The sequence below is a fragment of the Emydura macquarii genome, unplaced genomic scaffold (genome assembly GCF_026122565.2).
Source record: "Emydura macquarii macquarii isolate MOO-44397 ecotype Brisbane River unplaced genomic scaffold, CSIRO-AGI_Emac_v2 contig_480, whole genome shotgun sequence".
Lineage (NCBI taxonomy): Eukaryota > Metazoa > Chordata > Testudines > Chelidae > Emydura > Emydura macquarii.
Window position 1 is genome coordinate 11662568 of NW_027130617.1, and position 144179 is coordinate 11806746.

General features: G+C 39.5%; 2 protein-coding genes and 3 long non-coding RNA genes across 9 annotated transcripts; 3 read left to right on the forward strand and 2 right to left on the reverse strand.

Annotated features, from left to right (window-relative positions):
* The first annotated feature begins 4325 nt into the window (after nucleotides 1-4325).
* GTF2B (general transcription factor IIB) lies at nucleotides 4326-26570 on the forward strand. The gene is made up of 7 exons (XM_067538517.1): nucleotides 4326-4475; nucleotides 7127-7233; nucleotides 19668-19801; nucleotides 22091-22237; nucleotides 22374-22503; nucleotides 23189-23470; nucleotides 25182-26570. The coding sequence occupies exons 1-7, from the start codon at nucleotides 4459-4461 to the stop codon at nucleotides 25313-25315; spliced, it is 951 nt and encodes a 316-aa protein (XP_067394618.1). The 5' UTR covers nucleotides 4326-4458; the 3' UTR covers nucleotides 25316-26570.
* A 212-nt stretch (nucleotides 26571-26782) lies between these two features.
* On the reverse strand, nucleotides 26783-111014 carry PKN2 (protein kinase N2). 3 transcript variants are annotated; one of them, XR_010918075.1, is made up of 25 exons: nucleotides 110625-111014; nucleotides 77127-77427; nucleotides 67175-67326; nucleotides 65684-65801; nucleotides 59248-59393; nucleotides 58935-59148; nucleotides 54463-54648; nucleotides 53780-53889; nucleotides 49832-49975; nucleotides 49614-49689; nucleotides 49125-49299; nucleotides 48744-48873; nucleotides 48050-48186; nucleotides 47871-47943; nucleotides 47697-47788; nucleotides 41208-41384; nucleotides 40797-40859; nucleotides 40370-40446; nucleotides 37285-37427; nucleotides 35209-35316; nucleotides 31886-31966; nucleotides 31049-31702; nucleotides 28999-29140; nucleotides 28487-28646; nucleotides 26783-27332 (listed from the first exon to the last, which is right to left on the reverse strand). XR_010918075.1 is itself a non-coding variant. In XM_067538506.1 (22 exons), the coding sequence occupies exons 1-22, from the start codon at nucleotides 110670-110672 to the stop codon at nucleotides 31499-31501; spliced, it is 2955 nt and encodes a 984-aa protein (XP_067394607.1). In that variant the 5' UTR covers nucleotides 110673-111014; the 3' UTR covers nucleotides 29493-31498. The 3 variants fall into 3 exon arrangements, 2 of the variants coding, with proteins under 2 accessions (XP_067394607.1, XP_067394608.1); XM_067538506.1 differs by lacking the exons at nucleotides 26783-27332; nucleotides 28487-28646; nucleotides 28999-29140 and having other exon boundaries at nucleotides 29493-31702; XM_067538507.1 differs by lacking the exons at nucleotides 26783-27332; nucleotides 28487-28646; nucleotides 28999-29140; ... (5 more) ...; nucleotides 40797-40859; nucleotides 41208-41384 and adding an exon at nucleotides 41549-42298 and having other exon boundaries at nucleotides 110625-110918.
* LOC137146893 (uncharacterized) lies at nucleotides 110951-111623 on the forward strand. Its single transcript, XR_010918080.1, has 2 exons — nucleotides 110951-111081; nucleotides 111471-111623. It is a non-coding gene; the product is annotated as an uncharacterized lncRNA (long non-coding RNA).
* Nucleotides 111624-119044: 7421 nt separating this feature from the next.
* On the forward strand, nucleotides 119045-135501 carry LOC137146891 (uncharacterized). Of its 3 annotated transcripts, none has more exons than XR_010918076.1 (4): nucleotides 119045-119154; nucleotides 126927-127012; nucleotides 133055-133198; nucleotides 135367-135501. It is a non-coding gene; the product is annotated as an uncharacterized lncRNA (long non-coding RNA). The 3 variants fall into 3 exon arrangements; XR_010918078.1 differs by having other exon boundaries at nucleotides 133055-133178; XR_010918077.1 differs by lacking the exon at nucleotides 119045-119154 and adding an exon at nucleotides 126011-126057.
* LOC137146892 (uncharacterized) lies at nucleotides 120919-129951 on the reverse strand. The gene is made up of 3 exons (XR_010918079.1): nucleotides 129805-129951; nucleotides 128897-129097; nucleotides 120919-121290 (listed from the first exon to the last, which is right to left on the reverse strand). It is a non-coding gene; the product is annotated as an uncharacterized lncRNA (long non-coding RNA).
* Nucleotides 135502-144179: the final 8678 nt, after the last annotated feature.

Here is a 144179-nt window from a genome sequence, read left to right on the forward strand (position 1 = left end):
GTGCTGATGTGGCACATGATGATGTGGCAGATGCTACTATCCACACACTTCAAAGGCTGTGTTTGGGGGTGGGAAAGCAGTACTTAATATGGTAAGCTGTATTCATTTGATAGCTCTGTAAAAAAGCATCACTACCTCCATCTAATCATTGATTCCCACTCAACACTTTGTTGAAAGAATTATCTTAAGTGGAAAAAGAAAATTTATACTGGGTATGTGTGTATTTTCTTATAGTTCAGATTCCATTTATTTCAATTATAGACCTCAATTTAAAACTGAACTTTATTACACAGCATCTTAATACAGCAGCAGATTCAATAGTAATATTTTAACAGAAAAAACTGCAATCCATTTTTAAAAAGTCATTTAAAAAAAATGTAGTGTTGAATCTGTTTTGACTTCTGCACTTTAGTGCAGATTTACAGTGTCTGCAGATTGCAGTGTTTTCTGTGAAATGGAAACTCCCATTCCTTCTGATTCTAAGGAAAAACATCTGACAGTGATTCCGTGTAGCACTGTCTTATTGAATCTACACAGTGACAGACAAAAATAGCTCTCCACCAACCCTGGTGAAAAGGGTGTTTTCTCTCATTATCCTAATGACAGTTAAGAGGGCTTTTCAATCATGCTAACTTACTCCATTGAGCTAATGAAAATTAAAAATATGCCCATTTTCTCCATCAAAACAGGGCCTAACAGGTATGAACTATCCCCTTCGTCTCCCATCAATGGGTTCTCAACTCACAGTCTATTTGTGACAATATAAGAATTTCACTACTGATCATTTCTGAAACATTCACCCAATGCACTTTACCTGAATATGATACTCCCCTCTTACCTCCGTAAACTCTTCCCCAGCTTTATTTTGTATATGTGAAAAGGGTTTCTGGTATTCATCCTGACCCAGGAAGGCTCAAGTCAGGCAAGACCATGGATTTTGCATGAGTTGAAACAACGGACGCTTCCATAGTCATCTCTGGCAAAGAACATAGTAATCTAACACATTGCTGCGGCTCAGTCCTCATCAGTGAAGATAATACCATAGGTTAAAACTTTCTAAAGTGGCCACTGATTTGTGGATGCACAACTTGAGACACCATGCATCTGGTTCAACTTTCATTGTTCACTCTAAGTAAAATTTAAACATGTACATGTTTGCAGAATTGGAGCCACATTTCCTAAATCGGGCCTTTACTAGGCCCAAAACGCATATATTGGTACCTAAACCAACATGGCATGACTTTCAAAGGTGCTGAGGATTTGCAGATACAAGAGAAAATGGAATTGTAATTTGTGCTTTTCTAAATTATCTGTCTTGAATCAGCAATCTGTCTTAACTCCCAAGGAGTGGGGATTTTGCAAAATCTTTTACCAAAATTAATGGAATAGTCTCACCAAACCCTAGATAAATCTTAAAGTGATGGGGCCATATAAGTGACCTTCTTGTCATGTTGTCCCACTGCTTCCCACCACATCCTGTGCATATGCGATTGCCCAATCATTGCACTCCACTGGGTCACTGGAAGAGCATTCACACTCAAGTAGCTGGCATCACAGGAGATGCTTCATAGTCTGAAGCTCTCTGGCATAGTCTCAGGTACTGGAGCCAGTAATGTAGCCCCACTTGACCATTGCATCTCTACACTGGCCAACTCCAGTGCAGAGTCTATTAAGGTAATGCCATGTAGTCCAGGGCTGATATGTACCAACTGGTAGATATTCAACTGGTGGGTGCTGGAGCGCACAGGCTATAGAGTTGTTCTCTGCTCATTTGACATAACTGAACCTAAACCCATGTCTGTTGGGGTGACAATACTATGGGCTTAATGGTGGTAAGAAAACTTTGTTTTCAATCAACTATAGCAGATGTCTCGGATTCTGAGGTGATGCATGGGGGGGCACATGTGTTTTATAAGTATTTAAAAAAAAAAAAAAAATACCCCTGCTGGGTTTGCAGGTAGGTGGTTGGTTTCACTGTGCTTATGTAAGGTGTTAAGTGCATTCACCAAGTTGCTCTCTAATATGCCAAACTCCTTGTGCTGTGTGATGATTCACAGATCACTTGTGTTGATAAAGCACCTTGGGCTGAGGTAGCTCAGCTGGTAATTTCTGTAGATGTTGAATAATGATGGTGCTAAGATACTACCTTAGGGAGGCCATTCTTCTGTTGTTGCAGTCAGCTTGGTTTACCACAAAATTTTGCGATGAATTTTCTATTCTCCAATCTGGTATGTATTAGCTTTGTAAAATGTAGTTTTTCATTACCATTAGTTCCCTGGCAAGGAGCCCAGAATGATTAACTGTATCATGGGTAGCTGAGGTATCAACAAACACTGCTCCCGTAATCAATCCCATTTCATACCCATCTTCAATATGTTATGTACCTCAGTAGGACAGAATCCCCTTTTTAACTAACGTGTAGGTCACCACTCTTCATTTTGGGAGAACTGAATTCTGCTTGCAATTAAAACTTAGTTCTATGGCCTTAGACATTTTATCTGCTGAATTTCACCCCTGGATTCTGTGAAAATTTAGGAAAGCGTGAAAGAATTGGTAAAAAAAAAAAAAATTAACTTAGTACACCCAGGTAGACAGGAGGGGGCAATTCAAGGTAACTACTCATGGTAGTAAAGTTAAGCATATGTCTGTTTACAGGATGAAGATCAATATTTGAAAATGTTGTTGCTCTTTCTTGTCTCCCTGTAGCTGCTCAGGTCAGCTGGGAGGCAGTTGTTACAGGAGGAACAAGGGGAGCCATTGGCAGCTCAGCTTAAGTCAAAAATGGAGGAAGCAGGTGTACTGAATCCTCTGGACTCCCCAATGGGGTTGGATTTTTATTGACACCACTTAGTTGCAGGAGCAGTGGGATGCCGCTCTGAAGTGACTCTTATGGAAAATTCCCTCAGAGAATCTGCTTCAATGTGGTGGGCATCCAATGAGCCCATGTCCCTAGATGTCACCCAGGTGGGATATCACCAAACAATTACAATCTATACTTGATAAGAACCAAATCCTTAAACAAATCTTTCCTGAACCCTCCTCTTCTGGCCTTCATTCCCCACCCTGCCAAGCTCATCATCAGAAGCAAGTTCCCACAGACCAGGACACACCAAGTTGAAGCAGTACCAGACCCTGCCATAACAGATGCAAAACATGCAGCCATCTCTCTACTACTATGATGATCTATCCTGCCCACAACACAACTTTCAAGATCTAGGAGTCCAACATGTGCATATCACAACATGTGGTGTACCCTCATCCAGTGCACCAAATGCCCCATCAACAACATGGGTAAAATTAAACAATCACTGCATTCTCAAATGAACTTAACAGAAAAATGGTAAAAGAGAAGACCACCCTAACATCTATGGTGAATGCTTTTCACAAAACAGTCACTCAGTAGCTGACCTGACAACTTAAAATAACTCTGCTAGGCACTAAAAGTCATGGACTCAAAAGGGACTGTGTTTTTATGACTCATTACAACAATTTGTCCTCTGAGTGAGGTGGTATTAATTGCCCACTTCATTCTGAATATTTTTTTTGCAACACGTGACTTCTTACTGTTAACAATCAGTACCACCTTGTATTTTGCTGTACACCGTCACCAGTAACTACCTTCCCCCACCACAAAGAAGAGGTTGGTGGCACTCAAAGTTGTTCCAATCCTAGAATCCTAGAAGATAAGGGTTGGAAGGGACCTCAAGAGGTCATCTAGTCCAACCCCCTACCCCCAAACTAAACCAATTCAAGATATTACCTCACCCAACTTGTGTCTCTGGGTGAGATCCCAATACCCTGCCCTCCCCTGCTGAAGGGGACTGGATCCAAGTATTTACCTTGCTTTTAGGGCATGCCCCTGCCACCTACCTGGGGCCACAGTTCTTGGTGGATCTATCAGCTTGGTGCAGCCATAGCCGGCTGGGGCGGTCTGCCTGGGGGTGTGACTACTAGCGGCTGGCATACTAGGGCCCTGATCCCCGCGTGCGGCCTCTGGGCGTGGCTACAATGCTAATAAGGAGGCCCCTGAAACCCGGACTGGGAAGGTCCCTTCGCAGCAGTCACTCCCCTGAGGCCTCCCTTGGGGGAGGGTGAAGAAAAAGCCTGTCCGAGGGGGCGCGGGCACTGGCCCAGTGACGTGCGCGGCAGAGCCGGCCAGCCTGAGAGAGCGCGCGTCGCTCATTGCCCCGGCCCGCGCTGCCTCTAGCACCGCCTCCAAACAAGGGCTCAGGTTCAGGCAGCAGAGGCAGGCGGCGATCCTAACCCTGCCGTTTTGGCTTTTGTCCCTTCGCGCGGCCAGTACCGACAGCCTGGTAGAGCCCCGCCCCCAGTGGCGGAGGACATATAAGGGCGTCCGCTGCGTAACTCGTCTGCTGCTGCTGACTCGGCGGCGCAGTCAGACGTTAAAGTAGCCGGGGAGGAGGCGGACGGACGGACGGACGGACTAAAGGAAGGATCATGGCGTCTACTAGCCGGTGAGGGGAGCAGGCGGCCCGAGGGCGGTGGGGGATGGTAATAGAATCTCTGGCTGGATCCCGTGGACGGGGATTCTGGGCTGTCAACCGGGCAGAGAAAATGGCCGCGTCTTCCCTCCGAGTCACTCCCGGGACAGTGGAGCTGACGCGCCTTCCTCTCCCCCCTCCCCCCAGCTGCCATCTCGGATCGTGGTTTCTGCCAGTCAGTCCCGCTCCCTCCCCCTCGGACCCCTTCACCCCAACCTTCTTCCTTCTCCCCGGTGGCCGGGGGGGGGCTTTGACCTTGCTTTCGCTATGGGGCCCCATCTCCGTTCTCTGCCCCCTCCATCACTGGTCTCTGCTTCTGGGTCCTCCTCATCTCCCCGACTTCTTGGGGCAGCCTTGTTGGTCCAGAAAGGCTCAGGTCAGGTGTCTGGTCACCTCCACGTCACTTCCGCACGTCTCTGCGTCCTGGCAGTTCCGAAGTGACGCGGTGAGGCGTGCGTTGGTGAGCGGCTCTGTTGCTGTTACTAACGTGTACATATTGAATAGGACACCCCAGGTCACTAGGCTTTTGGATGACTTTATAGCAGCGCGTTTTACACTTTTTGAGCTGAGTTCCCCCCTTGAGTTACGATTTTTGGTTGCCTGCCCCCCCGTACCTGTCCCTCCCCCCTCAGGTTTTCAGAGTGGGGGAAGGCAGGTCTGAGGGTCGCTGGGGGTGGAGGTGTTGATACTGACCCACAGGCTGGGTGACCCGCTGAGGTGAGTTGGGGGTGCAGGTGGCACTCCTTCCCCGAATCTCTTCACACAGTGCCCAGTGGTACGGGAACAATTTTTATAGTGGGGCTGCTGAAAGCCATTGAACAAAACTGTAAGTACGGTATATGATGGAAGCCATTTCCAGCCAGGGGGGTGCTGCTGCACTCCCAGTATCCCTGTTGCCAGGGGATGTTGTGAAGACCGAAAGCATAACTAGATTCAAAAAAGAATTGGATAACTTAATGGAGGATCAGTCCATCCATGGCTATTAGCCAAGAAGGTCACAGATGTAACCCCATGCTCTGGATGTCCATAAACCTTTGACTGCCAGAAGCCAGGCCTGGACAACAGGTAATGGATCACTTGCTAATTGCCCTGTTCTGTTCGTTCCCTCTGAAGCATCTGGCACTGGTAACTGTCCAAAGACAGGATGGTGGGCTAGATGGACCATTGGTCTGATGAAGTATGGCTGTTCTTATGTTAAAAGCTCTTCCATTCCGCACCCATTAAATTCATTGTTAGGCAACATTCTGTCATCCCTGATTTTCATCATTGTAATGACCAGGTAGGGCTCCTGTCTTGGCCCAGATTAGCAGGACAGAAAACTACATCTAATCACTCTTTGGGTTACTGTCACAATTTTCCCTTGTTGACATTATCAGCAAAAGTCAGTGCAGGCACTAGAACCATTCAATCACTATCTTCTTTCTTCATTATAGTGAAGAGAGTGTTTTTTCAGATCAGGACTAAAGTTATTGTGATGGCACAATACAGTGAATCTACTTCCCCTGCCGTAGCTGCTCTAGATTTAGGGAACATTTTCCAGTGTTATCACAACTTCTAGCAGCAGTGAAATAAATGCCAAACTTTAATAAGTACCATGGTCATGAATTTTATTAAAGCATTTTAGTGCATAGGGCATATACGCTATAGGGAAATAATGTATATGCCCAGAAACATGGGCAGACTTTACATTGACACACTGAGACCTCTGTTCTGCTTTGTGAATCTGGATTCAGTTCACCTTTTTTATTTAATATGCAGTCAGCCTTGAAACTTCTTGGGATGCGTATTTAAATGCTCCATATAGCAGAGAGTTTTTGCTTATGGATCAGCACCCGTTTTGTGAGTTGTCTGAAACTGTTTCTTTGTAGCTCTGTTTTTTGTCTTGTATTAAAAATGTGATGCAGCTGGAATCTATTGACTGTATTTCATAAAATTTACTTTTTTAATTCTTGTTTAATATGCTTCTGTGATTTGCTGCTGCTTTATTATCACGCTAAAATTATTTAATGTAAAGATTTTTCTGGCTAACAAGTTAAGCTTTAATTTTATATGCTTTATATTTAATCTGGTAAAAACTGTAGTTTTTAAAATTTATCTATCAAGTGATAAATTGGTGGTGCTATAAGGTAGTTATTTTCTAAAATGGTAAAGAAATGCACTGCTTACTAAAGGAATAGCCTAATGGATTAAAAGAAATGGCCAGCCAAACTCAAGAGTGAAAATTAACTTAGATTGATGTGGTCACCACTAACTTCTGGTAAGCATATATTTAGCAAGAATGGATTTTCCGGTGGACTTAAGTCTTGTGGATTTTAGATGGCAAGATGTTTCACAGTTCTAATCTCCATAAATCCTGGGTTACTAAATTGTTCTGTGCAGAAATCCCATGTGGTGCTACTAATGTATTGCTTCACACAAACAATTAGCACTATTTGTAAATTACTCAGCTCATTTGTGCTGTAAGTTAAAAACAGCATTAAGGGTGTGTGGCTTGAAGTTGTCTTCTCTAGACAGTTCAAATTGCTTTCCTCTAACTTGAAATCTTTTTCTGGAAATAAAAATGTGAACATAACATTCCAAACTTTTTTAAAAAAATTTTTTTAAAGTGTATTTTTCTTTCTTAGCTTGGATGTACTTCCCAGAGTGACGTGTCCAAACCATCCGGATTCCATTTTAGTGGAGGATTACAGAGCTGGAGACATGATCTGTCCTGAATGTGGACTAGTAGTGGGTAAGTAGTTATTCAAATTATTGTGACTCACTCTCAAAATGGAGATCAATTATCTGAAGAAATAATTTGCTTTTTCTCATGGGTGATGTGAGTAAGAAATTAGTGCATTGAATGCCTTTAGTTATCACCGAATAGATATTTTCCCTTAGTTTAAAAAAAAAAAAAAAAAAAAAAAAACCCTACCATCTTGAAGAGGCAGTATGTTCTGGTGATGGCTGGCATTTTTAAACAAGTGAGTAAAAAGTTTTGTTTTGTAGCAGATACCTGCATTATGGAGAATATAATTGACCACTTCTGCCTGATGCAAGTCAAGCTGATAGCCTTGAAACCACTGACTTTCCAAATTCAGGGGGGAAATGGGGTTTTAGGACTACAGATAGCTATTTTAAATATCCCCTATGTTTCTCACAAAATTCAGTTATGTCTCAAATATACATTGGAAAAAGGTTGATCTTTGCAGTGTTCGAGGCATCTGTTTCATTTCAAGCTGGGATGCTTCATATAACAACGTGGACAAATGTGAAGATCTTACTGTTACAATTCATGGCAATTATGTAGTTACATAAATGTAAATTCGAATACATATTTAAGCATGATATAAAGAGCTGGTATGGGTCTGCTGCTGTAGACTTTAGGAATGCAATAGGCTGCACAAGACATGGACTTTCTTTGTGCAAGAGGCAGTGGTTGGGCCTGCTGTTGAAGCCACAAAGTCATGATTTACAGTCCAACCTCACCAAACCAAAGTAGATTAAGACGAGTGCTCAGTGGTGAGCAACCACTTTGTTGGTTTCTTATGCGCTGTACAGCAGAACTGGTAATTTCAATTGCCCATTGCACCTCTTTGTCGGTGGGAGGCTGAAGATTGGTAAGAATTTCTTAATAAAGTGGTAGATCAGTAAAGTAAATAAGCTGGTCTTCATAAACCACATGCAAGAAAAACTGATTGATTCAGTTTAAAACACCACCATTTCTGTACTTCACAAATGTAGTTGGGCCCAAAGGAAAAAATCTGGTTCCATGCAGAAGCTTATAATAAAATACAGTGACATATAATTTGCTTTTTGGAAAGATGCCGGATGAGACTACAGTCTATCTTAAAACTGAGTTGTTAATGAAATCCTTCTCAAGTGAATGTCCAATTGCCATTTTTTCTTAACTCATTACTTTGGCTGTTAGGAATGTCCAATATTAGTCAAAAGACGTATTTTTGTTTGTTAAATACAAAACAGAAGTTGGCCTGGAATAAAATACTTATAGCATATTGGTTCCTAAACTTGAGAAGTGTGACTTTCTTGATTGACTTTGTTCAACTTTTTTCTGTGGGCTTGTGTACCTGGGACAAAATCAGTACTGTAATTCAGGTGAAGTAGATTATATATTCCCATAGTGTCTTGTTGAGAGGGAAAGAAGGGTGGGAGGGGGAAAGGAAAATTTGGAGGAAGGAATGGGGGGAGTTGGGAAAGCTGGAGAAATGCATATGTCATTTGTTCTCCACACCATACTTTTGCATTTGAATACTGCAGAAAATGCATATATCCTTTTTTCATAGAAGGCAGTTAAGAAATGTTGGGAGTGATTTGCCACAGACTTCTTATCAGAATATTAACAGTCCATATATTCAAACAAGTTCAGAAATGCTCAGCAGTAAGTACACTTCTCCTTGGTCCCATTCCCCTTTCTCCCAGTGCATCATTGTACTGTACCTCCTACAAAAAAGTGGTTTAGTTGAATTTTTGGCAATAGCAGTGCATTTGAATGTAGTAAAATGCAGGTATTTCCCCAATTAGATTATAGCAGATCTGGGGCCTTATAACCTGACCATATCCCCATAGCACCTCAGTTTATGGTCAATCTGGAATTAACACAGATCCCATGGATAACTGAAATTTTGGCCCATGAGAGCTAGAGGGGCTGACCATTAGTAGCTGGGAGGCAGGAAAAGGTCAGCCTTAGCTCTGAGGAAGTGAGCTGAGGCTCATGAAAGCCTCTGCCTACTGAAATTAAAATTGTTAGTCTTTAAAGTGCTACAGAACTCAAGTTGTTTTTGCTGTTAATGCATATCAACACTATGCAACGTTTAGGACACAAATAGACTACTGTGCAACTGAAAATGGAAATGTAAGTAGACTGAATTTAATCAAAAAACTGAATTTTACCAGACACTATGAGCAAAACCTTAGCTTTTACAAGTGGTTCAAAAGAATCCTTAGCACCTAAAAGTAGTCAAGATCTGTTTAAAATCCATTGAAAAGACAGCATATCCAACAGCAGTGCCCCCTGGATAGAGCACTGGTTCAAGCAGTGACACAGAACAGTGCCAGCTACAAACAATGGCGTGGCGGGGGGGAGAGGAGGAGGGAGGGGAGAGAGCCAGGCTGGCCCTTTAGGGGGCAGGAGGTTCTGAGGGGCACAGACTCCTGCGCCCCCTGCTCGTCGTGAAGGGCTGGCCTGGAGCACACTTACCTGCTGCTCCAGCCCTGCAGCCTGGCACTGTCTCAGATGGGGCAGCCTCACCCCCTGGCCTGGGGGGAGGCCATGCCAGCCCTTCACAATGTGGGGGGGCCGCAGAGGAGCAGAAGTGGGAGCAGCCCCCCTCTCTCCCAGCCTCTTGTGCCCCCTGCCTGTCATGAAGGGCCAACTCAGCACCCCATCCGGGCCAGCACCGGGGCTGCTAAAGTGGCAGGTAAGTGTGGGGGAGAAAAGTGCCGGGCCGGCCCTTTGCAGCAGTCTCCTGAGTTGCTGACTGATGGGTGTCCTTACTCTTTTTTTTTTTTTTTTTAATTGTCAAATTTTATTAACTTTAACAGACAAGTCATCACAACACTAAATGTACGCTGTCTTTAAAACTTCTACAACTAGCTCTCATCTTCCCCACTCCCACTGTCATTATTTGTAGACTGAAACAGAAATACGAGTTTTCCTGCTTTTTCAACTCCATCGATTCCTTAGCTTTGAGTGAATAATACCCAACGATGAAAATATTTTCTGTGCCTGCAGAAGAAGATACTACTGTGAAACATTGGCTTAGCAATTGAAGGAACTCTGTTTCAAGGTGTCTGGCTAATGATTTCCACCAAATCGTTCAAAACATCAGTAAACATGTACTGTTTAAATGGTTCCACTCCAGCGCTGAAATTTATTATGACTGGCATAATTGAGGAGTGATTTTTGAGATGTCCATGCCATGGCAGCAGCATCTTCTTCAGAAGTTAGGCGTCTACTTCTATATCTGGAATCAAGAATGTTCACCAAAAAATGAGGTGGATTTAGTGCTTGGATCCATTTGCTTTTTTTATTGCTTGCAGCTCAACTTTCTGGTGAGGTATTTCTTCAATGTCTCTTGAAGTGCCTTCCAAATTTTGACAGCATCAACAATGCAGCAACAATTTCTCTGAAGTTTGTTTAAGGCTATGGATATAGGCTTCATTATACTGAGTGTATCCTCTACATTCCTCTTTAATCCAATGTTAGATACTTTGGATGAGATACTTCCATCTCTTTTATCAATTTTCTTCAAAGTTTTATGAGAATAGGCTAGTTCTTAATCATTTGTTCAAAATAATCAATCAACCACAGGATTTCATTGAATATCTTGAGGGAGAATTAGTTTGGATCCTCCTGTTCTTGTCAGTGAAGCTGATGCAAAATGGTTGTTACAGAAATATTTTGTGACTTCTACAACTTTCTTTTGTGGCTGGATAAGACTTAAGTCTTTGGCTAAAAGATGAATTAAATGGGCTCTGCAGCCATATGTTAAGGAGTATCCTTGTGTTTCTTCTAAGTATCGTCTCATCTTTGCCACATTTGCAGCATTGAGTGAATAATACCAAATGATGAAAATATTCTCTGTGCCTTTAAGACAGTGTTTTAACTAGCTCCTCTGCCTTGCTTGGCCCAGCTCCACTACCACATAAGCACAGAACAACAACAATCCTATATAGTCTGCATCTGTCTTTGCACATGTGACTTTAGTCTGCTGAAAAACAGAAACTGAAAGCCCAGAACTTTCAAGAAGCAATAATTGATAGTTAGACTGGACAGATGAGACCCATTAATTCATTTTTGAGACTAAATGTAGGTTTAGCATGTTTGATGAGATTTAATTGTAATTGTTGTTAAAACAAGAGAAATTTTAGTATTGATTTTAAAAAATTTAAATAAAAACCAGTTTTTTTTAAAAAAAAAAAAATCTGATTTTTATCCACCCTGCTGAGAAGCACAGACCCCACTAAGCTGTGCACTCTTGTGAGCATTGCAAACATCTTGTGCCTTTTCCTGCAGTATTTCCAGAGCCAAGACAGGAGCTGCTGCACAGAACATTGCGAGCCATAGAATGAACAATTCCTGGTTGCTGCTGACAGTTCTTCAGCTGAACATTGTGGAGCACTTCTTCTGTTCTCAGGAAATTGTTATGCAGCTATGGGATGATGAACAGTGGCTGCAGAACTTTCAAATGTGGGAAGCCACTTCCTAGGAACTTTGTGTAGAGCTTTCCCCAGCCCTGAAGTACAGCAACACTAAAACGAGACCTACTCTCACAGTGGAAAAGTGAGTGGCGATGGCTCTGTGGAAACTAGCAATGCCAGACTGCTACCAGTCATGGGGAACCAATTTGGAATTGGAAAATCTACTGTGGGAGCTGTTGTGATCCAAGTATGCAGGTCCATTAATTCCCTTCTGATAAGAAGGGTAGTGACTCTGGGCAACATGCAGGACATAGTGAATGGTTTTTCTGTGCTGGGGTTCCCTAACTGCAGTGGGGCTGTAGATGGCACACACATCCCTATCTTGGCACCAGATCACCTTGCCAAAGAGTACATAAACCAAAAAGGATACTTTTTTAATGGTGTTGCAAGCGCTGGTGGATCCTGGGACATTTCACTGACCTACACGTGGAATGGTCAGGAAAGGTGCATGACATACGCAGCACCTTTAGGAACACAGGTCTGTTCAGAAAACTGCAATCAGGGACTTTCTTTCTGAATCTTAAACTAACCATGGATGAGGTTGAAATGCCAATAGTGATTCTGGGAGACCCAGCTTACTCCTTGTTCCCATGGCTCATGAATCAGTACACCGGCCATCTGGACAGCAGAAGGAATGGTTCAATAATAGGCTGAGCAAGTGCAAGTGCAGAATCTAGCTAAATCTATAGCGTAGACCAGGGCTAAGCAAGCTGCATGCAATAGTCAGTCTTGTGGGTCTCTTTGCTTTCCACCTTCACTACATCAGCAGTAAAGGAAGGGAAGAATTTTTTCCCTGTGACCTAAATATCATTACTTTTCCTTTTTGAACTTGCCCACTGGTTCATTAGTTGTAGTCCTAGTATTACGGCCCCTACGGACTTCAGCATCATCTTTATGCTTGATGTTCATTTAATATTTTCCTTGTACTTGTCACACTAGCTTACTCTTTCTTTAGTTGCTCCAATGGATGTATAGGGGCAAAAGACCAAAAGAATGTCCTTGGTTAGCCTCTTCGGATAAGGAAGGAGAAAAGTCTTATTCTTCAGGTGTCTCAAGGAATCCTGAGGCACTTACTGACTTTGAAGCTTTGGATCCAGATTAACTGCCCATGTTAATAAACATCTCTTTAATTTATAGCTGTTTTTGTAGGTCAGTTTAGGCTGGTTTTATTTCATGTAATTTTCATTTATATTGGTTTTCTGATACACCGTATGAGCTGTAAGTGGCCTACTGTCTTCATTTACATCACTTCTACACTTTTAAAAACTTGGATTTGATTAACATTAGCGCATCTTTTGCATAAAATATAATAAATCTGTGGCACTGTAGGACTTCATGGTTATCACTATACTGCATGCCATCACTGTTCAGGATTTCAGGGACAGTCATGATATAACTTGTAAGTCCTCAATTCAGGAACTTGGGTCCCTCTCGTGTGAGACAAAGGGAAAATTCCTTTAACTGTTGGTAGTATAGTCTGTGCTTGAAAAGCATTTGGGCAGCTATGATTTTCATTCAGCTAGGAGGGCAGTTACATTGCAAGTGAAGTGCCTATATGTTCATTGTATGTGTATAATACCATATGAAAAATCTGTCCCCCTTAAAAGGTTTCTGTGAAAATCTACTTAAAAGTGTCCTTGTCAAAACTGCAAACATCTAAAATGTCAAATCTTGGTATCTAAAATTTTGCTCAGTTCTCAATCACCCTGTAAGTATTTGTGATAAACAGCTATTGACTCTTACAATTTTAACCAAAGCTTTCCCTGTCTTCAAAGTATCCATGACCAAACCATTAACAGTGTGTTCCTTGTCAAAAGTTTGTCACTGAAAACTTAACATCTGCATTTGTTACAGAACTGTACATCAATTATGAAGAATGCTAATACTTCTAAACATACTGAACAGAGCTAATCTTTGCATGAGAATATATGGACATTAATGTGGGAGGTGGAAGTAGGAAGTGTGAAGAGCAAGTCATTTTGTTAGGCACTTTGGTCAGCATTTCAAAAATGTTTCATGTTTTAAATCTGATAAGGAATAAATAATTAGTCTGAACAATCAAGAACATATGTTCTGAACAATTTTTTTTATTCAAAATTGTGTTGTGAGAGATGGGAAGACTACTGGCAGTGGGAAAGGGGTCTCCATAACTTTGTTTTTAAATTAAAGTTTCTCACTACAATTTAATATTTTGAAGACTTTATGCCTGATGAGAGTGAAGTATGAGGACACATTTCGAACATACTTCCACCTGAAGGAAATGAAGAGTCTGAGAGCTTGACATGGTTTTATGACTCAAACAACTCAGGGTAAATTAAAATCAGTAGTTGAAAAATTGGATTTTTATTTAAATAAAAAATAAGTACATTTTTGTTTTTAAAAATAAACCTATTTAAAATTAAATGTGAAATTAGGACAACCTACGTTAAAGCTGAAGTTTACTATAATCTATTACAATTTATTTTAAATAAAAAATTAAGCAGTACATATTTGTTGTCTTGGTTTTTTTAGAGTCAAACCACTGAACTGGTGGAAGTCACTGACTAAGCATCTGGGACCAGTGTAAACTGTTAAACTAGCTATTAACTTCTTCTGCAGAGGCAGAGAGAATATTTTTTTTTCCATTCAACTCGTTCAGTTTAATGACTAGGCCATTCAAAGTTGAGAAGATGATTGGGAGTTGAAAAGTCAGGAAAACTTGCTTTCTTTTTCCAATCTGACTCTAAAAATGATGTGTGAGAGAATGAGATCTACTAGTTCTAAAATCTTGATAGCTATGGCGACCTGAAACAATCAGTTTCATTTACTAACTACAGATAATACTTCCATCACACTTGAGATAGTTTTACTTAACTAATAAAAAAATTAAATGCTGTTTTTGCACACTTTTAACTGAATTCCAATTTCCATCCAAATAGAGCTTGACACAAATCCCAAGTAAAAATCATCTAGTAAACAAGAAATGCATCATTTGCTGTTTCCCAACACAATAAAAATTGTGTTGGAGGTGGGGGGAGGGAGGGAAGGAAGTAGGCTAAGTTGTATAATTGCTTAAATGTGTCTGTAGCATATTATCCTGGTTAGCAAAAACTACCAAATTTAGTGTAAAGGCTATATTTAGTTGCAGACCAACATATTTTAATCGTTACCAACCAATAAATCAATCTTTTTTAGGGGGAAAAAAGTACAAATGCAAAATGTGATTAAAATAAAATCTAAATCAAAGTTTCCTGCTTGGTGATTTAAATGATTAAAATCTGATAAATTGATTTGATTTAAATCATTGCATCCTGAAACAGCTTGTTTGGAATCAAGTATCTGGTTTGTGTTCCATAGTGAGTCAATAATACACCTTACTAACTTATTTCAAAGGATGTCTTCCTATCCAGTCATTCAGGAATGGTCACTTTAACTGGTGGTACTTATCTTACATGGAGGAACACTCACTTTAATGTTATCAAGTGAACTGTTTCAGTCTTAGTAGACTTAAACCACCAGAAAAGAGGACACAATAGGTGTTGAGAGCTTTCCAGTTCTACCTGAATCTGAGCTTTTTGATGGGTTGCAGTGATGTTTACTCTTCAAAGTGGGATTCTGATCTGATGTAGCATAAATCAAGGTAGATATATTACATATACATGACACATGATTGTATTTTGTTTAAAAGTATTTCAGCTTTGAATGTGTAAAGTTGCATTTTTTGAGGTAATTTCTCATACTTGAAATTACTGAATTTCTACTACATCTTTCACTCATAATTGTTAATACCAGCTCTACCAACAGGTAATTAACAGGGACTGCCATTTAACATATTTTCTCAAAAGGACTGCCATCATGGAAAAAGGTTGCCAAAGTCTATATTAATGTGTTCAGAAGTCACTGCATGGTTTTCATTTTACACTTTTTGCTTGATGCTGCAAAGTCATGGCTCTAACTATTTTCTAATGTAAAAAGAGCAATAATTGCAATTATCACTAGATGGCAGCACATTCCTAAATTTTGTTCTTATAGTTAATTAACTAATTTAATTTTAAAAGGGCTCTGTACTGTATTTAGAGTGCTCTTACAGTACTACAAATGAATTTTACTGATTGCACATTTGTAAGGCCAAAGTGCTGAAGTCTAAAGTGTACTTTCTTTTTTTATGCAAAGGTATAGCTACTCTTAAAGTACATAAAGTGTGAATATACACCTAAAACAGATTGTATTTCCATGAGAGGAAATTCTAGACTATTGCAAGGTGCAATATGACTAGTAAACTGTGAGTCTTACTTTAGAATCTGATTTTAATCCTGTTGATCTTTATTTTGTTCAAGCATTTCCAGTTTAAGCTATGCTTCCTGTGTATTAGAAATAAGATAAAAACCGGTTTGCTAAATGGAGAACAAAATTAATAATCTACATGAAATGGTATGCAAAAGTATTACAAATGGAGTGTGCATTACTGTAAAGTAGTTCAGTGTTCCTTTAAAATGTATAATTGTGGATAAAACGTTCAACACCCTGAATTTTTTTTGCTCTAAAAATGTTTCCTTCATGTAGACTCTTTTTTGTAGGAATACAGTACGTATGGTTTATGTAACGGTTAGGCATTTCTTAAACAAATCCTAAAAAGAAAGAGGTGTGAAGTGGCATTTTAATTTTAGATGCTGGCTTGAACAGGAAGGATGTTGGATTCTTATAGTATTTCCTCAACTGCATTTGTCAATTGTGGAGAAGGGCAAACATTGGTCAGAGGTTTTCTGTTCTGAATAACAGTTCTGAATTCTACTAAATGAGCTTTTCAGATGTTGAGCAACTTAAGAACAAAGTGGAGATTACTGTCTGTATTTGTGTCTAACTTTAATGCTTGGACAATATTTTTAAAATATCTGCATATGGAAAATTTCTTTACAGAATGACGAAAAAGAAATGTTCAGGCAAACAGTGTATTCATGTGTCCTGGAAGATGCTTCATCAAATTAGCCCAGTAATGGCTTTCCTTGAGAATGGAATTTATTTACTGAGGATTTCCTCCTGGAGGCTTTCAGAAAAGGGGAAAAAGTACTTAGATAACCTTTGTCAGGAAGACATAAGTAAAAGTGGCATGTCTAAAAACACTGCCTCCAGGTGGCATTGTAGAAGCTTGTACTACTGGTTTGTGATTCTGCATAAAATGGGGGACTTGGAAATAGAGAAGGAAATGTATACCCTCCCACGTATTGTACATTCTCCATTACTACTTATGAAAATAACAGTTGCAGTAAATAGTTAACCTATTTAAATCTTCACTATGCAGAAACATAAAAATAAATTTCAAAAGCCTGCAAAAATGCTGACACAGTATTTCCAAAACATCTGGTATTGGTAGTTTGTAGTAAGGTGCCTTTTTACAGATGCTTCCAAACAAGGAAGTCCTTTTGATAGGATTAGACCCAGGAATTGCAGCTCAGTTTTTGGATGCATGCCCCAGCCATGAAAATTCCATTGTAACTTCTGTTGCTTTAGGTTTTTTTATACAACTTGCATTAAAACTTTGAAGTTGTCTGCTTTTATCATTCATTCAAGGGCCATTATTAATTTTGTGCTAAACCTGTTATCAGATTTTCAAAACAGTGGCTTTGTTTGTTCATTTAAATAATTTAATTTTTAGTGACTTGCTGCAGTTAGATGGGTAATTAGCTACTTGTAAGAGTGTATTTTCTTGCCAATGTAAGAAGTATTTGCATATAGCTAAATAAAATACCTTGTATTCAGTGGTTTGTTCTAGTTAACACTTTCTTACTATACCAATATAGTAGTGTTGGTCTTCTATTCCTGATATTTTGTAAAAGTAGGCAGTGATATAATGCTTTTTTTTCATTAGTGCAGGAATGGCTCATAATTCACAAGAGGCAGATCCTTGAGTGAGTCATTTAGGCCATTCCCATTTGTGTGGAAAATTATTACATCATTGTCCTGTACTCGGTGTTCTATTTATACCATGCCAATACTTTAAGTACATTTTGCTTTTTTTAGATGCAGTAAACAGTATTGGGGAGTTGTCTTGAAGTGAAGTTATTACTAGGCCATAGAAGGAGCACTACTTAAATATTTACAGAATACAGGAGCCAGGGGAGCATGCTGTCTGCTCATTTGAGTTTGGAAGGGTGTGGGTCAGGGAGGACATTAGTGTAGTGGAAAGAATGGCTATCTGCTTCCTTTGCACCATATATGCTATATTCTCTCAATCTTCTACTTCTATACTTTTGAACACAGTTCTGGTTCATGCTTGATGCTTTTATACTCCTTGATTTTTGTCAAAGCAATTAAGTATAAAGATGAAGCATAGATATGAATCTAGTTGAGAGACAGCTACCTATTGGGTTGAACAGCTAAATGGGCTTCTACTATGTTGGTAAGGGAGATAATTATTCATGAAATAAGTGGTGTTTAAAGCTTTTTCTGTCTCAAGTTCATTAGCTTAATGAACTGCAGAAATGCTCCTCACACTCTTTATGAAGAAAAGGTTCCTTTTACAAATTAGTTCTTTTCCTTACTATGAATTTTGCAGTTGCACCTGTATCCATTGTTCGTCCCATATTTCTTCCAAAGGTCTTTCTGAGAGGAAGCTTATGCTTTAACTTGGATAACTATTACTACCTCAGAGTACCAGTGTCTTTCTTGCTATTAGTTCCTTACGGTTATCATCATCATCATCATCATTGTACTTGGATCCTTATCTAATGACAAAATAATTAATTTCCTTGTTAGTTTTGCTTTTGAGGGTCTAAGCACTGTTCATCAGGAGTAAATCAATTTATACTAAACAGACTTCCATAATGGACAGTTATCATGCAGTCCACTTTATTATATTATAGATAATACATAGCTGTGCCTCAGTGCAGGGGACTGGACTAGATGACCCATTGAGGTCCTTTCCATTCCTAGTTTGGATTCTTTATATTTTTGCAGCCATTCCCTTGACTGGGACATAGGAAGGCTTCAGAAGGACAGTGTTCTAGGATCTTTCCTCAGATTTATTTACTTTGCACCAGCATTATTGCATTGTAGACTTTTTAATCTTTATTTTTTAAGACTGAGAACTGGGCTACTTACGGAGTCTTTGGTATATCTAATGAATTTCTCCTTCTGTTATACGGGTGTCTTCAAATCTGGCTAGATAACTAGTCCAGCAGGAGTTTGGGGCAGACAAGGGTGGAACTAAAAGCGGTCAGAAAGGGACAACGGAGATGTTCCTTAAACCATTAGCATTTGCTCCCTTAACATGATATGGTTATAGAAGCCTAAGAGTGTATTTGAGGCAGACAGTCCAATCACAGAACATAAGTTTGGCCCTTTTTCTTTAGTCTGAATTAACATGACAGCTGTCCCAGGAGTTGCAGAATATAGTGATACCAAAGAACAGTATTTAAAAAAAAAAAAAAAAAAGCAGGAAGTGTTATGCATGCATAATAGTCACAGCCACCCCACATGCTGCTGCTAGCAGTTAGATTTAGGAGGGTTAGACTGGGTCAGGACATAGGTGGGAGAATGCTAAGGAACATAATTGATGCTGCAAGAAGTGGTGGTGGTGGTGGTGGCGGCACACTTCCTTTCAAGTTAGTATTTAATCTAGGCCTTAGAATGGCCACATGCAGCAATATGCTCTTAGAGCAGCTTTCTTGAAACTTAATTCTTTTTGGCCCTTAAGATCTCATGGCCCTTCGTAAGAGTAGGAAAGTTAACCCTGGGTATCCTGGTTAAATTCCTACTTGGTTAATTACATTCGCCCTACTTAAATCTTCCCTACAGTTTCCATTGCACTTTTTTACTTCCTGCCCCACTAGTGTTTTGCAGAGTTAAATAGCTAATACACACTATCCCGGAAGTAACTGCTTGAGTGGTGGATGACATGATCCTTAGTTATAGCTGATAGTTCAGAGGGGAGTATAGTGAGGCATAATGTGTTGTGATGATGCAAAATATTACTTTTTATGAATTCAGGTGACCGGGTCATAGACGTAGGGTCAGAGTGGAGAACTTTCAGCAATGATAAAGCAACAAAAGACCCATCTCGAGTTGGAGACACGCAGAATCCCCTCTTGAGTGATGGAGATTTGACCACAATGATTGGCAAGGTAACACTTTAAAATATAAAATGTTACTAAATATTTGTATGTCAAGTACATATTTATATGGCAATGGGAACCTATGCAGATTTGGATACCATAAAAAATATTTGGTATAAACTGAATTAATCACAATAACTATTTATTATGGTCTAGATTTGGCAATCTGCTTCTGTATGGAGAGGGGATGGTAATAAGGGATACTGGACTAATCTAACCTTATAGGTAACAGTGAAACTCATTGATAGTGTAGTGGGGCTACTGTACATTGCTTTTCCATTGTTGCTGCTAAGTGAAATGCAGTTAGAAAAATGATCATTCTGTAAGGAATCTTACATAAATTTAGAATTGCAGAATTTTTCACATGTGGCATATACCAGAAAAATCCTGAAAACAAAGTACCTGGGTTGGAGGCATCAGTTAAATCTTGTATTCAAACTAGGCTGTCTTTCATGAGAAATTCTGTATCAAATTAGTATTCAAGATGAGGAGAAATAACTTTATGCATGTTTATCAGGAATGCTATCTAACTGTTCTGTTGGTATAACAGTATTAAAAATGCAAATTAGGAATTCTTTCCTGGTTCCTGCATGTTCCAACAGTGTTTATTTGTAGTGTACATTATTTTTGACTGGGTGTGTATATTGTACATATGTAGGATTGTAAAATTAGTCAGGTGGAAATTTAGTACCAGTTTGACAAGTAATGTTAGCAAAGGAAGATTGCTGACTACTCAGGAAAACCTGCATTTCAGTCCATAATTTAAAGACTCATTAGTTCTTTGCTTTGGGAGCTCTCTTTTCAGTGTGAAAGGAGTTAATGGTGAAGGAAACTCATCATGAAGACAGTCAAGAACTCATTGAATGGCCTGCAGTGAAGTTTTCTACTTTAACAGCTGTTTTTAAAGCATTTTTTTAGTAGTGAGAACTTGGCAGTTTTGACAGTGAAGGCAAGAAAATGTATTAGGTGCAAGATTCTGGATTCACGTAACTAAATCACGTTCTTCCCTGATGTTCTGTAGTATCTTTGCACATTGCAGTATAGCCCTCCCACTGAAGGTGGAAAGCTTTGACTGCATCTTGAAGTGCCCCAAATAAATATTCTTCTGTTTATGTATCCAGGCACAACTAACAAAGAGCAAGTTGCCCCAAGAGAGCTATCCAACATAAGCTGTGTGGCACCAGATATTGGTTAACTGAAGACTAATTATGAAGTAGTCATTTTATCTGCATTTAGAAGGCAGTTGTTCTTGGACAACTTAAACCATTTCATTAATCTGACATGGTATTTGATAAAGGTGAAGCATACACCAAATTAAAAACAGCAAGTCCTTTCACTTTTTGGGCAGGAATAAGATTTTTCACAATGTAAATTGCAGCAACATGGGGGAAAATGCATGCAGGGAGTTTGCATTGACATTGCCACTTTGAGTAATCCAGTCTTGTTAATTTTTTTTGTAAGAATTTTTCTTGGGGTGAGGGTGGGTAGGAGTCCTTGGTTTTTTTTTTTTTTAGGGATAGATTTTTGGTTTCTGAACATAACAACTTAAAGCATCTTATTCTAAGCAGGCAACATACCGCAAATTGGTTTTGGATCAATCATTGTGAATTGATGCAGCATTTGACTGTATTTCCACATTTTTGAGGGAGCCATCATTGGAACAACTTATCAGCATCCTGGTCACAAAACTTCAGCCAGCCAGAAATGAGCTACAGCATAGACTGAATGACACTCAGGCATTAATTGTGTGAGGCTTAGCAGTGCCCTTGGGCTTTAGCAATTGTAATGGACACATCCAGTGTTCCAATTCAGCAATATGGCCTGTGTATTTGGTGTACATATTTGTATAATAGAGGTTGCGTAAGGTTGTCTGGTCATGCTTACAAAGGCCTAAGTTTAATAATGCATTAACAGACTCTAGCAAATTGTGCTAGTCTATAGTGAATCACTGGGGATGCCTAACTTAAACAATAAGGCTGTCTTAAAAGGACAAAGTACCTGTTACATTTATCCATATTGTCTTTTTAAATTGAGGAATTCTTGCAAGGTCTACTGCTAACCCTTCTCCCAAATCCTCTGATTTTCCTGAGAATCATGTTCAACAGATTATGTAATCACATCTAAGGTGTTATGGTAGTATAGCTATAACACATGCAATTTGGAATGCTGCTTGATTTTGACATTTAGTAATTGTTCCAAACAATTCTTGAATTTTTAAAAACCTGGAAAATATTTACTCTTGAAATATTAAGTATGGAATCAAACTTGGGTCTCTAACAATTAAATCTTACTTTTCAGGGCACAGGTGCAGCAAGTTTTGATGAATTTGGAAATTCAAAGTACCAGAATCGCAGGACTATGAGTAGCTCTGATCGAGCAATGATGAATGCTTTTAAAGAAATTACTAACATGGCAGACAGAATCAACCTTCCCAGAAATATAGTTGTAAGTTCGTGTCTACCTTCCTTAAATTGTTCTGGCATTGACTTAGTTAGCATAATATAATGAGCACATGAATTTTTGATATTGCTGCTAATTAAATGGCCTAGAGTTAATTAAATTTAGTCTTCTTGCTTTGAAGGATCGAACAAATAATTTATTCAAGCAAGTGTATGAGCAGAAGAGCCTGAAGGGAAGGAGTAATGATGCTATTGCTTCTGCTTGTCTCTACATAGCCTGTAGACAAGAGGGTGTTCCTAGAACATTTAAAGGTAAGTTTGCAGTTGCACAGATTAAACTGTTATCAAATAAAATATCTTTAGCTAGTATTATAGTAGTATCTAGAAATAGGGCTAAAATGAATAAGTTAATTTCAGCAATAGGCTACATTTGATTTGACTATCCTAATCACTTGATAGTACTAATTAGGATTTTTCTATATGCAGCCCATTACTTCAAATGGACTATTGGGCTTAAGCATCTTGGGAGTTAATTGTATTAAGTATGTTCCTGAGTTACTATTTAAAATTATTCAGTATATGAAGTCTGAATAGCACTAGTAGTACCCAAAAGATGTTACCTGATGAGCTGAGCATACAGTGATTGTTCCATTTAAATCTGAACCAACAGTTCCATGATTGATGATACTTTTCCTGCCTGTTCTGAATGGAACAGTTTTTGGTGCAGCAAAGTTTCCTCATAAAATAATCAGACTTAATGATCACTTGCAGAACAGTTTGCACAGGATTTGCATGACCTTGAAAATTGCCTAATTTAACATTTATACTTCTACCCCATTGTAAAATTATTCTTAACTGTTTGTGGTGGTGGCCTGCTTTGTGGTGGTTGTTTTGTAGAGGAGGAAGAAGCTGAAATATAAAACTATGGAGAAATTTACTTGCTTAAATTGGAAAGCAGACATAATTAAACTGTAGTCTTAACTCTTTCTTTGTTTAGAAATATGTGCAGTGTCAAGGATTTCAAAGAAAGAAATAGGGCGGTGTTTTAAGCTTATTTTGAAAGCTCTGGAAACCAGTGTGGATTTGATCACAACTGGAGATTTCATGTCAAGATTTTGTTCAAATCTGGGTCTTCCTAAACAAGTACAGATGGCAGCGACACACATAGCACGTAAAGCTGTGGAATTAGATTTGGTTCCTGGGAGGAGTCCGATTTCTGTAGCAGCTGCAGCTATTTATATGGCATCACAAGCCTCAGCAGAGAAAAGGACCCAGAAAGGTAAAATCTTCTCAATCCATCTTTTCTACTTATTTTCTATTTGAAATAATGGATATACTTAGTTTAATGCAGAAAAATCAGTATTTTACTGAAGCCTACACGAGCTTCATAAGCCACCAGTTCATGGGTGTACAATGTGAGACCCACAAACCAGCATTTTTCTCAGGAAGCTTGACATGCAAGCTATCTGCCATTAGCTGTGCTCCACAATAAGACTTCCAGCTTTCCTGTGGCTTAGTGATTGGGCTGTTTAAATTATGCTGTTCATGTGTAGAGCCACTTTGTTTTTGCCCAAGCAAGCATTTGTACAATTACATCCTGCTTTTCTAAAATATTCAGAATGTAAATGTGGTGGTGGTGAGTATGGCTTGCTCCTCACTAGTTAGTATTCCTATTGTAATTAGAAGCCATCCTGGTACCCAGGGATGGGCTGGAGCTAGCCAAGATGAAATGTCATTCTTCCCCCAACCATGTGTGTTCAGAACTGCAATAGAGCAGTGGTTCTCAACCTTTCCAGACTACTGTACCTATCACGAGTCTGATTTGTCTTGTGTATCCCAAGTTTCACCACACTTAACCCACTTGCTTACAAAATCAGACAAAAATACAAAAAAGTGTCAACACTATTACTGAGAAATTGCTTACTTTCTCATTTTACCATATAATTATAAAATACATTGATTGGAATATAAATATTGTACTTACATTTCAGTGTGATACTTGAGTCAGTTTTTTACTTGTGAACTGTGTCTGAAGCCTGAGCCCCCAGCAGTGGGGCTGAAGTATGTAACTTAGCTTTGTAGGGCCGCTGTGGCGTGGAGCCCCAGGCAGTTGCCCTTCTTGCCATCCCCTAATGCCAGCACTGCAGTTGCAACCCTCTGAGTCCATCCTGTGACCCCCCCCACATGTACCCCTGGTTGAGAATCACTGCAATAGAGGATGGCTCTAGGTTGGCCCTCAGCTATGCTGGGGTGGGGTTCATCATGCTGCTAAAATGTTTTTTTTTTCCACTGCTTTGTGCAGTCAAACAAAGCAGCCTTAGTGGATGTGGTCCTTCGTAGTCCCTGTTACCTGGGAACAGGGCACAGTGAATTTGTAAAGGACAGCTGATTCAAGATTCTGAAATCTTGATTTATGGATATTCCCAATTTACAATTAACTTTTAGGTGTGATAAAACTGGAGTTGGGGGTGTTAATGGAGTGTGGAATCTTAGTTCAGATCTAGCTTGATTTATTTATACAACTCTTCTGTGGTCTTCAGACTCTAGAATGTAGCTTGTCTGCCTTTCACATATAGACAAGTAGAAATCACTTTCCTTTACACTCCCCCCAAAATCTTCAAACAATTCCACAGACCTTCATTCACTTCATGATCAAGTTCAAAATGACAATTTTTTAAAATCATACAAGAACAAATTCCTGCTTATCTCAAACTGTTCCTTCCCTTACTTCCTCTGCTTGTTTAACACTAGCTGCTTCTGTATCTTCCCATAATCTCATCGGTTGGTGAGCAATTTGTCTGTTTATATTCACTACAGATCTTAAGTGAAAATATTTTCTTCCTTACCTTTACCTCCAATTGTTTCTGATATTTAACTAATTGTGTTTGTAACTACAGAACAAGAACTTGATAATGGTTTACACTTTGTTTTACTCAAAGTAAGAGAAAATGGTTAAGCCATGGTTAATTTTGCCTCTTTTCATTTCCCAGAAATAGGTGATATTGCTGGTGTTGCTGATGTTACAATCCGACAATCTTACAGACTTATCTACCCTCGAGCTCCAGATCTCTTCCCAGCAGACTTCAAATTTGACACCCCAGTGGACAAACTACCCCAGCTGTAAAATTGCTAAAGTTGCATTTAATTTCTAAAGACCATTTGATTTTTGCCTATAATAAAGGATGTACAAAGTGTTGCTACTGAGCCTTCATAGTGTGGAACTGGAGAAGATATGAAAATCAAACTGCTGGAACACAGCACACATTCCAAGGGTAAACAAAATAAGTGTGGCATTTTGTATGTATATATTAGTGGAAGTGAATATTTAATGACTGTTGCAACAAGTTTAATTTCATATTATACTTTAGATTTCTTTTGTAGGGAATCTAGTAAAATGTATTTTGGAAAACTGAAATTATGTAATTCCCAAATAAACTTTTCCAAAAACATTTACTACCCTTGCATATTTCACCAGTGACATCCTGCTCCAAATGTAAGACTGAACATATGAAAACCTGCAGCTTACTAATAGGGGTCCTGTCATAAGGATACTTTCACACTCACTTTCTTGGCAACTTTTAATCTCTAGTGTAGCTTTAATATATGTAGTGAGCTACAATTTACAATATGGTAGATTATTTAGCCCACAGTGCAAGCAGTTGTCCAAAAACAGCTTGAATATTTGCTCAACTGCTGCTGAAGGTTTTTGCTTATGAAAAGATTAGTCACTGTTGTTGGCACAACCACTGTGATGCTCAGTGGGGTCTTACCCTGTTGCTTTGAATTTCACTTAACTATGAAGCAACTAAAAGAAACAAGGCTTTAAATTCTTGGCAACTTTGAGTCATCTGGTATTCTAGAAAAGGTCAAAGTATTTCAAATACTGATACTAACCTGTCACTTAAATCTGACATTTCACTAGCCAATAGTTTAATTTAGAATGTATCAGTGCAAAAAGTGCAACAATATTTGAAGTAATGCTCCAGGTACTGAGGTGTTAAGTCAAATGGTGTCTCCCCTCCCCCAAACTAATTGCTTCCAAAATTGGATGCTGCATGACAGTGTCCTTTTGTGTTCAAAGAAACAAATGTACTTGTGGTTTCTGAACTAATTTTGCATCACAGGTGCAAGATTTACTTACCATATTAACAGCTGAGGGGGTCAGCCTGCTACCCATCTGGTCCTAATCCATCCAAAGATGGGCTCTGTGCCCAGTGCTTACATTACTAATTGTCAAGTGTGCTGACTGTTTTCTTGGTGCTTCAGTTTTAATCCCTTTATCAAATCCACTATTGAAATGTGGCAGGTCTAATGTTTTTCATGCCACTGAAGTCCTACATGTGGTCATTAAAGTTCCCACTGCATATGAGTAAAGGCTATTAGCTCCAGTATCTCTGCCCATTAGTCTAGATAAGTTGCATTCAAGCTTCATACATTTTCCCAATTATCAACACACTATGATATTCTTGCCATAAACTGTTGCTGTGCAGTTAGTTCCCCTCCCTGAGGGGTTAAATATGACCTTTTTCAATTGAAGGGGTACTTTTTTGCCTTCTAAAGTAGATGAACAGGTTCTCCTTACCAGGTTGTGTTGCACATTATGTGCTAAGGTAATCTTAACCCCCCCATTGTGCTTGATGTGAAATAGTAGAGGTACAGTATCCTTTAAAAAATTAAAATGACAAAGTAAATGTTTGAGGGAGCATATATTTTCAGGTGGAAAATAGTTTGGGATGTTACTCTCAATGGTAACCTAGAGAAATTCTTTAGTTTGACCCAAAAAAGAATTTCATAAAGTTTGGGAGTGAGGGGCAGGGAGATGTCATGGTACCTGCCCCTCCACCACAGACTGACATTGTAGTAAACTAGTGGAGCCTAGAGAGAAAAGGAGGAGCCTGCTTTGAGATTGCTGTAATGGCAGTTGGGCAATCCCTCTACCTACTTACAGGCACATAAGAACTAGAATGACGGATCTGTCTGAAGGGGACTGAGCTAGGGTAAAGGATGGGAGGCTTGAAGTACTTAGTAAAGTATATTTTTCCTCATCTCTGGAATGTAGAGGGGTCAGGTGTCAGGACTCAACTGAAGCCTTAATGTGAATTTTGCTCTTGAATAAATCTAGCTCAAGCAAAGTAGTTCACCTGAAATATAAAAGGCAATACAAAATTAGCCTATTAAATGTATATTCCCCATTAGCTAAAAATGTAGTGCCATAATATAAAACCTACCCCTTATCCTGTTTGCTTTTCCATATACAGCAAAAGCAGAGGGAGAGTGGAATTTATTCAAGTCAAAAGCCTTTTACTAGTCTGAATTAAACATATGACAGGCTAATGCTCAGTTAAATGGTGGGATTTGGCAGGCTAGAAAAATCATGAAGTTATTTTTCCTGTGCTAGAGAGGAATAGATTTTTCTAGAAAGCAGGCTCTTTATTGAGGGTAAGAGGTACTTAAATCACCTCTACAACATTGGTATGTTACCACAAGATAGCAACAACATTAACTGGATGGGAAATATGACAGGGTCTTCTCCCCACCCCAAACTTAAGCAGCCTCTTACAGGTAAGTTGCAGTGGGGCTGCATTTAGAAGTGCTGCCCAGAGCAAAGGCAGGGACCTTTTTCAGACAAAAATCATACAAGCCATAAGAGATTGAAGCCAGTGAATCACTGACAAGGAAGCAGATGGCTAAAGGAAAACTTTTCTAAGCCTTATAACCCTTGATAACTCACATCTAACACAAAATCAAGCTACAGTAGTAAGTAGTGGTAGGGATGAAAACACAACACTGACTTTGCCCTGTTTGGTTATTTGTAACTCCTTTTTAAAAACCTATGTACAATTTGGAGGCTGAGTTGTAACTTAGGATCTTAACTCCCACTGAAAAGGTACTCTCGAAAGTTTTATTCATTAGTCTGTTCATCCATGCATCTCACAGCTTGTTTAGACTAAGCTTTTAGGCCAAGGCTTTTTAAAATAGCATTGAAGGCCTCTGCTAAATGGTACTACTATAGTTCAAAATGTACCTTTTGCTGCTTGGTATAGATGTAGTTAATTAGAATATTGTCTTTTTTTCTGTAGCAGTTGTGGAAAACCATTGCCTTGAGGTGCTAAACAATATCCTTCTATAAAATATACTTTCACTAACCTTACATGTGCTTAAGACATGCTACACTGAAAGCAGCTATCCCACCTTAATTCACTTTCTGGACTGAATGATGCTAAAGAATGGCCCCAGATGTTTGATGGGGGGAGGTGGTTGGTTAATTTTTTAATAAACACTACCTCTTCCCTACCTTTTCTCAAACTAAGTGCGCATGAGCTCTCTAGTCATCAGGATAACCTTCTACTGTGGTCCCCTCTGGGGTGGTCTCTTTGGAAAGGAGAGGAACTTTTTAGGTTCAGTAGGTAATTGATGCTTAGACTCATGGTCCAGCTTGTAGAGCAGTGAGGCACCTGTTTAGGAAAGAATGAAATACAGAGCATGCATCCTGTACTGTATTATCACCCTGATTAGCAAAGGGACACCATCAATGAACTGGACATTTAGAATTAAAGTAGGGTTTTCCATACACTCCCATAGCAACACACAAGCGATGCCTATTGCCTTCACCTACTAATTAAAATGTAAGTGAAAAGTTGCTACAATTCATTAAAAAGAGCAATGGTAAAGTTTGGCTTTGCTTAAGCAGGGACCAGTATTGTACATAATTGACTGCTGTCACTGTTAAAGGCATAAATAGCTAATCCAAGCTCAAGAGGATTGGGGATAAAGATTTTAATTTAAACTATTATAAAGGGTACTCACGCAAGTGGTCATATTAGCTTCCCTAGGACCAGTGTAAAGTAAGCAGCAGATACTGACAAAAATTATACTAAAAACTTTGGAGTTTTGTTTTAAGTATCCTCTCCTTATGGTGGCTAAATATCAAATTCAGAAAAGGAGGTATCTGTGGGGAAAAAAGTGAAAAATATGTAAGTTATTACACAAGTTGGCCAGTAAATTCATATTTGGGACACAAGTTACAAACTATTAACTTTAATTTGTGATATTAATGACTGCAAAACACTCTTAGAATGACATTGTTAAAGGCACATTTCATTTTAATGCATAGTGTACCATTCTAAAATATCCTAATTTCCTTACAAAGTGCTTCAGCAGCCACATACAGATAAAGTATAGCAAAATATATTTACAATCTAGAGTTTAAAATCTTAACTGCCTAAAAATAATTTTAAAAGACTACAGAGAAAATTAGTGCTTTCTTTCAGCTTAACTGTGTGAACATACCCTGCCCTCTATTTTTTTTTTTTTAGTGATTTACTTAGATGAAAAAAGATTTCTGTACAAGATGTAGTTACAAAAAGGTATTTCTCAGGATGCTTTTTAAAATGCTAAGCATCCTCTTAGACACTTCTATATATATATTTGGGAGCCAAAAAAAGGTAAGCAGACTGTACCTCAAAAGTATTTAGTGTTTAAACTTAAGCTCCTTCTTTCCCACCTCAAAAAGATAATTAGCATCTTTAAACAAGTTAAATTGTACTGTTCTCACTTTAAGACCTTCATTTAATAAACCAAAAACATGATTTTGATATTCTGTCCTGTTGTCATTTGTCCTTTTTGCCTAAAAGGAAACTGTCTTATACATTATTCACGTCTATCAACTCTTTCTCCCCCAGGCCTCTTACTATCAGAAGTCCTGAACCTAGTGTTCTAACTAGCAGTCATTTACTTACAAAAGATTCACTTTGCAAAAACACCACCTTGGTGTTTCACTACTCCATTGTTTAAAAGATCAGCATGGTTTAAATGTTTGTTATATATTTTATTTGGAATGATTAATTCCAGCATCTGCATCCATTTGACTTTTGATTCTTACTGTCTTTGCCAACAATTTGCTCTCTAGGGACTAGGATGAACCTACAAGTCTGAGCACAGGATCAAATACAAATGGTTTTTTAGTGAGCTAAGAAAAAGACTGGAAACTTGATTTCCAAGTGTTGCTGTTTGCTCTAACAGCCTAACATAGGTTTATCAAGGCCTTTAAGAGCGCGCACAGTATCAGGTCTAAACTATTTTTTGACTTTTGAGGTACAGTTTTTAGTGTTGAGAGGTTTATAAAATATACACTGTTTTATCAAAAATATTTATATTCTGTTACAACATATTGCTTTTATACTCACTAATTGCCAATCTAAGTTCTGGAATTCAGTGGCCCAAAATGTTTACAAATGTTTTTGTCTAACTCAGAGTTCTATGATGTGTTCACATGGCCACTGTGCAAAATTCATGAAGTGGTACAATTAAATTACATGCCTGCAATTAAGAATACATTACAACTTCCAAATATACATGTTCACAGCATGTATACACTGAAAATCTTTGTTTTCTAAAGATATGATATACCGTAGACAAGATGAACTAGATAGCTAAATATGGTATGATTAACTTAATTTGTCCACTCAATTAGTGGAAAAAGGCTTGATTTCAAGAATACAGAAGTGGATGGACTTGGGAATGCATATACTATACTCATGGTTAAGACTGAACAGATATTTTCATTACATTCTTCACATATGCTGTTGGTTGGTTGGGTTTTTTTTAAGCCATGCTTAAAGGCAAAAACTGTTTGGCAAGTGGTTTTGGTAAACTTTCAGGACCTGTCTTTATGGAAGCACTTATACTGTTATCTCAAAGGCAAGGCATTTAACACATTTTTCCCTAATAAATAGCATAGAAAATTTACAAAACAAGGCATCAGTTCTTAATTTCCATTATTTTAAAACAAGCTGAAAGTGTGCATGTCTAAAATTAAACATTTTTGGACATTAGTGATTTCTTTTTAAAAACTGACCATTTGCCTTCTCCAGATAAAATCATTCAGCATGAATGTCAATAGCACCCCAAACTTCTATTTTAACACGCTGAGTAAAGTTAAAATGGTTATCAATCTAGCTCAAAATCTGGTCTTTTCTTCACTTAAGGCATGTATTTTACAATGTTATCTGCTGTAGAAAAGTAAAAGATACAGTACAGATCCAAGGGTGCCCACATGTCAGAGCTTAATGTGGCCTGTATTCACCAACTCAGCTTAAAAACTCCATAGAACTGCTTTCCAGTGCTCAGATAGAAGTATGACAAGGAGGCCACTCTTCACAAGAGTATTAAAAACAGTACTTTAAAGAATCTTCATGTGATTAAAAATCAGAAGCTACAGGTGGCACAGACAGCAATTGAAGGGTTGGTATTCTTCTGAGAGGTGTTCTTATGAGCCCGTTCGCTATGATTTCACAGTGTCTAGAAATTAACACCAATCAGCAATGTAATCAAAATCTCTGAATGTTTCCTGCTCTTCTTCTGAAAGTATCCTTGGTTCCCGGGGTGGAGTGAGAATAGGTGCTTCTGAGGTAAATTCATCATCAAAATTACTAACATCTTCTCTTCCTCTAATGGTGGGTACAAAAGGGGGCTTCACTTTCTTAGCCAGCAAAGCATTCCAATCTATTAGCTGTAAAACAATCAATCAATCATTGGTTAGAACAATGAGAGTCCTGTAGCACCCGAATAACAAATTTCTGTGGGCATAAGCTTTCGTGGGCTGCAACCTACTTCGTCAGATGCAGATTGTTGGTTCGTTTCCTGCCTCTGATGATTAATGTTTTTACACACTACAACACTAGCTTCTACTTACCCGAAAGAAGTGATGCTTTTTCACATCCTCAGCATCTTTCTCACCAGCTCCAAGGCGTCGCTCTGGATTTCTTCGTAGAAGCTAACAAAACATTTTGAAGATTTTAGCATTCAAAATTGGAAAAAATATAGAACAAGTAGCTGGTGCTACAGAACAAAGGACCAGCAGCAAGGAGATTAGATTTACTGGAAAAACAGCATTCACATATTCTGTCCCACAGGAAATTTGTAGTGCCCAGGGAGTACAAGAGACAGAGGCAAATTCTCTAACACTAGTAAATTTCTTTACAAATCAAAACTTAACATAGGCTTGTCATCTTTTTCCTTATTTAACCTGGGAGAAAAGTGGTTCCTTACAGCATCCATATTTCTCCACCCCTCTATACCTCATTTTACAGCACTCAGTTTTGGCAGAGAAGGCTGGATGCTGCTTCATGCTTTTCCACAGAAGGACATTTTGGGAAAATGTGAGATATTTCCAGTCCCTAGAAACTAAATTCTGATCTCCCTGTAGAAGCATGTTATTCTATAAATGGGCCAGTAAGCCAACACTACAATTCTATGCTTGTGTTAAGGTTCTAATAGAACAAAAGCAAAGAACAGACATTTAACTCATCCTTTTACTAAATACTGTGTCCATACCACACTTATCCATGGTATAAGCTCAACAGAATGAGCTAAAACCAAATAGGATAACCAGTATCTACCATATCTTTAACAGGCAAGTCCCAACATCAGTTCCTGGGTGACCACATGGGAAATCGGACAATTTTGCTCTTGCCAGTAAGTGTCTTCCCCAAGTGTCCAGTCTGGAGTGACTGCTCTGTAAGGCCAATTGTTTTCATTGTGCTAAGGACAGATCAGCAGCACAGAAATAAGAAAGGTTTCAACAGACAACAATGGCTTGGATAACTCAACATCTAAAAGCAGAATTAGCCAGTGAGGTGAAGGAGTGCAAAGATGCTACTATTTCTGTATTATTTCATAGGATAACCAGTATCTTTTTGAATGAAATGAATGGTAATGGGCACTTTTATACCTTTCTTTGCAACTTTCCATAATAAGCAAATTCATCCAACTTGGACTGGATTTGCAAGGTTTCTGTTCCCTTTCGTACAACTTGTGTATTGATCAAAAAGGAACTCCTATTTCCTTGATGTGTTTTAATTAAACTAAATGCAAATTAAGATCACATTTACAAGCTGTGCAGGGACTGTATCCTAGAAAAAAGCGACCCTGAAAAGGACTTAAGGCGTCATGGTGGTTAACCAACTGAATGTAAGCTCCCAAATGTGATGCTGTGACTCTGAAAGCTAATGGAACTCTTGAATGTAGAAACTGGAATATAGAATAATAGAAGGGTGGTGCTATTGCCTTTCATTAATGCTTCAGGAAGGACATTGAAAAATTGGAACAGGCTCAGTAAAGAGCAATAAAAATGATCAGTCTGGTAAACCAACCTTACAGTGAGAGTCTAAAGAACCTCCGTCTTTTTATAGATGGTTAAAACCTGACTTGATCACTGTCAGTGAGCACCTATGTGGCGGGGGGAAGGGGATTTCTGATAGACAGCAGATAAAAGGTATAGTGATCTATCTTCTGGAATTGAAGCTACACAAATTCAAATTGGAAATAAGGAACAACTTTTTTTAAGCAGCAAAAGATAACTGGCCTTTTGAACAACATACAAAGGAAAGTGGTGGATTCTCCATCACTCCAGTTTTTAAATCAAGATTAGATGTCTTTCCAGAAGATATGCTCAAATTATTGGGCTTGACACAGGAATTCTTCAGTGAAATTCTATGAGTTGTGTGTTATGGAGGACATCAGACTATACTATCACAATAATCCTTCCTGGCTTTAAAATCGATGAAGGATTAGGAACTGCATGGATGTATTTTATTGCCCTAATATAGGGGAGTAGCTAAGCATCCTGGGGATGTCACTGTCTGGGACAGATAGAGAGAAGGGATGAAGTGGCCAGCTTCAGATTGAAAGATCCTGTAATGCCATCTTAAATAGTGCAGTCTTCCTCTTCTGCTGTATTAGACTGGAGTTCTCTTCATTTTAATATTAGGTTAACTAAATGGGGTCAGTTTAAATCTAGTACATTTGGAAAAGATTTAAACATAGATGTCAATAATTTAGGTTTAGTCCTATGACACTGTACAGCATGTTTTATCCAGCACTTGGAACATTTTAAATGTAAGAATCGAAGGAACAAAGCTTTGTAATTACAATTCAACAGTTAACTGACAGGGCGGGGGTTATCTGCTGTACAGAATTTCCTTCATTCAGTTTTAAGGTTAAATATTTGTTAGCAAGATTTTCTGTTCCCCCTCAACAGTAAAATAGTTTAGCATCTCAGAAGGGATATAAATGAAATAATCCAATTCACCAAAGGGGGTGATCTAATGACCTAAGAATCCTCTTTGAAACAAAAAACTGCATGGTGTCTCAGGTTCAAATTGTAGCAGGCTCTACTCAGGCTACTGGAATCTGTTTTCTGAGGTTAATTTGAGCACAACCAAGTTCATTTAGCACATTTTCTAGATGAAAAGTAATGGTCCTGTCTGTTCTATGTGGACACTGCCAATGCAATGGGGTTTTTCTTAAGTATTTGCCCTGGTGTCTCTGGCCAAAATTCCACCTTTTATACTATTAGAAAGCACACCGTATATCAGTTGAGCATGTGGCTGCACGCTTTAGCCTAAAATATTTCACTTATGCTGTGTCTATACAATTGTGCATCCTCTCTGATTCTTATGAGAAGAGACTTTAGCTGAAACGTGTATGGTATTTCCAACCACTGACAGAATGAAATGTGAAAATCCCAAAGTCTCTTCTTATCATAGGACACTCAAGTTGGTAGTATCGAGCTACTGAGTGAGTCACTTGGATGGTGTTCTGTTACAAAAGGAACCTGAAGAATTTCTTATCTAAATGTGGATGGGAAAGAATGGGTCTAGAAAAATTTGGGTCAGTGTTAAGAGATCAACAAAAAGTTTAAATAAATTATAAAGAATGTAAAGTAAAAAGTTTTAATGAATGAAAACCAGATTTTATAGGAAATTATTTTTTACTAACTAGAGAATGTAAATAATAGTCAAAACACTTAAGTTTCGTGTTAGACCAAAATGGTGATGTTGATTTTAAAAAGGAACATTAGTGAAGCAGTTCTGAAATCAATCTGAGGAAAACAATGTCAAATGTAATGCAGGCACTTAAATTCCTCTCTTCTAAGAAGTCTTAAAATTCCCTTCTTCATGGGGAATAATTAGACAACGAAACACGAAAATATTTCGCTGTTTTCTATAATCTTACCCTTCTCATTATAGAGATGGCTTCTGTAGAAAGGAACCGTGGATATCTTACTTCATCATTTACAATACTGTCAAAAACCTCTTCTTCATCATCTCCAGGGAAGGGTGACTACGATAAAATAGTTTAAAAACAAAAACAAACCTCAGTTTTGGAAGCTAAATTTTAAAATCAACCTACTGTTTCTAAATAAACTAAAGCAATTTGTTGCTGCAACTGTATTTAAGTAAAGGCAAAAAGGAGAACAATTGCCTTATTTCACATTCAACTGCCAGTTTAGAGCTAGATGTCTTAATATGTCACATTAATTTCCCTTTTCTTCCAATAATTAATACAGCTTTCTATAGGGGAAAATGGGATAAGTAATACTTTTGATAGACAGACACGGCAAGTCACAAGATGTTGTCCCTTAATCACTTTTTTAAATAAATATTTTAGATGTTAGTTTTTCTGTGCACTGAGGCATAAATAAACTATTTTAGAAGTGTGTGTGTTAAAAAAAAAACAACAATCTAATGGGGTAAAGCATTTATCAGTACTCATTTCGGGTGGCTGCCACTCCCAGGTAATGTGGTCACCCCAAATTCATTTTGATAAAACATTTACCACACCATACTATCCAGCAGTTTTTAAACTGTGGTTTATGGACCATTTATGGTTCATATGTTGTTGACTTGCCTCATTTCCATCTGAAGAAACAGAATAGTTAGGAGTGAAGATGAAAAAGGACAAAAGTAGGTTATGTGATTAATTTTTGTCTAAAAGGACAAAATGCACACAGCATTAAAGAAAGCTATTAATAAATACTTCTCTATTATTATTTTTCAACTTAAGCAGTTGTACCACCTTTAAGGATGTTTTTGCAATTAGAACAGGAGGGGAAATGATATTCATTCATATATGCTAACTTCTATAGTGCAGAATTTCTAGGCTATTACAAAGAAAACAAATTAAATAGGACATTAACAAAAACGAAGTGTGAAGAGCAAAACTGTGGTGGTGTAGCAATGTTATGAGATATGAGGATATAAAGAGAGAAAGTAGGTGAATCTTTTATTGTACCAACTTAAGTTGATGAAAGGGACAAGCCACCAACAGAAACTGGTCTAATAAGAGAGATTATCACAACTACCTTATCTCTCAAAAGAAAAACAGTAAGTCAAAATGCTAAATAAATGTGTTTTGCATCACAACTTGTAGGTTGCTATGAGAGCAAATTACAGTTTAAGACTGAAGTCCAACTTCCATTGTAACTTCTCCCCTTCTTCAGAGCTTCATGATTTTCTCCCCAAGTTGAAATTTTCCATGCTTGCATTTAGGCCACAGTTGTCGCGTATTGTTGGGTCTTTTTTTTTGTTTGTTTGTTTACCTAATTTTGCTTAAACAATTTGGGCCACAATATTAGATCATGAAAAAAGAATCCAGTACTTTTTTCATATGTTCTGATCTGAAATTGCATGCTACAATGTTAAAAATGGTTGATGGCAAACTTCAACCTTGTTTTTGTAAATCTCCCTAATACTCAGTCTAATCTGAAGATAATTGGTTAAGTAGTTTGAAAGTTATGAATGATTAAGTTTGGCATTTCATGTATGTTCACCAAAGCTTTTCCATCTTCCCAAAATAGAACTGAATTTTTCTTACTTAAAAGAAGGTATGTTAATTCCATTTTAACATTGCATTGTCAGAAAAATCTGAAAGTTATGGATGGTCCCAAAACGTTAACTTAAATCACTTTTACACCAGTTGCAGATCTGGCTTTAGGTGTTAACACTGCATAGTGCCACTGAAATCAAATGAGCTATGATTGACACCTGCTGAGGATCTGGCCTACAGCCTATGGTGTTTTCTATTCCTCTATTTTTAAGAAAAAACCCCAAAACCAAAAGCCATGCCTTCAAGTTTTCTCATTAAGATGCACCATACAAACCCATAGAAAATATGATGGGGAACAAGGATAGGACATTCAGGAATTTGAGAGCTTGAGATATCAAGTTTACCTTTGAAGTCATGCTAGGTTTTGTAAGCTTGCCTACCCCACAAGACTTGGATGTCTGTATTTGCTACAACTGTACTTACCTCCCCAACTAGCATCTCATAGATGAGTACACCAAGACCCCACCAGTCCACAGCTCTTGTATAGGATGTTTCTGTCAACACCTCTGGTGCAAGAAATTCTGGAGTGCCACAAAATGTGCTTGTTCTATCTCCAAATCCCATTCCTGAAAGAATTATGATTTTCATAAGAAACAAGTCGAATTCTTACTACTCCCTTTCCAAGCAAACAACTGCTTCAGTCAGTAAGATTTATTTCTTTAAAAGCTCAGTTTACAAATAAAATGATCTTTTCCCCTATTTGCCAGCCGGGCAAAAACCATCTTGGCCCTGAGCATCTAGCTGACTTCTCTCCTTTTTTGTGCATGACTATCAGTAATTATGATTCTGTAAGCCAAATTAGGCCCTCAAGTTACATCTTGATCATCACATTGAAGACAATGTGCTTGGAGAGATACAACAAAGATACAACAAAGTGGAACTTAGTAAACAATTCTGTTGACACACAAGAAGAAATAGACCACATTTGTCATTCTCAGCACTACAGCTAAACAGAAGTAAAAAAGCGTACACTTATTTTTTACACTAAAATAAGCAAATAAGATTATGTATACAGGGAGTGAATCTGTTGAATAAGGTTTCATTTCACATAATCATTTTTCAAAGCAGAACTATACTTTAAATTATCATGGTTTCTTCTACCAGATTCTATCTAGCATATGATATCAAAGTCAGAGAAAGTCTTACCTAGAAGCTACTTGAAGGTATACACCTATATAAATAAGGCACTATAACAAATCTCTATTAAAGTTGCCATGATTATTATTTGTATTACCATAGTGCCTGGAGCCCTAGTCACAGACCAGGCCCCATTATGATAGGTACTGTATGTGGCACCAGTGGTGACTAATGGTATTACTGTAGACATCACTATGTATACATGTGAGCCATGATACTAATGCTCAAGAGCAGAGGCAGATAAAGTTTTATTGGGGCCCTGGGTTCAAAGAACATTTGGATCCCCCACACCCTGGGGACTCAGGGACACCGGAACCAGGGAGTGAGGGGGGTCATGGCCTTCCCACTTTTTAACATGGGTGTAGTAGTGTCGGGCAGGCGTGGAGTAGCAGGGCTGCGCTTCGTGGTGGGGAGCACAGTGTGGCACTAGCTTCTTTCCAATGGGGGAGCTGTGGAGGGCTTTAATCCTGCTTGCCCCGAAGGTCCTGCCCCTGCACCACCTCCTCTTCCCCACCAAAGTCCTGTCCCCTGGCCAGGCTGGAAGCCAGAGCTGGACTGTGGAAAGAGCCACCCAGGGAGCCCTGGACCCTCCACCTGCCCTGGGTGGTGTGCTTTTGGGCACCCCGACTCCCCTGCCAAGGGCAGGTAGAGGATCCAGACTCGCTGGGTGGCTCTTACCACAGCCCGGCTCTGGCTTCTGGCCTGGCCAGGGGATGGGGCTTGCAGAGAAGAGGAGGAGCTGAGGGTGGGGCCACTTCTACACAGGTTCTGGTGCTCCTGCGGGAGCCCCCAAATTGGTTGAGGCCCTGGGCACGGGTCCCATGGGCCTGTGCATTAATCTGTCACTGCTCAAGAGCATCAAGGTGTTTGTTTGAGTGTGAAAAAGTATGGGGGGAAAGTATAGTACTCCGCTAACAGACAGGCTGGAGCCCTCAGCCTAGGGATAATCAAGGAGGCCCTGCCACATACTGGGGCTGGGCTATTTAAACATACAAAGCTGAGGGGAGTAGAAGCCAGGCTAGCTGCAGTGGGTGGTGCTGTGTCTTTCAGGTGCTTGGAGGTAAGCCTAACCTGACTTAAAGACTTCAAAGTGGACTGTAAGTTTGGGAGCCTTGAACAAGGGTCCTGATGAACTGTTTGTTGCAATGACACCTGTCCTGAAACCTGATTAAAAAGTGTCATGGCATTTGGTTAACTTACGTTGGCTTCTCCTTGCCATGGGCTCTTAAAGTGAATCTATTGCTGCTCTGCTTGGGGAAATTAAGGTGCAGCTCACCTGCAACTCCATACTGGACCACAAGGGGGCATGCAGGGATTGCTCACACCTTTAGAGGGACATACAACATTCCCTCCCCCAATACGTTTTTGAACTATTATACAGTACTAGTGCAGTTTTCATGCTTTTAACCTCCTGGACTCCATATCACATCTACAGAATTGCAGTATTAGCAATGTGGCAATGGTATTAGTAGGTCATGGGTACAAACTCAGTACCAAATTTTAAAGGTGAACTGTAAAGAAAATAAAATGATTCTCCAATAAACTCTGCATGTTAATAAATATCCTACAGAGCTTGCTTTTATTGAAAAATGAAAAAATCTGTCTCTCCCATTGATCTTTTTGATTTATGATATGATCTTTTGTCATTTTCTAGGGAATTTTTGTTTATAGTGGAATAGTTGCATCCAATCAGATTCCCCTTTTTGAATGACCATCCCTTTTCTCCCACTGAATTGTGGGAAAAGGGAACACGTTCCTCAATCCAGACAGAGAACATGAATTACTGCTGCTGGGTCTGTTTTATGTCTCATTTGGAAGACAGCACTTCCAGCAGCTAGATGCCAGAAACTATCAAGCTGGGTGTCCTTCTGGAGATATTTCCCTATTTTGAGCTGTGCTGTATTTAGGGGATTATTTCCACTGCACTTTGTTGTGAAAGATATTTGAAAGTTGTTGAAAGTGGACAATGAATTAATTAGTGAGAATGCAACAGTGACTTGATATAGACTGGAGAAGAAAATTAATGCTTCTAGATATTATTGCATGATGTTTGTAACAGGAAGAAGCACTGTTTAGCAAAATGTGATATGATTTATTGTTAACAAGCCGATATGACAAAGTAACAACCCTCTTGGGTACAGTCATTCCAACACAGAAAGAAGAGGGGGACCCCCATAGCAGACACTCTGGCGATCTCCCCACTGAATATCTTTTGCCCGCACTGTTCTCCAGCTGAGACGATCCCAGAGATATTTTTCCACAATGATATATAGACAGAGTAAATATGCTAGGTGCTCTTATTTCTAGGACTGCTTAACTGCTAACAGTCAAGTGTAATCCCACTGAAAAATCATTTAAAAAAAGCAGTTACCTTCTTTGCAAAGACCAAAGTCGGCTATTTTCACAAATCCTTCTGTATCCAGCAATAAGTTATCCAATTTCAAATCTCTAAAAAAACAAATATTTGAAAGTAAAATGGAATTACTGACATTCCTATAGGAGTACTCAATAATAATAATCCACTCTAAGGTAAAAAAGTTATTTAAAAATAAAAGAGCAGTGCAATGCCCCTCTTAAATTTTGGTTATCTCTTCTCCAATTTAAGACTTCCATCAATGATTTATGGTTTACACTCATACTTATGCCAGAACAAACTTTTTCTGCTAGCATAGAAAGAAATACAACTTAAATAAAAAGATAATGCTTCTGCTGGAGTGAATCAGGGTGGAGATGAAGAAAACAGTGTTAAGAAGAAACTGTTAGAATTCTAGTCTTGAGAAAAAGTGTCAATTACTTACCTATAAACTATTTTGTGCTCATGTAAATACTGGAGTCCAAGAACCACACATGCAGCATAAAATCTGTTTGAATAATTAAATAAAGCCAGAATTTCAGTGCATTTCATTTAAGGCAATTTAGATTTAAGCATAGTAGCATATAAACCAGCATTATGACAACCTAAAAATATACTGATCTTTTAACCAAAACAGAATATACATATATTTTCTAACCAAACTGGATGGAACATATTTTAATAATGGCTTTAATCGTTAGTACTGTAATAGTCTGAAATAAACTAACTGAAGTGATCCAATACACAAGCATGCAGAGGCAAGCAAAGTTGAACAGTTTTTTTAGCACACTGCAATAGAACATTTTATATCAAAGACTTTAAATATTTAATGGTATTAAAGGAGTAAACAACTTACACTGCTCTTGGTTCAGAAAAGACATCAGTATGAATGTGCATCATCAGATCTCCACCAGCAGCATATTCCATTACAAAGCAAACATGATCTTTGGTTTGGAAACAAGCAAAAAGGTTCACCAAAAAGGGATGCCGTACACTATTCACAGTTTCAAAAATTCGCTTTTCACACATAAGGCTGCAAACAGAAAATATTTTAATAGCAAAATTTAATACTGAATTTTATTTTACAAATTTCAACACAGAACAGAACAGTACAAATCCCCCCAACTTCCCTCTTCCCCCCCCCCCCCAAAAAAAAAAAAGAAAAAAAGCTTTCATAATTTTTTAATCTTTTTCTGATTTGATGCCCTCAAGGCTAAAATTTCAAAGTGCAATGCAGAATTTTAACTGTACAACTCTGCTGACTCGGAAGGGAGTCATATGGCAACGTCTCATACAAATCTTTGAAAAAACATATCTGTAGGAATTTCTCAAAATGCCCACAAATTTAAACCAAATATAATATTTAAGATTAACTGATACAAATTTTACTTATATCTATGCATAATATACAAAAAGTGGGAAAACAATTCCAATGCAGGAGATGCTCATCCAGATTTTGGGCACAAGAAGCCAAAGTGTTACTTTGGGTGTTTGCTACGAAAATTGTTCCATGAATTTCTAGCCTTGTAATTCAGTTGTCTTTCTTTTTGCGTGCTACAGGACAATACAAACACACATTCTCTCAGTGTAAAGCACCATAGAGTCAAATCACAATGAACAATAAACACCACACAAGAATCATTGGCCAGTAATCTTCCTCCATGTTTTGCAGTCTTCACACAGTCTTGAGAAGCACACCATACCACATCCCATCCAGTCAGCCACATTGTTGAACACCACTCACCCTTTGCCCCTGGCACCAGTCCCTGCAAAAAAAAAAATTCGGCAATCTTCCTCTGCTCATCCATCCCAAATGTCCTGCAAACAAGTTTTCTTCGTCTGATTGTCTTGATATCTGTCATCACTCCAGTTATGTTGTAAATATGGGCGATTACCTCCTTCCTAGTCATGTATGAAGTAGATAATGTGTAGCAATAGCCTATAACACTGCAATTCAAAGGCAAAAAGCTTCTTAACATCCAGTTTCCTACACATATAATAAAACGCTAAAGACAAGAGACTGCAGCAATTTCATGTTACACTTCACGGTTTTGCTTCTCCAATTATGGCTGAGTGTTGCTACAGCAGCAGTTGCAAGTTCAATTCTATGTCAGATATCTAAGTGATTTTTAGCATCCCTTGTAGCCAGACACTACCCAGGCATCTGAAGTGCCCAATGCACGCCAATGGTTCCTCAGATTTGAATAGGAATATTTTCGCCTTTTCAAACAGATGTCACCATTGTCTGTCACTGAATGTGATATCTTTAGATCCAATTTTGCTGCCTCCACTGCTACTCTTTCTAGCAACGTTTGCACCTCTTCATGTGACAATCCAATCAAGTCAATATCACTGGTGAAGCACAGATGACTAATTTTTTGTCCACGAACAGATTCTCATCTTGTAAATTTCCATCAGTGGCTCCTCTTAAGATTTCTTCAAGGTAACAGGTTGAAGAGATGCCCACAAACACGAAAGCAGACATGCTTCCAGAGATTTGTCAGCTTATTACATTTTCACCAATTCCGATCAGTCATAGAATTTCCCAAAAAGTTTTGTGCCATATGCTGTCAAACATTTTAGCAAAATTCACACAAACTTGAACCACCTTCCATTGCTCTCCAGCACACTCACATAGCACATGCAGGTTGAATATTTGCTCCACTGTACTCCTTCCGGGTCTAAATCCCACCTGTTCTTCAGTCAGAAAGTTCTCCATCTTGGCTGCAATTCTCTTCAGGATGATATGCAGCAGTATTTTGCTAGGGTGCGTCAATGAGGTTTCCACAAAACAGCTGGACCTTCCTGTTTATGAATAGGAACTATCAGGGACTCCCAAATCACACTGACAAGCTTATGGTATGTCTGGATGAGTGGCTTTCCACCACTGTTAATTAATTCTGCTTGTATTTCTATGTTATCCACTCCACGGGCTTTACTGCTTTTTGATGTCTACATCACATCCTCAGCTTTTTCGATTGTAGGTTCATCGGGATAAGTCAAGCTTTCTTGTATAGATCTCCTCTACCTTTTTCACTTCCACTTAGAATTTGTTTCACTCATATTACAGAGTTCTTGGCCATACCTATCCCAAGTGCCGGGTGAAAGGGTATTTTTCCTGCCAAAAAACCTTTCAGAAAAGAGTCTTGATGATTTGATAGGCCTTCCTAGTGGCATCTGCCACTAAAGGATTCTGTATATTGATGTACTGTTCTTCAAGCCAAGCTTCTTTTGCCACTTTAATCAGTGCTTCTATTTCTCACATGATATAGGAATATTGCTCTCTTGCAATTTCATCAGTCTTCCCTTTTGCTCTTGGTTTCCTTCAAACTCAAACTTCTCTGTGATCCAGGTTTCTTCTTTCAGATCTAAACTCCTGGGGAAACATCTGTGGTTTGTCATGCAGCAGGAGACGTCATATTCTATCTGATGTATGCTACTAGTGCAGAGGTCAGCAGCTTTTGTTCAATTATCTTCTTGAATTCCACTTGTTTCATTGACTTCCAGTTTGTCAATGTTATAAAACAGAATCTGAATGTACTTGCTTCGGACAGACCTGAAGAAGAGCTCTATGTGGCTCAAAAGCTTGTCTCTTTCACCAGCAGAATTTAGTTCAATAAAATGTATTGCCTCACCTTGTCTCCTTATAAATACAGAGATCAGTTTTGGTAGAAAACTGCAAGCGTAATGCTCCAACTGGTTTATGAAATCCTACAATATTGACACACATCTACTGTACTGTAGTTATTTCCCCACTTTTTGTACATTATGCATAAGGATAAGACTTTGTCATGGAGGTCATGGAAATATCAGATTCTGTGACTTCCAGAGACCTCCGTGAAATTATCCTTTTCAGCTCCTGCCCCGTGACCTGGAGCAGAAGCTATCAGCTTCTGAGGGCTATGGAGCTCTCAGGTGATCTGGAGCTCTCAGGGGGCAGGGGAGGGGAACAGCTCTCAGTGGCTGCAGGGACCCCCAGCTCTGAGCTGCCTCCAGGGGCCCTGTTGCGGTCAGCCAGGGCAGGTGGCAGGAGCCCCTGGCTCCGAGCCACTGCCAACAGCAGGGACTCCGTGGCTCAGAGACATGGGGGGGGGGGGCAGTTGCTGTGAGCTGGGAGGGGGGCTGCAGGGGCCCCGTGGCTCAGAGCTGCTGCAAGGGGGAGCCCAGTGCTTTGAGCTGGGACCCTGCAGCTCCCAGCCACCACAGGTAGCAGGGTGACCCCAGGGCTCAAAGACGCGCAATTCCTTGCTGCCGTGCTCAGGAAGGCGGGGCGAGGGGGGGGGGGGGGGGGGGGGGGGGATTCCAGAGCTCAGATAGTCCCCAGATCCCAGGCGGGGGACCCCCACAGCTCTGGGCTGCTATGGGGGGAGGTGGCCCCCATGGTGGAGCTCTGAGCCTCCAGGGCAGGGGTGCTGGACCCCACACACCTCTACTCCTGTCCTGCAGTAGGGTAGGGATTGGGCTCTCATCCAGTCAGCCCCATTTTTTTATGGTTATTTTTAGTAAAAGTCAGGGACAGGTCATTGTTCCGTGAATTTTTGTTTACTGCCCATGATCTGTCTGTGACTTTTACTAAAAATAATGGTGACAAAATCTTAACCTTAATTATGCATAAGATGAGACTTTTAAAACTTTACTGCCTTGGCCACATGGTTTGGAGAGTTCAATTAGCTACTGAACTACTCATTGAAATTGGCCAGAATTCCCCAGTTTGCATTTCTCTTTAGTTGAAAAAGGAGTCGTCCCATCAAGCATGGTCCCCAGTTTTGCCAAGTAGATCTTTGATAAAAGCTTTAGAGGCTATTATGCTGCATGTGCAAATGTCTCCTTTTGAAGCCGTAAGGGATAAAAATGAGAGGAATCCACAATCAAATGTTGGCTCACAACCAAATATCACATTTCTTAGAGCTACACACAAATAATTAAGTCAAAGTGATTGTCCCTCCACACAAGCTTAACTCAGTGCTTCAAGAATTGACAGTAGCTCCCTCTGAGCCTGTTCATTCTGCTCATATATTTCCTCTCTAAACGGAATGTTAGTAATTACTGTATGCTGCTGAAAAGAAAAATGAGGATGCTGGAAGTTTTGTTCATCCAAGAAGCTTTCATTCAGTTTCACTGGGACTAAGTGATTTGTAAAAAATACCAAAAAACTCAGGACTATTTTCCCAAGTAAATCAGAAATTAATATTTTAGTTGAGAGATTATTTTCACATCATTTTATTGTAAACCTCAAATTGTTCTAGCAGGAGACCTCAACATTTATTTTGAAAGAACAAAATTAGTTTGCAGATCCAGTAAAGCTGTGGTTTGTTTTGGACTGCTAAGAAAGGAATGAGTTTCTAAAGTCAATGAGTTTGTTCATTAGATCACCTGTATTAAAGAAACAGGTGATTCTTGGTTTTAGCTATATTTCTCCTTCTGCTAGATCAGCAGTTCTCGACCTATTTAACATTGTGGGCTACATATGCAATTCTCGCTGTGTTACGTGGGTCGCATCCACGCAATATATGTATATTGCCTATACATCTACCAAAGAAATAAGGTTTAATATTTATTATCTGACAGCAATGCGAGTCAAATTGATATAGTACCTTGCGTTTGAACACTGGAAAATGTCTACCAAGAGCATTTTAATTTAGCAAAATAAGACAAAACATTAACTGTTAAAATTAATTTAGTCTCTCATTAGTGGGAGATCTGGCAACTTCTATGTGTCCAGTTGGGCACATGTCCCTCGATGCCTGCTCCCAGACAGTCAGGGCAGGGGTGATCCCACCCATCGAGCCATGGGGGACTCTCGCTGGGAAGCTGCCCATGGGACAAATTTCTACCCCACACCAGCTCTCCCCCCAGAGACAGAACTTACAGGGCAGCCTCCTGCTCTGGCTGTGAGCTCTGGGTCTGGACATGGCTTGCAGGGGCACAGACAGGTAGGTGCTGTCTGCTGCAGGCAGCCCAGGCTGCGATGGACCCTGGAGCACGCTCATCCTACCCAGAGGCGACATCTAGCTGTGGCTAGTGGGGTGGCACATGCCCTCCCATTTCTCCAGATGCCTCTGGTGCAGACGCTCAGAAGTGAGGAGGCAGCACCTCCCCTGGCGGCAGCACTCAGTCATCTCCTTCTCTTCCCCCTGCCCTTTCCTCTCCCCGCCCCCTCCCCTATCCACACTGTACCTTGCCCATTCCTCTACCCCTATCCCATTTCCTTCTCTTCCCCCAACCTATCCCATCCTGCTTTGTTCCCCACTGCCACTTCCTTCCATCCCACCCTCTTGGCCTCCCTCCCCCCCTCTCAACGGGCTCTCACCCTTGTACAGGAACAGGACCCAGAACCCAGAAGAGTATGACGACCCAGGAGGCAGTAGGACCTAGAAGGCAGCATCCTGGAGCTGCCAACCTCAGCTGGGGAGAGGGGCCACGCCAGCCTCCTCCCCGCCAGGCTGAGCAGAGCAGGCCTTACTCCCTGCAGCACAGGAAAGGAAGCAGCAGCAGGTCGCTGGCTGAGCTCCTCCCCCGTCACGGGGGCTGCTTCACATTCCCTGCTTGCAGAGCGCGCTCTGGCATGGCTGCGTTGTGCTATCTCCCTCTCAGCCTGGCATGCCCCCTGCCAGAGGGAAGCAACAAACTTTTAAGCTGGGCTGCAGCTGTGTGCTAATTGAGCCGCATGTGGCCTGCAGGCTGAGAACCACTGTGCTAGATTTTATTCTTCTCAAAGTCATGTTCGTTTCCCGGACTCTGAATTATTGGCATTTTTTAAAACACTGGAACAGTGACCTGGAATTCAGGGGGTTTTTTTTGTTTTTTTTTAAACCTCATCATTTGGATGTTTGGTCAACAACTGCTGAGGTACCATTCCTCAAGAAGGTAAGCCCAGGAGACCATATCATAACGGCCCTTCCAGTGATTTATGTGTTCTCTCCCAAATAAAAGGAAGAGTATTATTACACTCAGAAGATCTATAGACTAAGATAAAAGCCTCTAATAACAGCCAATTCCTGTGTATTAGGTTTCCCTTTACCTGCCAATATAAATATGAACTTAACAGTTCTTAACTGATACAAAGAATTCATTTAAATCAAATTTGCAGGTACAGTGGGATATTTCTCTTTCCACTGTAGCCACTTGTGAACAATTCAGATGTATAACCTCAATTCTACAAATACAACTGGACTGAGAAACAAATGCCTTACATGAGAATTCCTCTTTTAAATACAATCTGAACTCATTCTGGTCTCAGTAACATTACTCCACTAAAGCCTATGATAATTTACAATCCAGTTACTATTTCCTGCAGAGGAAAAAGCATACATCATCATGTATTAGTTACTTTTTTGAAACTGACCTGTCTACTTCATCACGAGCAACAATGTCCCCTTTCTTTAATGCTTTAATAGCAAACATCTCATTTGTGTTTTTGTATTCAGCCAGCAGCACCTGAAAGAAAATGTAAATGATTTATTCAAGAGGTGAGTTTTTGTTTTTTTGAATACACTTGTGGTCATAAAACATTTTTTACCTTTCCAAAATGGCCTCTCCCCAGTACAGCACAACACCTAAAATCCTGCAGACTAAATTGAAATCTTTGTGTTCTGTAAAACAGCAATATATGTAAAAAAGTTACAGAAAACTTCAAGTTAGGGTTAACAACAAAACATATAGTAAAAAACATGGGGGGGTTTTCGTTTATTTTTTTACCGTCTATCTTCAGGCTCTCGTATATTGGTACACTTTATGTCTGTGCGTGGAATTTCAGGCTCAAAAATTATTTCAGGTTGGAGTTTTGGAACAATACTATCTCTCTCATTTTCATAATCAAAAATAGCTTCTGCATCCTGTGAAATATGTAGAAGAAATAGAAATCTGAAGATTTAGAATATAATACTGCTGAAGAATGAAGAAACGTACTATATTCAGGGAAAGTGAAGTACAAAATACTGCAAAACTTCAACAGTGTGAAATTTAAAATATCAATTAGCCTAAAATGCTATATTTACTGACTGTTAAATCAGTTTTACTCTGTTATTTTACTCTGTTAAATCCTATTCTTCTAAGGTCATTCCATTCTTTGTGAATATTAACACACACTTTTGTATAAATTGCAGGAGTGTGGTTTTGGGGCCTATGAAGCAACCAATAGAAATACAGTTTGATTTAAACACTTGAAAACTACAGAAAGAGACCCATCTCTATAATCAGTATTAAAGCATACCATATGAAATTATGTACAATTTAACTGATAAAATTTCATGTACACAAATTATAGTGATCTCTATTTAAAACAGAAGGAAATAAATTCATTGCAACTACATAAAGTCGTAACACAAATATTAAATATTTGATTAAACGTGAAATGCTATGCAACACTCTATGACTAGTTTAAATGTCTTGCCTGAATGGGTGTATCCGGTGCTTTTATCTCAGATGAAGATTCGCGTATTTCTCCAAGGGATGATGCACGGGGTGGAGCAGGCGGTGCTTCAGGTTCAAGTTCAAAGTCCAGTTTGGCTACAGGAGAGTCACTTACAGAAAAACAAATCCACTCAGAGTACAATGGAGACTTTTACTAGTATTAAAAATACTTAAGAAAAGCCTGTTTAATATGTTTTTAGAAAATCTTGCTTTTAAGAATACAACAAAATGGATGTCCAACTAGAAAATAAAAGGTTTTGAATTTTGTAGAATAAATAAGGAAAGTTTTTCGTTTATGTGTGTAAATAAGAATTGCACCTTTTTTTAATGTAAATCTGGCTTCAAAATCTTAGACATTTACCTAGCTGCCCGTGCTAGTTCAGGAATGCATGTATCAACCACAGGCACTGTAGCAGGCACAGGAGCTTGAGGGCTGAAGGTACCAGAATGATTTACTGTAGGAATAGCTCTTCTCACCAGCCTTCCCCAAGTGGCAATATTAATATTCATTTGAGGAGCTCTGAGAAATGTTTTGCCTGTAGATATTGTGAATAAAGAAAATAGAGCCAAGTAATTTTCTTTACATATTACCAAAAGCTATAATTAAAATTCATTAGTTTATAATTTATGAAGAACTGAATTTGTCATGTTCTTTAGCAATTCTCAACTATTCACCATTAAATATTACTGCATAATAAACAATTCTAAACAAACATTTTTGAATGTAACATTAAAGATGTAACTATCATCAACTTTAATTGCAATTATATTTTAGGACTGTGCATAAAAACATGGCAAATCTGTAAAATATTTTTAGCTTTTTAATTTAATGTTAATTCTTAATAGTTACCTTGTTGTTTTGAAAAAATTTTCTTTTGTCTCTGGAGTTTTGGTCTTCTTTCAATAACTGGATTAAAAAATGTAACCTGCAGTTCAGATAATTTGTATATTACAATTCAACTTCCAGAATATAATGCATTCTTAAGAGTTTATTAAAAACAATTTAAAATATTCTGCAATGTAATTATTTCAAATATGGTTGAGTTTGTCTTCAGTAAGTGTACTTACCTCTGCAAATAGGGTACCCTGTGGTTCAAGATAGAGACACATGCCATGTCGCTGGTTGTCTAAGAAATCTTCTAACCTCAGAAACTTCACTGCACACAGAGATCTCCAATCACGCCAGTAAACTGAAATTTCTAATTCACGTGACTAAGACAGTAAATAAACAAAAGAAGTGTTACATTGTTGCCTCTGTGCAGTCACACTTACGGGATCTAGCACCTCGTGTTGAGGTGGAGATCTGTATACAAAAGCTGGAAGAGCAGGAGCACTCTTACATTAGGATGATGTAAGTGGCTCAGTCTAGATCAGGGAATGCACCTTCCCCTCCACACTGAACACCTGTTTCTCCTCAGCCTCTGAGGCACAAGTGAAGGTGGGTGTGCAGCATGAATGTAGGGGTAACTCTAAGAGTAATAGTTACTGCTAAATAGCCATTCTTTTTTCTTCTAGTGTCTCTGTGCATTCCCACTTATGAATGATTAGCAAGCAGTGTCCCTGTCAGAAGATGGTGGGTGAGGAGATCTAGGCAAAAGCAGACTACACCACCACCTTACTAAACTGTGCAAGGCCAAGTCCGTTTTTTTTTTTTTTTAAATTAAACATTACTCATTCATCAGAACTCTATGTTGCTGATTTGCAGATCTTTGCAACAGGCCCAAGTGGCTTTAGTACAGAATCTTCAAGCCAAGAGGCACTGGTTTCCTGCCAAAGAAGTAACAATACTCAATACATCTCTTAATCCAAATCTATTTGATTTTGTGAAAGGCTTAATTCTCTAGTTAATAGCACATGTCTGCGTGTTAAGGCGTGCAAATGGGACTTGCCTGGGTATATATGGCGTTGGGGGAAGAAAACGGGGAGGGCGACGTACTGTGACAGATGAAAATCTGGGAGTCCCATAGCGCAATTATATCTGGATAGGACATCTTGGTAATTTGCCATTTGTAAACCCAAAGAGGTGGAATAATAGGCTTTCCTCTCAGAAGCATCCAGTTTATGCTGCTCTCCGTCCAAGGATACAAGACAGGGACCCCTTGTTATTTTTAGATAATTCTTGGGCTGCAGAGACATGTCTGGAATCAACAGAGGGATGTTGTACCCTCAAAGGACACCAATTTTGTTACAAGACACATAAGATTAGCTCTTTTTGATACTGGGGATGAGGACAGAGAGCCAAATATCCTTTGCTGGATGGAATAGTCATGGAAGATAGGAAATGCAACCTTAGTTTCTGTCTGCCATTCCATGATATCAAAAAAGGGGATCAGATGAGTCTGGTGCTGAAAACCCTGTCTGAAATAAAGAGTGTCAGCAATTCTCCCCATCAGCTCTTGAAACCACTTCAGCCCATCTCTGCTCTGATGAACAAAGTCCAATTTATCCATCGGGGATGCACCGTTGGTATAGTCACCTATGGTGGACTCCTCCATTTTCTCTGAAGGAGACTCCTCCCAGTCATCATAAGTATGCCACTCTTCTTGAGGCAGCAACTATGCTGGTGATGACTGTTGCTGGTCACATCTGTTCCAACTCAGACATGGTTGTTCTCAAAGGTAGCAGTGCCAGAGATGAGGCTACAGTTGGGAAAGCTCTCCGCTCCAATGGAGCGCTCTCCATTGACAAGAAGGGTATCAGTGTCAATGTTATTGCCAGTGCCAAAGTGGGTGCCATGCTCGTTTTGGCGGTATCAAGCAACATCTTCATTTGTGTCTGAATGTAGGGCCATACCAATAGTTGAAGGGGGTCCCATATAAAGGTCTTTCCAGGCATATAGGGCTTTTGGCAAAGAAAGCCAGGTAGGTTTTCTGGAGCAAATCACACGAGACTGAGCACTGGGGGTTCCATGCTCAAGGATTGCTCTGGCTGGATACCAATGATGAATATTGCTCTGCAGAATCAGGCAGCAGAGGCATAGGCAAATGCTTTGAAAGATGCTGCCAGTCATGAGGGGGAAAGTTGACAGTGTTGGAGATATGGGCACCGTTGAGGTGTCCAGATCATTCGGCACCAATGCCAGTAGATGGAGGGGTTTGCGCCAAGAGCATCATCAAAACAGACAAGGAGTCCTTAAAGGTCATGTGCACCAGTGGAGGAGAAGGACAATGATAATCTCGTCTTCTCCTTAGGCTCCTTTTTGGAATCAGAATAATTCCTCTTTTCCTTCCTCTTCCCTGGAAAAAAGGATCACTAGGAGATCTGGAAGCTTGTCTCACTCATGACATCCATCAGTATCGACTAATGGCACTAGGGAAGTTTTTTTGGTCAACAATGGACCCAGTGTAGAATCACAGTGCTGAAACAGTTTCTTTTGATGGAGCTTGTGGCACCAGACAGATAAGAGCACCCCAGTAGATGTTTGCCTCAGAGATATCTATCTCAGGCCTGACATCAAAGGCGAAAGGGTACATCTCAGGTTTCTTTACAGAAGAAGAGCTCAAAACTTGAGTAAGTGTTAGGATGGTCCAGCTGAAAACTTATGTGCACTGCAGTCTTAATTTTCTGTTCTTACTTGTCCAGGTGAAGATGCAGCAAATTGTGCACTGGAACATTACGCACCAAATGTGTGTCTTGGTAAAGATGGGTGACCAGGTCTCTCACCTTTTGAATCCTCTACAAGGTTCGGGACTCAATACTGCCTCAGGGATAATTCCAACTACTCTACCTTTACTATAAGAAGCAATAAGTAGAAGCCAGGCTAACTAACTCCAGGACTCAAGATAATTTCTTTTTGCTCCCTAGGGCAGCAGCAAGGAAACTCAGATGGTTGTGTGGAGGATGGGATGCATTCCCTTATGTAGATAGAGCTAATGACATCGCCCTACCACAAGAGCACTCCTGCACTCTTCAGTGTACACAACTTTATTAAACAGTTCTGTAGCTTGACACTAGGGGCACTAGATCCCGTAAATGGAAATGCACAGAGGCCCTCAAAGCAGAACAACTGTTATTAATACTAACTTGGTTAATCACTCTAGGCTTGAAAAGCAATATAAAACTGAAATGTAATCAAATATCATTTCTAATATCCAAACAAAAAAAAGCCATGAATTAGATCTTTTTAAGGATAAAAGAAGAAAGTTCACCACTGTTACAAAAGCTACTTGTTAGGAATAATTCACAGAGCAAGAGTCAACCCTTTATAAAAACAGTTTCTTTCATATATATGTATGCTGTTTATGGGACAGTTTATTTTAAAACATTTTAATACATTTTAAAAATCAATTCTCAAAGTAATTTTTTTCCTGAAATTATAATATACACACAGACACAATAATTGCCATCCACAAAAACCCAGTATATTACATCTCAGTGACTAGGTGCCTGTCGTCATTTGAGCAATTCTGCTTAGTAACTCTAGAATTAACTACACATTTGCAGAGCATTTTGTGGCTCACAGGGGGTAAATTCTAAAGTTTTCAACTAACTGGAACTGTTGCTCTATCTTGCTATGTAAACCCCAATCTCAATAATTTTTTTCAATTCTATATGCTTGTTATGAAAGATGCTACAAAAAGAAAGAATAATACTTGACAAAATAATGACAAAACTTTATGGAATTAGTTATAGCAATAGACAGCAGGACAAACTGGTGTACAGTGACTGCATGACTGAAATAAACAGTGGTAGCTATGTTTTAAAAGCAACAATGTAAGAGGCAGAATACATGTAAATATGAGGGGATGATGATTAGTGGTGTTTATTCTCATGGCTAAAACTCTTTGTAACCAAAATCACAAAGCTCCACATATAACCCATTCATCAGAGGTGAAACTGCAAGAACACTAACTCTAACACTTCTTGCCATGAACTTGCTTCCATGAAGAACAGGAAAACTTACACACATGGAATCCGAATAGGCTAATAACCGTTGAAAAGAACAGGACACAGAAGCATAACATTAATCTATGGAACTGACAATCTCCATCAATGGAAACCGTACAGTATCCTTACCCTGTCTAGTTCCAGTGTAAACTTCTGATCCCATGACTGATTGGAAATAGGCTTCCAGCTAGTTTGACCAACCACAGTGTTGTCCAGCTTCAATACAGCACAGACTTCATCTGTAAGTAAGTTACACAAACTCAGCTTAAAAGTCTAAGAGGATTTTCCACAAACAAAAAAACTTCAGTGTTAATACCTTATTAAAAAATACCATTATGCCCACATGAACCAATTAAATGTAGAATTAAGAATTTTTGATCCATCAATATATCAGATGAAGAGCTATACAATTTTAAAGCTTGAAATCAATTTCTCAATTACACAAGTCACAATATTCAGATTAAAAACAAATATGTGGGAATGTGGTTAGTAAATCTGATGCAATTTTGAATTCTCTTAATCTCTTCCCTTCCCTCATGTGTCTTATATAGTAGCAACAGCCCCCACCAAGAACCCCTTTTAACTAGAGATTTAAAACAATGGGGTTTTTTTTTGTTTTTTTTTTAAACTGGTATCTTTCTTCATGAGGAATATGCATAACAGGATAGGAAGTGATTGCTTGAGGTTTAGTTGTAATAAAGAGACACAGTCACTGATCAGGTTTTACACTGCAGATCTTTTTTAAATGAACAATTAACTTTTTCTGAGCATTTTAATTAGACTGTTTAAAAAATAAAAAAAGTATACTGAACTGGACAGGTCATCTGTTTTCAGAAGGTTTCGACTACTCCCACTTTTATTTTTGCTTGTTCTTCCCATGAAAGATGTTCTGGCTTCACTTGGACTCCAGCCAGGTAGTGTAATTGATGTGGCTTTTGATCGACCAGGGACATTTTCTAGAATATCTTGGCAGCCCATGAGCCTTACTTCTAAAGTACCTGAAACAAGATAAAAACAATTGCTTTTGTCACATACTAAATTCTTATGTGTACATAGTACAATGATTAGTGAATGATTTCATATTAGAACTTCACATTCTGACCTATACAGAACTTATTGAGTAATAGAATTTGGAGTTATTTGCTTCAGTTAAGTGATTAACGACTCAAGATAAATAGCATAGTGTTATTTTTGTAAGTAAACCCACTGAAATTAAAAAATTAAAGACAGCAAGATTAATATGGAATCAAACATCAACAGTGGTTACAATTCAGTGGTATATCACAAAGTCATTTTATAAGCATAACAGAATAGATAGTTTTAAACATCTTAATTCTTAGTATGTAAGCAACATAAGCAAAAGAAAATGAACAGAACTGATAACAGTAGGGAGGAAGAGAAATTGTCAACTGAAATTTAAAGAAAAGGCAATTTCTCATGAATGATAGCTGTATTAATATTTATTTTATGTAACAGATAGTATACACTAGACATCATTCTAGCAGGCATTCTTCAAAAAAGATGTGATTAATTTACTTTCTGAATAAGGGCATATGTATCGAAGCATGGCAGATTGGTTTTTATTTTTTGAAGGAAAAAACTTCTAGGAAACCTGAATACTTATGTTGACTATGAAAGCAAGTCCTTATTGTTATGAAAATATTGAAATGCTTAACTATGTACAGCAATTAAAGAGGTACTGTCATGTCATACTTGACCCAAAATTTAGGTAATCTAAAAATAATCTTTTCTAAAACCTAACAATGAAAACCTTCTTATGAATGTTTTTAAAATATAAAGCTTTTAACAAGGTTTCTAGACAGTATTATAATACTATTTTTGCAACCCAAATACTGCAACATTGTACTAATGCAAAAAGGGAAACTGACCTTGAACAGACTGGCAACTCTATTTTATTGTGCAAGTTGTTAAAAAAATGCAAATAAGTAAGTAGATAAACAGTGAAAGCTAAATTACATTTTTTGAGTTTTCACTTCAGTAAGAAAATTTAAAGTTAGATTATCTGTTGAGGGGACAATCTCATTTTACTAAACATCATATAACTAAAATAAAGTTAAGGAGAACATCAAAGTGCTTTCTTTTTCTCTTTCTTTTTAAATAAAGTGACTAATGATTCTACTAGTTTGTTGAAGAAACATTAAGAAAGCAAATTTTGTTCCTGCACACTGAACTCAGAATTAAACATATGCACAATTTAAAATCACTTGATCATATATACCTTAAACATATTTGGATTTGCTGAGGAAGATGCTCTTTTACATAACCGGGTATGAGGCCTTCAGGCTGCTTCCCAATCTAAGGGATGTCTCCCCTCTCTGCAGCAACACTGAATCAGCAGTACAAGGACATCCAAGGAGACACCCTCCTTCTAGAGTTAGGAATTCTTATACCGATACAATCAAATTAATTGAAAACTTGTAGACTCAGACTGGCCAGAAGGACCATCATGATCATCTAGTCTGACCTCCGACACATTGCAGGACACAGAACCTCATCCACCCATTCCTGTAATAGACCCCTAATCTCTGGCTGAGTTACTAAAGTCTTCAAGTTACAGAGAATTCAGCATTTACTCTAGTGTAAACCTGCAAGCCAATCTGACCCGAGGGAAATTTCTTTCCAACAAATATGGCAGTCAGTTAGACCCTGAGCATTCTGGCAAGACCCAAACAGCCAGATACCTGGGCAGCCCTCCACCTGCAGCTGCCATGTCATTAGGGCAGTGTGGTATTCAGTGAGCACTGAAGCACTTAAGGAGCCTGCTTTATTCTGTATCAGTTCCAAACAGCTGTGCATAACAAGAGTGTCACAGCACTTTACCCAGATGCTTTCTGGGAAGCTCAGCCCTTAAATAAAACTCAGTCCCCAATACCACAGGCAGATAGAGTGGTACTTGTCTCATCCTCAACAAGATAATGGCAACAAGCCAGTGATGTGGCATCCTTTCTGAAGCTGACACCACCATCTGGGAGCAATAAACCCGAACAAGCCATCCAATTAACCAAGCTATGCTGTTTGGAATAATTTTAATTATTTAGGGAATGCACATATACCCTACTATAGGAGTCTGTTCCTGTGCAGGGCAAAATATACCCATGGTTATTGGCAGCACTAATGCGATAGTTCACTTACAAACCCCCCAAAATACAAAAAAGCAACAATTCAATTTCCTTTGCTGCACTTCAGTGTGTCTTGTATTATTTTTATTCACTTTATCAAGACTATCTTTTAGATAAATCCCTGGGGTGGGTGGTCCTGACAGGAAAAAACACAAGATAGGCATTGTTAATGGCTAGCCCAGGCCAAAGGATGATGTTTCAACACTAACAGATAAAATAGGCATTTTAAAAACATAACCTGGCACTGAGATGAGTCTGCAAAAGACCCCACCTTGAACAAAGAAGGAAGCCATAAACTGAAGTTAAACATATTATGCTCTAGAAACCCTCACCTATTAGAAAAAAGGTGGAGATAAGCGCACGGGATAGGTTAAAGGGGCACGTGGCATTTCATTTCTAAGTAAGTGTATGAAATCTGACTCACATCAATGAGCACAAAGGACTTATGTGATCTACATGAAATAACATAGCTGCCCTATTCCAGTCTGAGTAGATGCTCATATGACAAAACCTACATATCTGGCACCCAAAGCAAAAAGATCAACAACTCAATATGTTTGAAAATTAAACTACTACTCATACATGGAGGAACCACTTCCAGAATAGGAATGAGGCACACTGACAGGGTAGGAACAGAAACTTGTGTGGATAATTAGGGGGACCTGTTTCCAAACTGCCATTATAACACCTTTAATACATATAAAATTCACTTATTTAAAAAACACAAACAAAAATAAAAAACCCTACAACCTCTGGTCACCACAGAACAGTATTGCTGACACATTTTAGACAAAGTGATGGAGGTGAAGTCTTGTTAGTCAGCCAATTTAAGCCAACTAAATCTTAATTCCACTTTCCCAACAGCTATACTAAAGAGCTCTGGCTCTGAGCTATTAAGCAATTTTACAAGCAAATCTTTTATTTTGATTTTTTTTTTAAATTAAAGATGTGCCTTTACATATCAAGATAATTAAACTATCAGTAAGCACTATTTCAAGATGAACTATTTTGCCACCTCTCAATATATGAATATATAAAGAGAAAGGTAAAATGGTTTTAAAATCCAGGGAAGGGACATTAATTATACACAGGGACACTGAAATCCTCAGTGCTCCAGTAAAAATCCCTCTGTTATAGTTCATTTAGCAGTTAAAGGTAAAGTCATGCTGGGGAAAAACAAACAAAAACAGCTGAACTAGTACTTCTAATTTGGTAGTTTATTTAACAATTTAGTAAACAACATATCTGAACACAGTTTTATTCAACACATGCTTTAAGTCAACAAAATAAAATCTAGAGGGATGTATTTGAGATCTTCATTAAAAACATACTAGATCTCTTGAAACTTCTTTCCTTTATGAAGTTCCACAATTCCACATGAACATCATCTCAGAGAAACTGATTGACTATATATTCTGGTCTTTCATAACCCACTGTACAGACATTTATTAATGTGAATAGTAACACTTAATTCCTCACATGTAGTTATTTTAATCTCAGAAAGCCATTAGCACAAATAAATGGTGAATTTAGTATTTTTGTGCATTTCCATTATGGAATATTTGAAATGTTCTCTACTTTATAAATACACTTGTAATGCTTTTTGTGACATAAATCTTGCCTTCCAGGGAGCCAGTGGGACCCTGTGGAAAAGGTATGGGGCTGGGAGGAGACCTGGGTTCTATTCCAAGCTCTACCACTAACTTGCTGTGTGACCTTGGCAAGTCACTTCACCCCTCTGCACCTCACTTTCCCCATCTGTAAAATGAGGATAATCATACTTACCCACTTTTGTAATGTACTTGATAATTTAAAGATGAAAAATGCTAACATTATTTTAGAGAGGCCTACTTAAGGGCCAGAACTTTTCTTAACTGAAGTATGCACATATCAATTATGTTTAAAGAACCTCATCATCACTTGTAATTGAATCCTTATGGGTATTCTAACAGTCACTACAAACACTAAAGCCTTTATATTTATACACAAATTTATGGAACACCTTTAGTAAATCTAGCTTAAAATTTTAGTGTGTGTTTTGCTCATATATTCTACAGACAATATAGAATAACGAGTGTATGAATCACTTGAGTTCTCAAATAAATTTAATCCAAATGAGTAATAAATTATACAAGACCACATACCTGTTAAAGCTGCTGGTTTGGATAGCGTACTATACTGGTTTTGTGTAGAGATTATACTTTGACGTGGACTTAGTGTTGGTGAAGAGACCAATGAAAGCTCCTCTATAATAATACTGCTTTTGGGATGGTTTTTGGGAAGTTCATTCAATCTTTGTTCTAATGAATACTTTAAGAGGTCCAACTTCTGGCTTGATTCATTAAATCTTGCTTGAGCCTTGTTCAATATAAATTAAAAAAAAGATTTTTAGAACAATCTGCATTCTTCAAATATAGTGTTTAAAATGAAATTTCAAAAACTTCATTAAAAAGTTACTTCTGAAAGTGCTTTTCTGTCGGTAACTTTTCCGGACCCGAGCAATTTCATCACATTCTTTGCACCTTCTGCTACTGCATACTCTATCCTAAAATGATGCCGCAGTTCTTCCATTCGAAGCTCAAGAGGGCTTATCACAGGTTTTGCTACAAATAAAGAATAATTTAATCTTCACTGAATACCATCTATTAGTTTTGTTCTTAATATTTAAGAATTAAAATACTTGAATAGATGCAGAATTTAATAGCATAGGAAAAACAGATGCAGCTTTGTTGGACTGTAAAAGAAAAGCAGATCACATCCATATATAATATAGAAGCAATAGTGAAATTCAAAGTTTTGCATGTAAATATTTATATTCCGGGCTTGAAAAATCCATTAGACTCTTACTAACTAACCAAAGAACTAAACTTACTAGCTAGAGGATATCAAAGACACTGTTCCTCCTCAGGGAGATTAAGGGACAATGTCCTTGCAAAAAGCCAAGGCTACCAAACGGCCCCCCACTACACTGGAAAGAAAACTTAAAACCTTTCTTCCAGATATCTGCCTCTAAACCCAAATTGGAGGCTTCATCTTTCATATCAGTTTCTGGTGAGAAGAGGTCTGATTAATTTGGAGCTCTAACTCTTGCCACACCACTCCCCAGGTCTTCTGGCTGCTGCATGAAGCGGGATGAAAGAGGTCTCACACCAAGCCATCCCCCCAGTTATTTTTTGTCAATAACTCTAGTGCATCCTTCTGCTGGTGCTCAAATTTCCCAAAGAGCAGCAGAGAATTTCTTGACAGTTTCACTATTGCCAACAGAGTTTGCAACAGTAAGAGTGAAAATGGCCAGTCTTATTGATGTATGCAATGTTGTTGAGGTCGTGTTGATCCCAGGATATCAGAGAGACAAAAAGGATGAGGTAATATCCTGAAGAAGAGCTGTGTAGCTCAAAAGCTTCTCTGGGCAGGACTACACCAGAAGTGCTACATTGGCAGGACTGCACTGTAACGTGTCTGCTGAAGATGCTGTATGCCGACGAGAGACCACTCCCCCCACTGGCATAATTATTCCACCTCCTCGAGAGGTGGAAGTTATGTTGGCAGGAGTGTGGACAGTGCTTAGGTCGCTGTAACTTGTGTCACTCAGTGGGATGTCTTTTTCCACATCTCTGAGCGACATAAGTCAGATCGACTTAAGCGGTAGCATAGACCTGCCCTCTCTATCACCAACACAAGTTGGTCTAATAAAATATATTACCTCACCCACCTTGTCTCTCAGTATTATTGATGTTTTTCCAATGATGTTTGGGAAAGCTAGGAGCAATCGTGGAGTCCCTGCAGCCCTGTCTGCATACTCAAGGTGATAACACTGCATTGATTTAAACTTGGTAAGTTCTCTTTGCAACCATAAGACTTAGGCCTGATCTACACTGCGAAGTTAGGTCAACGGAAGCCACCTTCTGTCAACCACATAATGTATGCGTCTCCACTAGCAGGTCCATTTCACCGACCTAACTCGTTGGAAACATCGGTTTAATAAAATCACCTCTGTGAGAGGCGCAGATCTAAAATCAAAATGCATGTGTTGAATGAGCAGCAGTGTAGGCACAGCACTGTGTAAATCAACATCACTGGCCTCCAGAAGGTGTCCCATAATGCTCCACTGTGACCGCTCTGGACATGGTTTTACCTGCGCTGCACTGCGGCCACATACACAGGAAACAGCCCTTCCTCCTGGTCAAGCGCCAGGAAATTCTGAATTCCAATTTCCTGTTTGGTCAGCGTGGCGAGCTTGCCAGCACAACTGATAATGGCAACTGCACGCCCCAAACGCACTCCAGCCTGGAGTAGGCCTGAGGTGTTGGATCTCATTGATCTGTGGGGAGAAGAGCCTGTTCAGGCTCAGCTCCGATCCAGCAGAAGAAAAGTGAATATCTATGAAGAGATATTACAGAGCATGTTGGAGAAGGGGCACAACAGAGACACACAGCAGTGCTGTGTTAAAACTCAGAGAGCTGAGGCAAGAAACAAGGGAGGCAAACAGTTGTTCTGGCTCATCACCAAAGACATGCCACTTCTACGAGGAGCTGCATGCGATTCTCGGCAGTGACCCCACCACCGCCACCAGATGCAGCATTGACACCTCTGGGGACTCTGAGTCCCAACTCAATAACAATGAGACAGTGGATGAGAAAGAAGAGGAGAACTGGAGGCAGGTGATGAGGTATCCATTCTTCCCAACAGGCAGGAGCGGTTTTTAACCCCGGAGCAGCCCAACCAGATGCAGGACAGCATCCTGACTGACCAAGATGCCAGGGAAGGTACATCTGGTGAGTATGTAATATAAATCACAGTGCTGGGGTTACTTTCTCTGTTGGATTCAGGTTAATATGAAAAAAATTATTAGGTGTGGTGGAGATGGGCTTCCTTGTTGGTGCTCCAGTTAGGCAGAGGGTTGCCTCTGGAAAAGACTGTTTATGTGCACAAGGATGACCTCAGAATCCTCCACAGATATCTCCAGGCAACTTTCATGGAGGTACTCTGCAATCCTTTGCAGACGGTTTCTTGGGAGGCCTTATTTCTTCCACCACAATAGGACGCTTTCCCACGCCACTCTGTTATTAAATGTGCTGGCATCATTGCAGAACACAGCATAGCAGCATAAAGACCAAGCCTGTACCCAGACTCTTGTAGCAACTGCTCCCTTTCCGCCTATATTACCCTCAGGAGACTAATATCACATAGGGTCAACCTAGGGAAGATGGGGCAAGTTTATTTGCTCATACTGAAGAAAAAAAAAAACAAAACCAAAAAACCACCAGTATGTGCGATCCCCCGCCCACAGCTGTTTATTGGGTCCCTCAACTAATGTTCCCTGACATGAGGTTGTTCTGGGTATTAGGGGTCTGGGAATGGGTGGTCATGTGTTTTCTCCTGGGAGATTTCCCACCCCACCCGCCCCATCCCTCTTAGGGATGCCTGCTTCAAAAAACAAATTTTGGGAAGCTAAGCGATGTTCCCTGGTTATGTTGCTGGGGGGCCTTGTCCACAACACATTCTGTGTTCCACAGATTTCCCAAAACTAGAGGCACAAGCCCCTTACTCACCATGGCTGGCACAACCAACCTGTGGAGGAGGGAGGGATTGAGATTCAGTGCTACCGTTCATTTGAGAATAATAAAGGGAATTATTTTTACATTGCAACCTCTTTTCATCCATGGTAGGAACTAAGTATGGGGGCCTTGTGCTGCGTGTGCATTACAGTGGAAAGCATGGCCTTCAGTGCACCCTCCACTCCTGTGGAGAGGCTATCGCAGATAAGAAGGTACAAAAAAAGAGAACTCGGGATGACATATTCAATGAAATAATGAACGTCTCCGGGGTTGGTGACACAGAGCTAAGAGCCTGGAAGATTTCATGGTCCAAAAAAACTGGACATGGAGGGCATAAGCATGACATGCAGGATGAGATGCTGAGTATAATGAGGGACCAATCAGACATGTTGAGGCATTTGGTTGAGCTTCAGGAACAGCAGTGGCAGGATAGACTCCCTCCGCAGAACTGCTGGCAACAAGCGCCCTTTTTCCAAGCCTCCAATCCTAAGCATTCCAGGAGGAGTGTTGGCAGGGTGCAGTATGTGCTCCACTCAACACCAGGGGAGGAAAAGAAGGCGACCTTTCTAAAAACTTTTAATGTGTGGGCTTTGGTATTTGAACAGACAAGCACTTTTTTCTCCTCTCCCAGCTCCATGACAATGGTTGCTAACAGTTAAATTATTTTCCTTTCCCTCCTGTTACAGATGTGCAATAAAAGTGAACTTCTTTGTAATTAAGTGCTCTTTATTTATGACAAGTATGGGGATGGGTGGTGGGGGAAGAGGAGGTGCAGGGACACTGCTGCATGAGGGGATGGGATGGGAAAGCACAGCACAGGTAAGCGATGCACATTACTGTTGCTCATTACAAAAATGGGTTTTCAATGCCTCCCTGAGGCGCAGAGCCCATTGGGCTCTCAGTGTTACACTGGTATCTGGCTGCTCAAAATGTGCATCCAGCCTATCTGCCTTCATGACCCAACCCAACGGAAACTTCTCCCCTTTTGTCTCTCACACATTATGGAGCACACAGCAGGCAGATATAACTATGGGGATATAGGTTTTACTGAGGTCTAACCTAGTGAGTAAACTGTGCATGCGAGCCTTCAAATGTCCAAAGACACATTCCACCATTATTCTGCGCTTGCTCAGCCTATTATTGAACCGCTCCTTATCGCTGTCCACGTGTCCAGTGTACGGCTTCAGGAGCCATGGGAGCAAGGAGTGGGCTAGGTCTCCCAGGATCACTATTGGCATTCAACATCATCAATGCTTATCTTTTGGTCTGGAAAGAAAGTCCCTACTTGCATTTTTCTCAACAGACCTGAGTTCCTAAAGATGCAAGTCATGCCCCCTTTTCAGACCACCCCACACTGATGTCAGCAAAGCGTCCCCTGTGTTGCAACCACCATGGAAAAGCATCCCTTTTGGTTTACATACTCTGTGGCAAGGTGGTCTGGTGCTAAGATAGATGTGTGTGCTATCTATCTCCCCACCACAGTTAGGGAACCCCATCGCAGCAAAAACCATCCTCTATGTCCTGCACATTTCCCAAACTCACTACTCGTCTTAGCAGAAATCTATTAATGGCCCTACACACTTGAATCACAGCTGCTCCCACGGTGAATTTACCAACTCCGAATTGATTCCCAACTGACCGGTAGCAGTCTGGTGTTGCTAGCTTCTACAGAGAATTGGCCACACTTCTCCGCTGTCAGAGCAGGTCTCAAGCAAGTATTCATGTGCTTCAGGGCTGGGGACAGTTCTGCACAAAGTTCCACGAAAGCGGCCTTATGCATCTGAAAGTTCTGCAGCCTCTGCTCATCATCCCATATCTTCATAAAGATGCGATCCCACCAGTCGGTGCTTGTTTCCCAGGACCAGAAATGGTACTCCACCAAGTTCAGCTGCTGCGCGACAGCCAGCAGTAACTGTAAATTGTTTTGTTTTATGGCTTGTAGCAGGGCGGCTTGAGTAATGTCCAAATTTTCTGTGCTACAGCTCCTCTCTTGGCCTTGGAAATAGTGCAGGACAAATCGTGAGGTATTTTGATGCTCACAATAATGCAGAGCTGAGTGGGCTCCATGCTTCTCTGGCAATGGTATACGTGTGGCCGAGCCAGGATTTCAAAACAATGGCGCAAAAAAAGTGTTCTGGTGGTTGTTGACATCAGGAGGGTGGGGGAGGGAGGAGACTGCATCATGGGAGGGTGAAGACTCTCTCAAAAGCCCCTGTGGCTAGTTGAACTGTGGGATAGATACCCACAGTGCCCTGCTCTGCTTATCAATACATGCGGCTGGTGAGGATGCACTCCCCCGACACAATGAACGTGGAGTGATCACGCCCAACTGACTTCATTAATTCAGCAGGTGAACATCAACTGAAATTAAACAGACTTCATTTCGCAGTGTAGATATACCCTTAGAAATGTAGTTTGACAAAATGAGGTCTTAAGTTTCACAAATTTATGATACTTCCCAGTAAAAAGGCTTCCCACTTATCACTAGCAAATGGATATTTCAAGCCCTGATGATCAGGCAATTTCAATAATTCACAAGATAGATATAAGATTTAAAAACTAGAGAAATATACCCTATGTGCTCATAATTTTACAGCATCATGGTATGATAGTTCAGCGCCTTTAACTTATCTGTAAAAATTCCCTGTAAACTGAAAACTAGCAGACAGGTTCTCACAGCCTGCAAGGGAACTTTCAAGGAAAACCCCCCCTAAATTTTGAAATGTAGTGTTTGCGCAATGAAAAGATTTGGTTTCAGACAATTTCATGCTTAGGTTTGTAAAAACTCAATTTCTCCTCTAGCCTAAATTTGCAGATGTGGACCCAAATCCTACCTGCCCTACTTACTTAAGCATTCCCATTAGAACTAACAGTCCTGGAATATCCACATGAGTAAAGTGGGCAGGATTTGGTCCTTAATCTAAACTGAACTTCTTTTAAAAGAAGTTAAAAACCGTAACATTTCAAAGAGGAATTACTACCTACACATAGCAGCTACTTCCTCCACAGCAGAAAGTAAGGACAACAGCATATGAAATATATTAAAGGAAAAGACAAATGGAAAGGATGAGATGTGAAAAGAGTAATGCAAAGCAAACTGCAAGTTACAAATATGGGAAAGCATTTTTCCTTAGTAAAAATCACATTCATGTCTGAATATGTACTATGCCGTCTCTATTTTTCTGTACTATTTAAGTTCATTAAAAACAAAGGTTTTCTTCCATCTGACCTCCCCATACACCAAGATTTTCTTACAGCTATAAATGCATATTAGTACATCCCTATGTAAAATTCTAACATTAGTAAGCACATTTCTCTCTTCTCTACTTCATCACCATTATCAAAAGCCAATTCATTTGTCTGGACTGCCTGAAGAATCTGCATCCTTATGACTTCTATTTTTGTCTTGCTGTCCTGGAGCATCTGTTGAGCTGTAGCAAGAAGTTTTCGATCCTATTAAAAAAGAGAGAAGCTTTAAAATGTAAACACTTGGGAGGACAAAGAGCTGAAGAAGAAACCCAGTTAGCAGCAGTTGATATTTATTCCCAAAGAATGAAACATTTAAGTTTGCAAAATAGATTACATAACATTGCAGACCAATTCACCAGATTAGTCTAGGACATTAATGGAAAGTAAGCTAGGGTGGAGGTATGTATTTGGTTAATGAAAACAGCTCAAGCTATTCTATTGGAAATAATCTGGATAAATGGGGCAACCAGAACTGCATACAGTATTCAAGGTGTGCGTGTACCATGGATTTATATAGCACCATTATGATATTTTCTGTTTTATCATCTATCCCTTTCCTAATAAATAAACCTAACGATGTTGGGAACTATTTATTTGGACTGCTGTTGCAAATTGAGCGATGTTTTCAAGAGAACTATCCGCAACATCACCAAGATCTCTTTTCTTGAGTGGCAACAGCTAATTTGGCAACCGCATCATCATTTTGTATCTATAGATGGGATATGGGATTATGTTTTCCAATATGCATTTCTCAAAACTGAATTTCATCTACCATTTTGTTGCCCAGTCATCCAGTTTTGTGAGATCCCTTTGTAACTCTTCACAGTCATTATCTTGAATACTTCTGTATCTGCAAATTTTTCACCTCATTTTTCACCCCCCTTTCCAGATCATTTATAAATATGTTAAACAGAAAACATTCCAGTGCAGATCCTTATACCTCCCTCCATTGGGAAAAAGCTGACCATTTAGTCCTATCCTTTGTTTCCTATCTTTTAATTAGTTACTGATTCATGAAAGATCTTCCCTCTTATCCCATGACTGCCTACTTTGCTTAAGATTCTTTGGTGAGGAACCTTGTCAAAGGCTTTCTGGAACTCCAAGTACATGATATCAAATGGACCACCTTTGTCCACACACTTATTGACGTCCTCAAAGAATTCCAATAGATTGGTGAGGCATGATTTCCCTTCAGAAAAGCTGTAATATCCAGAATAAGCATCACAAAGTATTGTACATCACACCATGCAGAGCACTACACAGCATGCCCTGCTTTTCAGAGTGAATCATGCATATTCAAAGATTAATAGGTGTAACAGATTTCGTAAACTGGATTTATTATGTAGGCTGAAACCCATGAAACTGATGAAAACTAAACTACTCTTAAGAAGCACCTTACTTGGGATGAAACCACATTTCTGGAGGTGAAGAGTATAACATTAATTGTCTCACCTAAGTTCTACGTTACTGTATAGTTTCTTGAAATAAAAAAAATAGCACACTGTTCAAGTGTTCAAACTACATGATTTTCATATTTTTGGTTATTTCAGTGTTCTTTAAGTATTCCAAAGCCTTACCTTTGAAGAGCCATTTGAATACATTTGTATCATATTCTCTGCTCCCTGCTTTACTTTCAGTTCTATATCCAATTGCTTTTTTAAAGCCATTAATCTGTTGTTAGTAGGAAAACGAGGGTCACTGTTTGGAGTATCTGGTGTTCTGGGACACTCTGTGAATTAAATATAAGAGGTAATTTTCATAACAAGCCAATAAAGCTTTTCTAATATAACTTATAAAGAGAAAGCTTTGAATTTAAATATTAAATATGTGCAGAGATATTTTGAGACAACACTGCAAATATGCTTTGGTGTGAAAAACTTGGTGAAAGCTCAGTGACTCCTGGGCATGGGCTAATAAACATGAATCACTGAATGGGTAGTAAAACATATAGGTACCCACCCTCGTCTATTTTTCCTCATGGAGATTTTGCCTCTTCTAAGATTATAACGTTAAAGTGCAAAGTGTCATTTACCATTAAGCCTTCCCAAACTCTCCCAACCCAATTTTAAAACAGAAAAAGAAAAATGGTTCCTGAATTACCATATTCAATAGCGACTGGTATAATCTATGAACAGACATACACGTCTAACATCTAACATTATTTCAATCATTAGAATCATCACAAATGCAGTTTACAGCAAGACAAAGGAACTGACAACACGAACTCTTCCTTACAGTATACATATACTGTACTGAGTGTTTGCTGATTCAGGGAAACTAATGGAATCACAGGTATCTGGATAATTAATTGAGCAGACAGATAACTGAAAAATTATGATTTGGGAAAGGAGAAGGATATATTCTTGCTTGGGAATGTTCCTTGTTTAGATCCCATATCTTTTAGTTCATTTAAACAGAATTTGCTGTAGCTTTTACCAACCAAGCTATACTGTCATCAACAAGTTCCATGACTTGCTGTCTACTTTCTCCTCCAGACAGTAAGTATGTTAATTAGTGGTCCAAATTCCATCTCCCAAGGCACAAACTATTAATCTCTCTCCATTCTGAGAATCAGTGTTCACTTAATTATTTCCTATTGCTTAACCAGTTTTTAATCCCCAGTAAGATTTTGTCCTTTAACCTGTGGCTAATAGGGCCCCAATCCAAAGCTTTCTGAAAAGCTAAGTAAATTACACAATTTACTACATCATCTATTATTTTGGGGTTTCTTTTTTTAAAGGAGCTAACAATTTAGAGAGGCATTATACTAGAGAAACCATCCTGGTTTGTCCCTAGAAGATTACACTAACCAACTGTTGTGATATTCTATTCTTATTTAAATTTTCAATTAATTTCCTTGGAACTAAAATGAGACTCACTAATGATCTTCCTGAGAGTTTGTCTTTTTATATTTATTTATATACAGAGAGAGAAAAGAGACACTACATTAGCAACTTCCCAATTCCAAATGCCAGTTACTTTTTAGCATCTGTTATTTCATACTATTTCTGTAGAACTTTCTGATAAGTAGCATATACTGTAATCTTAGAGATTTTTTACTTTCAAGTCTGCTGTTTAATTTCTCTTAAGATTTCAAATCTCTTTCAAGGCTGCACTCAGATTTCCCAGAAGTACTTTTGATGCAGCAATTTTCTCCATTGTCTTCTGCACCACACTTTCCTCATCCAGGTCCCTCCTAAAGTCTCACTTCATCCTTACTGCCCACAAGATCAGGTTAATAAAAAATAATGTAACATTTTAAAAATGTTCAAATTATTCCTTCTGGGTTTTCCAGCACATCCTATCTTCTCTGTCTTAACCCTGGCCTACACATAGAGTTGTATTAGTACAAAGTAAGTTATTTTAAACTGTCTTTATTAAACCAGTGCCAGAAGCTGGTTGGAAACTATTTCTTTTCAAATAAGCGTATTTCATCTTAGTTTAGGATGATAGGAACAGATTTAAGATAAACCTATCCCACATGCCTCCATCTCTTCCATGTACCCTCTCCCTTCTTTTTTCATTACATTTTTTGAGTGGGGAAATTGGTAGGTGAGGATTAGCTGAATGGAAACAAAATCCATCATAACTATCACAACACCTGCAAGCCATCACATCATCCACTCTATTGGTATAGAGTAATTACCAGTTACTCAATTAGCTCAAGTGGTAGAGGCCCCAAACCTTCTGGTGATCCATGTAGAGGTCATTATAGTTGCACATATTGACCAAGTTTGGTTTTACAGTTTGCTTTTTAAAAACACATATACTTAGAAATTTATAGAATCCTTCCCTTACACTAAAAGGGCATTACAGTTCCAGAGTAAAACTCTCAAAAGTTAGGAAATACCAGAATTAAGTTTACCTATGCAACTGTAATTCAGTCACCTTGTGTCTTTAATAACATGATTTCCTCCCCCCCCCCGATAGAACCAAAGTGACTCTTAAATGGATCATCCACAGGATTGGAACCTTTAGCTCCATAACACAAATCTTTATTTGAGCTTACTGAGTAGCTGGTAGCAGTCAGTAGCAGGCTGTTATCTTCAATGTGGACCCACTTTGCCAGTGAATTTCACAGCTGTTTACTAGACAGCAAAGAATGTTGAGACTCCAGAATCTTATGTTCATTGCCAGCTTTTGGAGGGGAGAGTTCTTTAATGGTTATAGACTTCTGCCCGTTTTCTCATTCACGTCCCTCCCTCACAACTCATCTTCCCCTATCCTACCTAGTTCCTATTGTTCTCCGCCTAACCTTTCCCCCACTCCTTTGCATTCAAGTCAGGTTGCCTGCTCCTTTTCCTCCTTACTGCCTGAGCGCTAGCAGATGGTCACGGAGAACCCCATCTGGTGCCACACTGGCCCACTAGAAGAGGAAAAGCAGGAAAATTTCTGCTTAGCCCCTGCAGGATAGGGCACATTCAGTTGCTCTGTGGAGATGGAGCATGCTCAGGACAGACAATCTTCAGAGAACATACTGCCAGCCTACAATAGACCTTTACTAAGCATATGTGGACTATAACTTTTCAGATAGTGATGACTTAACCAACTCAAATTTGGCTTTCATAGGGGAAGGCAAAAGGCACATCCCTAACACCAAGGCAAGTGCCCTTGTACATTCCGAGTCCCTGCTCCCAAGCATGGAGACATTAGATCTTCTCAGTAAAATGGCTGTCGGATTTAACAAGAGCAAAACAATGTATTTTGGCTTATCTTGTTCTAGAAAACAGCAGATCCCCCCGAAACTCTTTCCCTCGCCCACCTCCACCTTGAGACAGGCATCTGGTATAGAAAATTTCAGGTGAATGGTTAAGTTTTAAGCAACTGAAAACAGGATCATGTAGTAGAAAATGTTGGGCTACCATAACTGCCAACAATGCCTTTAATGTCTCTTCTCTCTCCATATTGTCTGTGTAGATTGTAAGCATTTTTGGGGCAGGAGCTGCTCTCTCTCATTTTATATTTGTACAATACCTAACACAATGTGGCTCCAGTGTCAGTTGGGCCAATCAGACACAACCATAACACAAAAAATGAGTAATAAATTCATCCCGGTAATTTAAATCAATGAGATTTAAGCACATGCTTAAAATTAAACATGATGTTAAGTACTTTGCTAAACTGGTACTTCAGGAAAGAAGGTTTTTCAGGGGGAGGAGGTCTGTGTGAATAAAAGGTTCTCTAACTATTTAGCCACATTTGCTTGCACCATAATGAAAATGCAGAATTTAATTTGTATACTGCACCCTTTAATTTTTATACTCATAAAACATGAAATCATTTTACAGCTGATGTGGAGAGCTTTGCTGTACTGTGGATTAACAGCCTTTCACCTATTGATGCCTGTGTGAAGTTACAGTTTACAGAGTGAAGTGATTTGGTTTTAAATATAGATCTTAGTGGACGTCTATCTGGTTCATATAACTAGCATGATATTTAAGATGAGAAAACAAATTTTTTTGGTTAAAACTACTGTGTACTGGCAGAGTTGAGTGGTAACGTACACAGGTTGCTTGCATTACACAATTTATTTTAAACTGTTTCAGTCTTTTGCTTTTGTGAGAGAGCACTAATGCACAAAATTCAGAAAACAAGTTAAAGTATTTTAACTCACTGACGAACCATTCCTCACATTTTTAAACAAGACTGGGTTAGATATGAATTGTGGTAATTTTCAGTTTGATATATTTTTGTTCATAATATACGACAGCAATCTTTATTTTTTGGACTTTTTTTTTTTGAAGTCTGTTCAGCTTTAGCAAACATGGCTTTTGCCTCTAAATCCTCACTTTGATTAATGCTGCCACCCAAACTACAGTCATTAGTGAATAATTGAGCTCATCTTCTGAAACTGTTGTGCATTTCTGTGGGGATTCTTCCTCAGATGCTAAGTGCATTATCTTTTCAACAAGCTCAGCATGAGATCTGGGAACCCAGGACTTGCTTTCTGAATTTGGTATCCCAGCTGGTACTACAGCATGTCGCTAAGCTATTCAATTAGCAGCAAGCACCTTTTGGTAACTAGTTAATTTTAATCTTATTTTAAATTATTTAATTGTATTTAGCTCCTTCAGTGACATGATCAACAGAAGCTCCTGAGATGCATATTGCTGTGTTTTTACTACCAATAGTTCATCGGGTGCTTTCATCATAGAACCAGGAGATCACATCAGTACTCTTTCCTTGAGCACACGATAAGTTCAATGGCAACAGAATGGATAAGAGAGATTGTTCCACAGGGTTATCAGCCGTTTCAAATTCACAATGCTTACTAATAAAAAGCTACAACAATTTTGTTTTGGTGGCTTTTGAATACTCTGCAGAAGCTATATTCATGCAAAATTCCAACACTAACCTAATGGAGATTTGATAAGTATGACATAAAACTGGGAAATTTAAGTCAGCAAATATCAGTTGTCTCAGATTCCATCAATATTGTTCTTCACAGAAATGATACACAAAAAAAATGTGATTTGCAAAAAATCCTTTAGCTTTTCTAACTTTTATCAGTTTAATTTTCTTCACATTTTTATCATTTTCTTTCACTGAAAATGTATTTTTTCTTCAGGCAGCATTAGCCTTTCTAATGGTTTTCTCCACATTGTTCCCTGTCTTCATCATGGCTCTCTCTGATCTTTCCCATTCCCTGGGCCTTTTGGTTAAATCTACCTCCTGCCCCTTAGTTCTATGCTGTGTAACAGTAAGCATGTAATAGAAGAATAAATTTATGGGAGATGAGATTAAATAAGACCCAGAAAAAAAATGGGATGAGGTAAGGAAGGAGGAACTCAGGTGCCTCATATTTTCTCCCACAAAAACATGTTCTGCAGCAACAGTAAAGTAGTACCTCGTTTGGGGTAAATAGGAGTTCTGCAAGTACTATAAGTATATGAATAAACTGTTCAAATGCTACAAGTCAGCATGCCCATATTTTAGATTAGAATTAACCCTTCTGATTTTCAGTAGTAATGGCCACCAACCATCCATAATCTTGTTTGACAATGAAGCATAACCTACTCATATTTCATATACTGTTACAATCTAAATTCTTTTTTGAGAGTTAAAACACAACATTGACTTAACTTTCCTAAAATTCTGTCTCTCACTTTGAATAATGTAACATTCTGAAAGTTAATGGGAGTTCTAGGTACAAAGCCTTAAATCTAAAACAAGGCTAAATTCATCAGCAACTCCATAACAAAGGGGAAAAAAAAACTATTTTATGTTATGGCAAAACTGTTGCCTTTGAATTATCAGAGAAAATATGTTGAACTTAATGGTACATGCTCAAAAAGCTGTAATACTGAAATCTGTGCTTAATGACTGAAGTTTAATGCCAATTCCTCATTTAATACTCCTCTTGAAGTGGCTACTGAAAATAATTACCTATGGCACTGAGACATGGAGAGCTGCAGCCAAAACAACTTTTAAATTCATACACATTTCTATAAATTAGATGTATTAGCAATTTAATTTGTAACAGTTGTGTGTGTAAAAATATAAACTATGTGAATCTGATGTTCATAAAAAGTAGCATTAGCTACAGTTAGATACTTTGCCATTATAAGAGTCCATACTAACATTTGCATAGCATCTTCCTTCTGTACATCCTGAAGTGCTTTACAAAGGTTATCTTTACATCCATTTTATAGATAAGGAGAGAGAAATGACTTTCCAAAATTACAATAGCAAATCAGTGGCAGAGAGAGAAAGAACCCAGGGTCTCCAGACTTCCAGTCCCAGCCCTGTCTTCCGTACATCAGTTTATCAATGTACCCTAATCCTAACCTGCAAAACCTAGTTATTTCATAAGTATAACTATGAAATTTGTCTAGAACCCTGAACTCAGCAAGTTAGGGAGTGTTTGACTTTACTGCTTTGCACAAACATGACTGAAGATCCACAAAGAGGCCATGGACTGGAGCAAACCCTATTTTACAGCCATTAGCCTTCTTCTCTCACAAGGCCAGTCTGAAACCATCTCCAAATCTTAGGGTATCTTTTCCCTGTATTCTGAAAGGCAAGGGACAACTGTCCCCCAAATGCATGAACACATGGGAGGAAAAAGTTGTAAACTGTAGTCTGATCTATAATATAACTAAGCAACTACTGGGAGTTCTCTATTAACCCTGTGCTCGGTGGAATGTCCCCATAACCTTTAGCAAATGATTACTGCAGACATCACAGTGGCTCCCAAGCTTCTGTGCTAAGAGTAAGTTTCCATACATGTACTAAGAATAGCAGAGTTTCCCCACTAATGTACTGCTATCTGATGGAAACAGAGGCATTCCCAGTGCCGTTGAAGATTATTAATTTTGGGGTTGGTAGTGAGTGCCATTAAAGATGCCAGATGAGAAAGTGGACAATCAGCATTCCCTGAAAACTCCAAAGAGAACATCTTTGATCCAGTATAGAGAGTGTCAGACCTCTGAATACAAAAGGATGGTGATCTTCACACTCTAGCTACCACCCCTTAGATATTGAAGTTCATACTGGGAAGCCTTTCAAACAAAGATTACCAGTTTGATTTTGTGGTGGACAGATGCTCATTAACACAAATTTATGATGGATGCCAGGAGTTTAACATTGACAGCATACTACCTAGTCCATGTGCATCCATTATCAAAAGAGGTTGTATCAGTACATCAGATTCTCAGTCTTGAGAAAGACAGGAAATTTACTGATAAATCATAGGAAAAACCTCATGCTAACAAGTGTATTAATGGGGATGGAGTTCAGAGAGAAGATAAATTTAAATTACAGGGACAGATAGTGTACAAGAAACATTTATTTCAGAACTAAATTTTTCCTCAGTGATCAACTTAAAACACTAACAAAAGATCCCTAAGGTTCCTACTCTTCAGAAAGATTGTGGAATATGTTCTGTTAAATAATTTAAGGCTTCCATAGAAATAACTGATATGAACTAGAGCTAAGAACAAGAAGATGAATTCAGTTTATATATAAGAAACCTTTTTTCCCCAGGAGACTTATAATACACACACATACCCCTAGATACAAAAATGTACTGTATTTGTGTGCTTGTCAAAATATCAAATTGATAATATACTTTGATAGGACAATCTTGAAATAATCATAGGAGCAAGACTGTAAAAGCTCTGTATGGATTTAAGAACAGCAATCAGACAGAAAAGAAAATTCAGAAATAGCATTGTGTGAATAGTGAGATTAGCACCAAGTAAAAAGCAGGTGGAAGCAGACAGACAACTATTAGTGACAAGAACCTTCAGAGCAGCAACCTGAAGATACAGTCTCCCCTCTGATCATGTTGAAAAAAAGAGGGTTATATTCTTTGCCTTTCACTTTAAGGCTCCCGTAGAGAAGACAAAGCAGGCCAAAAGAGTTTGGGAGCTGCCAGTTGATAGCAAGAGGGATGGGAAGCCTCTGCTGCATAACTCTGGCTCTCTCAGGACCAGATCAAAGGAAGAGTGGGACTCCTCTCCCTTATTCTTCTCACCCAGCACATGAGTTACACTGTTTTGTTTGATGGTCAATTGTACTTCCTGAATCATGTACTAGTAAACATCACTGGTGAATTTCTCTTGTGGCAGAGCTATATGCACATTCTTTCCCAGGCCCTGTGGGAGAAGTTTACTAGTCACTGAAAGCTACTTGTTCCTAGAGAAGCTGAAGCTAAAACCATAAACCTAGCAGACAGGTGAGTTCAAAGAGAGAGACAAAGGGGAATGGAGTGAGGAGGGATTGTCCCCAGTTTGTTTAGTGGTGTTCTTGGACATGAAAAATATCTCCCCTCATCCTCTTTGAACAGTTGCAGAGAAGCAGAAAAATTTGAAGACTTTTTTAATTCAAAACATTATTTAAAAAGGGAGCTTATCAAAACCTTGATTTTAAAATTTTTAAATCAATAGTGGACTTTTCATATACCAATTGCTGAATAAAACCTGCAGCGACTGGTTTATGTACAGCACCCAGCAAAATATGCTCCATCTTGGGTGCTACTGTAATACATATAATGAATCTTCCTAGAGACAAACAGCACTGGAAAAAATGAACCCTTTTAAAAGTGTTTCATTTGAGAGAGAAAAGTGGGATGTGACGTATCTCCACTCACCCACTTCTGAAGTCATACTATTTAAAAAAGTCTCCAAATTTATGTCTGTACAGCGTTTTGAACGAGAGTCCACCTATAATTTAGGTATCTCTTATTTCTTCACCTCATCCTCAGCCACTCTAATCCTCTGCAATGCTCTGTTACTCAATTATTGCAAGTCTTAGCTCACTAGATAAATTACATGCAAGTTTTTAAATATGTGTGACATCTAGAAGATATACATAAAATGTTTCCATTTCACCCTGGAGCATACTTACAAGCACCTTCAAGCTACCCCTCTACTGCACAGGTTCCAAAGTAATTTTCACCCAACCTTCTTTGGTCTCAGTGTATCTTGCAAGAAGACCAGTAATAAAATTCACGAACTATGTGAAAGCCTAACAAGCACAGCACTTTGGCAGCATGTCATTCTCAGATATCATGAGTTACTAAAATCACCTGCCAGTATATTTCAAGACTCTCACTGCATCCTTTACTTTAAAACAAGATTGATGTGTTCTTTTTATTCTGTTGCCCAAACTTTTCAAGAGTTGACATTCACTTAACAGACACCATCCATGGCATGTGTATATTTATACACAGACTTATGCTAGCAATATTATAATGTCAAATAACCATACTGTCCTTATCTCAGTCATTTCACAATACTGAAAAAGGCATTTGTTTGTTTCACAACATTCCATTTTGAAATGCCAAGTTTGATATTTTTCAAAATTAATACGAACTCCTTACACTTCCACAGAAAACACAAGTTAGAGTATAATTTAGTTCAAAACTACAGCCCACTAGTATCATCGGTTAATGGCAGCCTCCATATATGGAAAATCCCTAAGATTTATTCAAATGATTATGCCATAGAACCATTTTTTCTGTACATTAGCCAATGAATAGTGTGACTGAAACATACATTTGTCCAAAAAAAAGGCTAGTATTTTAGTTTCAGACTATTAAGGTGAGGAGTTCTTAAACTTTTTCATAGTGTAGAACACAAACACCACTCATGTACCACTTGCCCACCCATTTGCAATCACATAACATCCCTTGTGGAAACTACAGAATTTGCCTACATGGAAAAGTAATATTAGGAAATTATTTTTATAATTTTGGCAGTCTTCTTAAGCATTTTAGTAATTGCAAGTAATGTACAAGCACCACATGACTAGCCAGTGGTCTCCTGACCACCAGCAAGTGCTCTGTGGACCACCAGTGATCTGCAAGACTCCAGTTTAGACTTAAAGAATCAAACTAGTCCAATTGTCATCTGAGGCAAATATAAGGGTATGTTGGTAATTCTTTAAAAGCTACTGATAACCCGGTTACAATAGCAATTCTTTATAATTGGAGGATTTTGTTTAAAATAAATCAATGTAAACAAGGGTACAAAATGTCTAAGCTACAAGAAAAAAATGGATATTTTTTAGAATCATGTATTGTACCTGTAACATCTTCTGGATCTGTTACAACAATGTGCGCATTTAATTCCTGTAATTTATGATGTAATTCTTCCAATTTCTTGTTTGATTTTTTTAAAATGTTGTCCACATAAGCCAAGTTTTTTTTATCTGTTGTGACCTTTCTCAGGTTCTCTGCTCCTTCCTTGATTTTAAGTTCCTTCCTTATTTCACGTTTGATTTGGTCCTTTATTTCATCCAACTTCTGTTGTACCATTGTGTCTGAGAAGTCCAATTTTTGGCCAACGCTTACATTTTCGGAGACTAGAAGACTTCGGGCATCCCCCTACAGAGAAAAACAAAAGCATAACCAGAGATTAGTTGCTTCATGATATACTCTCTGCAACTAAAAACACGAGGCTTACATCCAGAATATGTTAGACACTCACCTTGATAAGTCATTTACTAAACATTTATGTGTTGTCATGCTGCCCCAACAAAACAACAAGCCCATAAAATTTTATACTTTGACTTAAGTTATACTTTCCAAGTAACAGATTTGTTTCAAGTTTAGTGACACCTTTACTATGCCTATTTTTTAAGGCAGCAAAAGACTTAAATTCCTCGGGATTTGTCATGCACACATGCCCTGCCTCAGAGCTATGAACCACATTTGTACCTTTTCAGGATTTAATTGTTTTAGTAGACTAAGTGGATCTAAGCAGTAACATTTAATTCTTACAGTTATTAACAAAGAAGAATTCCTATACATTTACTTAGAAGTTCAGTAGTTACCCTCTTTCAAAGTATTTTTGAAAAATAGAGCAACGCTTGCACAGGTTTAGAGAAATACTGCAGTATTTATAGACATTAGGTATTTTTGAACCTATGTTACTATAATTTAAGTTTCTCTTTCTGCTTTGCTTCTTTTAAATTTTCATTTAGAGGGATTTCAAAAATGAAATAAAAGCTGCACTTCTTTTCTTGGTGCAGGTAGATGGGCAGAGGAGACGAAAGTATGAGGAATACCTAATCAAAATAGGTTCCTGAAAAATGTAGAAGTGGAGAGTAAAGATGGATTCCGAAGGAGCAGGGATGGAGTATAAGTCACAGGCGCGACACCAATAAAGTATTTCAAAGAAAGTCTTACTTTACAGTAACTGAGAGTCTTTATCCGTGTAGATCCCCTCCTTATGATAACTAGTTATTAGTTCCCAGATTAACAGGAGGAGGGCCTATGGAGTCTTAACTACAGCTGGCTAAATAAGGATTGCAGAATTGGTCTACTAATTTGGAATCTGATCTAGTCTCTAAATACAGGGCATAAAACATTTAATAAAGGTATTTTACTGAGCTCTAAGTAGCTACCCTGCAGATGTTTGATATGGGAATATTTCTTTGGTATGCGGAAGAAGTTGTCAGGGCAGTTGTTGAAAGGGCCCCGATGCTTGAAGGAAGGTGTATATCTGCTAGTTAGTAACAGCTTGATCCACTTGGATAATCTCTGAGGAAAAAAGGTATTAGGGAAAATTGTGAAAGGTTAAGCAACAAATGTAGTGATTTCCTGAATGGCATTATCCTGTTTAAATAGTAAAGAAGGACTCTAGAGACATTTCAAGTATGATGCTTAGTTTCAACCAGGTAGATTAGGAAAGAAAATGGAGAGATTGATGGCTTGGTTTAAGTGAAAATCAGATACCATCTTGCTGAGCAATTTAGGGTGGAATCTCAGTACTGCCTTTATCCCTGTGTAATACAGTATGAGGGTGATTAGCCATCAGTACCCAAATCTCACAAATTCTCCTGGTTGAGATGATGGCCATCAGGAAGATGATTTTGAGTGTGAGCTGGTAAAGAAATAAGAAATTGGATAAGAGTTAAAGGTGGTAGGGATGTTCCATAAGAGCTATTTTAAGGTCCCAGGACAGGAAAGGCTACTGAATGGAATGATAGCTGTGAATTTTTTTTTTTTTTTTTTTAAAAACAGTGGGATGAAAGAAAATAGTTTGAATGTGAAGGTGATAAGCTAAAATGGCAGGTAACTGGACTCTGATGGAGCTGATGGTGAGGCCCTGTAGCCTGAGCTGGAGGACCCAATCCAGGATCTTGGGAACAGAAGCTTGTAGTGGGTCCAGACCTTGTTGTGAAGCCCAGATACAAGATCTCTTCTACTTTGATCAGTAGACTGATCTTATAAAAGGGTTTCCCTGCTCTGTGTCAGGGATTGTTCTACAAATCCAAGACATCCTTTCTGTGGGCTCATCCAGCCAACTTCCAAACAGATAAGTAAAGGGATGTGGACATGGATGTCCTTGATTTTGGGACAGTAAATCTTGCAGACTGGAGAAAGAGAGTCTTATGAGCTTATGCATCAGGGTGACTTGAATTAAAACAGAAAAGACCTTGAGGGGGATGAGAAGCATCGTAGAGGGACTTTGGTGTGGTAAATGCTCTAAAGCAGAAGAGATTTTTTTGTTCTTGCTGGTGGCAAAAATAGATCTATCACAGGGAGCTCCATCTGTTGAATAAAGGCTTGAGAATGGAATCTATTAGTCACCACTCATGGTTGGCTGAATACTTTCTGCAGAAGTAGTCTGCCAGATAGTAGTTTGTTTGTAGTATGTGAAGAGTCATGGAAGTTATCCTGTGAAAATGGCAATATTTGCGTGCACATGTATGTACTCACACAGTTATTGCTATGGTACAGTGGAGAAGTGTTCTGTCAGGACCTTCTGTAGCGTTCCTTTCAGGAATGGTAGAAAGGCTCTGGAAGTTAGCTGAATCACTCAGAGTTCAAGCACACCGATATGGAGCAAGGACTCTCTCCAGAACCATACTGCCCTGAATTTGTAGGTGGTTTTGAGGTTCCCTCCCAACCAGCCAGGGAGGCATCTGTATTCAGTTGCACCATGGGAAGAGGTGGTGCAGAATGGTACTCCTTTGCAACTATCTGGGGGTTTGTCTACCAGTTCAAGGAAACTTGTATGGTTCCAACTCTTATAAAGTGAGCTTGGTGGTTGGTAAACAGACTTCAGCCAGCCAGAGGTATCTCATAAGAGCATGATGCTATGTGATCTAATGATTTGAGAGTTTCTTGCTGTTGTTTCAAGATTATGCCTGAAGCTGGAGATGAGGGATATGATTGTCTGAAATCTGTCTAGAGGCATTTTGCATTTGTCAACCTAGATTCTAATCTAGAAGATTCCATATAAATTCTATGAACTTTGTTGGAGTGAATTATTTATCATTCACACTCAGACCTGTGGAGTGAATAAATTGAGTACTGTGGGAATTTCGTTCCGAGTAGTCAGTCATACCAGTACAGCTCAATGTCTATACCTTGCCATCTCAGCCAGATAGGCACTACTTCCAGACCATTTTGTGAATGCTCCTGGGGCAGTAGACAGGCCAAAAGGTATTGGTAGTGGCCACTGTAAAACCAGAAATTTTCTGGGGTCTGGATGAATCACTATGAGACAATAAGTGTCCTGAAGTTGAGAGGTGGAAACCAACTGAGCTTCTAGAGAGATGATGAAGGCTGGCATCACCATTCTGAGTTTGAATCAGCATATGAATTTGTGTAGTTACTTCAGGTACCTGATAGATTGCAGTTCTTTTTTTCTTTAGGGGATAAGAAGTAGTGGAAATAGAAACCCTTTCCTACCCTCTGAACACCTAGGTAGTTCTTCTGTGGCTCCTAGGTTGTAGTAAGGAGCCCACTTCCATCTTCCTAGACACAGCTGAAGGAGGATTTCTGAAGAGGGACCGGGGAGTGGGTGAGGGACAAGGACTAGAACTATATGGCATGGTTTTCTGTAATAACCTCCTATACCTATTGAATTGAAGTAATCCCAGCCCATACGTAACAGAAATGCAAAGGCAGCAATTAAAAATGGAGCAGCCAGAAAGCTCCTCACCTTCAAACCTGCCATTTGGATGACAATGCAGTGTAGGTAGTGTGGCGAGGTGGGCCTATTCGGCCCCATGGGTCTGCGCTCCCTTCGGCTATGCCAGTGGTGTGGCTGGGTGGGAGCAGGGGGTGGGAGTGGTGGCAGCGGCCAGTCTGGTCTGGTCCTACCCTCTACCCTGGGGCCCCGACCCAGGGACCCTGTGAGGAGTAGCCTCAAACAGTTTAGTCCATGGGCTACTACCTTCCCTGGGACGCTTGTCCGCGGCCCCCTTGCTTGTGGTCCTCCTTCAGGCTTTTGGGGGCCGGCATCCCCCGGCCTTGCTTGGACAGGCTTCTCCTTAACTCCCGTGGCTGGGTGCTGTTGCAACACCCACACTAGCTCCAAGCCTTGTAGCAGCACAGCTCTGCTCTGCTCAGCTCCTCCACTCAACTCCCTCTCAGCTGCCCCTGCCTGCCTGAAACTGAGGCTTTTACCTGCTGTGGCAAGCTCCTTAATTGGCTTCAGGTGACCCAATTAACCCTCGCTGTGTTACCCAGGGAACAGGGATTTGGTAAGCCTGGGGCTGATATGTATGCCTTCCAGCACCCTCCTATAGCCGTCAGGGCTGGCCCTGTCACAGTAGTAGAGCAAGAAGAAAGCTCATGTGGGAGAAGCAAGACTTCCTATAGAAGTATAGTCAGCAGGCCTCTGCTGCTGACAGGAGGAAGTGCTCTGTCTGAACCTGCCCTGGGGTTTCCTCCTGGTTGAAGGTGTACAGATACCCAGAGATCTCAGTGTATCAGTCTCTTAAGAGTCCCATTGGGTATGTAACAACTCATCTGCAGAACAACTAAACAGGCTGAAGGAGAGATCTTCGATATCTGTTTGGACCTCTTTAGGAATCCCTGAGGTTGCCCTTTTTTGGCAAGGGCTATAATGATTGAATGGGCTGCTGTATCAGGGTTATCTGGAACTGCTTGGTGGAAAGTTCTGGCTAGCTTTTGAACTCCCTCCAAAATGATGGATCTTAGGACATCCCTCACTTCCTGCTTATTCATAGTTGGAGACACTGATGGGCAGGACTTTCTGCTAAGAGGTCAAAGTCTCTTGGGATCTTTTGTCCTTGAGTGGTTTTAGATAGTCCTGTCTTCTCAGATTTCTCCTATGCTGCAGATACTGCTAGATCTAGGAGTCAGATGTAAATAGATGTCCTTAAAGCGGTGTGGTGGTGGAAGGGGGAGATGGTGTTTTCTCTGCTTGTTTTAGTGCAGAAGGTAGAAGCTGGAGTCTGCCAAAGGTGTTTTGTGGGCTCTAAAAATCCTTCATTTATTGACATTGCCAATCTTCCAGGGAGATTAGACTGGTGAATGTAAAGAGAGAGTATATGCTTTCTCCCTATACCACAGATAATTGCGTGTCCCGTGTCTGCTGTCCTTCTCAGTAAATCCTGAAAGGACTTGACGTTATCAGAAAATAGTACTGTAGCAGATGTCACCAGAGAAACATAGATCTTTCAGAGCAGTCAGCTAAAAAGGTTTGAAGGAATTCTCTTCTGGATCTCAAAAAAAGGTCTTCTGCTTCTACATCCTGGGCCTCCGCCTCATGTTGTTCTCTCTCTCATTCCCTAGGAAGGTTTACTTCACTGAATGATCTAGTCAGGAACCTAACTGGTGAAGGCAACTGAGGTCATCTGTAAGAAGAATGAGTGTGCAACTCCTAGGTCTAGACAGGGCCTCCCAGAATGCCCAATAAGGCCAAAGTGCTAAGTTAGAGGGATAACTTGAGTACTTGACCCATGCTGCAGAGGAAGGTGAAAAAAACCCCAGGATCTCTGCCAGTCTGACCCGGGGGAAAATTCCTTCCTGACCCCAAATATGGTGATCAGTTAGACCCTGCACATGTGTGCAAGACCCACTAGGCAGATACCTGGGAAAGAATTCTCTGTAGTCACTCAGACCTCTCCCTATCTAGAGTCCCATCTCCAGCATTGGGGATTTTTGAAATCTAGCAATGGAACACTCATCCTTAAGATTTAACATACAGTCCTCTGCCTTGTAAAAAACACACACCATCAAAATACAGCATTTTCTTTGGGTTGTTCTCCTACCACCACCACATACATTAATTTGCACTTGGCTTTCTAGCCAAACCCAGTCCATTTACTATAGTCATAAGCATCCTAGAAATGCCAGTAAAACAAATAATTTAATCTCTCCTGCATTTCACAGCATAAAGTCCTATCCTGAAATGTACAAAGTTCACTGGAGGGGAAAAGTAGTAGTAAGAGTCAAGTCATATACATAGTGTAACAATAGCACCCAAACTATGCTGAGATCTATTTGCAAGGAATGTACATTTTCTTACAAAATGTAGCCATTTTTTAAAACCTCAAAACAAAGTAGTTACAAAATAGAATTAATTCTACACATTAAATCTAGGAACATCTAGACCAAAGTAAACCTCAGAAATTTCCATTTGAATCAGTTAAAGTGTCCATGTTCACTAGTAACTGATTCTGTATTAGCAAGTTTCTAGTAACTAACTCGTTCTCTGGGTATTGCTGACTAGAGAGAGTGGAAAGAACCATGCACTTATACACAGTCTGTACATTTTAGATAGTAATATTACAATACTAACTACAAAGAGGAAGCTTGCTATATAAAATTACTATGTTTTGTTTTCAATTGGATAGTAAGAGGCATTATCACATAGCAAACATTTCAGAAAGCACAATGCAGGGGACATTTGACAAACCCATTAAACCTATTGCAGTGTACACATTTCAACTTAAGTGCTCATTTGACAGTTCTTTGATAAATCCTCCAAAGTTCCATGGGATTCTCAAAATAGCTAAAGGGTATCTTAGTGTTAAAAGTAGAGCAAGGGCTACTTTAAAATTATACATCTTGGTCTCTTCAGCATGTAAATTAGAGCAACTCAGACAATCAGTACAATAGGTGTGAATAGGGCTAAAAGAGCCTACATTAATGTAATCTGGTGTAATTTACATTACAATTATGCATCACCTCTAAATTTGGCCCAGTTTGACATAATATCCCAAAGCTAAACAATCTACAGTGCTCATCTGATTACTAATAAGTACAACAATAAAATCCAAGATGTTCTATATTCTCAAACAGCATAAATGAAATCACTAATGAAACAGTATCCAAGTACAAGATATGTAACAAATGAAAAAGAATGCAAAAGAATCACTACTACTTGAAAAGATTCCTGTTTGCCTTTGATCCAGGGTTGGCATAGTTCTACTTGAATTAAATGGAAAAGACTACCTTGTTAGTGGACTTTTATTCAAATTCAACCACTGTACAACACATTAAATAAGGTGATAAGACATCCGGTTATAGCTTGCTTATCATGGGAGTTTAGATGAGTTAACAAATAATGGTTCACAATTCACAACTGCATCATCTGGCAATTGTGATGTATCAGTTCAAGTACACCATGTCAAGCCTGTACAGTCAAATGGGTTAGCAGAAAAATCATTACAGGTAGCAAAGAATTTGATTTGATTTGAGCTGCTGGAATACAACAATGCAAAGTGCTTTGCACAAGGGGCAAGATGTCATGTTTTGCAAAATGCTGCTTTTATTACAGAGAACTGAGGGGTTGTTTGCCTACACACTATATAGTCTCAGTGTCTGTCATGAGGAGGCACAGGGTGCACATGCATGCAGAATGGGCACTGCTAGCAGAAAAATCTCCAATCAATGGCTCAAGAGGCGCACGCACACCTGAAGTGGAGCACCCATAAGGATACTACTTGAAGAAGAAATACATTTTCAATTTGTAGTCAGATTGAAATGTTATTGACACAGTAAGCCCTTCAGGGCCACAAATGAGATACCACTATTTTAAGAACTAACATATAGGAAAAAACAGATCTAGCTATCTTACTGCTGTGGATTAATCGGCTCAACCTCACTTGGGTTGCTGATTTGAAGTTGACTGACTATTTAAACACAAAAATTCAAGATTTATTATTTGGCGTGTGCAATCCAGTCAAGCCAAGCCACAGCGTTCTCATCAACAATGTTCAAGTCATGAAGACCTCCAGGAAGTTGAGTCATTTTGCAGCCCTCAACAATGTGTGTCATGGTTTGTGGCTGCCCACATCAGCGTAGTGGGCTATCTTTAAAGCACCACCAAAATTCCACTGCAGCACAGATTTCATATTGTATATGAAACCGGTTCAGAAGGCTTCTTTGCCTTCATGGTAAATGAAACCCGGGTTGATACTGAATGGGGTTTGAGACAAGATAATTATTTGTCATTTTCTCTGCAGACCATGAAGCTCACCACGTCCTCTACTGTAAATCCCTCACCTGATAAACTTATACACAATGGGCACTGTGAGGGCAGATGACTATGTGGTGAACTAAACAAATCTTTAATTAACGGTAGATGTGGCATGTCATGCAGTTTTGTCATGAGCTTTGCTATGCTTTTCTCCCTGCAAACACTGGGTGGAGCAATATTGCAGAGAACTGGTAACCACAATAAAGGAGTAGATAGAAGTATGTCTGAAATAATACGCATGGTGGAATTTAGTTGTATGTCAATCATCTTTGTGTGAGATGAGAAAGCCCATCCTGGAGTGCAGTATTCTGCCGCTCAATAACAAACTGCCAAGGCTGAAGTGAGTAACATTTGGACATTGGCACCCCATGTCATTCCAGGCAGTTTTCTGAGCAGGTTGTGGTGTGTTTTGACCTTAGTTGCTGTCTTTGTAAGATGGTCATATGCGAGAGTTCTATCCAACGACACCTATATAGACTGGGTGTGAATCATGCTTTATTCACTGACTATTGAGAACTATATTCAGCTCTCTGCCTGTTTGTGCATGATGTACATGGAAGAGACTCAACACTGTTTTACTCCTACTTGGTATCAGGTGCCACTGACATCAACAGCCAGCCAGAGCAGATTGAATTCAAGAGGACAGGCCCTCAATCTCCATATAACAGGCAAAAGCTTTTCAGGTATGCTTACTGAAAACAGTAGCACTTTTAGTATCTATTCCAGCAATGTGGTATTTTGTAGCCATTATGTAATCTATAGCACTGCCTGATGTGGGAAAGTACTGATGCCAACCTATGAAACTCAAATTCCTAACCCCTTTGTCAGTTAGTTCTGAACCAAATAATCCATGAATCAGCCTCTGGGATAAACTGAATTTACTATCCAACCTGCAGTTTAAAATGTATGGCCGGGGGGGGAAGAAACCAAACTGGTGCATGATGGAAACTTGATGCCATTTCTTCTGCTGGGGAGAGATTAGCATGGAGTTGAAGGCATCAAGATATCAACATTGCAACTGAGTAAAGGGAAGCAATGTCAATTTAAAATGAGATTCTCCAATTTCCACCTGCTAGCAGGGAAGAATAAACCTACAGTCCTGGACTAGTACTTCCAACGTACACAATGGTGTAATAACCTTTTTGATAGCATGGTGTATCTGCATTGTTTTATCCAATTCATACACCATAAGGAACAAGGAGCTAGAAGAGATTTCTAATCTAGCTGTAAGAGCTGGAGACAAGAAGAGTTTTCAGTTCTGATATGCTTTGAAGCATTCAATTTGCAAAACAATGATAACTTACTCTATTCACAAGGTGTTGCTTAGAGGAAGTGTTATCTTTTCTTCCCTAGGTTCTGGTTAGGGAATTTATTTAATTTTAAAAAACACAAAATCCCAACACCTAAGTGAAGTATAATTTGGAACATGAACAGAGAACAGTTTGGATACGAATCTAGACTTTTCAAATAACCATATTAAGGAGGCGAGAATCAGGAGATTCCAACTAACAGAAAAAGAGGTACACTCCATTTTTCCATCCCAGAATGCAGAGTTTAGTTTGTGAAACCATGCAGTGATCATAAGTGATGAGGCAGTGTGATTCAATATGTAGCACTCTAGGACAGCGACTCAGGGAACCTGGGTCCTATTCCTGGCTCTGTCATTGATTCACTGTGACCTTGAGGAAGTCACTTAACCCGGCACCTATCACAGTTTTCTTTTCATCCCTAGATCTCTACTTTACAAAAGAAAGGTATGCATTATCATTCCCATTGTTAAAAAAGGGAAATTGAAACAGAAGTTATCATTCTATCTTAATGAAAATAAAACAGAGTTGCTTGTAAATATATCATACCTGCTTAAGACCTACCTTCAACATAGTATTTTTGCAGCATTTAGTGCATGATATTGGTATGGAACACTGTGCTCTTAAGTTCATATCTTATAAAGTGAAAAGATCAAGTTCTCATAAAATGTGTGGAAATGAGCCCCAGTGCAGATAATCCCTTAGTACTTTAAAACATACTGTAAGATTACATACAATTTGGAGCATATGCATTTTTAAATCCATGTAACTGAGTGGGAGAACATCTGCTAACTCCTCTTATCTTTTGTTTAGGACATATCCTTCTGTTACAAAAGAGAAATCACTATTATTCATGATTAAAGACGTAGCAAACCAGAAGACGGAGCAAGATTTCAGCGCTATTTCAGGAGCTGTACTTAAAAATAAATAAATAAATAAATAAAAATCACCTAACTATCAAATGGTATCAAAACAAAAGGCATAGCCACATTGGCTTAGGTCCTATAAAAAAGGGGTGGAAGGAAATTAATACTTTCCAAAAGGAGAAGTGTATAAGAGGGAAAAAAGTATTTGGAAATTTCTCAGAAATTAAAAACAAAAAAACCCCAAATCCCACTAAGTATTTGATTGTGTACTCCCTGAAAGGTATTGAACATTTGGATTCAGATACCTGTTTTGGAAACCGTATTTAAATATACGTAGTGCAGATTTAAGTGTTCACTGATTTTCCATTCCTCCTCCCCATGTCTGTTCATTTTTCAGGCTATTCTTATTTTATTAAAGAATCAAAACATCACAATCTGTTATATAATCTGCCATCATAATTATTTAATTTCGTTGACTATTCACAAAACATTGTAAGTAACTTTTTTTAAAAAGTTGCTTTTATTCATACTAATAAAATAACCTGCAACTCCTATGGAGGCAGATAGGTAATTAAATTTCAAATTTAATTGTGCTAGGAAGCATTTAATTTGGTTTGGAAAAGAGGCCTGACTTACAAAAGAGGCCTAAGCAACTAGTACTTTAACTATTCTCAATATTGCATTCCATTGGAATTGTCAAAGCAACTGATTAATATTTACTTTTAGTGGCCATCATTAAGTAGCAATCTTTCAGTATAATAGCATTTTGATTTCAAATATAAGATTATAATTTTTACTTGATATATAATTAGAAGGATGTGCTATTGGAATTCAGAAAGACTAAAGGTGTTATAGTTTCCTGTAGCATTGTGAAAAGTTGGATTGCATAGAAAGGTGTATTAATTAGGTCTTGAAAACTTCATTCAGAAAATTGAATTAAAAACACCTAAATTTAAAGAATTTCTTTGTACAAAAGAGTTGTTTATAGTGAGCTACTTGTCAAGCTCCTTGAAGCTGATGTACAGTGGTGTTTGATTTTAAGAACAAAGCTAATCAACTGCAAACTTCTCATCTACTGAACTCAGTCACAAAGCCAGATGTGATTGCTTGTCTGGATTATTTGAACTACCTGGACTATTTCCTCCCTCCCAGAAGCAAATGCTACTGTGGTTAAAATCTCAACACCCACCCAATGTCAACAACAAAAAACTGAAGGTTTAATCAGATTGGATCACTAGTTTACTGAGCTACCATAACAGCAATTCAGGATTTAAATTTAATCTGAGTCACAGCTCTTGTCTTTGTAACACCAAAATGGTTAAATTACAAATAACCATAATGCACTGCATTATATGCGGATAATCAGTATCAATTAGGATGTTGATTAAATGGGGTTCAATTCTCATTCTTTCAAATTATTTCCTGGCTGCATCTCTAATTACAGGACAAGTTTAACATATAGAAGAAAGTCTCAAAACATAAAAGAAACTGTCACATTATATAAATGTTATATTGGAGTAAGAGCAAAAGAACAAGTGCCTTAAGAGTGATGAAGTTATGCTTATAATGTGGACACATTTCTAATTCAATGATATTCCACTGTAGGGGAATATATAATTACATTAACATCTAACATTCTATCTCCAACTTCCATCCCAGCATTAACTGCATACATTTGGGCATATTCATCCCCAAGTTACTCCAGTTTTGGCTAGCATTAAACTAGGGCAGGAGTCTCAAGGTAGATGGTCTGAAAGCAGGAAAAAGTGACACCAGCAAAAAAATGGCCCCCTCTCCTGGGGATAGGGATCAGCAGGCAGACAGAACAGCCCAAACAGTAAGTATCTGTATTTGGAGAGGGGACATGGGCAGGAAATATGCTTAGATACTATGGTAACTGGCATGTTACAGACATCTGATTCAGCACATCCCCTTAGCAGTGGTGATCCCAGAGAACTCCATCCACAAACTTAAAACGGCTACTGCTGATAAAAAACACCCAAGGTAGGCCAACAGTGGAAACAAACCCAGATGTGAATCTTCCAAGGGCACAAGAGATCAGGGCAGCCCTGGGAAACAACATATCTCCTTGTTCCAGTGAATTAATAAGGAACATGATTAAAATGTAGAATTAAAGCATACAAATATCTTTCCTCCATTCTATTATCAGACCTTGCTATCTTATGTTTAATGTAGCTTTTAGTTTTTCTGTGTATATGAAGTTCCAACATAATTTATGGATCTATAATAAACCAGTTTTTACTCATTTGTTTTATTACTTTGAGTTAAGAAAACTGCATTTTAAGTCATTAAACATTATGATTTCCACGTGATAGCATGATTTTTATTAACTGTCAAAATATAAATTAGTTCTTTCAACACATAGCCAAAAAGTTCTTATAAACTGCCATAACAACAAAATTGTTTACTATTTTTTCCTAAGTTCTTGTTGCATCATTATTGGGAATACTTTCAACTTCACTAAAACTGTGCTTGAATAGCTGGGGGAAAAAAAAGTGAATACCTCCAGAACATGTGCAATATAAACACTGGAATAAAAAAAGACTTTCAGCATCTTATCATAACATTAATAAATTCTCAAATATTCTCCTGTTTAGGAGATGGGGAAATAGACAAGTTAAGGGACATGTCAACAAGGTGCTCCTGTGGTGAGAGGATGAGGCAAATTCAGAGATGGAAGAAGCAGTCTGTCCTTTCAGAAGTACTCAACTATAGTGTGGAAGCCCCAATGGATAAAGGATTGCCCTTTGTATCAGACACATGTATGGTGTGCACACATACATATGCAATATCCTGCACTACCACCAATTAATGCATTCCATGTACAAAAAGAATTGTGACCTCTTCAAATAACATCAAATTTAAACTGAGTTATTTTTTTGAGAATTAACCATGCAAGACACCTTTTATAAAAGAGTTATGAAAAAGTATGCTGAGTGCAACATGAGATGGTAATGGTAAAGGGGCAGAACTATGGTTGATTGAGTGACCTTAACTGTATTTCTGTATTTTAGAGGCTTATAAGATGTTTCTGACTGAAACCTTAACTTTGGTTAAATTTTAACATCAGGCTGAAAATCATTCAAGAGTTTTTCCACTTTAAGTTTTCAGCCTTAACTCCAGGTTGAAGCCTTCTGCATAGGAATATACATTATTTTCTACAATATAATGTAGTTTAATCACATTTGTTAATGCTTACAATAATTTCACCTACTAGCCCAGTATATCTCCAGACATTTTCATATATGCTCTTCTCTATAAATAATGTATTCTAATACTTTTGTCACCATGCAAATATTATCCATTAAAACAGGGTGTTTATTTCCTTTGGAAACAGATATACAGCACAGGAGAACCTCAGAGTTATGAACACCAGAGTTACGAACTGACCGGTCAACCACACACCTCATTTGGAACTGGAAGTACGCAATCAGGCAGCAGCAGGGATCAGAAGAAAAAAAAAGCGCAAATACAGTACAGTACTGTGTTAAAAGTAAACTATGAAAAAAAATAAAGTTTAAAAAAATTTGCAAGGTAAGGAAACGGTGTCTGTACTTGTTTCATTTAAATTAAGATGGCTAAAAACAGCATTTTTCTTCTACATAGTAAATTTCAAAGCTGTATTAAGTCAATGTTCAGTTGTAAACTTTTGAAAGAACAACCTTAACGTTTTGTTCAGAGTTACAAACATTTATTCCTGAGGTGTTCGTAATTCTGAGCATCTTCTGTATTAGATTACTGTTGAGAAGTGTATCAAGCCATTTGAGAGGAAGATAGATAGGGCCAAATTCATCCCATGTGTAACTATGCTGAAACCAATAGTTACACTAGGGATAAATTTGGTCCAGGCAGCTATTTTACTGTGTGCGCTGTAAAATAAGCTAATTTGCATTCTTATATAACCTACTTTAAAATTCTTAATAAACTTCAAATATCACTTACTGTTTACTAGTAGTACTTTCTTAAAATATCATGTAACTAATTTACTCTAACAACCTGTCAAAGAATTTTTATTTGAGCATTACTGATTTAGAAGTTAGCAACGCATTTCTATTTGTATGTAGTGGACAATAGCCAAGTGATTATTTTCCCACAGGGACAGATAATATACCTCGTCAATTACTATCTAAAATTTTTAAATAGAATACATTCACTAAGGTGTTAATGAAGCAGTATTGATAGAGACTATTTAATAGAGTTATTATTTAATTGCAAACCATTTTATGAGCCAGTACAGAATGCTTTTACTTCACTTGTAGTATATGTAAATGCTTTTGCTGTTTACTTTTTTATATAAAATACTTTCATAACTTATTTAGCATACTGTATCTACTCTACATGATACAAGAAGATATCACATACGTATCTAAGGTTGTAGGAGAAAACTTAATGATATTGCATTATGAGTAATGCCATGTGACAGTATAGGAAAGATTTTCAAAGGTAAAAAGGGCAGCAAATGGGAGCGGAGCACCTAACGATCCTTTTGTAAAATTTCCCCCTCAGATTATAATGCACGTGGTATAAGTATGAGTCAATGTTACATGCCATTAAACAGGGAGAGATGCAAGTTCTAAAAAACCATTAAAATTGACTGATGAGCTCACCCATCACAAACGAGAGTTTTCTTGATAATTTACATTTTTGTCCGAGTTATTTTGAAATTAGGCTCATGCTCATTAGATAAGGACTGTCCATTTTACCCATGCACATATTGTTACAGAGGAGTTAATAGTGCATCTATAAATGGGGAATATACCATTAGAAGTTAGCAGCCCCAAAATCTATGTCTGATCATTATTTAATATTACACACTAGCTAAACTACCCAAGGGTGATGCTATGATTTGATAAAATTAATTATTTGGAAGTCTGTACAACTGGAGAGTTTTTCTATACCATATTTTCATCTCATTTAAAAAGTCACAAACCATTGAAAGTAGGTAAATGAAAGCTTCAACTAAAAGACGTGATTTCTTAATAACCTACCCAAATGTCACGCCAATGGTAAACTACCAAAACTAAATACACCAACACACCAGTAGCTTAATGGAATTCTGACTTATTCCCAATATGTGAAGCTATATTTTTGTTAAGAATTATAGGTATGTTCAAAGTCTACTTTGTTTATGGCAAATTCTAGTTTGAAGAGTGATGCACTACTATATTTTAACAAAGTTATTTTTAGTCAAGTACAAAACTAGCAGAAGAACTGAGAGTCTACATTCCACTCCAATTATGCCATCGTGTTTAGTAGCCAGCTATTTTGAGCCAGTATAAATGGGACAATACATATCAGTGATAAAACTAATACTTCTGTTTTATGAAACAATGGACCAAGTGACTACATAGTTGATCTCAGTTAAAGAACTACATTTTTGCTTTCTAGGACAGTGTTTTATCACGGCTTGAAAAATTTGCCAGACATCTATTTATTTATTTGGCATATGCAATTCGGTTAAGCCAAGCCACAGTATTCTTATCTACAATGTTCAAGGCATGAAGACCTCCAGAAAGTTGAGTCATTTTGTAGATATTAAACCGGTGTGCTTCATTCAGCACAATGTGAGTTCCTTGTAGACAATGATATCAACTAGAACTTCCTTCGCCAGGACACCAGTAAGTTCCCGCTTTGTGGCAAACAACCCTTCAACATTCACCTGGAGGACTTCACGTACCGAACCTATGACTAGAAAATCATCATCTAGAACCTGTTTGACTGGCTGACCGAGATTCGTGGTAATCCTTGAATTTGATCTGCTAGTTGGATTGTCTGTTTCTACAGAATGCAAACAAGCTGCCCCTGGATATTTACGGGGATGTGTGGTGGACGCTGATCCCCCACCATACATCTTGTAGTCAGGGACCAATAAAAGACAGGTGAGTTCCTCCGTCAAGTTCAGTGGCAGCACATGGCTGAAAACAGTGCTCTTACACACACTAGCTGTTGGAAAGGGATTTCTATTATTTACACTAAGGCATTATCCCTGTATTCTTTCAGTTTGTGTTTTCTATCTTTCATAGTGGCTTTGTCTAATATGTATCTGAAATGATCCTTTAAGAGGGAAAATTCACTTGGCACCCCAACCTGCTGAGAAAGCTAGTGCTGCCCTCCTGCCCATCTACTGGTATGCAGAGGCAAAGCCTCCCATGTTTCCCCCACTGCTGTCAAAGAAGATTATGGTGAGATTAGCTTTAGCCTCTGTTCTTGAAAAGTGTTCTATCAAATGTTCTGTTTGCAGAGGTATAAACAACTAAGTCCCTGTCTAGTAAAAATATACAGAAAACCATACACCTATTTTACAGTGCTCTATGGAAGTGCTGCTTCAGCTCAGGAGATAGAAGAAGATGCACTCTACCAGAAGCAATATTATTTGACAAGATCTTCCCAGAATATTGCTGATATACATTCTGATCCATTTGGAGTATATTTGTATGGTCTTTTTCTCTCTTTTTGGCCCTTCCAAAGAAGTGGAAACCTCTACTGACTCTTAATTCCCATCTTCTATTTAAAGTAGTTCTAGCTCTTCTAACACTTAAGATGATCATAAGAAAGGGTAGACCATTTCCTGAATTTAATGCATGTTAGCAGTGAATGTCAATGAAAGAACAGTACTCAGGACAACTGTGCTCTTATAAAAATCTATATAGGGACATCTGAAAACTAGGGATGCCTTCTCAGACCCTTCATGAACAGAGAAATGTCAACTACAAAAAGAAATTGGAAAAAACATACTCCACTGGATGAATTACACACAGCCTGTAACAACAGATTTAGACTTAAAAACCCTGGGAAGCAGATTTTTTTTTTTTTTTTTTTTTTTTTAAAAGTACAAATAAACAACTGTTTTTGTTTTTAAGAGCCTTTGTATCAGTGTTGGCCTGCAGTGTACTCCTTAAGTTGTTCTTCTAATTGCTCTCACAATGGAACCCTGACATTTTAGCAGTTGATTATGAGGCCCTCAAGATTCTGCTAGAAAATCTACGATTTTACTGAAAGGGCATTTTGCAGGGATATTAGATAAATTCTACTCTTTGGGGTAAATTCTCCGATACTATAGTAGGACATTGAGCTGGTAACACCATCCTGATTTTAAAAGAGTCTGTCACAGCCTTTTGATGTGGTCTTTTGAGGAGTCTCAGCTTTTCCTGACTGATCCTCAGTTTGTCCTCACTTGGACCCTCAGTCCCTGGCCCTTCACCTGCAAGTAAATCTATCAGACATTTAATTTTAGGGCTTGCAGTCTCCCAGCTGTTTTCTTGGAGGCAGCCTGCTGTGGGGCTGTTTCCCCTTTGCTATTCCAGGCTCTTCTGCCTCCCTTTCCTTCTCTATACTTTCCATTTTATGGTAGGTCCCGTTTTCTCTATGGTCCCAGCTGTGGGTTCCTGCCTCCATGATTGGCAGTCCTGTCATCTACATAGGGGTGTGCTCAAGCTGCTTGCTTGTCAACAGGAGAAACTCTCCTCCCACCTTTGTAAATGCTCAGTATGGGGTCTGTAGACCGCATTACAGGGTCTCAATTACTTTAGTGCACACCTTGAAGACTGGAGGTTAACCTTGGTCTCACTGGATTATCCAACATTGACTTGGTACTTTTCTATGGAAGCTCCATCTTATGCTCCATAACCAAGATCTTAAAAAAAGGGGGATGCTGAAAGTTAGGATCCTTAACAGCTTGATTTTCTAGGAAGCTGAATACCCAGCAGCTCCCACTAAGTTTTGTTTTGTTTATATCTATGTTTCTAACCGTTTGTGGAAGAAGCCTTCAAAATGTGAACCAAGTGTAAGTGTCTAGTCTACAGATACCCTCAAAAAGCTTTCAAGTATGAACTTTCCAATTCATCTCAATAAGGTAATAAGCCTAAGGATCATACAATATTGTTAACTATTTCACTCAAACCATGTAAAAAGAGAGACAGTTATATGAAAACCTGAACAAGTTCTTGTGACCAGTGTCTCATTTTGGTGTCAAAAGTGAGATGAGCCTCAGAGCGTACTACCACTTTCTTGCTCCTTACCAACTAGATCCCCTTGTATCAGTCTCTCAAGGACCTGAAATAAGGATGGAGAATTTACTTTTCAGAAAATTGGGAACAGTTGGCAGAAGGAACAATCCTTCTACAGGCATCTGAAACGGGTCTGAACTGCAGCCCCCGGTATGTCACTTCTTGATCCACTTCTTGCTTGTGCACATGAATATGATCTCTCCCAATTTGAGCCACTATCAGAGCAATCACAGCCTTGAATTTTTGACCAGTAAAAGGGGCAATTTGGTCCCAAATAGCCAATGAACCAGTATCCAGGTGAACCTAGCACAGTAGCCACACAGTGACTGACTACAACAGTTAGCCTCATTGCACATTCTCAATGTCTACACTACAAACAACGGGTGTGATTCCCCTGCTCATATACATATATATTCACACTAGCTCTCATCAAGCTAGTGAGTATAAATAGCAGTGTAGCCATGGTAGCATGGATAGCGGCAGTAGAGAGGCACAATTTAACACCCATTTGAGGATCATTACTGCAAACCTTTTGGACTACCGCACAGCCCTACCAACCTCAGGATCCGGAGAGTTGAAACATCAAGATCCTCAAAGTTTCTAAAACTTGGTTACTGCTCATCCTGCCAAACCCTTACTGCCACCAGAGTTGAAGAGACATCTTTCATTGTCACCACACACTAGGATAAATAAAAAAGCTAGGCACCTCGAGTCAATTGCTCAATCAGCAAAATGACTAAGAAACAGAAGATGACAATCGTTGCAGTTCCAGACTCTGAAGGCAAGATAATCAGAGAACAAAACCAGCACCATTCATGATCTAATTTGGAAGAAGCAATTGATCTTGTTTGTGTCACTGAGATCTGGTTCAATGCCACCTCCAATCCTGCTCTAGCAAAGCTAGTATCCAGAAGATACTTTCCATATCATAAGCCAAGACAGACCCTAAAATGCACTAGGGGAGGGAGAGGCACAGGGGAAGAGAAATTAGCAATAATGCTCCCCTAAAATCCAAAATGCAGAAGATTCTCCACCCAAAGCCACACATTGAAGTGCATCCATATGTTCTGTGAGGTGAAGAACAAGAGGAACAGAGGACTCCTAGTAGTGTATAGTCCTCCAGATAGAAAACTCTCAATTCCTCCAGAAAACTGACAGAGCACTGACCACTATGGCAATGGAATCCCTCAGATTCCCAGTATTCTTTGATCTGAACTTCAATATACAAACGATACAATAGTACTTTTACTCATGGCCCATAAGAAAACTAGGAGATTCTCCCAGACAATCTCCAGACCCTAACATCCAGCATGACATATGCTGAATCTTATAGTCAGCCTAGAAATGGACATTGGAGACATATGTTCTGGTCTAATCACAAAAGGGAGAATCGCCAGATGCTACATAAAGTCCAGTAGGGACTTTGCTACTGCTACTGATTTTACGTGGTGCTCAGATACTATACGATGGTTGGTAATATAAAACCAACCAGAAGATCTTATAGTTTACTGTGTCTTTTGGTCAGGCTGCTTTGCGCCACAGTGCTGAGGCAGAAGCACAATATATTGCCACAGCTAGGATTAAATTTCCAGTTTGGTCCCTTTCTCCAGAACTGGTGTATTGAGAGTGCATTGTGCTCCAGCCTCTGAGGAAGGAGCCTTTGCCACTACATAGCAAACCCTTTAGCTGATTATAGGAACAACACTAAGCGGCCCTCCTTCTCCAACAATGCTTGGCATGAAGAAGAGCCTTGTAGTTGGAGAGGGAATACTAAAAGGGAGAAATTAGGACTCATATTATATAACTCCTTAAACATGACTTAGAACTAAAATAAAAATCAAGAGATAGTATTTGAACTATCCTCTCACCAGAGAAGCTGTTAACATTATTTATGCCATATTTGGCATTCTGTTAAAATGGGTTTGAATTGGTTATGCATCTTTGTTCTGTATTTACATAAAATTTCTCTTTTCCTAGTGAAATTACATGGTAATCAATAAAATTTTGGAATAAACCTTATTTTGTTTTAATACTAAGTAGTACTATATCTGATTTAAAACAGCTCCACAACTGTAATCTTCCATCTCTTCCTGAAAGACACTCAGGATGCCAGGACTGGCCACATTTGATTAATTTAATGAATTGTGGGTTAAGTATCAGGAATAAAAATAAAGAAACTATCATCTTGAGGAACTATGATTGCAAGTAAAGTTTTAATCATTCTGAAACCACAAACTGTTAAAAAGTTATTCTTGAATTAAAAATATTAACTTCGTATTATCTTATTTATTAGCAATAAAACTCAAATATTGAAGAGAACATGTCTCCATTAAAGGAGACTGCAGAGTCCTAAATTAGCAGCAGCTCAAGAATGCTATAATAGTAGTTAGGCGTGTACAATTTACAGCACTCTTTACTTTTCTAGCACTGCTGCTAACTTTAGAACCACTGCTGATTTAAATGTTATTCAGTCATTAAATATGTCAAGTAATATAATAAGTATATAAACTACTTGACTGAAATATATGCCTTACCCTTCTCCCCAGCTCCTTTCTTTCTAAAAACTTTACCTGGAATCTGTAATTTAATGCATTTTTCTCTCACTACACACAGCTTCATGTATTTAAGGCTGGCTGTCAGCAGCATCTTATATCAATTAGTGCATCCTCTCAATTCTAGAATTGAAATCTCTTTTCTGAAGAAAATACACTCAATTTACTCAGCCTTTTCCTTATAATTTCAATCTGAAATCCAGCATCACTAAAACAATAATCTTGTCAGACTTTACACAGACTCAATCTAGAGAGAAATCTTGCACTGAAACAGGTCAATGGAAAAATATTTTTAAGACTTCCGATTAATATTAGAAATTAACACATTATTAACAAATAATATGCTATTGGAAAGACTGTTTTAAATACGGTATTTATACAGCCATAACCATAGGCCAGACTGCAGATTCTTTTAAGTTTTCTAAGCAATTTCTTGATGCCATCAGGTTTATAGACCCTAAAACCAGTGATAAACTATGATTATCTTACAATGTATGATTCTCATAATTTATAATGTGTACTAGTAATTTACAATTAACTTGGGGAGGAATGTGACCTTAGTATTTAGCCCACAAATCTTATCCAAACTTTTTTGAAACACAATGTTACTTTTACTGAGAGAGAAAAAACCTAGCTTCTGCATTGGCTTGGAGATCTGATGTTACCTACAGGACAGAGCGCAGGGATGGAACAAAGGAATTTTTATCTCAGCCACCAATATTCCATGGGATTTAGTTTCTTCATCTGTAAATTGAGGTTAATGTTATTACTAACCCACTTTATGGGGATGCTATGCAGATTATGTTCGTAAAGAACTGGGGAAAATGAAAAACACTGAGCATCATTTTGCTCCGCTTACCTAAAGGCCACATTCTAGCCAACAGAAACCATAAATCAAGATATCCCATTTTCAAAACTCTAATGGCTTTATGATAACAATCATGACAAGTAAAAAATAATAATAATAAAAAAAAAAGCCAGCATTGATTGGGGCCATAGAGTAGGGGGAAGAAATCCAATATTTTGCCAAATAGAAGCCAGTAAAACAAAAACCTGAAAACAATATTTTCATAAACAGACTTACTTGAGACTAACAAGGCTTTTCTGTACCAATATGCTTTGGAATTTTGGCCGGGCTAGTCATCTAAAGCATAACAAGTACTGTATACAGTTGTCCAAAGTAGCTCTAATCAGTACCTTATACATCACTCATGCCACCACTGAGCATATGCTATTATTGCAGACATTAAATCCAGGATTCTTTGCTTTCGTTAGTGAAGAGCCATTTAAAATATTTGTTATTCAGTAACTGATAAATATGATGAAAATATTTTTCATATTCAACTGTAATACCACTTATTAGCTCAGATACTTCATCTTTATTAACTGTCTTAGACAATAGTGCTGCCCAGATTACAAGAACTGTCAGGCCAGGAAGGAAAAAACCCACATACTTTGGTCTATATTGAAAGTGTGCTTGGATCCTAAATGTGCATCCCAGAATCTTCACCTAAGGTATCCATCAACTGATATCAGGCATGCTGCTACACACACTTACGCACCAGAGAGCAGCAGTTTCAGGGCATAAGTGCAAATCACTGTAGTTTGGGTCCCAGACGTGCCAGTTTGCAGAGCTAGAATGAACCCAAAACATTTTAAATACCCTCTGCCACATTGGACAAGCAGTACCAGATGCTAGCTGAAATCAAAGCCAACTGGATGATATCACTTAGGGGATAAGAGAAAGGGCTGGGGGGAACGGTGCAATCGTTTGAGCCTTAGGTATGAGCAAAAACAAAATAATGGAAAAGTTTACTAACACGTCTTCTTTCCTCCCACTGTGCTCTCTATCTATGGAACCCTTAGATCAAATGATCCCAAGTTTGCATCCAAAAACCTATCCTGGGCTCTTCTGAAGCACAGCAGTTTTCAAGACAATCTGAATATGCATGTTGATTTTAGAACACTTTGGGAAAAATCAGCTTTTAAATAGAAATATCACAGCTCAACTTTAAACTGTGATGCAAGGGTCAGAGTAACCAAGGGCAGCGCCATAAAATTAGTGGAATTCCTGTTGAACTAAAAAGCTTCGTTTTGATGGTCTCAAGAACTTCTCAGATACCTCCTATTTTGCCTGCATCTAAAGTTTTTCTAAAGATTTCCATTTCTCACTGTTTCTCCCCCCAAAAGTTCCAAGTTGCCTTCATTAAAAGCCAGCATTAGTACTGAGACTTTTTAAATATATTTTTTATAAAATAGACGTGTTAAGGTTGAGTATATCTGAGCAATGTTAGGTATAAAAGTTGCAGCTATGTTTTATTATCCCAAAACCAAGCATAAACCCAGGAAAATTCAGAGTTAACAGCCTTTACTGTCTTGTTGTGACACTATGCAGCAGGCATACAATTAATGCATAATGGTTTGTAGGCCTAGATCAGAGAAATTTTTTTAAAATCATGTGTTGATATAAAGCACAGTTAAGGTTGTTTGGACACCCTTATACAGTATTTCCATACCTACAGAAACTTGAGACAGGGAACTTTCTGAAAGATCTGAGCTATATTATCTCTATCAATATTTGTACATAATGGAAACTTTTTCAAACTCCCACAGACAGTTCACACCATTATATTTGTTAAGGTCTGTCTTACTTGACTGTAGTTACCCAAGAATCCAACCACACCTTAAAATGAGAAATTACCTATAGATCTGATAGATTTCCATTCCTGCACCCTACCCCTCAATATCCCTTTGGGCCTGTTTACATATGGGTGCTGTTATCTGAATCACTTAGTCCAGAAGTATCTTTCCAGCTCAGGCAAATATATGCCACAACTTAGTTTTGGTACCTACTTTCTTTGGTAGCAGACAGCAGAGATGTAATGTATGCACTTGGAATGTTCAAGCACATGTAGTTCTCTTATGTCTATAAAGGTACTGTGCAAAACATGACCTTTTAAAATCTTCGAATATCAACTTCTATAAATCTGATCTAAACAGGTATATCAGCACTTGTACGTAGAGAGTTGGAACAATATTTTCTGGACTCATTGCCCAACACCATTTAATTCTGCCACCTATTATTGTTGTGTAATTGATTTATATACCAAATAAAAAGTCACTATTTCCAACCTGGTGCAGTTGCAAACACTTCTGTTAGACTAATAGACAGATCCCTGCAACTCTTCTGTGATCAGTTCTGAAGCCATGCTATGCAAGCATGTATACCTGATGATGCATACTACTAATTTCTCTATTAACACTCTAGACCTTCCAGCTACCCTCTTTTTCAAGATAACTTTCTGGCAGCATTTTTGGGGTATCAAAAGAAACACCTTTCAACTTCAATGGGAAAACCACTGTTACTGCAACACAGAAAATAAGATTAACTCAATTTGAAATCTATAATCCTTGTTACAACTTCTTCACAAAGAAAATGCTTCCAAACAAAAAAAAAATCCTCAATAGTGTAAAAACTTCAGTAAGCCATAAATGTCCGAAGAGCAGTCACTACAGCCATGAATTAGATCCATATTTTCCAGATCCAGCCACCATATCATCAGATTTGTACTTAGTCAGACACCAAATAAACAGTTTGCTTGCCTCCAAACAACAGGATCTACAGTAAAGGAAACTCAAATTTTTGAAAAACCACAGGCAAAATAGATTTTAGCTAATTAGACCAAGTCTACACTACAGATTTCTGCCAGCATAACAAAATCAGTTGGGAGTGTGAAGAAGTGTGACCCCTGTGCCAGCAGAAGCCTTTAGTTTAGAGTCAGTATTAAACTGAGTTTGCTGGTATATCTTACTTCACCCAGTGGGAAGAGGAGAGAGGAGGCTAGAAATAGCGATACAGGCAAAGATACAGTTTTGCTTGAATAAACTACATCTACATCTGCTAGAGTTCACATGGCATTAATGCAAGGTATAGGAACATGCTTCTAACTTCAGCAACATCATCAGGATAGACCCTCTCATGCTAACTGGCACAACACATACTCATGGGAGATGTGTAAGGACATAACTGCATCTGCCATAAACATGAAGAAAAAATGTTCTAACTGTACATACTCAAAGCAGCAGCCTCATAACATAAGAACGGCCATACTGGGCCAGAACAATGGTCCATCTAGCCCAGAACACGGTCTTCTGAAAATGGCCAATGCCAGGTGCTTCAGAAGGAATGAAGAAAACAGGTAATCATCAAGTGATCCATCCCGTTGGCCATTCCCAGCCTCTGGCAAATAAGCAATCCTGCCTATCCTGGCTAATAGCCACTGATGGATAGGGTGGATAAAAATCATTTTTAAAATTTTTTTTTAAATCATCAATAAAATACTAAATTTCTCTCTCATTTAAAAAAATAAGAGAATCTCATCACAAACATGCTAAACCTACACAGTCTCCTAAAAATGAATTAATGACTCTAGTCTATCCAGCCTAACTACCAGCTCTTGCTTCCTGAAAGTTCTGGGCTTTCAGTTTCTGTTTCTCAGTAGACTAGTCACATGTGCAAAGAAAGACACAGGCTGGATAGGACTGTTCTTCTGTGCTTATGTGGTGGAGAGCTGGGCCAAGCAAGGCAAAGGAGGAGTTACTTAAGACACTGTTTTAAAGACAGAGAAACAAAGGGCGGAGGCAGAGTAGAAAGGAACAGTGGAGTGGACTGGAAAGAAAAAGTGAACACATTATTCAGTACACACACAGCTTCCTATATTCCCCCACACTTTTGCCACAGAAAAACTGTCATGACTTCTGGGTGTAAGAGAAGGGAATATTTTGAAGAAATACCTCACCAGAAAGTTAAACTTCAGGCAATAAAGAAGAGAATGGATCAAGCACTAACTCCACCTCATTTTCTTGCAAACATTATTGATTCAAGATATAAAGATAGATGCCTAACTTCTGAAGAAGATGCTGCTGCCATGGCATGGGCATCTCAAAATCACTTCTCAGTTATGCCAGTCTAATAAATTTCAGTGCTGGAGCAGAACCATTTAAACAGTACATGTTTACTGATGATGTTTTGAACAAAGTCACTCCCCTGAATTAGTGGAAATCATTAGCCAGGTACCTTGAAACAGAGTTTCTTCAGTTGCTAAGCCAACTTTTCACAGCAGTAGCTTCCTCTGCAGGCACAGAGAGAATATTTTCATAATTTGGTATTATTCACTCAAACCTAAGAAATCAACAGGGAATTGAAAAAGCAGGAAAACTCGTTTTTCTGTTTCAGTCTATGAATAAAAATGACTGTGGGAGTGGGGAAGATGAAAGCTAGTTGTAGAAATGTTAAGGACAGTGTACATTTAGTATCGTGATGACTTGTCTGTTAGAGTTAACAAAATTTGGAAAAAAAAAAAAAAAAAGTTTAAGGACAGCCATCAGCCGGCAACTCAGGAGACTGCTGCAATTGTAAATGTGAAACATTTATGTAATATTTACATTTAAATAAATTTAATAAATAATAAATTTAAGATTTAGTTTAATGAAATATAAGTGCTATTGTGTGTGTAGTTTAGTTCTTACCATTCCTAATGTGCTGCTGCTGCATATGTAGCATGACACAGGTAATGAGTATTTTGAACTATTTCCTAAATTAATAAAAATCATGTTATCTAAAAATTACTCAAAGTATACCCTCCTAGATGCTGTAAAATGCTGTACTGAATTGTAAATTAACGTTTTAGTGATCAGATTTGCATCATTGTTTAAGAAATATGTGAAGTAGTATCAGTGGGAAACTTGATTTAAATCAATGATTTTCTCTTGGTGATTTAAATCAATGATTTAAATCGCCTTGATTTATATCAATCTACCCTGCTGATATCCTCCATGAACTAATCTAGTTCTTTTTTGAATCCCGTTACAGTCTTGGCTTTCACAACATCTTCTGGCAAGAGGTTCCACAGGTTGATTTGCGTTGTGTGAAAAAATACTTCCTTTTGTTCATTTTAAACCTGCAGCCTAGTAATTTCATTTGGTGACTTCTACTTTTTGTGTTATGAGGAGTAAATAACACTTCCATATTTACTTTTGCCACACCAGTCATGATTCCATAGACCTCTACCATATCCCGCCATGGACTCTTCAACTTGGAAAAGAGATGCCTGTCTCATTAATCTCTCCTCATATGGAAGTTTATCCATACCCCTAATCCTTTTTAGTTGTCCTTTTCTATAGCTTTTCCAATATATCTTTTTTTGAGATGGAGCAACCAGATTTGCACACAGTATTCAAGATGTACCATAGATTTATAAAGAGGCAATACGATATTTTCTGAATGAATATCTATCCCTTTCCTAATTCCCAACATTATGTTTGCTTTTTTGACTGCCACTGCTCATTACTAACAGAAGTGAATGTAAGATATTCTTCTCATACCATTTCAAGGAATGTAAGATGATTTAGGGACTTCTTAGATAACACATTGTTCAATGGACTCCAACTTGAAATCCAGTCATGTCAAAAGGGATAAATAACCCCCTTTGTTCCCATGCCAGTTTTGTTTTACATCATACTTTTCCCCTCACCTGTTGTTGCTTGGAAGACCCCCCAAAATTAATGTGTATGTAGATATTCTCATGCTGCTCCTAATAAGTATACATAGTGTATCTAAACCAAATTGATCATCTACCTGGGGTTTGGCCATATTTAAAGAAATTAGGTTGTAACTAAGCAAAGTTATTAATTATTGTCAACATTATAAATACAAGAAATTCAGAATACAAATTACACTTAAAAGAAATCACAACACATTACGACACACATGCTCAGTTACGGTTGAAAAATATAACATATCCATTGCCTTTAAAAATCAGCTTAATATAGTCTAGGACCACAAATACTAAAATATCTTAATCATAACTGTATGGTTATTGGATGGCATTACTACATGTAAAAGGTAGAAGAGTTAAGTGATCTGTGAGAAGCTTATTTAAGTTTCCTGATCTTTATGCATGCAAAATTCTCAATCTTAAAGTTTTATTGATTTTGTCATTTAAATCATAAAATCAATTCAAGGGAGAAAAAAAGAACTTTTAAGTCATTTGCTACATCTCCATACCCCTACAGCACGTTTTTCTAAGTGTTTTGTTGACTTTACAAAGCCTCAAGTTCTTATGCCTCAGTAAAGCAGTTTTTAATCACTTCTTCAAAGTGTTATAAAATGTAGGCATACGAAATTAATATAAATCTCAACCTAGGAATTATTTTTAAAAAGTTAATGTAATGCTTGTGAAAGAAGCTAGCTCAACTGCATTAGAACCTAAGCCCATTATTCCCAAAAGTTGTAAAGTTCAAGCAGTAGTAATTAAAGCTTCAACACCTTGTTCAAATGACTCATTCATGTTCTGCAGGAAACATCCCTAGAGGTGAAAGTCCAGTTTAGTCTCCATTCTCATTCAGTCACTGGAACCTTTGCTAAGAGCAATGAAACTACCAACTATTGCCAACTGCAACAGTGGTTTTGGTGATAGGGAAAAATTAGACTTGAGACCACTGTATATAATCCATAATACTTGGTCACTATGAACCTGAGGCAGATGCGAAATGATGTTTTAGGAGCAGATTCGGCAGTACACCCCTACTCAGAAAATCACTTTTACATGTATTTATATGCTTTGCTGAACTGGGTCCTTAGAGATGAGATTGCCTATCCCGCTATTAATCCCTTGATCCATCCCAAACACAAAGTACACGTACAATTACCTTTTGTAAAGAATTCTAGTACGGGTTTTGAATTCTACCATAATATATACAATCTCACAGTATACAAAACTGCTCAGATGGAGGAGATATGCATGTTGTAAATATATATTTATGTTATTACCCACCACCACATAACTGGATGCTGAACAAAAGTTAAAGCAACAGTCCTAGATCCAACAACCCAGGAAGCACCAACTGCCATTGAGTAAAAGAAAAGGTAGCCAAAAATTATAACGTTAACTGGTCAACTAACAGGACGTCAGTTCTGACGGTGCCTCAAAACCAATACATCAATAAAACTATTTATTTTAAGGATTTAAGTATTTAAGAATTATTTTTGTTCCGTTAAGAACTTTTCCATCTTTTAAAAATAAAATTATTTGGGTAAATATACCTGTTCACATTTAAGACCCAATTCTGAAACAACGCGAGTAATTTATTAACTTACACAGCCCAATGTGAAGCAAATTGGACTCCTCCTCATACTAGGCTACGGCCTTTAATATTGGTAGGATTAGGTTCTAATTCTTTGCCACCGAGTTAAAATTTTAAGAAATACTTGCCAATAATAACTAAAAAGAATAAACTAAGTGTAAGTGCTAACAGTTGTTTGGGGCAAAATTTTGGATGAATATGAAATTTAATTATCTAAATATATTGTACAGTATCAACGAAAGACGCTTAAAGAGCAAAAACAAAGCCTGTATCTGTCTAAGGACCAGGTCCTACAGATAATTAGCACATCAGTAACTTTACTCATATATTGTAGTTCCATTTAATTTACATGAGTAAAGTTATTGACATGCATAAGTACTTTCATTATCCAGCTCTGTACCAACTTCTTAATGATATGGCCTCTATTAAGCTTCACTACTTTTGAGGAAACACCAGTAGTCTGAAACAGGCAACATTTTTTGTACAAATTGTAAAATTTACAATTAGAAGACAGAACACTATACATAAAACATTATTTGTAGTAATTTCCTCTGTGTGGAACTGAACAGGGGAACATAAGTGGATGACTTATGACGCAGACGGTAGATATTTGGAGGGGAGGGTTTTTTAAATATCTGTTTAAGTTTTAAAATATGTATTTCAAAAACAAAAAGATGTTATATGTAATATACAGAATGTCACGAAAGCAGGTTTTTAGTAATTCCTCTCTCTCACACCCTCCTCCCCCGTTTATGTAGCACAACAGGAAAGACTTCTAATACTTGATTTACACTCAGGTGATAATTCCTCCTCACCCCATCACTCTAGAGAAGTACCTGATTTGTGTAACATGAAGGGACTGGACTGTCTCTATATGTAAAAGGGTAGTTTGTTTTTCCATGACCTTTCAATCTTTGGCAGTATCCTCTGATAACCCAACAAGGATGCCAAACAGAACTTCTGAAATAATTTGACAGACCACCAAACTTATTCCACATATTTTCATTTGATAGCTACTGATTTGTATTTCTGACCTTCAATAAATTGGAACCAGCAACTTAAAAACAAGTGCAAGGTTTTTCGATATCTTAATTCTGTGAACAATCCAATACTTGAACTTTTCTGTGTTTTACTGAAGACAGATACAGAAAATCAAGTTACCAACTGAACTCTATTTTCCTACTTATATATGAGAACCAAAACAAATTTTAAGTTTAATTACTTAAAATACATTTAATCCGATATACATTCAAATCCTGTGTTTGTTATACAAGGAATGTCCAGTTAACATGTGAAAGTTAGCAAGATCTCTGTGTGCGTCAAGTTCATTTTGAAACAAGCATATTTGCTACAGTAACTGCTACATCAGTTCCTAGTAAACTGTACTGTCAGCTACTTGTGACTGTTTTCACTTTATCATGCTCATCATATTTTTGCCAAGACTGAAGTACAGTCAAAGAACTAAACATTACCTTCTAATTACAGAATTCTAACAAATACTTAGATTATACCTGATCTAGGTGATGTTTCGAATCTTTACTATAAAATCAGTTGAGTCTATGTTTAACATTTTCTTAATATTCTTCATTAGCACAGATAGAAAATATTTTTCAGCAGCTTATAATGATGTTGCTGGCAGACAAAACAAAGTTGTAGATTTTGTTGCTGAGAAATTGCAGATCATCAGAATACACACTGGAAGCCACAGTTTATTGTTCTCTCATTCTTCAATTCCTTACCCCCAATAATAGAAACCCAACCTCATGTCACTAAAATACAGTGAAATGTGTCTCACGAAAACAAGGTTATTAAAAGTGTTTACTGTATGGGACTTTCAACCAGAAATCTGTCAACTTCACAAAAACAACTTAAAAGTAGTTTCAGCTAGTACACCTGCTCTCAAGTTTTGTTTTGTTTTTTTGCCAAAAGACCCACATGAACAAAAGGAGACTGTTTTGACTACCTTAAAGGAAAATTACTAGGCAAAGTTCTGTCAAAGTAAAAGTGAAAAAAAATTTCCTAATTCCTTTCAATTACAGTAGTCTTAGACGTTACTTGTAAGTAAAAGGTGTCAATGAATTAAAGAAACGTAAGCACAACTGTGCACCCTTCGTGAGCTACAGTTAAGTGCCTTATATTGGGAACCATCTCAAACAAAAAAACTTTAATGCACATGATTTAATATAACACATTAAGTCTTATTTTAATTAAGAGTGGTAAATTCAAAATTCTGATAAGCAAATGAATGTTTCCCAGAAAAAAAAAGTAATCCAATAAAACATAGTTTAAGTGAATAATATACAATGAGATATTGATATGCCCTTTTCCTAATCCATGCCACTGTAAAAATAAATTATAATTTTAGCAAAGTTGTCTTTTTTGATATGATGGTTCCTTTCTATATTTAGCATAGTTGACAGAATAATAAATTTAAACTTCACTAGGATTTCCTTGTTAATTTTGTAATTCTCCTGTATTGACAGCAAGCTTTATTGCCACAGGGATGTTTCAAAAACGTTACACAGCTTGCATATCAGAAGTGTCACATTCGTATTAAAATGCTGATAGTTTGTTTATGAAAGGCCAGTATAAACTCTTACTATAGAAAATCATGTTATAAACCAGCAATTAGAGTTCAACTTTTGACCTAGTGTCTTGCTCTTTAATTTTGCTCTCATTATGTGCAGTATATCAGGGGTAGTCCATAGGCAGACTGCAGGCCAAATCTGGACTTCCAGACACTTTTGAACAGACTATGAAATCTTTATTCAGATATCATCATCATTATTATTATTACTGCACTGTGAAAAATGCTTCTTTAGAGTCTGGACTTTGACTATACCTGGACCTTTGACAAAAAATAATTGACTAACCCTGCAGTAAGTAAATGAAGTATGCTCAGTATTCATTGTATATCCTTCCCCTTAGACACTTAGTGGTAAACATATATATTGTAAACATCACTACTGTATTTTTAAAAATTACTCAAAGTAGAGTTTTCTTTTCAGCTACCTTTTGTTCATTTCCATTCATATTAAGTTACATGCTTTCCACTTACAGACCTTCTACTTTAGCTTATTGTCCTATTACTAACTTGAAAGTGATATTCAGAGTTGCATCTTTGCCCTATGAAAACTGTAACCACTCATTTTGTATAGATTTAGTGACATTATTATGTCTAAGCAGAGGCTTAGGGAGACAGCAGGAGTGAGCTATCGAAATCCATTTCTTAGCTGAGAAATAATCTAACATGCAATAGGAGTAAGCAGCAAGTCTCCTAAAGATCTCTTTATTTAGTCTTGCAGTCAACACATACTAGAGAACTATAACAGTTACACTGTTCATAGTCTAACTCCACGCTTTACACAAGTCAAGGAAACTGGCCTGATCACAGAAAGGACAAATACTGTAGCTGCATTTTCATTGCATTATTACTCTGTAACTAAAGAAAGGAGTTCTCTGAATGTACTAAGCAACATTTTTATCTGTCCATTTTTTTCCCTGCATGCATTACGATTCCAAGGCCTACATACAAGAAAAGTTGCACCTGGTATGATCATCAAGCCTTCAACGGGAATGAAAACATAAAAACAAATAAAAATACTTTCTACCAGAAAAAGACTGGAATTAGATCTGACAGTCTCCCTGCTGGAGAGAGCATGTGCAAACGACACAGCTGAAAAAGCTCCTCTACTCACATCCTCTACTATGAATGGGGTGCCCATCACTGACTAACCAATTACGTATATTTCCTTCAATGAACCGACTCGGGTGTTTGTAAACACAGCTTGATGGGTGCCTAAGGGGCAGAGCGGAGCAGGAAGGAAAAAGAAGCTCGGCAGCGGCACTTGGAAAAGAAGGGACCCCACCACTTGCACAAGAAGTTCAGGGGCTTTTCATCCGTTTGCCAGACCGAGACCAGGCTTGGAGAGGCCGTCTGAGCTCACTCTCAAACAACCTGCCCAGAGGGGGCGACGCTTCCTGAGTCACTCCGGGCATTAATCCGACGAGGGAGGGAGGGAAGCTACTCTGGCCAAGAAGATTATCCTCCGGGCAGCGCGCTCTAAGCAGGAGCCCAGACGGGGCTGGGGGCCTGGCGGAGGGGAAGGCGGCTGGTCCAGCATCCCCTCGCTGGGGAGGGGGAGGAGAGAGACACAAGAGCCGGACCCAAGCGGGGCGGCGGAGCGTGACGGGAATGGGGTGGGGTCCGTCCCCTCAGCAGCCGCGGAACGGGCCTGAGACGTGGGTGGGGAGGGTCTCAGCATCCAGTCTGCGGAGCGCTGAGCCGCCGGGAGCGGGCCTGAAGGAGAGGGCGGCTCGTCTCTCCGGGCGGCCGCGCTGGGACAGGAGCGGGGCCCGGCCCCCGGGGCCAGGAGGCGAGCGGGCTCCCCGCGGCGGCCCGAGCCCGAGCACTGAGCGGCCCCGGCCCCGCTTACCTGGAGGTCGGTGAGGAGAATCTCCCTCTCCGCCGTGTTGGACGCCATTGCGCTCTGGTTTGAACCCCGCACCTGGACGCTGCCGCCGGGGAGGGGACAGGGAGGGAGGCGGGCCTGAGGCCGGGACTAAGCGGGGGGAGGGGGCGCTCAGTGCTCAGCCCGGGCGGGAGGCTGGGGGATCCGGGAGGGGCAAGAACCCCCCCTCTCATGGGGGTCAGCACGGGCGCTGCGCTGCGCTCCCCGGCTGGCCGCCCGCCCGAGCTCCGCTTCCCCCGCCTTGGCTCCTCCTCGTTCGGCCTTGGCTGGCAGCCCTCGGCGGCCGCCGCCTCCACCGCTGCTGGCTGGGCTGGGGCCGCCCGCCGCGGCTGTCGCACCGTTTGGCTGTCAGCCTGTCGCAAACGCGTCGCTGCTTTACGGCTCCGTGAGCACGTGATGGCGGGGGGTGCAGGCAGCTCAGGTTCGGAGGGAGTGAAGTGAACCCTGCAACTTTCCACTTAGGGCAAAGCGGGGACGGGCCAGGGCCAGGTGTAGGGGGCAGCCGCGGCTCAGCACGGCCTAAGGGGCGGCCCCCGCACACCCGGGCTGTGACAAGAGAAGGGGGTGCTCTGTTGCCAACCCGTTTCATTGTGAATGTGTGCTAGGGTGTGGTTTTTTTTCGGGGTGGGTGGAAGGAGCCAGGGTCAATCCCCAGCTCCTGGAGTCCTGTGACTGTGTGAGATTCTCAGCTTTCTTTGAACAGAAGGTTCTAAGCTTCCAGGTTGTAGAGAAAAGCTTGGAACTTAGAGCTCAAACATCAGGTACTCCAGTAAAACAACCCTCCAACATTATTTTTAATCATGGTTTCAGGAAGCCTGACTCAGGATTCTGGACTGCTTGGGTTTGGCAATACAACACACAAACATAGCCCAGGAGGGAGGCTGAGGAGGAGCTCAGTAATATGTCTGTGGCATGGACAACGGTATCTGTGCCTGGATTTGGGAAGGAGGGGCATCTCTGCCATCTTGGAGGACCAGGCTCAGCTGCTTATCGTCATTGCTTCCCCAAGTTAGAAAGAATCCCACCTGCAAGCTCTTTGCTTCCTCCTTCTTGACACTATTAGACATGGTCTACGCCCAACACAAAGTTGCTCTAATTTACCTCCAAGTATGATTTCAAACCAATTAAGTTAAGCTGGTGCAAGGCCAAGTGTGGACACTGGGTTACATCAGTTTAGTTTGTTTCAGTAAATGTAGTGGCTAAGTCTAAACTGATATTACCATTTATGAACTAATGGAAGTGTAGCCACATGGGGATTTGCACCAGTTTAAAACAGTTAGTTAGTTAAGCCAGTGCCATTTCTTTGTATAGACAAGGCTTAAGTGTAGCTTGTATACTCCAGTGCTGGAATTTATGTTTTCACAGATATTAAAAAATCAAACAATAAATTACAATGACTATTTCCAGGCTGGGCTTGCCAGCAGAGATTGGCCAGAACAGCTTGAGTGTACTCATACTACTGCTGCTGAGCAACAAGGAAGCAGCAACACTCCCCAGCAGAAGCTGGCATGCAGTGCAAAAATAATTAAATGTGAACATGCAGATGGTCTCGCATAAAAACAAAGCTGTCAGAATAGTTCTACCGTAATTATATCAATCTGTATCTATATTTCAATATATGAGGCCTAGTTATATAGATATAAATCAACATAGTTACTTAAACCTGAATCCTGCAGACACACATGCCTAACTTTTCACATATAAGTAGTCCCGTTGAAGCCCATGTTGTACACAACTATTTGTTGTACAACTATTCCCTAAAAACTATTATAGAAAATATATAATAAGATTTACTCTGCAACTGCATAACTAGTAGTCCTGATTTTGCTGAAAGGGTCCTGGTGGCATACATCCAGGAAGTTTAGGGTAATAATGACAACTTTGCCATGGGAACTTAAATAGTCATACTGTTCATGAATGAACTGAGAAAGGACAGGTATGTCATGTCTTCACCTTATTTATAGCACCAAATTTATGGTAGACACTTCATATAAACCTACTGCAGATTGCTCTAAGTTCTACCAGTGGACTAACTCGGAATCTGTATAGGGGAACAAAAAGGTGATTTAAAACCATCTTTGCATCCCCTCTTCTTGAGTTATACTATACCTTCTGCTGGTGCAGCTCAGGATTTTGGCCAGTTTTCACCTATTATGCAACTTAAAATTTATTTAATGAGACTTAATTAAAAAGGCGATTGTAGTTCTATGAGGGAAGGAGAAGAAAGAGAATGTTGTCCAAGACTAAATTTGTTTAGATACACAAGGGAATCATGCAGCGGCTTTGCCAAATCATAGGTTGCATTGAGTTCTCTTGTTAAGAGCCAGTTTTTCAGCATGCACTAGTGTCCACATGTATACTCAGATTGTCTTGAAAACTGGTATGCCTCACCTGGGCCAAAGGTAGGGTGGCTGATGCAGATGTAGCCAAGATGTCAAGAGATATATCCCCATCCCCCCCCAAAAGGAGATGCCGTTACTTTATATATATATAAAATATACTTTGCACACAGTAGAGCTCAAACTGATGTGCACCAAATGTGTGCACTTGATTGGATTTGACATCAGCTAGCAGCACCTAGTTTAAAATGGGAGGCAATATTTGAAAGAGTTGTTAGAGTGTTTTTCTGGCTCCATAAATTGGCACACATCTGTGGTGCATGCCAGAGAAAGTGATTTGCACATACACCTTTACAATAGTGCACCTAAAGCGTGAGGCACTGCACTGTGAGTACCATCTGAATGGAGCTCAGGTCACATGATAGTTGTTTGATGGTTTAGGGTAATAGGCAGTTGTCCTGCTCCTACATGCTAATTAAGGTCTAAGAGTTCAAATCCTGCCCTTTGCAAGTGGCTGGTGTGTAAGCATTCTGCTTGAGATGAGGAGCTGCAAACAGGCGTCTTTTGGCAGTTGTGCGTGAAGTGTAGGTAGTATTATTGAGGAAGTTCTAGAGCAGATTTTTCAAAGTGCTCTAAGATCCATATCAATTGGGAGATTGTCTTGAAAATTGGTATGCCAGAACAGGGATTGGGGTAAACTTTGTTGTGCAAATTTAAAGTCATTTGATCAAGTAGTTCCCAAGATACAGCCTCGCACAGACATGCACAATGACCTGCTTTTGATTTTTAGAATATAATGAAAATTATTCTAAAATCTGCTTGCATAAGGATATTTTATTGAAAAGTGCAGGGGCAGGGGTAAAAGATTACACCAGAGAGGCCAATTCAAGAATCCAGAAGGACTGGGTCTCTGGTGGAGAGGTCCATTGAACTCAGTCAGGACTCACTACGACCACTTCCTCAGAAAACAAGGGACATTCACTGTCATAAAACTTTGTTAACACAGAGTTAAGATTGTCTAGTGCTTTCTCACACCCTTCCAAAATGTGGAATATACCTGATCATCAGCCTCTGACTATCAGTAAATACAGAGTTAATGTTTATGTGGGTTTGGTGTGGGAGACATTACCTTAACTCTGTATTTTCTGGAGTTGGCAAGAGACACTGAGACCAAACAAATCTTGGTCTATCCCTAACAAAAATCTACCATTTTCTGTTTTGCACTCAACACAATTCTATATTATCATTGCTCTTCACCGACTCGCTGCATTAGGCATAGCTGTAGTGGTCCAGGGACTAGCAGTAAGTTGCAGACCTCACACAGTTCTCTGAAGCTAGAGGAGTCAGGAGTCCTTTTTTTCTGGGTTGTGTTGTGCTGCTGGTCCAAGCAGATGATCACAATGACCTGTCTTGATTCTAAAAGCGAAGAATGTATGAAAGAGTTGTAAAGACAACTGTTGAGTTTCAGGACTGCCAGAATGGCTGCCACTGTTACCTCCACATGCTGCCATTCCACTAGATATGCTGAAAGGAGAGAATTATGAAAGTGCCTCCCCCCATTTTAACACTCTTGCATGTTCTCTAGAATACCTATAACTACTACCAATGCCTGGGAACAGAGAGAAGGAAAGAGATTTCCTTTGCCTCTCAAGTCTTGGATCAGGATTCTTGGAGGGTATCCAGTTAAATAGGGAGTGCTGGGTTTGAGAGTCACCATCTATAGTTGGGGGAAACAAAAACTTTTCCTTGCAGTCCTTTGATTTCTTAAAAATAGTGTCACAGGAATCCTGTAACTGAAGGAAATGTACTCTGTCTCACAATAAAAGAACTATAGTTTTACCTTTAGATAAATTAAGTGTTTGTTCCTTTTGGAGACTCTAAAAGTTTTCCTTCTTCAGTTTTCACTCCCCTTAGAAGCTGGCTGGTCAGAAAAGCCAACTTTTAAAGACTATCAGCTGGAGCATGTTGACTAGGGGTGGAAAAATGGGATGGAAACTGATGGATGCTGACTCAGCAATGTAATAGGAACATATTTTTATTCTCTCTGTTAAGTTTTCCTCTTAATTTTCCCTACTGTTAATGGAAGCATGAGGAAAAAGATGGAACAGAAATATGTAAATGGAAGAAATATTAAGTTTTTTTTTTCTTATTTTGTTTCTCATTGTGGGAACCAGAGGGTTTAAAGCTGTGCTCTAAAGAGTTTGCAGATAATTGCATTCAGGGGCAAAAGTTATTTCAGATGGGCTATAGTTCAATGTGGTTCTTTGATTTTCTTCTATTCTATGAAATAAAAAGAAAAAAATCATAATAACGTACTCAGGATCCTAAATAAATCTCAAAGATGTTGTGGTCTAAAAAAAGTCTCATTCAAAGAAACCTCATGCAGTGGAAATCAGAGTAATGTAGCTGCTTTCCCTCCCAACCCCCATTTAAAATTCTCTTTTCTTTTAAATTTCTTATAAGTATTATGAGAAAAGTGGGATTTTTTGGAAAAATTTGAATGAAGGGAAGGTGCTGATTTGGTGAACTGGTTTGTGTAGGAAATTCTACACCGAAGGGGTCATTGGGAGGTGCACAAGTAGAATATTGAGGCTGTCATTAATGATGCAGAGGAGGGGATTATGGCATGGGATAAATGTAAAACTATTAGCACTAATGCTGCTAAATGGTATTTGGATTATATGCTTTTTATCTGTTCTTAAACTATTCTGTTACTTTTATTCATAAAACCTAGTCATAGCTTTTCTACAAGTTATTACCATGACAGAACTGTTGCTCCATTACTGATCATTGCATGCTTGATAAGACTGTCTGTACTGTACTTGCATTTATACATAATAAGGTTAAGACCAGCTTTCTGTTTAAAGCTTGACTCTTTTAAGTGCTCTAAAATCCATATGGTTACTTGGATTGTCTTGAAATTTGGTGTGACTCATGAGGGTGCAGGGTTCTGTTAGCTGTCCAAATTTGGGAACATTTCATCAAGAGGTCTCAACTTATGGTACCCAGAAAAAATAACTTATTTTAAAGTTGACAGATTCTGGCAATGGATTTTTGCTCACAGATAGAAATCAAACCAGGGCTCAGGTAATTGCACCAGGGTCTCATACGCACTAGGGTTACCCCAATAGAATCCATGGCACCTACGGATTCTTTGGGGGAAATCAAATTAAAACATTATTTCAGAAAGAGTTGGCTTCTCCAGTTAAGTTCTTGAAAAAGCTCACACACCTAATGAGCATGTACAGAGAGAGGAAAACTATATTAAATCACAGGATTTGCCTGGTTCTGAGGGCATGTAATGGTTATCAAATCCAAGCAAGGCCCCAGGTATTGAGAGTTTGAATCTAACCCAGGCACAAATCTGAAGTTAAAAAAAAAAAAGCAGGTATTTTGCTCCAATCTACCTCTTTCAAAGGAGGATTTTTATTTTTGTGAAACAAAATGTGTGTTCTGCAGAATATGCAGATGGTACTGAAACTTTTTGAAAAGAAAATAAACTACACATGCAAATGCTCACTGGGAGGGGATGGGTGATTAGTTGGCACAAAAAGAGGTGGTAATAGGGGAAGAGAGGTTTGGATCTGCAACAAAGGATAGAGGAGGGGGAGTGGGAGAGGAGAAGACAGGAGTTGTTGGAGAATATGGGAGTAGCAAAGGAAGTTGGGGGTTTAAGGGCAGGAGGGAGCAGTTAACCTTGAATTTTCCCCTTCCAGATGTGCTGGGATCTAGGAGAACCCTACTCCCTGCAAGGGTCTGAGCCCCCTTACTGTCTGCTATATGTTCTGGGGGACCCTGCTTCTCTTGGGGTGTCTGAACCCCACTCCCTGTCCATCCATGTGAGCTGGGGTGGGTGGACTGAAGGTAATAAATTTAAACATCTGAAATCCAAAAAAAAAAAGTTAAGACACAAATCACCCCTATGTGGGGTTGGTGGAGGCTGGCCAGAGGTGGGAAGGGCAGGCTGCGTGGACCTGGGGCATGGCTGGGGAAGCCTGGCTAAAGCAGAAACAGGAGTCTCAGCTAGAGCTGGGTAGTAGAAGTGATAGGCCCAACTCAACATGCAACTCAGGCTACATAACCAAGGTAGCATGCGCCCCTGTAGTAAGCTGCTACCTGTGATAAGTGTACACAGCAGCACAGGACAGGAGACAGCAAGGAGCAACTTCTTATATGTGAATGGCTTCTACATTGCCAATCAATGACTTAACATGATGAGAAGGGGAGCTGGAAGTGCTGACAATGGAAGGGGGGCTACAGGTTGCAGGAATGATGAGGTGGAGAAGAAAGAGACACATGTACCAGTCGTTTCTCACATGTTTAAAGTTACTGTAACAACCGTATAACAAAGCTGTCAAGATGTTGGGACATAGATCATAGATGATATTTCTCTCACTGGCCCAGTTAGCAGCTACACATTGCAAACATTTCACTACATGGCCACTATCTCTCATTCCACTTAACAAAATGTATAGGAGGGGAAAGGACCCCTGAAGAATCACATAGCAACCACGTTTCCAAGTGGAAAAGACCACTGGCCTGTTGGGTGTCTTTGGGCAGTCATGTCACCTCTCTGTTCCTCAGTTTCCCCATCTGTAAAATGGGGATAATTATGTAACGTTCTTTGAGATCTACTGATGAAAAGCACTATGTAAAAGCCAAGTATTTTGATTATTGCCTAGCCACAGTAGCAAACCTGGTGAGAATAATTGGCTAGATGACCACATAATAGGGTCAACTGCCTGCAGAGCACATCCTTGTAGCCAGGGGTGCTCTTCCTCTGTTTTCCCCTTCTTCAGGGCTTCTTAAACAAACTCCACACAGTCCAAAGGAAATTAAACATTCCCCACCTGGGGTCAATTTAGTCAGCCCTCAGGACCACTGGCCCATCAGGCCCCAAACCCAGTTCAATGTCTATCTCCTAGTAATCCAAAATAACATAAAGTCTTCCAAAATAGAACACAACCTCACTGTTCTCATCGAAGTTTCAGTTAGTCATGGCCTCTCCTCCTCAAGAGTCTTTCTTTCTGCTTCCCAGCACCTCAGATTTGTCCTCTCTAGAGGCCTTTGCTCCTGAACCAGGGCCAAGCAGGAGCCTTCTGACTTCCTGCAACCTCTGCAGGTATTGCCACAGTTTCCTCTAGAGGGGCTCATTCTGTAATCCAGTGGTTCTCAACCTTTCCAGACTACTGTACCCCTTTCAGGAGTCTGATTTATCTTGTGTACCCCAAGTTTCACCTCACTTAAAAACTACTTGCTTACAAAATCAGACATAAAATGACAAAAGTGTCACAGCACACTATTACTGAAAATTTGCTTACTTTTATCATATAATTATAAAATAAATCAATTGGAATATAAATATTGTACTTACATTTTAGTGTATAGTATGTAGAGCAGTATAAACAAGTCATTGTCTGTATGAAATGTTAGTTTGTACTGACTTCGCTGGTGCTATTTATGTAGCCTGTTGTAAAACTAGGCAAATATTTAGGGGAGTTGATGTACCCCTGGAAGACTTCAGTATGTCTCCTGGTTGAGAACCACTGCTGTAATCAATGCTGACTAGCCCCAGCCCTCCAGCCATGAAGGGGCAAACCATGGTATTACAATAACTCCTAGCAACAAGTGTTTCTTTTTCTGTTAAAAAAACTAGGCAATTAAATAGCAAAAAAATAGTTAATGCAAAGTTAAGGTTGCCTGGTGATAGCTCATGCCCTTCCAGAATGTAGAATTCAGCAAAACACAAACTTCTGAAGACCAGAAAATACAGTGAAGATAAATGCCCAAACAACCTTAACTCTGTTCTCATTAAGCAATGCCTCCCTACACCCAGAACACATATGCTCTGCTTTTTCACTGTAATTGACAGATGCTACTTGCAATTGCCCTACTCTCAAACACTGAGCCTACATCCTGCAGAATACCACACTTGTAAAATTTAGAACCACTTCATATCCTTTTACAACCCCTTCACATCTGTACATAGGATACCATCTAAACCTATTCTTTCCTCTACCCTCATTAAATCCACAGACTGCTCTCATATCCCACCTTGCTACTGACAGGATCAATGCCAAGAAGATCCCAGTGGCCTGCTACTTACACAATCTACACAATTCTGTACTGAAATGATGCAGACTGGAAACTTCAAGGTACGTAAGCATCTTTTTCCTTTGATAACACACATGGAGGGCAGAACTTGGATCCAGAGCTCCTCATATCACAATCACAGCTCTTCTAAGCAGCTACAGTTTATTCCTCCACCATTCAATACAGCAACATCTAATACAGTGAATGCAGATGGAGTGCATTCAGATAATTTCCAAGGGCTATTGTCAGATTCAGGGGAGCAGAGTTAAGGATGCATGGGATTTACCTTAATTCTATATTTTCTGGTTTTCAGAAGATTTGTTTTGCTAAATTCAACCATTACATGCCCACAGAGCCACCCAGGTCCTGAAATGTAGAGGTGGTTTTCCAGATACTTAGCCACTTTCTCTGTATATGCTCAATATAATCCACTAAGTGTGTGAATAGGGGCACAAGCCTTCTCAAGAACCTAGCTGGAGAAGCAAACTCTTTTTGAAATAACGTTTTAATTGGATTTCCTTCAAAGGGCTGGTGGGTGCCCATACTTACTGTTGGGGTAACCCTTGAGTGTTTAAGGTCCTGGTGATATGATCTGAGCCCTGGTTTGATCTCTATCTATGAGCAAAAAATACGTTTCCAAAATCTGCCAATTAAAAAAACCCCTATATTTTCCAGGTGCTGTATCTCAGGAACCTGTTAGTAAAATAGCTCCAAATATGAACCACCACCAGAACCCTATGTCTCCATGAGGCATATCAAATATCAAGGCACTCCAATCAACCATAGGGATTTTAGAGCACTCAGAAGAGTTGAGCTTTAAACCAAAAGCTGGTCTTACTTTATTATAGCAGAGTAACAGCTCTGCTATGGTTAATGTTAAGACGTCAGTGCTGCAAATGGATGTATTAGCGCTTGTGCAGTGTTTCAGAGACATCAGTGGGATTCCATGCAGGCACAGGGATCTGTGCTAGTTCATCTATTGCAGGATCAGGTTCCTAGTGTGGCCTGACACGAGTCGTCCCCACTCAGCTGCTGTACCAGTCAAAAGGTGCTTCAGCTGTCAAGTGTTGGAATGCAACACACGCTCATATAAATGTTACTATCCAGTCCTCTCAGGTGACAAAAATAGCACTATTCTCTCTTGAAATGAATGCATGATGTTTGAGTTCAGATTATATTACTCAGACTGATGATGATATAAGGGATTAGGGTTTTTCCCCATACATATATTTTTGAAACACAGTATGTGTGGCATATAAATTGTGCTCTATTTTTCATTTAAAGACTATGTAAAGTGTAAAAATCTGGCTGAAATGATATTTTACTTCCTAAAGATTGTTAAATAGTCTGAAGAATAATTTGATATGAAAAATTATGATGGGCCCAATTCTGCAACAGACTGTATGGGTGAAGCCTCCACAGGTTTCAGTGGGTCTCTGTTTGGACACAAAGACCCGCCTGCATGGAAGCAGTTGCAAGATCAGGGCCTGTTTCTGTAAAGAATATTGACTTGGATTGCTGGAATTGAAGATGACAATTAATGTAGGTTAACGTTTTAATACTGATATATTTAAATACTAACGAAGTATAGGATGCCTTTAAATTAAGGCTATGATCCTGCAGTTGGATTCTTTCTGATGGATCCTTGCAACCATCCTGAACTCCACTGACTTGAACTCAATTTGATTTACAGGATCAGGGCTTAATGTGTGTGTTAGGCCTCAATCCTGCAATGTGTTCTGCACAGATGGATTCTTGTGCTTACGCACGTGGCTTATTATAGCATCAGGACCTAAGTCTTATTGCCAGATACATAGATTCATCCAAGTAACACAACTGTACTCTTACAAAGTTATTCCTGGTCTCAATTGCTTCATTGTTTTTCCAATCACAAGGATAGCTTCCCCAAATCCTCCTTTATTAGAACAAATGGTGTCTGATTCAAAGACTGTACTTCAGCTGTCTTTCATCATCCAAATGAGATAAGCTCCCAGCAAGATGTATTCCAGAATTAAGATGTAAGCTATGTTATCCTGTATAAAGAGAGCTACATTTCTGAAGCAATTTTGACAGCTGTGACTTTGAGTTGCCATCAGTATGGATGCTTAAGCTGTTAATTTGAAATTGGGGCTCTGATGCTATTGAAGAGTTTTCACCTGCTTCCTTTTGCTGTAGTGTGGGGCACTTCTTTTGTAGATCTGAGGAACATAAAATCATACGAAAGGCTTTACAAATATTAGAAATAAACAGTTTGAACTATATTGTGGTTTTCAAGCCATGTCCTGCATCAGAGGAAGGGAAAATGAGTTGCATATCTGTAGGGTGACTAGATAGCAAATGTGAAAAATTGGGAGGGGGTGCGGGGTAATAGGCCCCTGTATAAGACAAAGCGCCAAATATCAGCACTGTCCTTATAAAATTGGAACATCTAGTTACCCTATTATCTGTGAAAGTCATTCTGGCTGACTCTGAGGAGCACATATCAGAGCAGTAGCATCATAGATGCTCTCAGTTATGTTGGCCAGTGTTGAAGAGGAACATGTCCTTGCCCTCTTCGACACATCTATCACTGCCAACAGTGCTAGACTCATGCAGATTTTGTCCTTATTGCAATTGTAAGTAGCTCCCAGCACAACGGGCAGAGGAGAGGCTTGTTGTGTCCATCCCCCTCTTGTTTTACTGTACACAGAGAGAAACAGTTTGATCTCTTATACTGATTTTGATAATTTATGAGCTTTGTTTAGCCTCGTCCATGTCTAAGCTAATGTCTTCAAGGTCTACAGCAGAAATGGAGACTAAAGTCCTTTATCTAAAAACTGCACAGACATCCGCAGGCACAGTGCAAATTTCTCCACGTTGTTCAACTAGTGTGTCTCATTGTGACCAAGGCCAGGTCTACACTACAGACTTATTTCAGTATAACTACGTCCCTTAGGGGTGTGAAAAATCCACGCTCCTGAGCAACGTAGTTGTGACCCGTCCATGCCTAGGGTAGCCACTGGAAAATGCCAAGGTCAGGGCAGGCTGCAAAAGGAGAGCAGATTCTCCCAACACTGGTGGGTGACACTGAAGTCAGACTTCCCAACCAGCAACAAACAATGCTTCTGATTCCCCACACTGATTATCAGGAAGCTAAAATAAAAATATACACAGCCCCTTTACTGCATTTCAGTCTCTGGCTCCCAATCAGCCACTAGGTCCAGTAAAGAGGTAAATTATTTAAAACACTATGCTCTTTACCAAAAAGGTTCTCCTGTCCCCAAGGGTCAGCCACATTATCAGATCAATATAAGTTTGGATCTTACCCAAGATAACAAGCTGCCAGCCAATCCTTCAGTGACTAAAACTAAAGGATTATAAAAGGAAAGAAACAAACTGTAAGAGAAATATTAAATGATTAAAGCAATCAGATATATACAAATGATTTGAAAGTCCATATATATCAGGTTTCTAGTAGAATTGTGGAGTTTGCAGGCTTTTATAGTCCCTCTGGTTTATATCCAGTATCTGGATGGGTCTTAGTGCTTTGATTCACAGCTTCAGTTGTAGATTAATTGATCCAGAGGTAGGTGAAGACTGAAGACAAAATGGATGTGGTGCAGCTGCCTTTTATGTCCCTTGGCCTTTGCCATGCTGCTTGTGGAAATTTACAGGAATAAGATGGAGTCCAGGGTCACATGAGTAACACCTGGTGACTCATCAGGTATATCCCTGGCTTCTTCCCCTGGGTCCATTGTACCTGTGAGTTTCCTTAATGGGCCATTAAGCAGGCTAGTGCTGCAGCCATCCTGTCTGGGGTGTCACCCAGAAACACAGCACAAGTTGAAATACAGATATATCAAACATATCCATAACTTCCAATACTCATATAATATGTGAACATAAACACTATCATCTTACTTAGCAAATTATAGCCTTTTTAACAGTACCTGACATGGCAAATCTCCTATGAATTATTATGACTTTGACATATTGATGTTAAATAATATTATAAATGGTCCCCCTAATCCAGCCAGTATCACACCCCCCACACACAAAATTGATGCAGAAAAGGGTGTCCCTAGACACTGCTGAATGCATCACAGGAACTTTCCATTTTTGGTTTTGTATTATTACAATTTCTAACAGGTTTCAAGGGTTTTACAAAATATCAGGCACATGGTACATTTTTACAGTTTCTTGGCATTATCAACAAATTAATTACAAGACTTAACATTGTCATAAATATTAACAGCAAAATCATGCTTAGTTGAAACAGGCTTTTTCTTTGTAAGGTTCACTATGGAGGTACCATTATTCAATATTTTTACAAACATTTGTAAGGGTTCAGTTATCTCAATAGTGGGAGAATCTGCTCTCCTTTTGCAGCCTGCCCTGACCTTGGCATTTTCAGGTGGCTACCCTAGGCACGGACGGGTTGCAGTAGTTATACCCACCTAACTCCCTAGACGACGGGAGAGCTTCTCCTGTTAACATAGCTACCATCTTTCACGAAGGTGGATTAACTACATTGATGGAGAAGCTCTCTTGTCATCGTAGGAGCATCTTCAATTAAGCACTACAGTGGCACAGCTGCATTGGTGCATCTGCATTGATGCAGCATTTTTAGTGTAGCCCTGCCCTTAGAATATCCACTTCTAGAGGTGAGAAAAGGGTCCATGTTCCTATGATCCTTGGTGTGTCTGTTTATATTTCTAACTGTTCCGCCAATTGTGCGATTTTACATAGATCTGAACAGTATTAGATGACTGGTAATGACCACCTTTTTCTCTCCTTCCCTTTATGTGTCTGTGTGTTATCTCAGAGGTAGTAGTTTTCATATGAACTTTAATGCAAGGTTGTGAAGTCATGGATACAGTAGTTGCTTAGTGTTCTAAGATAAACAATTTGCCTGATGAATGAAAGCGGCAGCTCCATCTTCAACCAATGGAGAACTTTTAAAAAAGATAATTACCAGGATGCTTTACAGCAAGCTCAACCCTGCAATCTCTCCACCACGTCCCTTAACATGCTGCTCTCCTCCTACTCTAGAAATGCCCCTTACACCAGCTAAGATCTCTTCCATTATGTAAAAAGAAAAGTTGATATTACAGATTTCCCAGGACAAACTACTAACTGCAAAAGAGGAGGACAAGATCAAGAACTAATAATATCAAAAACAGATGCTATTCTATTTCTCATGCCTGTTATTGTAAGACTGCACAGGGGCCAGCCCATCCTCCTGCGTAAATTAGAGCAGTCTCAGTGATGCTCTGATATATGGTCTATTTCCTGTGACCTCTGGAAGCAGTGAATACTTGTGGTGGAGTGTATTCCAGCCATCCTCCCAACATATCACTGTTCTGTCCCCTGTGGAGGGGGCCGGGAACAGGGCTTGCGTAGAGCCCTTACACTAGCTCTGCACCAGCTGAGAAGGCCTCTTCACATGGATTATTCTCAGAAGTCCATTTCTGCCTTCTTGAGCAAAGTGAGAATGAGGCCCAGAGTGCCTGGTGTGGCTCCCATATCAATGGCAAAATATTCCCATTGACTTCAATAGCAGCAGGATTGGATTCAAAATTATTCACACCAAAAATGAATAACTTTGTTTAATTAAATGCAATTTTTTTCATATATAGCGGGACCATGAATTTCCAAGAAGAATTAAAAATATGTTATAAATAGAAAGGTGCAGTAACATGAAATGAGGACACATTAGACAAAAATCAGAATTTCTAATCGATAATTTTTAACTAACTGAAACTGAATTTTCTTCACAATGGTCAGAAACATTCTTCTTTGCTGTTTGAGTAAATCTGTAAAATGTCAGGCAAAACTATCAAGTCAGAGTTATAAGAGGGATCAAATACAGCTTTAATAATGGAAGCTGGCTGAAAACTTAACAGTGGATATGCTACTGCCGATCTGTATTTCTTCTGTGCCATTACTATAGGATTGGCCTCTGAATGTGTTAATCCTACTGGTATAACAAAATAGAGTTCAACAAATCCAATACAATGTTTAAAGATGAATGAGTTGAAGCCTGAATTCTTAAAATTAATAAATGCCAAAACATGGAACAAGTATCTTGTTATAATCTGAAAGTTTTATCAAATTGAAGTAAAATGATTGGCTAGATTGGATGAGTTTTCTTTCCCTCTTTGAAATTCAGGTATCTTTTGGAGCAATGAACAGAAGGTTATTCTTTAATGGCATCTGGCCCCTTTCAATATTTAAGCAAATTAAGAGATTTTATATAGTAATTAATCTAAATTGTCTTCTCTTCTCAGCCACTTTGTGTTGCCTCACTACGGTTATTAACTTTCCAGATTGTTGTCTTCTTATAGTTCTCTTGTCAAGGAGATTCTATGGATGTGTAATAACTAGTTATTCAAAATAGAGTGTTTGCAAATGGCATCTAATTTTTTAAAATTTTATTTTACCTTGAAGCTGCCTTCAAATTTCATGTAAGTAAAGCCACCAGTGTGGCCTCAGATTTGAATTTCGTATAACTATTTTACAAAATGTACCAATAGGTGTAGAATGCACCTTCAGGTTGCTTTGCTGTAAGGCATGTAGTTTGCATTCAGTGAACTTATTTCTCCTTTGAAGGATAAATGAAGTCAGGAGCTACTGAAGAATCTATGAAAAAAAATGTTTCAGGACCTTGATCTGTTTTCTATATCTACACTGTCAAAGAGCAGCCAACCACAGGCACATAGCAGCAGTGTTAATGGAGGAGAAGGCTGAGATATTTCTGGTGGATATTTCAAATGTGATGACCTGGATTTTCTTCAATTCATTCTTCTCGGTACTCGCTATGATATCAACGTGTTAGCTTTCATGAAGGCAGCTCTTATACAAGTGCTAGAGATTTCTATAAGTGGTGAAATGTCTTATTCAGTGTATTATCTTTCTCTCTTATATCCCCCTCTCGTTAGAAATTACCTGGACTGGATTGGTGAAGTGAGGCATGTAAGCTAAGGGTAATAACCCACAGCTACAGTAATAATGCTTTTTTAATTTTTCTCCTTTTTGTCAATCCTACATACTTTCCTTCTTTATCACACAATGCTCAGAATCATTGAGTAGGCCAATTTTGAATTGCAATTTTCTTAAGGACTATTTGATTGAGGTAGAAGGGCTTAGCTTAATTGGAGCTCAGCTTAATGTGGTTATAATGATGATAAAGATGACAGGGACACATCAATTATGTGTGTCCTCAGTATCTTCAGGACTATGGACTAATGCTGCCTGGCAGCACAAAAAAAAAAAAAAAAAAAAAAATACAATTACCTAAAGCAGTTGCATAAGCAGCCTGATGTTTGTTCCCTTGTTATTATATCTTTCATGATGAATAATTTTTATTAGAGAACTATAACGCATGCACTATTGACATAAAAGGATATATTTCCATAATGGACACAAACAAAGCAACAAATCTATTGTTTGTTTTTGTACCTGCCACAATTTAAAACTTATTCTCCCTATCATGCATTTTTTTCTAATTACATGTAGTGCATTATCAATTGTGCAGCCACTGACTACAATAGAGTTTACCTACCCAAATACAGGTGTCCTCACAGTATCAGAGATAAGTAGATGTGATTGACGCTCTTGAGGTTTCAGTAATCATTCAAGCATTTTTCACAGCATTCACCATATGCTTATTACAAAATTGAGAAAATTATGAATACTTCAGGAGCTTCATATAAAACCACAAGCAAGGCAACTGAGAGATAAAGGTGAAGCTGAGCCTGGCTAGGAGGCTGTCACTTAAATACCTGGGTGCTGTTGGCAGGGCATTCTTGTTGGGCTGCATTTAACTCTGTAATTTGCTTCTCTTCTTTGTTAGAATGCACCTGAATCAGCTGACCTTCAGGATAGATTGTAAGGCCTATCTACTCACTGAGGATTTACTTCATTTGGTGTTTTGGAGAGGTATATATTTTGAAAGAACATTGTGTGAAAATATAGTAAAACTATGTTGCTGTTTAATTTCTGTATAGGTACACAGAGATCACTCAGACATATTTTATACATGACAACAGTACCTTTTTCTGCCTCTGTTAAAATATGTAATAATCCAGTGCTATGATATTGGTCCAAATTTGATCTCACATAGATCCCTGTAGGGTTAAACTCATGCTTAAAGTTAAGCATGTGCATGATTGGTGCCTTGAAGTGCATGCCTCAGCTCTAGGGTGCCTTCTCCGTCTTGGATGCAGCATTGCAGGTGATTTGCCTCTTGCACCCCCTCTGGTGCCCACTTTGGCTGGAAGTGGTCCCTGCAGCCAATAGTCTCTTCCCCAGATTCCCTCTCTGGGCTCTTCTGTGGCTCAGCCCTCTAGCTAACTCCTACAATAGTCCAGTTCCCTTCCAGGGCTAAGCTCTAAACAAAAGATCTTTCACCCCTCCTAGGCTTGACTCCAGAAATGAAAGATCCTTTGTCCGTCCTGGGTTTGACTTCTATTCTCTTACTCTTGTAGGTCCTAGCTCAGAACTCCTCTCGGTCAGAGAGACCTATCCCCTACACAGTCTCCCCCCAGCCTACTTATAGGTCTGCCTCCTCTATTCAGGAAGTAATTGGTTACTTCTTCCCAGATGCAGAACATGACTAATAGGGTCCTTTCACTTGCCTTTCAGGAACTGGGGGTTAGGCCTGATCACATAACCTCCATTTCAAGATAGTTCCCATCAGGGTGCTCTCTCCAAGTCATTGTTCTGAGCCATGCAGTCATTACAGCTCTTCTTCCAAGTCATGTATCTAGGTGAACACCTTTTTTTTTCAGGAGCACATCTTGATAATGTTATTTCCAGTATTCTTTGTCTTGCATGTGTGTTTACAGGGCCTTCTCTGCAGCTAACCTGTTGTGGAGATCCTGGATTTATGTATCCTCCCTTGCTGGTTGAGCTCCTGTGGTCACCTTTGGACTGGCAGTTCAGTGTCCATAATCAGGGCATTTGCTATCGTCCTTCACTCAGGACATCTGTCTCGCACAAATCTCACGCAATTTTTTTCCTCACGGTTAGGGCCTGCTCTTGGCTTTCAGAGATGGAGAGCCCATTGTCACATAGCATTGTGGTTCGCAGTGCAACTAGCACCCATTCAAGTGGCTGATGTCAATTTTTTTATATGCCAGGTCTAGTCTTGTCTGAACCAATTCTTGTTCTTGTTTTGCTGCCTCCTCTATTTTCTGTTGTGAGACTTTCATCTCTTTCAGCCTTTGGTTTACCTCAGATAATTGTATTTCCAGGGCTTGTAACTGACTTGATGTCTCCTGTTGGAATCTCTGGACCAGCTCCCCTTGGTCTGTTGATTCCTCTCCTCTCATCCACACTACTGGCCAGCCAGTCCAACACACCATGTCGGGTGGAGGGTCATCTTACAATAAACTGGTCCAAGCAGTACCTGCTCATCCAACCTTGTAGTTCTATCTCTACCTTTGATCTCAGGTAGACCCTGGACTCTGTGTACACATGAAATGTGCACTGGCAAAAGTCAATCTAGTCTCACTATTGGGAGACTACTTCCCCAAATTAGCATCTGCCTATACCCAGTCAGTCAGTTCTTTCATTGCTTGTCCAGCATTTCAGCAGTTACCTGGTAGGCCAGAGTGCACCCTCAATTGAGGGGACATCCAAAGCCAAAGACTTTGGTGTAGTAGCAATCCAGCCACACCAGAAACACACAGTGGGGTTCTACTGGCCGATTCTCAGGTGCTTGTCACAGGTACTTGGTAACAATGGAGTTATTTTCTTCAGTTTGTTAGCTACAGAATTGTCTAAGAATTTCACTCTTACCATCCCACTGTGTCCCCTTACCTTACGATCCCAGCGTCAGGGTTCTCAGTCACCCTGCTTCCCTCAGAACGATCCTCTTGAACTAGCCCCTCATTCAGGTGGTTCGGCATTGTCAGCTTCCATATAGGCCTCTGCCCTTGCCATGGCCCCATCAGTAGAAGTTTGGCTGAAACCTCCAGACCTGACTTTGGGCTCCAACAGGCAAGACCCTTAGGAATTGTTCTAGGGATATAAGACCTTGTCTAATGAGTTAGTGTTGGGCTGCAACCACCGCATTGCCAGATCTTTAAAATGTGCTGCCGCTATAGGGTGCAGCTCCTGAGGGAAAAGCTCTGTCCTATGCTGATGGCAGTATGCTTCTGGGATCAGTCCCTGTCTATCCAGAATGGCCTTTTTTAATTTAGTAGGACCATGCCTGCTTGTCAGACAAAGCTCAATAGACCCACCTGAACTTTTCCCCAGGAGTAACAGGGCCACTCAAGTGGTCCACGAGGATTTGGCCCATCCTGCAGTCGTCACTACCCTTTCAAAAGTGCACAAAAACACCTCTTGGTAGTCACTTGGGTGCAATTTTGCCAGGCCTGGTACTGGTCTGGCCAAACTCTCTTTTCCTGAAACTACCCAGGTCCCTGGGATCTGCTTTTCTAAGCATCGCAGAAAATGTTCTTACTGAGCTTGTTGAGCTTATTGCGGTTGTTGCTGCCCTTGTAATAGGTGCAACAAAAGAACATATGTCTACTCCTGTTGGGCTGCCAGCATGCAGACTACCACCTCCCTCTTCGCAAAAGGAAAAAAAAAAAAAAAAAAAAAAGCAGCATCTTAGTCTGTCCCTCACCTTTTACGGTAATTGGTATCTCCCTCCCTTCCTCCTTGGAGAGAGGTCACTAAACCCCACATCTGGTATCATGTGTGTAAGCGCATGCCCTCACCTCTAGGGCTCCTCCTCATGCCTGGATATGGTGTTGCAGGTGATTTTGCCTCTCATCCTTTCTGGTGGCTATTTTCTTGGCTGGGGCATCCACTCTCAGGCAGTCTTTTTTCTGGACTACCTCAGTGGAGTCTTCTATGGTTCAGCCCTCTGACCAAGTCACACAACAATCCAGTTCCTTCCTGGGTTCAGCTCTGTACAAGAGATCCTTCCCCCCTCCTAGGCTCGATTCCAGAAACAAAAGGTCCTTTGCTGCTCCTGGCTTTCCTTTAATTCCCTTACCCTTGTAGGTCCTAGCTCAAGACTCTTTTCTGTCAGAGAGACCTGTCTCTTCCACAGTCTCCCCCAAATGAGTTCCCTCAGTCTGCTTATACATCTTAGCTCTGTCTCTTCTAACCAGGAGGCAATAGTTAATCCTTTTCCCCCACCCAGGTGCAGAGCATGACTAATTGGGTCCTTTCCCTTGCCCCATTTCAGGGTCTTACACTGGTATAAATCAGAACTAACTCCAATGAAGTCAATAGTCCTAAACAAGTGTAAAACCATCATACATCAGAATAGAATCAGGTCCATTTGCTCTTTTATGATGTTACTACATGAATCACTCTAACTGTTTAATAAAAAAAAATTCTTCAAAAAGTTCAGTCCTCACATTTAAGACCTGCTCCCATTGAAGTAAATGGCAAAATTCTCATTGGCGTCAATCATAGCAGGATAGGATTCCAGCAAATAATTTTCTCCCACTAATAAATTAAATTGATTTAAAATATATGTCTTGATGTCCAATCAAAGCTGCAGGCACTCAGTCTTTGTGAAAATCAGGCTGTTACTTTTTTGTCCCACTCAAACTAAAAAATGCCCCCCGATGCTGACAGTGGCATGTTGTGTCAAGCTGAATTAATGTTAATAATTTAATTATAGACATTTCAGAAATGGGGTTTTAACAGAAACTCTAACTGGCCTTTATTTCCAGTTGTGTTCCTATTATTTGCTATAATAGCAAAGGAATATGGAATTACCCGCCAATATACATATACTAATTTGCTTCTCATTTCCCTGTTCTGTACAGAGTGTTTCTAAATGTCCTGTAATGTAAAAGGAGCAAGTCTGAAAACCTTTGTATTGAGGGGATGTGTTAGTTTAAAACTTATTAAAATTGAACTGCTCCATCTAGTGGTAAACTATTATAACTGATAATTTTACTCTAATTGGTGTTTAGTCCTCTTAAAAATTTGGAAGTCAGATCCTTCTCTTCTTCCTTGTGCAACTGGTCCCACTGATGCTGATGGGACTACATATATGAGGAAATGAACAGGGCTTGATCCTGCTCACTTTTAATTTTATAGGAATTTTGCATTTTACTTCAATAGGAGCAGGACTGGGCCCTGGGTTCTTAGATTTGTTTTCTCCCCTGGAAATAAAATCTTAGCTGTGTAAATAAATAGATGTTTCATCTGCATCTTGATGCCACTTTTCTTTTTGTAAAAAAGACTCAAAATACAACACAAGATCACATTATGCTGCTGAATGATTTTATTCTACACCAAAGTTGGTATTAATATTATATTTTTCCTCAGTGAAATGTGATTAATGTTTGTGATATTTCTATTAATTTCAGTATGCATGGGCTTCAGCAATTAGAAGCCTTATGGCAGTGTACAAACAAACAAACAAACCACAGGTGGTAGAGGAAAGCCAGAGTGGGTGGTCAGAGAAAAGGAGAGAAGCAATAGAGGCAGAGACCTTGAAACCCAAATCTGAGACTTGAATCCAGACTGATCTGTGGTAACTGTGGGAGGACATTTGGATAAAATGGCAAGCAGCTCCTTAAAAGATACTTGATTTCCCTTTCAGGGCCTGATGTGATCCCAAATGCAGCTAGCTGCAATAGTTCACATGTTCAAAGGTGCAGGATCAAAGAGCACCCTATCAGCTAAAGCTTCTTGTCAGTTCTCTGCTCACAGCATTCAGTTCAAGCAAAGAGAACAAGGAACCCAGTGCCATGGAGCCAGCAACTGATACTCCAAGCAGCATGTAGCCTTGTAGAGGAGGAGCAAAAAATATTTAAAAATAAAAAGCAACAAAAAGAGGGAAAATACCAAGAAAAGTGTAAATGGAAGGAAAAAAGTACAAGCAGAGAAGGACAGAATGGGAGAGGAAGACAACAATGCCTACAAATAAACTTAATAGTTAGGCTGCTGGTGTGATGAGACAACTGCCTATTATGCTGACCAACACTGTTGTATTGTTTTCTTGGGCTCCCCTGTCTGTCTTTCTGTATTCCTTTGTTGTCTCTTGCCTTAGGAGATTGTAAGCTCTTTGTGGCAGGGACTGCCTCTTTGTTCTGTTTTTGTACAACACCTAACTCATTGGGTTCTTTGTCTAGAACTAGGTTTCCTAGGTGTTACAATAATACAAATGGATAGAAAAAGAGAAGGTATGGTGATAGCTATTCTTGGGGATGTGGCAAGGGGACACATTGGGGTAACCATCTGCCAAGCTGTCTCATGTAGGGCTCAAACAAAAAGAGATTTGGAACCATTGGCCTGGAATTTATTTTTATTGGTTCTACTTCAATTTTTTTTTTTTAAATCTGTCACATAAGGGTGGCTCAATTCTGGATAATTTCCAGTGTGACTAACTTTTATTTCTTCTGAACTGAGAGGGGCCTTAAGTCCCAACCCCAACCCCACTATCTGCAATTTGCATCTGGCTCACACCTCTGTAAACAGCTGAATCAAAACTTTGGAAGCAGATTAAGCTAAATCAGAAAAGAAGACACTCTTATTTCAGAATAGGAGTGCAACACAGGGAGTTATACTGACAGAGCTGTTCTGGTATAATAGTACTGGAATACCTAGGTCCGTAAATTGCTCCATGTAGAAAGCCTTTTCTTTCTCAGCCATCTTGATTACTTTTTTGGTGCATCTATTATCTTTACAAAGAGAGGATAGACAAGTGTCACTAATAATCTTCATGCACAAGAAATAGAAGGTTTATACCAGGGCAATTTGTACTTCCCCAGTGTTTCTGAGTTAATGTGTACCTCCCATGATTTCATTAACCTGACTCTTCTCTGCTGCATAGTACTTGCTCTTACAGATTGAAAGGAACTGCTGTGGTGGAAGGGATTTTAGACAGTACAGCAGCTGGAACATAGCAGGAAAAAATAGGATTCTAAGATAACTCTTTGCTTGTTAATGCACTTTGTCTCCTTTGAATGAATGCTTTCCCCACTATTTCAACTTCAGGGGCACTGCTGTTTTCTACTCATCAGAGAAAGAGCCATGAAGAGGCAGGATACCATATACCAGCTGATTCAACATTATTCAAAGGAAAGAGAAGGCAGAATGGCAAGAAAGGCAAATATAAGAGGTGGAAGTAACACATTCAAGGTGTCTCTCAAAAGTTGGAGCTGAGTTTGTGCATCTGAGTGTGATTTCAAGGAATTGGATGTGTGACTTGTGGTTGGTTGGGTGTTTGGAGTGGGAAGGGAGTTTGTTGCACAGATGTAGACTGTGGCATTTGGATATTATCATGGTTGGGTTAGAAATTTGAGGTTTATGTCACCTTAACTGGTGGTTTCCTTTTTTGTTAAATAGTTGCATTCATTTGGAAATGTGCTTTGACTATCTTAACCATTAGCTTATGGTATTTTTTTGTGTGAGATCTGTGAAGGAATACCTAGGTCATGTTTTTAATCTAGCAGGGCCCAATTCTCACATGAGAATACTAAAGTCCCAGAACCCTGAAGTCCACTGGCAATCATTTTCTAAAACTTCTAGTATATAGAAGAGGTCCCTGAGGACTGGCCAGGAGTGAATGGTAGGACGTGTGTCTATAAATAGTAAATGTAAAGGGGTTTGAGAAGCTGGGAGGAAGTGAAAGGGACTAAGAGAATTACCTACCAATCAGTTCAACTTCAATTTCAGGAAAGATTTAAAACAAGTAATTAGAGTCAATCTGTGGCCAATTGAAAAAGAACAGTGTGATAAATAACAGCCAGCATGGGTTTGTTCAATCAGTCATGTCAAACTAATAATCAATCATGTCAAACTAACATAATTTCCCTCTTTGATAAGATAACTAATTGAGTAGCTAAAGAGAATGTGGTGGATATCACATACCTTGATTTTTGGAAAGGTATTAGATATAGTAGCGTATGGTGCTCTAGTAGGGAAATTGGAGAGTTGTGTGATAGATAGGACTATAATAGGATGGATTAATTTGGCCCTTAAGCCTTCCTTTAAGATAGAAATGTAAATAGTTTTAACCAAGATAAATATATGTCCTATTTATAGGGTGCTGTGTACCCAGAGTGATGCATTGAAGGCTTCAGACATCTGGGAATCATGAGAATAGATAAACTGGTGCTATTATAAATTATCTCATCATTTTGTTTATTGAGGTATTACCCACTCTGGTCCTAATTGTGCTCTCCTAAAAACAGTCTGATCACATTTATCAACTTCAAGAGGAGCAGTTCCTATAAGCCACATCATTCCTGCCCTACTGATATGAGTAGTAGACTCATGGCAGTATGTCTAGGCTGCAATAAAAGACCCGTGGCTGGCCCATGTCAGCTGACAGGCTCTCAGGGTTTGGGCTGCAGGGCTATAAAATTGCAGTGCAGGTGTTCTGGCTTGAGCTGGAGCCTGGGCTTTGGGACCCTACCGGGCTTTAGCCTGAGCCTGAATGGCTACGTGCCAATTTTATAACCCCACCAGCCTGAGCCCTGTGCGTCCAAATCAGCTGACATGGGCCAGGCGCAGGTCTTTTATTGTGGTGAAGACATACTCATGCCAGTCAAACTACTTGCATGAGTAAAGCCAGATGTGTCATTTGCTGTGGTTTGGGAGGGCAGGTGCTTCCCCAGACATTGGTTTTCTTGCCCCTCCCTGCAACTTTTCATAGCTCCTCACCAGCTCTTGCTGCAGTGTCTTCCCAGGGCTGGGGGGCGGTTGCCGAGCAAGCCTCATAATCACCATGTTGTGAGTTCTGCCCACCTCTTCCCTCCAGCTGGATAGGAAAGAGCAATGGTGGCTTGGGCCAGAGCTGGAAAAATTAGAGGGCCAAGCCAGGTCGTAAAACCCCTCACTGAAATTTGGCCTGGATGGCCCTCCATCATGCCAGCAGGGAATAAGTTCTGCCCAGAAGCCTGTTTAAAAAGTGTGTGTGAGGGAATGGCCCTTTGGCCCCCCTGCCTCTAACGCCCATGCTTGTGGACCCCTGTCCCTGCACAGTCCCTGGGAGAGGACCAGCATGGCAACTCCCTGCCCCCATTCCAGGATGAGACTGGCCCATTAACACCCACAAGCAGACACAGCCTTAGCAGAGAGGTACAAATTTGCCCCCTCAGAATTTTTCCAAAATGATGCCCCTGAGTAAAGCTGACAGGATGTTGCCCTGGGATTTTTAATTCTGATTTGTGCCATTGACTTTCTGTGTGACTTTGGGCAAATCACTTAATCTCAGTGCCTCAGTTTCCCATCAAATGGGGATAATACTTCCTTTTCCCCTGCCCTTTATTTTAACTGTCTATTTGTATTGTAATCTTTTCCAGGTTGAGACTGTCCCTGGCTATGTGCCTGTAAAGCTCTGAGTGCAATGGAAACCTGATCGCAGTTGGGGCCTTCTCTGAATGCTCCTAAGATAAACAAGTCTAATAATAATAATAATAATGAATAAAACATTTTGTGACTGCTAAATTCTGTTTTCATATTTGATTTTTCTTTTTTGTTCTCTGCTGTGAAATAATAGGGTACTTGGGTGCTTTTAGTATATTTGCCAGGAGGTGTTTCCTTCATTTTATATTTGACTCTAGCTGTCACATGTTGTCTTTCAGTAACATTTAGGTGTTGCAGTAGTCTAGAAGTCTGGTTTGCTCTTTAAAGATCACACCTCAGTTCAGTAGGACTGTTTTCCATCTATTAGTACTGGCTTCATCCTGCATACCAAGTTCAAGAGCAGTGCACCACAGCCGTGTTATAAACTTCATAAAATAGAGGTTTAAAGTAGAAACGCTGACAAAAACTTAACTTAGGTGGCACTAGTGTTTACTGCAGCAATATCTGGAGATACTACTCAGGAGGAAAATGTAATTTTTAAAGTTGAACTTCTTATTCCTTTTTAATTAGAAATTTATGTCTAACAAAAGGTGTTATGCAATTTTAGTTGTACACAAAAGGCCTTTTAAAAAATGAAAATTGAATAAGCTTAAGTTAATACCAGAAGATTCAATGTATTTTTAAATGCAGTTGTTTTAATGAAAAACATTTCTATTATATTATATGCACTTTTGTGTCTTTTTTTTAAATGTAATGACTGTTTAATCCAAGCCAAAATCAGCAATAACAACATGATATATAATGTTATTTTGAAAGCTCCATAGCCTGCTAGTGTACAGTTAGTCATTAGTGCAGAGGTAGAATTTTATAATCTGTGGAACATAAGAACTCCATTCATAGGAGGTGCTACTAATTGGAAGCATACATGCACTTCTGTTCAATGTATATAAGGAAGGTGGGACTTGCATATGGTTGCAAAAAGCTAGTAATGTAGCAACAAATTTGACCTCAAGTTAATAGCATGCCAAATCATTGTGGCTTATATAACTGAGGGCCCAATAATGCAAACACTCTGAATAGCTAGAGCAGCACTAACCAGCATGAATTTGACTGTCTTTTAAAAAAAATCCTCCCTTTAAATAAGTAAGGTGACATGCTGCAGTCAGCAATAAAACCTATAGTGTTTGCAGAATCGGATCTTTAGGCAGTGATCTTTGAAGCTGCTCTTTGTGGGTGGACTGATGTGCCCATTCATAGACCCATTGACATTAGCGTGGTTCCTCGCGGGTCCAGGGATCTGCTTGCATGGAACAGTATCAGAGCCTTAGTGTTCAGCTCTCCCAAGCTGCACTTGGATTCAGCACTGCCAGGAAATATTCACTAAGAAAAGTAAGGTGGAAGATGTTTAGTTTGAGCCTGATGTCATTGAACTCCTGCCATTCAATCACCCAAAAAGGCAGTTCTGAAAATTTTGTCAGAGACAGCAAAGATTTTATTTAATAAATGGTTTATCTTTATAATCTATAAAATATGCTAATTAAAAAAATCCTTGGGTGCATATACAATAACTATTTTAAAGGGCTAAAGTTTAAAAAATGCTAATGAAAAAAGAAGGCATGTTGCAAAATCCTCTAAGGTTGAACTAACTCTGGCTCTATTGGACTGTAAGGGAAAGTGAATTCCAGAGGTGAGGTCCTTCCACTGAAAATGCTCTGCCACCAGCCCCAGCACATGTAAATCTCAAGCATTTTAGTTGTTCTCAATTGCTGTAATGGTACCTTGTTACATTATTATTATTTACATAGAGTGGGATTTTCAAAAGTACTCAGCGTTGGCCTAATTTTGCTGCCACTGAAATTAATGGGAATCTGGTCATTGCCTTTAGTGAGAACAGAGCTAGGTCAATGTCTTTTGAAAATCCCATCTCTAATGCTCCTACAGGTCTATAAATAGTAAACTCATAGTACAATGCACTGACAAGGATGCAGCACAAGACATTTTTTAAACCCTCTTCCTGTTTGTTTTTTCTTAAATAACATTTGGCTATTTGCCTTTCTGCTGCTTGAATCTTCTCAAGTGGCCTTTCATATAGTTCTTTAACCCTTGCCTATATTCCTTTGTCTGCACTGGTTTTTTAACCCTTTCTTATTTTTATTTTTTTTCAACCCTTGTTTGACAATGTGGTGGGGCATCAAAAGTGCAAAGGAAGCTACAGATGTTCAAAAGAAACTTGGATATTTATTATACCAACAGCCATCTCATGGCAAATTTAAAAATAAAAAGAATGAGCAAGAGAAAGAGATTGAACTAGCTCAAATACACAGTATCCTCAAGTTCTGGAGGTCTGTTTATGTCTTTCACTTAGATCACTGGCTAGGGAATTCAAGGTGGGAATTTAACCCCCATTGCCATAAAACCTCTTCACTTTCTGACCACCTAGCCATTAGGGAACTCCCTTGTTTTAATCCTTTATAGGAGTTGGACACTGAAGTCCTCTCTTTATCCACAGAACAGGTGCAGCATAGGCAGAGTCAGCATATTGCCACTCGGGCGCTTTATCCTGGATGACTGGATGGGTGGGAACCCGTAAGGGCAAGAGTGTAGTTCAGTTCCCATGCCCATTTCACTCTTATTTTATCTACTGAGACTTCCGGGAATGGTGTCAATTAGTGTCAACTGTAATGCTGACTTCCAGAGTCAGTAGGGAATTTAATATCACAAATGAACAACACCTTGCATAATGCCTTTCTTATGATGGTCCCAATTCTGCAGTCCTTATTCAGGCAAAACTCTCATTGAATCAAAATAAGGGACTTCAGGATCGGCATTTGGTATTTGCTTCAGTTCAATAATTGTTTTCTTTTTCCTGCAGCATTTTGACGAACAAGGAATGAAAAGCTTATATTATAAAAATTTATAGTCTAGACTCTCTAGCTTCTGTAGTCTTGTGAAGAAGACATCTGCTGTCCAAATAACAGGATTAAAGTGATTGTGCATGAAATAAATACAAACTTCAACTAGTATTTCATTCTGAAAACCAGTTTGAACAATACTTAGATAACTTTTCCTAATGGAAGCTCATTCATAAACTTGACCCATAAATAGAGTTTTGTCAAATCTAAGGTCAGACAGAAAATTCAAAATTTTGCTTTATTTGAGCATTTGTAACAACCTATTCACATTTATAAACACATTTTTAGTAAAAGATACTAGCTACAGTTTATTTTATTTTTATACCCTTATATAGGAGAAAAGGAACTATCCTCTATTGGTTTAGAAATTTGTTCATTCCAAATTGATTAATGTACTTTAAGTATCTGCAATTGCTTGATCCAGTCACTTCTTTGCTTTTTCATCTCTCTGAACAATGAAATGAAGCATCTTTGACATTTTCTGATTGATACTGTCACTTCTGCAATGATATTACATTGTGCTTCAGCAAATGTCCAAAGTGGGGCAATAATTTTCACTCTATTTTCAAGTTTTTCTAAAAGATTATTCCAAATCCGTTGCTTGCACCCAAATGCATTTTTTGCATTTGTAGAGACAATGATGCATTGTTAGTATCAAGGTTATTTGGTCATATTATGCTGAAGTCCATTTCTGTCATGTACTCTGCTGTCCATGGTCCTCTCACCAGGCACCCACATAGATCAACATCTTCTCTTGGAAGTCATTTTGGTACATTCCATAACCTCCATATTAGTTTTCCATTACTTGCTACAGACTAATGTTTAAGGACCCAGTGCTGCACCATTGACATCAATGGGAGTAGGTTTGACCTCTATAGGTGTTTATTTAAGAATAATAGTATAGTGAAACAATACTAAAAATAGGTTCTACTACAAAAAGTGCCTCTAAGGAGATGGCATTGTGAGTTTCCACATTCACTCTGCCTCCCTGACTTCCATATGTAGTTTGCAGTGTTGTTCCAGCTGTGTTGGTCCCAGAGTATGAGAGAGACAAGGTTAGTGAGGTGGTATTTTTATTGGACCAACTTCTGTTGATGGAAGGTACAAGCATTCAAGATTGAAGAAGAGCCCTATGAAGCTGTCATATTCATTTTTCCTAAGTGCCAGATCAGCACACTCAACTGAGGATATGACTGTGGACAGAGGAAGACCGAGTCACTGGCTCAAAGAGTTCACAATCTGCTCTCTGTGACCCTTTCTGATGGGGCCCACAGGGCATGAGGGATGACTTATCGTTGCTTCAAGCCACATTAATTAATCCATTTTTTAATTCAGGCTTTTGCCTACAGTGGCAGGGGGAAAACGTGGCTCTGAAGGTGGGTGCTCCCTGGTTTTTCCTCCAGCTCTGCCCACACCTCCTTTTATGCTGTGGCTACATTTGGGTGGGAGGGGAGAAACCTCCTATGTTTTCCATCCTCATAGCAATTATCAATATTTTTGCTTCTCCCCAGTAGACCATGCACCATTGAGGAAGGGAGAAGCAAAGAAGCAGTGTGTATTCTGCACATTAACAGTCTCTTTATTTATGTAGAATGTCTTAAAAATTTGATCTGAAAGTTATTTGTAAACTATTCTGTTAGTTTTGTCACTCTGGTCTTCCATATAAAATACACTAGTAGCTGTAAAGGGACACTGGCAATTTTAGACCTTGATTCAGGAAAGCATTTAAACACATGCTTACCTTTAAGCCTATGCTTAGGGAGATCATAGGGTGGCACTGGCCTTTTAAGAGGGCAGAGGCCAATGCACCTGTGACTAGTTAGCTGACTGCCCTCTGCCCCCAGTTAGGCTTAAGAAAGGGCACCTGGACCTTGGAGGAAGGACACTGGAAGGCTCAGATCCTGAGAAGACACAGATGCAGGAGGTGTGGGTGACAGCTACCAGAGACTTAGAGGGAGACAGGAAACAGCAAAGAAGAACTGGCAGCTGAATAGCTTGGGAGAGAACTATGTGAGACCAAGTGGAGAGCTGAGTTTGGATGAGAACTCACCAGAGCTGGGGAGCCCCGATGAGTGGAAGGCTTGGGCAATGGCACTTGGGTAAAAGGAGAAGATCCAGTTTGGTCAGGGGAAGCTGAGACTAGAAGCAAGAGTGTTCTTGCAGGAGGGTGGAGTCCCTGAGTAACCATAGGGCTCACATGCAGGGAGGTCTGGGGAAGGGAACACTGCAAGAGAGGGAGCCCTTGGGATGAAGGCCTGAGTGGGAGGGTTGTGGGAAGAGGTCAGGCACAAAGGCTTAGTCCAGGAGGGACATTCCCTGAAGAGGGATAAGATGCCCAGGTAAGTGGGAAGTAGATCCCTGTGTGGAGAGCTCTCTAGTGGGAGATCTGACTTGGGGGTTGTGGTAAAGGAGTTATAGGAGTGTTCACTCTCCCAGGCAGGGAGGCCTGGAAAGTGTGGTCCTGGATCAGGTGCAAAAGGATCAAAGTGCTGCTATTGACTCTTGAGTGGATGACCTGGAGGTGATGTCCCTTGAGAGGGGAATGGAAAAACCATTGTAACTTTATATGCTTGGTGGAAACTAGAAAATGGTTTTACTATGGGGGTTGGAGGAAATTACTGGACTGGGGTATATGAATAAATTATGCCCAGAGGAAAGCTTTGTATTGGACACTGAGAGACTAGGTTCACTTTGAGGGTGGAAGAAAGGGGACACTGAGACAGGCATACTTGCTGTGCTGCAGTCTGCTGCAGGAGGGCACTCGTGTGGCGGGGGTTCCCTGTAACAGGATGCTTTCCTGAGCTGGATCCAAATTATTGTGACAAAGAAGAGTTCTCAAATTAAAACCTAAAACAAATAGGAGTATTTCCATTTTTAAAATTCCAGTGAAAACAGTTGTTTTAAAATAAACATTCCTGTGCCCTGTTTGAAACCCAAACATTTCAGCACCGACAACCTGAAAGTAAATTGACTGTAAACAAAATGAAACTAGCATAATTAATATTCATGATCTAACTTGCAAAAAGTAAATAAAGCATAGAGACAAAAAGTGGATTACTAAAATTATTCACTTTAAATAGTGAATTGGCATTATTAGTAATACAGGCAAATACATTTTTTACAATACATGATCGCTAAATTGTGTTCCTTTGCTAAACTGAGTTCCATTAATTCTTTTTATGTGTCTATTGCTATTGCTTTGCCTCTTTAATTGCATCAGTTGTGTATCCAAGACTTTATTATATGGCTTTAATTTGCCAGTTGTTTGTTTTTTGTTTTTTTTTTATTCAGAACCATCACAAATTGTTAAGGAGGGAATAATATCCACTTTCAGGCTTGATGGGTGATAAAAAAACTACCAAGTGAATATCTCTTTGGTAGTGTGGGTTTAGAGTGATAAAGAAGACCCCAAACACTCCTATTCATCCTATGCAGTGCTATATAATAATTCAGAATATTTCTTTTCTTATAGTTCAGTGTATAAAATCTGTCATTTTACCACAGCCAACTGAAAAAAACTTAATCCTAAATGATGCCTTTCCACAGGGAAAAATGTAGAAAGAGCTAATATGCACAGAAATATAGACAAACAGGGCCCAATCCTGCAAATCCTTAATCCTGTGACCATTCCTTCTGGAAACAGCCATTTCTCATGAGTCGTGCCACTAGCTTCAGTGGGACTGCTTGAATGCAGACACGGGTTTTTGCAAGATTGGGCCAATTGAGCTTAACACAATACCTTTTAAAGTCAATGGAAATCATTCCATTGACTTCAATGGGAGTTGGATCGGGCCCACAATGAGTCCTAATTAAGTTGCAATATAGCATTTTGTTACAGCTGCTTGAAAATCTGTCTGTCACAAAGAAGGGGATGGTCAACAAAAGCAAGTGTTCAGACCTCAGCTCAGTGGGAAAATGGTAGAGCAGCTGCCTTGCAATGAACTGCTCTTGGCAAAAGGAACCTGGGTATGAGTCTGTCCTGTACTGTTGTAGGTCGTGTCCAGAGTGGATCCAGATAACCAGTGTTGGCTGCTACGCTGCCTTATGTTCATTCGTGGATCAGTGGGGCCAAACTTCTCTCAGGGCCCGATTTTTCAAGTGCTCACTGCCCACAGCGGGGGCAGACTTTCAGAAGTGCTCAGCTCCCATTGTGACACTTAGGGCTTGGTTTTCAAATGAGTTCAACAGCCAATGTGCTGAGATGTTTTGAAAATCTAGCTCCACCTGTGAGTGCTACGCTCTTCATTCTGCCCATAATAGCTATTTCCAGCCGGCCAAATTTAATGCTGTTTCATGCAGCCTTCATTATGTCCCCTTATTCTGCTTAACGAGGGCACTTTTCTTTCTGTGTGGCATAGTTTTCTTCTCCTACAGTTTGGGCAGAACATACTCCCCTTCCTGTGATTAGAATAATCCATGCACCCTATTAGTATACAACTCCCACTGACATACGTGTCCTCGGCATCTTCCAGCAGTCTGTTCATTTTGTGGAAAAACAAGGGTCTCTTCATTATTCTAATTGAGCTGTGTCAGACTTCTTTCCCACCATTATTTATTCTATTTGTGTCAAGCCTTTGTAAAGAGCCCAACACTGTGGTACCTAGACATGCTTTTTATGGATTAAATTTAGCTCCATCCCCATTCTCCAATCAAAGGAACTAATAGACCAGGCTTTACAGCAGCCCACAATATTGAAGACATTGGGCCAAATTCTCCACTGGTGTAGAGTCTCGTGGATGGGCCCTAGTAGCGGAAAATACATCTGGTAGAGGGTTGGGTGTTATGGCACTGCACACTATCTCCAACATTCCCTCTACCAAGGAAAGTTCATAGGTAGCTGTAGGAAGGTGCAGTGGCCTTCCTCTGAGCATGGGCCCGCGGAAGGGCCGCAAGCACCCAATCAGGTCCTAGACAGGCCAGCAGCCCAGTCTGCCCGGCAACCGGACAGCTGGGCTCCAATAGGCCCGGCCGGTTGGCCAACCCAGCAGCGGGGGGGGCGGGGTCTCAGGGAGGACGGAAGCCATAAAAAGCAGGTCCCGTAGCTCAAAAGGGAAAAGGCAGTCGATGGAGGCAGACGCGCTGTCTCGCTGGCTGCAGTGAAGGGCCGAACCACACCAGGCCTCTGCCTCAGATAAGCCTCTCCCAGCCTTGAGGCCCCAGGAACGACGCCGGCAGCCCACCTCGAAGGCCTGGGTTGGGCCCCCGGGCCCCCTGGACTGGCCGAGGCCTGCAGGCCCGAAGCGCTGGGCCCGGCCTCGGGGCCGCAGCGGCTGGGACGAGCCCCCTGAACCGGAGAGCTGGGAGTTCCGCCCTGAAGCTGGTTCGGACTTGGAGGAGCTGCCGGACGCCCAACCCTTGGAGGCAGGATCAGACCTGGAGGAGTTGCCGGAGGCTGAACCCTACCCCCAGCCCTGCGATCTGGAGGAGCTACCCCTTGCCGAGGAGCTTCCCAATCTATCCCCCGTGGACACAGAAGGACTGACTGGCCTACCCCATGCGGTGTACCCCGACAACTCGGAGGAACCGACGGACACAGGTACCGGGGAACCTGGGGAGGAAGGAGCCCAGGGACAGCCAGAGGCGTGGCTGTACTAGGGGTAACGCCCAGTCGGTGTGTTGCGGCAGGAGCCCCGCCGACTGAGTGGCAACACCCGTGCCACTGCTAGCGCCCTGGGCTGGGACGCAGTGGAGTTGGGTGGGCCTGCGTCCCCCTCCCCTCCCCCCTGATCCTTGCCAACCCCCATAGGGGGAATAGCCTCTACCGCCTGAGGGCCGGGGCGAAAGGCTCCTTGCTCGCCCGCCCCGCCTGAGGGCCGGGGCGAAAGGCTCCTTGCTCGCCCGCCCCGCCTCCTTGCTCGCCCGCCCCGCCTGAGGGCCGGGGCGAAAGGCTCCTTGCT

Coding starts and splice junctions, on each gene's coding strand:
- GTF2B (XM_067538517.1), top strand. Junction 22,238..22,373: donor ACCTTCCCAGAAATATAGTT/GTAAGTTCGTGT, acceptor CTTGCTTTGAAG/GATCGAACAAATAATTTATT. Junction 23,471..25,181: donor AGAGAAAAGGACCCAGAAAG/GTAAAATCTTCT, acceptor TTCATTTCCCAG/AAATAGGTGATATTGCTGGT.
- PKN2 (XM_067538506.1), bottom strand. CDS start 110,672: ATGGCGTCCAACACGGCGGAGAGGGAGATTCTCCTCACCGACCTCCAG. Junction 54,649..58,934: donor CAAACCAGCAGCTTTAACAG/GTATGTGGTCTT, acceptor ATCTTGTTTCAG/GTACTTTAGAAGTAAGGCTC. Junction 48,874..49,124: donor GAACTAGCACGGGCAGCTAG/GTAAATGTCTAA, acceptor TTTTTCTGTAAG/TGACTCTCCTGTAGCCAAAC.